Here is a 144,179-nt window from a genome sequence, read left to right as displayed (position 1 = left end):
GAGAGACGTCTAGAGACATTTGTTGAATTATTCCTGGAAACTGCAGCTGCGTTGCTATGACAACGGAAACCACGTAAAAAGGGGTTGACTATGGAACGGGACGTATTCAGTAATTCTGGACTGTGTTTGAGACTTATTTGAGGTGTGTTATTGTTAGTTACAACTGTGATGTCATAGGGTAGAAGTTAGCCTCAATACATCATGTGATTGTAAGAGGTAACAAAAGGGATCTTGTGTTACGGCGTGGTTGCTGTATGTTACCGTATCCTGTTTGCTGAGGTCGATGCTCAGCATGTCAGTCTCTGGATTGTCTGATCTAGAATATATCTACAGAACAACTTCACATAGATTGACCCGTGAATATTCGGGTTAGAATTGGTCCTCGACAACCCATGCTTGTTGTAAGAGGCGACTAACGGGATCGGGTGGTCAGACTCACTGACTTGGTTGACACATGTCATTGTATCCCAGTTGTGTTGATCGATGCTCATGCTGTTGATCACTGGATTGTCTGACTCGATTAGTTAGGCGACATACTGCTGGGTGCGGCGTTAAACAACAAACAAACAGTCATATAATGTTCATCTGTGGATAGTTCATTACCCTCATGGAATTAATTCAAACTGATATTCCATATCTTCATCTACTATTGTGTGGTCATGACGTCATTGCTTTCTGTTCTTGGAGATAAATGGTGATAAATACCAGTCACTATCAAGACCCAATGTTCCTATATTGTTACAGAGAAGTCCTCTCGTATGTTGATTGGTAGTCTATGGGCTGAGTCAGCTTGATTGTGTTGGTTGCTTAGGGTGTTCTTGTCTGTTCTGTCGGAAGAGGCGACTGACAGGATCGGGACGGCAGGCTCTCTGTCTTGGTTGACATTTACGACATTTATTAAACGACATTTACTAACTAAAACAGGGCAGTTTCCTTAAAACAAATATGCTGTTGACCTTCCTCAGATTTAGGGGAAGATCCACACTCACTCACTCAGAATTTGGGGGAACTGGTGTCACAGTGGTCTAGGCCGCCAGAATAATTGTTGCTCATAGTTTCATCCTCTAGGCGAGCCAGAATGCCTTCCTTTGTGGGTTCGAATCCCAGAGTCGTCCTGATCTGGGTGTGTCAGCACCGCACCCATGTTTGTAGGGTCGTCACAATCACCTGGATCACTTCAGGTTTAACTCACGTTTAGCAGACACGGAGTCATAGGGAATACGGTGTGAAGCTATGTTAAACCCAGCGCACCCAAGACCCCTTCAAATACTGTGCAAAACTGTCTTAAACCTACCGCACCCAAGAACCCTTTCAAATACTGTACAAAGATGTCTTAAACCTACCGCACCCAAGAACCCTTTCAAATACTGTACAAAGATGTCTTAAACCCAGCGCACCCAAGAACCCTTTCAAATACTGTACAAAGATGTCTTAAACCCAGCGCACCCAAGAACCCTTTCAAATACTGTACAAAGATGTCTTAAACCTACCGCACCCAAGAACCCTTTCAAATACTGTACAAAGATGTCTTAAACCTACCGCACCCAAGAACCCTTTCAAATACTGTACAAAGATGTCTTAAACCCAGCGCACCCAAGAACCCTTTCAAATACTGTACAAAGATGTCTTAAACCTACCGCACCCAAGAACCCCTTCAAATACTGTGCAAAACTGTCTTAAACCCAGCGCACCCAAGAACCCTTTCAAATACTGTACAAAGATGTCTTAAACCTACCGCACCCAAGAACCCTTTCAAATACTGTACAAAGATGTCTTAAACCTAGCGGACCCAAGAAACCTTTTCAAATACTGTGCAAAGCCGTGTTAAACCCAGCGCACCCAAGAACCCCTTCACCTACTTCACTATATATCTTAAGAACTTATTCTAAGGGGGATGAAGTGGTCAGGCATAGTGACTTAGCTGATGACGTCATCATGACCTCAAGTGTGGAGACTCAAGCTGTCAACCACTGGTTTTCCTGCTTCAACTAGAATGACTCAAAGTTATTATTGTTATAGGATATTTGAGACTGGGTGTTCTCTGGCGTTTTAAATTTGAAGGTTAAGTAGAATTGCAAAGTGTCCGTTTATGTACTGTGCTTTAAAACAAACACAAGTCTATTTCCTATATTGATATCATAGGACGCTGCACCAATGAACTTTAGCAATGTTGACTATATGTACTGCCTAAATTCAGCCCGTTGGAATTCCCTTTCTGCAACCATCCACAACCTCACAACATCTCCATTAACCCTGTCGATTATAAGAATACGCATTGCATACTATCCAGCAGTTTACCCCTACCCCACGTACGTCAGGTAACCTCCATCCGAGAACCGAGGTAATCATAGCAATAGAGGAGATGTTTTACACCTGGGGTGCAATTTCCCTCTACACCGCTCTTGACGACCCAACCGAGAAGGTAGGTGTTGTGTGCTCGGAAAGTCAGAGACTCGTACCTCTGAGATATTGATTTGAGAATAATTTTAGGTTCGAATGATGACATATCTGACGAAAAGTCACATAATATACACACGTTTAAAACAAGAAATTCCCTGTTTGTAGATTATACAATGTCAGTTATTTTGTATGCTTGTACTTTCGTTATTGAACTGGGTCATACAAGCGCCAAGTTCACTGTTGAGGTTGAAACAGGACATTTGTGTGCTAATGTAAATATCATAGAAAAGTATATATTGCCTTAAAACACTTATACATGTGAAATCTAAAGACTTTGTTGGAATTACCGGGTCATAAATCCTAAATTTCAACCCTCCTCTCAACCCGGAAGTTAGATATAACCCTACTTTCGTTATGATAATGATACACCGTTATCACCTTCACGGCGCTCGCTGTAGACACTCAGACTGGTCAAAATACTCGGACAATGTTAAAGACTTTTACACGAATCCGTGCCTCGGTGCATGGGGTGAACAAAGTTCATTTGTGACACACTTACATGCCCAAGTGACATCCGGCCATATCAACATGGAGTGGAATTAACACGAATATATCCTAAATCATGAACACACAGTTGGTAGAGTCACAATATGTGATTTGAACAGTTTAACGATATCACAGTGGAGTGGAAGCCTTGTGATGAATGATGACGAAGTAACCACTAAATCTCTACACACAGAGGTGATGAAGTATGTGATAAAGTAACACTCTCTATACACAGAGGTGATGAAGTATGTGATAAAGTAACACTCTATACACAGAGGTGATGAAGTATGTGATAAAGTAACACTCTCTATACACAGAGGTGATGAAGTATGTGATAAAGTAACACTCTCTATACACAGAGGTGATGAAGTATGTGATAAAGTAACACTCTCTATACACAGAGGTGATGAAGTATGTGATAAAGTAACACTCTCTATACACAGAGGTGATGAAGTATGTGATAAAGTAACACTCTCTACACAGAGGTGATGAAGTATGTGATACACAGAGGTGATGAAGTATGTGATAAAGTAACACTCTCTATACACAGAGGTGATGAAGTATGTGATAAAGTAACACTCTCCATACACAGAGGTGATGAAGTATGTGATAAAGTAACACTCTCTATACACAGAGGTGATGAAGTATGTGATAAAGTAACACTCTCTATACACAGAGGTGATGAAGTATGTGATAAAGTAACACTCTCCATACACAGAGGTGATGAAGTATGTGATAAAGTAACACTCTCTATACACAGAGGTGATGAAGTATGTGATAAAGTAACACTCTCTATACACAGAGGTGATGAAGTATGTGATAAAGTAACACTCTCTATACACAGAGGTGATGAAGTATGTGATAAAGTAACACTCTCTATACACAGAGGTGATGAAGTATGTGATAAAGTAACACTCAGAGGTGATGAAGTATGTGATAAATACACAGAGGTGATGAAGTATGTGATAAAGTAACACTCTCTATACACAGAGGTGATGAAGTATGTGATAAAGTAACACTCCATACACAGAGGTGATGAAGTATGTGATAAAGTAACACTCTCTATACACAGAGGTGATGAAGTATGTGATAAAGTAACACTCTCCATACACAGAGGTGATGAAGTATGTGATAAAGTAACACTCTCTATACACAGAGGTGATGAAGTATGTGATAAAGTAACACTCTCTATACACAGAGGTGATGAAGTATGTGATAAAGTAACACTCTCTATACACAGAGGTGATGAAGTATGTGATAAAGTAACACTCTCTATACACAGAGTGTGATGAAGTATGTGATAAAGTAACACTCTCTATACACAGAGGTGATGAAGTATGTGATAAAGTAACACTCTCTATACACAGAGGTGATGAAGTATGTGATAAAGTAACACTCTCTATACACAGAGGTGATGAAGTATGTGATAAAGTAACACTCTCCATACACAGAGGTGATGAAGTATGTGATAAAGTAACACTCTCTATACACAGAGGTGATGAAGTATGTGATAAAGTAACACTCTCTATACACAGAGTGTGATGAAGTATGTGATAAAGTAACACTCTATACACAGAGGTGATGAAGTATGTGATAAAGTAACACTCTCTATACACAGAGGTGATGAAGTATGTGATAAAGTAACACTCTCTATACACAGAGGTGATGAAGTATGTGATAAAGTAACACTCTCTATACACAGAGGTGATGAAGTATGTGATAAAGTAACACTCTCCATACACAGAGGTGATGAAGTATGTGATAAAGTAACACTCTATACACAGGTGAGAGGTGATGAAGTATGTGATAAAGATAAAGTAACACTCTCTATACACAGAGGTGATGAAGTATGTGATAAAGTAACACTCTCTATACACAGAGGTGATGAAGTATGTGATAAAGTAACACTCTCTATACACAGAGGTGATGAAGTATGTGATAAAGTAACACTCTCTATACACAGAGGTGATGAAGTATGTGATAAAGTAACACTCTCCATACACAGAGGTGATGAAGTATGTGATAAAGTAACAGTCTCAATACACAGAGGTGATGAAGTATGTGATAAAGTAACACTCTCTATACACAGAGGTGATGAAGTATGTGATAAAGTAACACTCTCCATACACAGAGGTGATGAAGTATGTGATAAAGTAACACTCCATACACAGAGGTGATGAAGTATGTGATAAAGTAAACACTCTCTATACACAGAGGTGATGAAGTGATAAAGTAACATGTGATAAAGTATGTGATAAAGTAACACTCTCTATACACAGAGGTGATGAAGTATGTGATAAAGTAACACTCCATACACAGAGGTGATGAAGTATGTGATAAAGTAACACTCTCTATACACAGAGGTGATGAAGTATGTGATAAAGTAACACTCTCTATACACAGAGGTGATGAAGTATGTGATAAAGTAACACTCTCCATACACAGAGGTGATGAAGTATGTGATAAAGTAACACTCTCTATACACAGGTGATGAAGTATGTGATGAAGTGATATGTGATAAAGTAACACTCTCCATACACAGAGGTGATGAAGTATGTGATAAAGTAACACTCTCTATACACAGAGGTGATGAAGTATGTGATAAAGTAACACTCTCTATACACAGAGGTGATGAAGTATGTGATAAAGTAACACTCCATACACAGAGGTGATGAAGTATGTGATAAAGTAACACTCTCTATACAGAGGTGATGAAGTATGTGATAAAGTAACACTCTCTACATACAGTATGTGAGGTGATGAAGTATGTGATAAAGTAACACTCTCTATACACAGAGGTGATGAAGTATGTGATAAAGAAACACTCCATACACAGAGGTGATGAAGTATGTGATAAAGTAACACTCTCTATACACAGAGGTGATGAAGTATGTGATAAAGTAACACTCTCCATACACAGAGGTGATGAAGTATGTGATAAAGTAACACTCTCATACACAGAGGTGATGAAGTATGTGATAAAGTAACACTCTCTATACACAGGTGATGAAGTATGTGATAAAGTAACACTCTCCATACACAGAGGTGATGAAGTATGTGATAAAGTAACACTCTCTATACACAGAGGTGATGAAGTATGTGATAAAGTAACACTCCATATACACAGAGGTGATGAAGTATGTGATAAAGTAACACTATCATATACACAGAGGTGATGAAGTATGTGATAAAGTAACACTCTCTATACACAGAGGTGATGAAGTATGTGATAAAGTAACACTCTCTATACACAGAGGTGATGAAGTATGTGATAAAGTAACACTCTCCATACACAGAGGTGATGAAGTATGTGATAAAGTAACACTCCATACACAGAGGTGATGAAGTATGTGATAAAGTAACACTCTCTATACACAGAGGTGATGAAGTATGTGATAAAGTAACACTCTCTACACTGATAAATACACAGAGGTGATGAAGTATGTGATAAAGTAACACTCTCTATACACAGGTGATGAAGTATATGATAAAGTAACACTCCATACACAGATGTGATGAAGTATGTGATAAAGTAACACTCTCTATACACAGAGGTGATGAAGTATGTGATAAAGTAACACTCTATACACAGAGGTGATGAAGTATGTGATAAAGTAACACTCCATACACAGATGTGATGAAGTATGTGATAAAGTAACACTCTCTATACACAGAGGTGATGAAGTATGTGATAAAGTAACACTCTCATACACAGGTGATGAAGTATGTGATAAAGTAACACTCTATGTACATGTGATGAAGTATGTGATAAAGTAACACTCTCTATACACAGAGGTGATGAAGTATGAAGTATGTGATAAAGTAACACTCTCCATACACAGAGGTGATGAAGTATGTGATAAAGTAACACTCTCCATACACAGAGGTGATGAAGTATGTGATAAAGTAACACTCTATACACAGAGGTGATGAAGTATGTGATAAAGTAACACTCTACACAGAGGTGATGAAGTATGTGATAAAGTAACACTCTCATACACAGAGGTGATGAAGTATGTATGATGAAAAGTAACACTCTGCTCAGAATACACAGCTACACATCTATATGGGTGATGAAGTATGTGATAAAGTAACAGTTCATTCACTCCATGATCGATAGATCGAAGCAAACAGTATCGGGGTATAACGTCCCTGACTCCATCAACACTAGCAGCTAGTTCCCGCTCTCCTCCCTGTGTTGATATCCTGGATATGACAGGAAACGTGCTGAGGTCTATCAGTCCACTCCACAAAGGTAACAACATCTTACAGTATCCCGTCTTCCTCAGTACCACGAGGACAGTCAACATCCTGGTGTCTGAATGTGGAACCAAGTGTGTCGTGTGTCTGACCCCCGAGGGAGATGTGGTGTTCAGCTACAGCCCTACAGGAGACACAACACTGGAGTGTCCTCAGGGTATCACAAGTACCAGAACAGGCGACATCCTGGTTACAGACTACAGACAACACAGAGTCATCCATCTGACTGAGTCATGTCAGTTTGTACAAAATCTGCTGACATCCAAGGACTGTATTCAGAATCCACGTGGACTGTGTATAGATGAGAGAGGGTGGCTACGTGTTTGTCTTCACAAATGTGCCATACAGACGTTCTCGTGTAAATAGAGAAACACTGATGAGCTGCTGCTACATGTCAGGACATTCTGGTAGAAACTTACAGACAGAAGATGATAGTGTTGTCCTGCTACATGTCAGGACATTCTGGTAGAAACATACAGACAGATGATGGTAGTGTTGTTCTGCTACATGTCAGGACATTCTGGTAGAAACACACAGACAAAGGATGGTAGTGTTGTGCTCCTACATGTCAGGACATTCTGGTAGAAACATACAGACAGATGATGGTAGTGTTGTGCTGCTACATGTCAGGACATTCTGGTAGAAACATACAGACAGAAGATGATAGTGTTGTGCTGCTACATGTCAGGACATTCTGGTAGAAACAAACAGACAGAAGATGGTAGTGTTGTTCTGCTACATGTCAGGACATTCTGGTAGAAACAAACAGACAGAAGATGGTAGTGTTGTTCTGCTACATGTCAGGACATTCTGGTAGAAACATACAGACAGACGATGATAGTGTTGTGCTGCTACATGTCAGGACATTCTGGTAGAAACATACAGACAGAAGATGGTAGTGTTGTTCTGCTACATGTCAGGACATTCTGGTAGAAACATACAGACAGACGATGATAGTGTTGTGCTGCTACATGTCAGGACATTCTGGTATAAACATACAGACAGAAGATGGTAGTGTTGTTCTGCTACATGTCAGGACATTCTGGTAGAAACATGCAGACAGAAGATGGTAGTGTTGTGCTGCTACATGTCAGGACATTCTGGTAGAAACATACAGACAGAAGATGGTAGTGTTGTGCTGCTACATGTCAGGACATTCTGGTAGAAACATACAGACAGAAGATGGTAGTGTTGTTCTGCTACATGTCAGGACATTCTGGTAGAAACATACATCACAAAGTAACTGCCATGCGACGGTGACAGGTAATCAGACCATACAATCAAGTGATGAAGCTGTCACACGTGTATTTACTGATTTTGTTGAAACTGAAAGCGACGGCTGCTGTGTACTGATGTAAAATGTTGCCATGATCTGGTTGTTGTGTTGATAAGATCTGGGTGCATTCAGTCTTCTGGTGACGTCAGTAAGATACAGGTGTTTCCATGCCCTCTGGTTGTTGTTGGACTCGTCTGTAATTTACTGATTTTGTTGACATAATCGGATTCTTGTGTTCACAAGATCTGCCACATACTTCAGCACTTGTAGCGGGGATAGGCCGACACGTTGTTCCAAAGAACCACAATTTGTCAAGTATAGCCAAGTCAAATTTTAAGTTAGTATATCGTGGTTGGATAGTTTGTAGGTTTCAGCTTTTCAGTATTTGTATATCATGGTTGGATAGTTTATAGGTTTCAGTTTTTCAGTATTTATATATAGTGGTTGGATAGTTTGTAGGTTTCAGTTTTTCAGTATTTGTATATAGTGGTTGGATAGTTTATAGGTTTCAGTTTTAAGTATTTTTATATCGTGGTTGGATAGTTTATAGGTTTCAGTTTTTCAGTATTTGTATATCGTGGTTGGATAGTTTATAGGTTTCACTTTTAGGTATTTGTAGATAGTGGTTTGATAGTTTGTAGGTTTCAGTTTTTCAGCATTTGTATACAATGGCTGAAAAGTTTATAGGTTTCAGCTGTTAACTGTACAGATAAATTATTATAGACCCTCTGAGTTCAATGTACCCAGTTACGTCCCTTACCAGTGTATGGATCCGCTTGACAGGAGTCGAATCCCGGTTTTGTTCATGTTATGAGACTCACTTATGCTCAAGACTTTAACCAAAGTGTTACACGTCTAACAACTGCATTACTTCGGGTTTCCCTTCCCTATAACGCCAACGTGACCTGATATAACATAAACAAATCAGATTTACAATGAGTAGAATATCTCCACTCGGGATTTAGTCCGAATGTCAAAATGACTTCTGCTTGCCGTATCTTATCTAATTAGGTGAAGACTTTACAACAGATACGACAGGTAGTGTCATGTTGCAATCAGAGAAACCTACCTTGACTGTTTACATTTTACATATCCTCTTTCACGTTGACATTTCTCATTCTCTTTGTGTGTTATAAGTATCTGCAGATAGCATGCAGTATTTGATATATTCGCTAATGTAAACACGCATTACATGCTGAAGGCTTTGTTGTTAAAATAAGGTTTGTTTGTTTGTTGTTTAACGCCGCACTCAGAAATGCAACAGCTACATGGCTGCGGTCTGTAAATAGCCGAGTTTGGACAAGTGGTCAACAGCATGAGCACCGATCTATCATGCTAAGGCTGCTTTCAGCAAGGTTCTACAGTTTATCTTCAGTATTATAGCTTCATGGTGGCGGTCTGTAAATAGCCGATTCTGGACCCGACATCCCAGTGTTCAACAGCATGAGCACCGAACTGCTTTCAGCAATGTGCTACAGTTCCAGATATATCACGGTTGCCCGTAATTAATTGAATTTTTGCCAGACAGGCAATCTAGCAAGTCCGCGAACCTGACCACCCGATCCCAGTCGCCCCTCATGTCCAGCACAGACAGATGGGGACACATCCTATCTCGGACCATCTGACACAGGACCGACCCCGTGGGATGTATTGTGTACTTCTAATAAGGGACCACACCCGTAGTCTAGTGGATGAAGCGTCTGCCCGGAGAGCGGAAGGCAGGTAGTTCGGTCCCAGACCTCATCACACAAACAGACGTTGTAAGATGGTTCTTGTTGCACTGCATGAGCTCGGAATTAGGGGATAAAACAGGGACGGGGTGTTACCTTGTGGTCTAGAACTATATAACCGATAACACAATTACACGATGAGAATTGACGTTGCTGTATACGCGCCATAATCTTGAACGCGACATTAAACTGTAGCTGTACATGAAAAACAAGATGAATGATTTTATTATCCAGATCATATATTTCTTACACGTGTGTCCTTCCATTAAGTGAATGGACGGCATATTTTGACCACACCCAACAGCAAGACGATCACTGACGTAACTTGATCAATGTTGGAGCATGACTCATGTCACGTGACCGACATGAGCCTCGGGGGTCTGGTTGTGTTTTCAGAGTAGCTGGGAGCACGCTGGTCGATAGCTTCATTGATGAACCGAGTTTACAATTAGCCTCATAATTAGCTCTCCAGAACTCAGCTAGAATACACAGTGTAAAGGGAACACAAGAAGAACACGTCGATTGTGTCCGACTGCACTCCATGGTTTCTCGGCGTTTCAACTTTCATTTAAAAGCGTAAATGAGTTTCTGATTGTGTTGTTTTAGTAAGACCATGCAGTCATCGAACTCTCAAGTACAAAGAAGATCCTCCTCTCTATCCTCCGGTGTAGAAACATTTTAGTGAGGTCGTGTCAACGTCCTTGACTAGCAGTACTGCGCATGTCAGCTACACGGGGATAAAATCTCTGAGAAACGGAAGAAAAACAGCGATTACGTGATGGGAGCAACGATCACCTCCTTTCCATCTGAGTTATGTGTTGGCATCACTTGTCCGTTTCATGTCGCAATTAATTCGTTCCAATCGGAGCAACTCCCGCAGCAGACGACATCAAACAGCCGACTTATCCTCCGTGGGGCTTGGCGTAAATCTAATTTAAGGAGAACTTCAAAGCACATCGTTCTCCAACCTGCTCCTTACAGCACAGAACAGTCCACAAACTGGGCAAATTAAATCAATTACCCTTCAACTCGGGGCTCAATCTCTCCTAATAATTAGATTCCCGTTGGTTTGCGGGGCTATTCAAAGGCGCGTGTTACGCAAATGAAACGCTTGTCTGTATCCTCACGGAAGTCAATAATGCAGGAACAAGTCAACCGGATATAGTCATCCGCGCATGCGCATCTGCTGATAGCTACAAAGAACAAGGTTAAGCTAGTTTAAAACATGGCGTCAAATAAGTCCTGTTTGGTTTGCGATCGACCTGCCTAATTTACGGACGACTGAATGTCTTGGTAATATGACAAACACTATTACGTGAAGGGGACAAGTTTGTATGCGTTACATCCCTTTCCTTCTTTATACGTATATGTATGCTTGTAGGACCCAGGACGTATTATTTTCAGCAATACAAGCCCCTGTGGTCCGAGCAATATATATCGGGAGTGTCACACTGATCATAATCAAAACACCAGACCAACTCTGCGAGTTTTTTGCAGAATTTATGTCCTAAAACTACAGCCAGGTGTGCGAGAAAGGATGGAGACGGCACAGCGCAGGTTAACGAATCAATAACTTTGTCGGTACTTGTGCACGTGCTTCTCTAACTTCTGACTGTCCCTTTCTCTGCACTCCTCCATCGCAACAAATAGTGAAATATGTCAATATTTTAATGATAATTTGTTAAACAACTTTTTTAAATTTAGGACATAAATTCTGCAAACAAATCACAGAGTTTGTGTGATGTTTTGATTATGATCAGCGTTTCATTGAGTATTATATGTTTATTAGTTTTCGAGTTAGATTGCAATTCATCGGTCCACTTTTGAGCCAAACGGACTATAGCAGTGAATGGGTAGCTGGCGGCAAATAAATCATATGACTGTCAACATTCTAGAACATCACAGACAGCTTGGGTTAACCGGGGTAATAATGTGTTAACGCTTTGAGCATAGATAAGCAGGTGCGTGGATACAGGCGCTATGTAAGATATACATTATACTAGCAAGAGCGTGGAAACAGGCACTATATAAGATATACATTATACTAGCAAGAGCGTGGATACAGGCTCTATATAAAATATACCTGATACCAGCAAGAGCGTTGATACAGGCGCTATATAAGATATACATTATACTAGCAGGTGCGTGGATACAGGCGCTATGTAAAATATACCTGATACTAGCAAGATCGTGGATACAGGCGCTATATAAGATATACATTATACTAGCAGGTGAGTGGATACAGGCGCCATATATGATATACCTTATACTAGCAAAAGCGTGGATACAGGCGCTATGTAAGATATACATTATACTAGCAAGAGCGTGGATACAGGCGCTATATAAGATATACAATATACTAGCAAGAGCGTGGATACAGGCGCTATATAAGATATACAATATACTAGCAAAAGCGTGGATACAGGCGCTATGTAAGATATACATTATACTAGCAAGAGCGTGGATACAGGCGCTATATAAGATATACAATATACTAGCAAGAGCGTGGATACAGGCGCTATATAAGATATACTTTATACTAGCAAGAGCGTGGATACAGGCGCTATATAAGATATACAATATACTAGCAAAAGCGTGGATACAGGCGCTATGTAAGATATACATTATACTAGCAAGAGCGTGGATACAGGCGCTATATAAGATATACAATATACTAGCAAGAGCGTGGATACAGGCGCTATGTAAGATATACATTATACTAGCAAGAGCGTGGATACAGGCGCTATATAAGATATACAATATACTAGCAAAAGCGTGGATACAGGCGCTATGTAAGATATACAATATACTAGCAAGAGCGTGGTTACAGGTGCTATGTAAGATATACATTATACTAGCAGGTGCGTGGATACAGGCGCCATATATGATATACCTTATACTAGCAAAAGCGTGGATACAGGCGCTATGTAAAATATACATCATTCTAGCAAGAGCGTGGATACTGGCGCTATATAAGATATACATTATACTAGCAGGTGCGTGGATACAGGCGCCATATATGATATACCTTATACTAGCAAGAGCGTGGATACAGGCGCTATATAAGATATACATTATACTAACGAAAGCGTGGATACAGGCGGTATATGAGATATACCTTATAGTAGCAGGTGCGTGGATACAGGCGCTATAAAAGATATACATTATACTAGCAAGAACGTGGATACAGGCGCTATGTGAGATATACATTATACTAGCAAGAGCGTGGATACAGGTACTATATAAGATATACATTATACTAGCAAGAGCGTGGATACAGGCGCTATATAAGATATACATTATACTAGCAGTTGCGTGGATACAGGCGCTATATAAGATATACATTATACTAGCAAGAGCGTCGATTCAGGCGCTATGGAAGATATACCTTATACTAGCAAGAGCGTGGATGATACAGGCGCTATATAAGATATACATTGTACTAGCAAGAGCGCTTCATAAATTGTCATTATTATTATTAATTTATGTATGAAATTGAAAGTGTGTGGTAGGGGTTAGAGTGGACACCATTCCCGTGATATGATATATTACTTGATATATTACGTAAACAATAACAAGAATTTACGATGCATTTGTCTGACAAATGCATAACCCTTGTATTAAGACATATATTCTGCAGACAAATTTAAACCTCGCTGCTCCCCTTACAATGAAGTCGTCAGAGACTGTTTCGATCTCACACAGAAATGACACTCTGGAACTGCCTATCGGGATGTCTGTAACACTCAGTACCACAGCTCGGTGTCCATGTGTACAATCTCGGTGTTGGAATTGTCAACTTTGAAGACTTCAACGGCTCCGGGACACAGAAAGGGATCAGAAAACTGAAAATCTATTGTGGAGGCATTGACAAAATCACAATACTGTGAAAGTAATCAGTGGACACAAACGAAGGATAACTGTCGTGTAACTATATGCGTGGACCCAGCTTCATCTGATCCTGGCGGTGATGAAGATGGCAGACAGTCTTGACCTTCAACATTCTTTCTGCCATGTTACAGTCCGATCTCCAGGGATCTTGATTTGAAATCAATAAAGATGTCAACCGACATTACACCCTTAAATATTTACCTGTCCGTTGATGAAGTCCGAGAGCGAGACAGGTTACCATGATGGCAAAACGGATGGGAATTGTATATTTTAAGGTGTAGTAGGATACGCCGATCACAGGTTCGAATCCCGATTATCATCCGATTTGTCATGACCATTGCCATGCTCGTCGGCATCCGTACCAACAGTAAACTGTTTACGCTCCTGACCTTTGTCAGTAATGTCAATATAACTTAGGACGAAGAGAGACGTCTTGAGACATTTATGGAATTATTCCTGGAAACTGCAGCTGCGTTGCTATGACAACGGAAACCACGTAAAAAGGGGTTGACTATGGAACGGGACGTATATAGTAATTCTGGACTGTGTTTGAGACTTATTGGAGGTGTGTTATTGTTAGTTACAACTGTGATGTCATAGGGTAGGAACTACCATCAGGAAATCGTGATTGAATGAAGAAACAGAAGGGATCTTGTGTTACGGCGTGGTTGCTGTATGTTACCGTATCCTGTTTGCTGAGATCGATGCTCAGCATGTCAGTCACTGGATTGTCTGATCTAGACTATATCTACAGACCAACTTCACATAGATTGACCCGTGAAGATCTGGGTTAGAATTGGTCCTCAACAACCTATGCTTGTTGTGAGAGGCGACTAACGGGATGGGGTGGTCAGGCTCGCTGACTTGGTTGACACATGCCATCTTATCTAGAGACATTTGTGGATATATTCCTGGAAACTGCAACTGCGTTGCTATGACTACGAAAACCACGTAATAGTGTCATGTTAAACGATGGACTTTTCACAGCAAGGGTGGAATATAGACCAGGACGATAGTAATTCTGGACTGTGTGTGTGGCTTATTGGAGGTGTGTTATTGTTAGTTACAACTGTGATGTCATAGGGTAGAAGTTAGCCTCAATACATCAGGTGGTTGTAAGAGGAAACAGAAGGGATCTTGTGTTACGGCGTGGTTGCTGTATGTTACCGTATCCTGTTTGCTGAGGTCGATGCTCAGCATGTCAGTCACTGGATTGTCTGATCTAGACTATATCTACAGATCAACTTCACACGGCTTGATCCGTGAAGATCCGGGTTAGAAGTCAGTTACCCATGCTTGCCGTAAGAGGCGACTAACAGGATCGGGTGGTCATGCTCGCTGACTTGGTTGACACATGTCAACGTATCCCAGTTGTGTTGATCGATGCTCATGCTGTTGATCGCTGGATTGTCTGACTCGATTAGTTAGGCGACATACTGCTGGGTGCGGCGTTACACAACAAACAAATAGTCATATAATGTTCATCTGTAGATAGTTCATAATCCTCATGGAATTTATTCCCACTGGTATTCCATATCCTCATCTTCCATTGTGTGGTCATGACGTCATTGTTTTGTGTTCTTGCAGATTCTCCCATGTGATAAATACCAGTCACTATCAAGACCCAATGTTCCTATATTGCTACAGAGAAGTCTGTGAAGATTGGTAGTCTGTGGGCTGAGTCACCTTGATTGTGTTGGTTGCTTAGGGTGACTCTGTTCTTGTCTGTTCTGTCGGAAGAGGCAACTAACAGGATCGGGAGGGCAGGCTCTCTGTCCTGGTTGACATTTACGACATTTATTAAAAGATATTTACTAACTAAAACAGGGCAGTCTCCTTTAAACAACTATGCTGTTGACTTTCCTCAGATTTAGGGGAAGATCCACACTCACTCACTCAGAATTTGGGGGGGGAACTGGTGTCACAGTGGTCTAAGCCGGCAGAATAATTGTTGCTCATAGTTTCATCCTCTAGGCGAGCCAGAATGCCTTCCTTTGTGGGTTCGAATCCCAGAGTCGTCCTGATCTGGGTGTGTCAGCACCGCACCCATGTTTGTAGGGTCGTCACAATCACCTGGATCACTTCAGGTTTAACTCACATTTAGCAGACACGCCGTCATACAAGTGGAATACGGTGTGAAGCTATGTTCAACCCAGCGCACCCAAGACCCCTTCAAATACTGTGCAAAGCTGTGTTAAGCCCAGCGCACCCAAGAACCCTTTCAAATACTGTACAAAGCTGTGTTAAACCCAGCGCACCCAAGAACCCTTTCAAATACTGTACAAAGCTGTGTTAAACCCAGTGCACCCAAGAACCCTTTCAAATACTGTACAAAGCTGTGTTAAACCCAGAACACCCAAAACCACTTTCAAATACTGTACAAAGCTGTGTTAAACCCAGAACACCCAAAACCCCTTTCAAATACTGTGCAAAGCTGTGTCACACCCAGCGCACCCAAGACCCCTTTCAAATACTGTGCAAAGCTGTGTTAAGCCCAGCACATCCAAGAACCCCTTCCAAATATATCTACGTATCGTGGTGAATCTAGGTCAAGGTTACTACACTATATATCTTAAGAACTTACTCTAAGGGGGATGAAGTGGTCAGGCATAGTGACGTAGCTGATGACGTCATCATGACCTCAAGTGTGGAGACTCAAGCTGTCAACCACTGGTTTTCCTGCTTCAACTAGAATGACACAAAGTTATTATTGTGATAGGATATTTGAGACTGGGTATTCTGTGGCGTTTTAAATTTGAAGGTTAAGTAGAACTGCAAAGTGTACCTTGATGTACCGTGCTTTAAAACAAACACAAGTTTATTCCTATATTGATATCGTAGGACGCTGCACCATTGAACTTCAGCAATGTTGACTATGTACTGCCTAAATTCAGCCCGTTGGAATTCCCTTTCTGCAACCATCCACAGCAGCTCGCCATCTCCATTAAACCTGTCGATTATAAGAATACGCATTGAATACTATCCAGCAGTTTACCCCTACCCTACGTACGCCAGGTAACCTCTTCCGAGAACCGAGGTAATCATATGAATAGAGGAGATGTTTTACACCTGGGGTACAATTTCCCTCTACACCGCTCTTGACTACCGAGCCGAGAAGGTAGGTGCTGTGTGCTCGAAAACACAGAGACGATATTTCGTACCTCTGAAGGGCGGATATTGATTTGAGAATAATTTTGGGTTCGAATGATGACATATCTGACGAAAAGTCACATAATATACACACGTTTAAAACGAGAAATTCCCTGTTTGTAGAATATACAATGTCAGTTATTTCGTATGCTTGTACTTTCGTTATTGAACTGGTTCATACAAGCGCCAAGCTCACTGTTGAGGTTGAAACAGGACATTTGTGTGCTAATGTAAATATCATAGAAACGTATATATTGCCTGGAAATACTTATACGTGTGAAATCTTAACACTCTGTTGGAATTACAGGGTCATAAATCCTAAATTTCAACCCTCTTCTCAACCCGGAAGTTAGATATAACCCTACTTTCGTTATGATAATGATGCACCGTTATCGCCTTCATGGCCCTCGCTGTAGACACCCAGACTGGTCAAAATACTCGGACAATGTTAAAGACTTTTACACGAATCCGTGCCTCGGTGCACGGGGTGAACAAAGTTCATTTATGTCACACTTACAGGACCGGCCAAGCGACATACGGAAAGAACGAAAAACTGAACCTGTTGTGTTTACAGTTTAACGATATCAACATGGAGTGAAATTAACACGAATATACTTTCGAAACCTCTTAATTGTGGTGACAAGATGATGAAGTATGTGATAAAGTAACACTCGCCATACACAGAGGTGATGAAGTATGTGATAAAGTAACACTCTCTATACACAGAGGTGATGAAGTATGTGATAAAGTAACACTCGTCATACACAGAGGTGATGAAGTATGTGATAAAGTAACACTCTCCATACACAGAGGTGATGAAGTATGTGATTAAGTAACACTCTCCATACACAGAGGTGATGAAGTATATGATTCAGTAACACTCTCCATACACAGAGGTGATGAAGTATATGATACAGTAACACTCTCCATACACAGAGGTTGTGAATATGATAAAGTAACACTCTCTATACACAGAGGTGATGAAGTATGTGATAAAGTAACACTCTCTATACACAGAGGTGATGAAGTATGTGATAAAGTAATACTCCATACACAGAGGTCATGAAGTATGTGATAAAGTAACACTCTCCATACACAGAGGTATATGATAAAGTAACACTCTCTATACACAGAGGTGATGAAGTATGTGATAAAGTAACACTCTCTATACACAGAGGTGATGAAGTATGTGATAAAGTAATACTCTCCATACACACATTCAGAGGGGTTTTCTAGCGTATATATATCGTCACAAGCATGGCTTTATATCTTCAGCGAGATACAACTCTGTAATCTCTACGTGTTTCAAAGTAAACTCAGTAAGTCCATTCGTGAATGCAGGATACACAGAGGTGACGAAGTGGATTGGATGGTCAGATTCCGTGTACTACTTGACAGTGTATCACCGTGCTTTGTGTGTCGTTTCTCATTATGTCTTGAACAGCGATGTAGCTTTTGAGACAGAATTTTGCTATCAGAATTAACCTAAAACAAAAGCCAGTCACGTTTATATTTTCTATGATGAGGTGGAATCAATTTTCGTACTTTTTTTCGACACTGATGAAAAACAAATGGAATGCAGGATTTAACACTGTGTTGGTAGAACGTGTCACGTTTATGAGTTCATTCACTAAAACTGTTCATGATTAGTAGGGTTGATTGACAGATCGATTTGTTTGTTTGTTTGTTTATAGGCTAAACAGCGAAACCCACGAGTACTACTATGAGGAAACGTTGGATTCTTGGATTCATTTATTCTCAAAAGAACCACCCACGGTGGTACAGGAGAAACGTTTTCCGAAAATAACAATAATTTGTACTTTACATGATGGCGGTTATGTTATACAGATAACTGGCGACATTAAGATATTGTGACTGAAAACAATTATGTATAAGTCTAGACAGATAAATATAAAATCCGTATCAGAAATTCTATACTCATATATACAATCACGCTGGAAGGCACTTACCTATTCTACAGATGAACTGTGCAAGGTTCTTGATTTCTTTTAGATTTCTACTACTCAAAATGTTTTTGTACTTTATTATATTAGGGAACTGTATGTATTTATTTGGAATTAATTTGAATCTGCATTCATAAAAAAACTTCACATTTAAACAGATAGTGGAATTCATCAGCTATATAGCTGGCGACATACACAGTTTACATGTCCTAAATTCTCTCTCTATGCCAAGCCAACAGCCAACCTCGACAGGCAGATTATGGTTACAAGTTCTGTATTTTCCAAAGAGGGTAGTGTATTTGTTTAGGCAGAAGGAGATAGTTATCAAATGAAGGAATATCTGTTAAGTATTTCTAATAAAGCCCTTTCGGGCTTCTCTTTACGTCAGATCTCCAGTTTTGATAGAACTTACCAAAACCATAATCAAGACCAATCTGGTGGGATTCCAGCAATCATAGGTTACTGGCACGTCTAAGGGACGCAACTCTGCACGGCGAATCCTTGCAGCCCCTAAACAATCAATGCTTCATGTCCTCTTTCAGATGGCTACCTCTCAGAAGCTGACGGAACATTACTTAACCTGTATCATCTGCTCCGGCGTCTTCAGTAATCCATGTACACTTGTGTGTAATCACACCTTCTGTCGGAAATGTATCGTCAACTACACCAAAACCAGACCAGAAGCCATCAGTGCCAAGTCCCTCCTCTGTCCATTCTGCAGCAAGATGACGAAAGTGTCCGACCCTGAGAGACCCGTGGAGGAGTGGGCGGATGACGTCAAACCTATCTTTCTCATCCAGGGACTCTTGGACTCGTTTGGTCCGGGATCTAAAGGTAGACACGTGTTAAATACCTCCGTATCATAATGACTCGGAAGTATAGTCTATTTCACCATAATGACTTCAAATAATAGCATGTGAGATAAAAATATGTATCTGTATTTCCAAGCATCATAATAATATCAGTGGTTGACAGCCAACATGACAGATGTTATTTGTGTTCAGGTACTTTGTACAATCTGTCATCGATACACCAGTGTACTGAACGTTAAACACCTACAACGTACAACCTCATCTTTCAGATACAACCTGCTGCAGCTATTGTAAAGAGGAAGGGGAGACAACTCCTGCCTCTGTTTGGTGCTATGTGTGTGATGATGCGTTATGTGGGAGATGCGTCAGAATTCACAACCGCATCCCATCAGCTCGTCACCACGATGTCACTGACCTGTCTGGGGAGGTCAAAGTTAAACGAAGGCGGATGGTCATGTGTAAAGAACACAAGGATGAAAGTGTTAAGTTGTTGTGTAAAGATTGCGGGAAAGCAGTTTGCCAAACCTGTTGTACCATCTACCACAGGCAATGTGTCTCTGTGGTCAGCTTGGAATCAGAGATGCAGGCAATGAAAACAGCACTGACGCGGGCGACGGGCAATTTGTCACAGAGAAAGGAGAAAATCAACAAAGAGATCGAGGCAAAGAAATTCAAGGTTGAAGACGAAACATTTCGATTTAAAGAAATGGAATCGTATATTAACTCTGGAACTGTCAAGGCGATACAACAGATTAAACTCAAGGAACGGAGACTTCTTGATGAACTAAAAGAGATGTCAGGCAAATACATCGGACAAATGAAAGCAGACATAAAGTCAGGTGAGATGTCAGTACAGATGTACCAACAACAGACGGAGCTGATAGACCAGGCTCTACAATCGGAGTGTGACATGGATGTGTATGAGATGTATCAGGGATGTGAGGCCGGTGATGTGGAAGCTGTCGGAGACGCTGACCTGAAGGAGAGAGGAAGAATAGCCAGTGTCACATTCAGACAGGACACAGACAAGCTGAGTAAAGCACTGGGCGATCTACAGCTGGGTGAGATAGAGGTCCTGTATGAGAGTGTGCAGGACCTGAAGGTTACTCTTGTGTTACACGACACCATGGACATCACAGTAGCCGACGATACACGTACATCACTGCCTATGGGAGTGACAGTGGTGGTGGTGGGTGGTAGAGACACGGTTGTAGTCACCGACTACAACAACAAGAGTGTGAAGTCCTTCTACACCAGCAACAATCAGCCAGGCCACAGTAAGCTCCTGCTTGATGGAGATCCCTATGGTATCACGAAGTTGACCCACGATCAGGTAGCTGTCACTGTGTCAGACACCAAACAGATTGTAACAATAAAAGTCAAACCAGACCTAGAGTTACTGACAACCATCACAACCATCAAACAGTATGGGGGTATAACGTCCCTGACACCATCAACACTAGCAGCTAGTTCCTGGTCTCCTCCCTGTGTTGATATCCTGGATATGACAGGAAACGTGCTGAGGTCTATCAGTCCACTCCACAAAGGTAACAACATCTTACAGTATCCCGACTTCCTCAGTACCACGAGGACAGGTAACATCCTGGTGTCTGACAGTGGAACCAAGTGTGTCGTGTGTCTGACCCCCGAGGGAGATGTGGTGTTCAGCTACAGCCCTACAGGAGACACAGCACTGGAGGTTCCTCAGGGTATCACAAGTACCAGCACAGGCGACATCCTGGTTACAGACTTCAATTTACACAGAGTCATCCATCTGACTGAGTCAGGACAGTTTGTACAAAATCTGCTGACATCCAAGGACTGTATTCAGAATCCACGTGGACTGTGTATAGATGAGAGAGGGTGGCTACGTGTTTGTCTTAGCACGGGTGTCATACAGACGTTCTCGTGTAAATAGAGAAACACTGATGAGCTGCTGCTACATGTCAGGACATTCTGGTAGAAACATACAGACAGAAGATGGTAGTGTTGTGCTGCTACATGTCAGGACATTCTGGTAGAAACATACAGACAGAAGATGGTAGTGTTGTGCTGCTACATGTCAGGACATTCTGGTAGAAACATACAGACAGAAGATGGTAGTGTTGTGCTGCTACATGTCATGACATTCTGGTAGAAACATACAGACAGAAGATGGTAGTGTTGTGCTGCTACATGTCAGGACATTCTGGTAGAAACATACAGACAGATGATGGTAGTGCGGTGCTGCTACATGTCATGGCATTCTGGTAAAAACATACAGACAGAAGATGGTAGTGTTGTGGGTGTGTCTTCTTGTCTGTCTACAACAAGGTTTATCTAGTTGTCGATATTGTCACACAACATCACAAAGTAACTGACATGCGACGGTGACAGGTAGTCAGACCATACAATCAGGTGATGAAGCTGTCACACGTGTATTATATTGATTTTGTTGAAACTGAAAGCGACGGCTGCTGTGTACAGATGTAAAATGTTTGAAAAGAAAGTAAAACGTAATACATGTGTAGTGATTTGTATCAATCTGTCAACTTAGTTCATGTCAGAATACACTGCTTTGTTGTACATTGGTTTCCCATCGAGTTCATTACGAACCTGGGCGGTGGGGTAGCTTTGTGGTTAAAGCATTCGCTAGGTACGCAGAAGATCAGGGTTCGATTCCATGTGTGAAGCCCATTTCTGGTGACCCCCGTTCTGATATTGCTAAAAGCGGCGTTAAACTAAACTCGCTCAAATATTTTAACCAATCTAAAGGTAACTACTGCCACAATCAATCTATCAGATAGCTTGGATAATTCTGGGGGCGGCATGAAACATGAAACAAACAATATGTAAACCAGTCGGTCACCTCCCTACACAAAACATGGCGTAGCCTCCACCTCAAATACGTCATAGACCCTTACGTAGTTGAGTGGACAGAGCGTCTGCCCAGAGAGGGTGGGAGGTTCGATCCCCGGTCGCGTCTTACCAGGTTACAATATGGTACCCGTTGGTACCCTTAGGAACGCTCGGCATTGATAACAATCAGACTGGTCAGCTCGGAGTCAGTGTGATATGAATGAGTAGGGAGATTGTATCTCCTTGGGCTACCGCTACAACGTTGCTGCCTGTGTCGTTGTCACTGTTGTTGTCAATGTACATGAACATGTTGTAGTCCATGTTGTTATGTTGTTTTCAACGATGGTTTCCATGTTGTTGTCCACGTTGTTTACCATGTGGTCAATGGCAGTGACGGCAGAGTGAGTGACACACTGTCTAAAACCCACACAAGACAACCGACATCGTCGCCGGATCAAGAGTTGGAGAAACACAACAAACAACGGTGTTTATATCAACTGTTGTACTGAATAATATAATTCCAAGATTGAGACAGTCGTATGTACAGAATGCATCCATTGAATGATACAAAATGCTGCTGTCTTGCATAAACTCTTTCAGGTGGTGTCTGCTGCTAAAATAGATTTCGCCGCATGTTAAACATCTATAATTCACTTGGCACCACTTCCCAAGCTCGTAATTGGTTATGTATTCTTAGAAAGTCATTTACGAAACATAGTTCCCCACCATTGTACGATATATGACAAAACGTTACGTTCATGAACAGAAACAATATCAGCGAAATGTACAGCGAATGTTTAAATTAGTAAAGCCATTTCACCAACGGTTTAGTACAGGGTAGTAAGTTAGTGCGTACCATCCTCGACAATCAGGGATATAACGTTCCACCGATAATATACATTTACTACATGTATGTCCAATATTATACCCCCGTGTGTCGAGGATGCTCGTCTCGTTGCTTGTGTTCTCCTGCTAGACCGTAATACACGTGGATCATTATGCCAAAAACAGGATGTCTATTGTTGTAGACATATCAGTAAATTGTTTGACACCAATAATGTCTCTTCGAGACCATGAGCCTTGAGTACAGTGAAACCTCGCTAACCAGGACAGTAACATTCCCATTCAAATCGTCCAGAATAAGAAATGTCCGGATTAATAAATCGTTGTTACTGGTTCCTGTCCTATGCAGATTGTTAGCCGTGTCATATAAGTCCACATTGACGGGGTGCCACTGTAAGAACATGGACGCAGTGTAGGCAGGATGTTATTGACAGTAATGACCTCTTGGGGTCCTAAAGAAATGATAATTCGCATCATAAGTCAAGGCCTTTTTTCTTGTAAACGATAACTTTTGCGGAGGTATTTGCAGATATACCCCATATATTTTCGCCATATTCCTGAGGTACTCATGTACAGGGGGAATAAAACTGAGGTGTTCAGACAACCAGGGGAGCCCCGCTTAATCAAAATATTCCCTTTCTGAACCACAAATGTAGACGAGCCCACTGTCTTGGTAAACCCCATGGGTTGAACCAGGGTTTAGTCCCTTAGAGTCAAGAATAATTAGGACACGTTCTCTCAGAAGTTGTCTCCCCCTGGTTGTCTGGGAAATCTAGACACCAACATGATTGTCATAATACCTTCACAGCCATAGTATTATGTTATTTCACCTACAACTCATTGGATAGAATAAGACGGAAAATTGGTCCTTAATATTATGCAAGCGGTTTTACAGAATGACCACGTGTCACAATGGCGGAGATAAACAGCACCCAAATCGACATATGGTTCAGAAGACAGGCGATCAATATCAAGTGAAAGACTGAAAACAAGACTAGACAAGCCATCGGGCATATTACGTAGACACATCACACACTGTGTAACATATTTACTTATGTCCGTTATTCGACATATTGATTTAACACTGTATGGTTTGTGTATCTAAAATCGTAGTAATATCTGGCTTCCGGTGACGCATGCGTTGTGGGACCAGAATATAACGTGTTTCCGTAATGACATTCTGGAAGATGGTCTAACTGTGTATTTATACAGTAATATGTGCATAAAAAGTTGTTAAGATCAGTTGGGGATCTGTAATTCCGTATAACCTGGTCTTATGTATAGTCGAAGACACCAAGAATCTGTATGTGTAGTTTTATGTCGCGTTTAGCAATATCATGACAGGGACTCAAGAAATGTGTTTCCGGTTACCAAACCATCTTACAAAAAGACAAGAACTTGTATCCTGGAAGACTACAATAAATGCACATTCTGTACCAAGGACATTGTCAGCTAAATCATTAACACAGCGTCAGAATCAACTAAACACCATCAATGGTCACTAAATAGTAAATAGCGGCCTTCGTTTGTGGAATGTTTCCGAGTCTTAACACAAGATCCATGTATGATTCACACAACAATCCAGGTATGATCCACACAACAATCCATGTATGATTCACACAACAATCCAGGTATGATCCACACAACAATCCATGTATGATTCACACAACAATCCAGGTATGATCCACACAACAATCCATGTATGATCCACATAACAATCCATGTATGATACACACTACAATCCACGTATGATCCACACTACAATCCATGTATGATCCACACAACAATCCATGTATGATCTACACAACAATCTATGTATGATCCACACAACAATCCATGTATGATCCACACAACAATCCATGTATGATCCACACTACAATCCATGTATGATCCGCCCTAAAATCCATGTATGATCCGACCGCCTCCGTGGTGTAGTAGTTAGAGCGTCCACCCGGAGAGCGGAAGGTCGCGTGTTCGATCCGCGACCGCGTCATACCAAAAGACGTTAAAATATGCAGTCTAAGTAAACTTAGCCTCAGTATTATTCGTTACCCTACTATACTGTAGAGGAGTGTAACGAATAGTATTGAGACTAAGTTTACTTAGACTGTTAAAATATGGTACTTGTTGGTCCCTGCCTGGCGCTCGGCATTAGCGGGTACAACAAGGACTGGTCGGTTCGAGTCACAGAGGGAGGCAGGTCAACAGTGTTTCCTTGTACATGTTTCTGGAGGTGAGGTAAGTTACACAAGATAACCCATCAAACAGTTGTAACAACGTAATGTAGAATATATATCCAACAAAATACATCTTTTATAGTTATGTTCGGGTGTTTTCTTTTCACAAAACTAGGATACATTTGTCAGTAAAACAATAGACAAGATTTGTCTGGTCATAGTATCAAATACGCAAAAAAGACATAAGCATGCATATTGAAAACATCACTGTTCCAACATAATATGTCCAAACTTGGACATGAAAATTTACAGATATTTCATTCTTTAACTTTATCGAATGGTTGATGCTCTGGAACACACTCCTATCCCTGTAACAAAACAAATCTAGGATATTCTTAAACTCCTGTGGAAACCAAACTCCACGACAGTGTTTTACAGTGTCTGTCTCTGTCACACAGTCTGTACACAGTAACCAAAGGACAGACAGACCAACAGCATTCAGACAAAGGCACTATATGGATATATATACAAAACCTCACAATCCTTCAAGAGTTTAGTGAATGTTGAACATCCCCACATTCAGTGTCAACAAGCAGTCAGTTCACGATCAGACATCTTGTGATGGTAAACATGAGGTCACTGACCAGCTAACATATTCAGCTCTTCTAAATGGTGTTCCTAGCACCAATATTATGCTGACAATTCTAACAGAGATCTATGTTGTACCCTCACCCATGACAAATACATCACAAAGACGTAGCCTGTTTAACTACTCAAGATTTATAGAATATCCTGAATAAGAGTCAAACTGTCACAATATCAACTCCCATACATGCCTCCCATACATGCCTCAACATACATGCCTCCCATACATGCCTCAACATACATGCCTCCCATACATGCCTCCCATACATGCCTCCATGCCTCCCATACATGCCTCCCCATATACATACATGCCTCCCATACATGCCTCCCTCCCATACACATGCCTCCCATACATGCCCCCATACATGCCTCCCTCCCATACATGCCTCCCATACATGCCACCCATACATGCCTCCCATACATGCCCCCCCATACATGCCTCCCATATACATGCCTCCCATACATGCTCCTCCCCATGCCCCCATACATGCCTCTCCTCCCATACATGCCTCCCATACATGCCCCCATACATGCCTCCCATACATGCCATACATGCCTCCCATACCTACTCCCATACATGCCTCCCATACATGCCTCCCATACATGCCCCCATACATGCCTCCCATACATGCCCCCATACATGCCTCCCATACATGCCTCCCATACATGCCTCAACATACATGCCTCCCATACATGCCTCAACATACATGCCTCCCATACATGCCTCAACATACATGCCTCCCATACATGCCCCCATACATGCCTCAACATACATGCCTCCCATACATGCCCCCATACATGCCTCCCATACATGCCTCCATACATGCCTACATGCCCCCATACATGCCCCCATACATGCCTCCCATACATGCCTCCCATACATGCCTCAACATATAGGAAAAAATAACTATATCAAACTTGAAACACATTCCTAATATATCCCAAAACTATCTCTGAAATGTAACTGGGACCTGTTTCTCACTACAGAAATCATAGCTACATTAAACAGGTAAATATAAACACATGTAAATTGTACGCTGAACTGATCTTACACTGTAATGAGAATAACTACTTAAGCTTCTATTTATTTCATAACCTTATAAAAGAAGAAGAACAACAACAAAAGACTTCAAGACATCTCCACATGCCTCTCTATACTGTCAAACTTAGTTCCTATACTTCAATATATTTCTTACATTAATATCCACTGAGTGGCAAGTTATTCCACTGCATAATTAATAAAGAAAGGGAAACCTTGTTAGTTGTTCCCTTGAATTTGTCAAGATTAAAAGTGTATGTTTCAGAGTTATATCATTTGTAAACGTCTTGTTTGTTGTACAATGCAGCACTCAGCAGTATTCCAGCTATATGTCACAGGCCTGTAAATCATGTGATTGACATCACAAGCAATGATCTACACAACTAGGATACTGCCTGAACCTGGCGTGTCACCTCTTATGTCAAACTGGGTGCTGACTTAGAACCATTCTTATGAACCTGGATGTTCACCGAGTGTGTAAACATGTACATGTTCAACCATCCAGAAAGCATGGTGTGTCAACTAACAAAGTTTCATTAAGAAGTAAGAAACTTGTGTCAAGTTTTGTGGTGAAATTCGGTTTTCTAAACAAGGGTGCATTTCTTGAGTGGAGTTGAATACGGTATTTCCTCTGTTAAGAGCCAGCCTGTGTTGAGGGCCATGTGTATGGGGGAGATGACACCTGGGCCAGGGCAGCAACAGCTAATGATTTCTCCTCCTTACAACTGAATGCCATTAAGTCTCGAATCGTCACAGAAACAATCAAGTTTGGCTGAAGGGGTCGTTATCGGCACGGGTACTACAGATGTGTACCCCAGGTACGTTTCTGTATACAGAAACGTACCCTGGCCATAATGAGAATACAGAAAGGTACCCTAGGACGATTCCATTCCCATTGTGTCGTATTCTTGATCGGAATTGTCATGCTGTTGTATTAGATACATTTGATTGCTTTATGTAAGTAATGAGAATACGCAGTAACGGATATTTCGCGATGCATATGAATACCAATCGCAATCAGTTGAACGGGAACAACTACATGAGGTTTTGGATTCGGAATATGGACTCGTCTGCCTTTTAGGGTACCAGGTATGTTTCTGTATTTTGACTTTGTTTAGGGTACATATCTGTATACAGAAACGTACCTGGGGTACGTATCTGTAGTACCTGTGCCGACAACGACCCCGTCAGCTCAAGTTTGGGCCTCTGATATGAATGTGTGAGAGATTTCCGTTAATGATCATGTTGAACAGTATTCCACTTACACGACAGCCTTTAGTGATGCAAGTAGTGTTTACCATTTTGCTGAAACCCACAAGGAGAGGTTGGGTGTTAACAAACCTACAAACATACTCAGGGATAATAAAACTGGGATTCAAACACAGTGACAGACTTCTGGCACTCCAAAGGAATGCAACACAGTATAGCAGATTTCAGGAACTTCACTAGTCTGTCTCACAGTCCCTGAACCACATTATTTTCCCTACTGCCAAGCCTCTCTGCAGTGTCAAAGCCCTAAATAAAGCAAGTCTAGATTTCCTCTGAATCTCTGGTCTCCCTGGGGCTCCTTTTCAATTTAAATGGGCTTGTTTGTTACTATCAAAATTATATATATTCAGAGACTAAGCCTTAGTCTAGAACTTCACAACCAGTCACATCTGTTACCCTTGACCTAGATAGAAGCTGGTCTATTTAAGTAAACAGAGCCCCAGTCTCTTAACAGAGGAGACACTTTCCTACTGGCTTTCACCCATGAGAGAAAGAAGCTCATTGGTCAAATTCAGTCGGACACCCTTCCATTTGAAATGAGTTGGAGGATTAGTTTCGCCATTTTCAAACTCAAAGTCCCGACTAAATTCGATGGCAAGACTGGATTTGATGAGTCCAACACCCCCAAGTACAGGGCTGGCAGGATGGTAGACTCTCCCACTTGAAGGCAACATGCATATTTTCTCTGGTTCAAAGCGCACAGTAAGTAACTCTCCAGCACCCCCATAGGAGAGTAGGCTGGACCCATCTGCTTGTCTGGAAGGAAGGATCTTGGTGAAGACTATTGGCTTGTCATCACATCGGACAAAGTTCCTCTCTCGACCACATGGTGACAGATATGGAAAATCCTCTCGGAAGCGTTCAGTCTCGTTCATCTTCAGGCGAGAGAAGAAAAATCCAAGGAAGGCCTTCTCTGGGAAAAAAAAGATGTTATTTTGTTGTTTGGCAAAGTGAGTGAGTGAGTATTGTTTTACACTGCACTCAGCAATATTCCAGCTATATGGCAGTCTGTAAATAATGAGTCTGGACCAGACAATCCAGTGATCAACAACATGAGCATCGATCTATGCAATTGGGAAAAGATTACATGTTTCAACCAAGTCAGCGAGCCTGACCACCCGATCCCGTTAGTCGCCTCTTACGACAAGCATGGGTTACTGAAGATCAATTCTAACCCTTATCTTTACCAGTGTTTGAGTACGGGACCGTTCATAATTTATGGCCAGGGGGTTGATGATGATTTTTATGGAGAAGCATGTACAATGTGAATGCCCCTGCACCCCAAGTAAGTAACCCCCTGCATGTCATGTACAAAATCAATGACACCCCCTCCCCTTCCAATATTTTAAAGCATAATTTTTAAATATTTTTATGTACAAAATTGATGACCCCCTACCTCCCCAGAACAAAATGGGTGACCCCCTCCCTTAAAATCATCATCACCCCCTAGCCATAAATTATGAACGGTCCCTAAGAGTTAAGTAATTTGGCAATATTTGTTGAGTATGGAAAATATTCACTGAGTAGCATGAATCTACCTACTATGAAGGCTTTACCCTTGGGCAAACTTGATCAAAACTTATAAGGCCCACATTCAATCTTATAATAGTACTTCATGTCCAGTAAAATGCACTAAATTTAATTTTAGTATGAAACAACAACTGAATTTAAACACTTTGGTTCCAGTCAAACATATGATTTTTCCAAACCAGAATATCATAAAACCAGATCCAGTAATGGATGACAATAAGTTGAAGGTCAGAGAAAAACATACCTTTGAAACAGGAAGTGAAATTCTTCATTTTGGAATCATCCAGGAAAAGCTACAAACAAAACCCATCAATATCAGTGACCACAACAAATATAATTACATATTGTTGACTTTTCCATCTGGGTCATTTTGGTTCATGATCTAATGATAGTTTTACTGGTATTTTCATCAAATGGTGTCTAAAAACAATCTGAGAGATTGTGAAGCAGAACAATGGAATACGACATAGCAATACATTTTAAAACATGTGCCTCATCCACAACTATTGTTGGAACGTTTTACAGATCAACATGTTCATATCTGGTGCATTGTCTATCCTTACATAAAGTTATCATTTGTATGTCCGACACGCAGTATTTAGAGTTCCTTGTAGGCTTTGACTCTTTACTACCATCATGCGAAGACTTCTGAGGATCTGAGTTCAAATAAGAACTGGCACAATGCAGAATAATGGCCTGACAAGTCAGTAAAAATCCACTATGTCTGATACACAAATTTTGGGATGCATACATAACAGTCTATTAGTGAATCATTATCTAAAATACACAGATATAATGCTCAATCTGACACAGAGCACTAATTACATTATTGGGTATTCCAGATACTATACCCCCTATGAAAGGTTTGAATTATGGATCAGTTGTTTCTTCACTGAATACAAATTTGTTTATTGTGGATTACAATTTTGACAGGTTTTACTCATGTTTAGCGTTATTCTCATTGCACTGAGCAAAACAACATCTATCAGAGGATAGAAGACTGAGGAGCTGTCTATCATAAAGGATATACAATAAACAGGTACAGACAGACTGTTTTTGTTGTTGATAAATGCATTCAAGATTTAAAGTGTGAAGCAGTATTATGCACAGTAGAAAAGTACACAGTATCCCTTCAGAGACATCAGATAAACTGACGGCTGATAACAAACTAAAGCAACAAAATGTGAAATCTGAGATAAACTACCACTAGACATGATGATTTACCATTTGAATTGTACTTTCTGTCCTGCTAAGTTTTTACACGCAGATACAAGGATTACGTAAACTAAGCCAGACACAAGCAGCTGTACAGACATTCTTCAAAAATCTATCTGTGATTCAATTTTATAACACCCATTAATATACCTTTAAAGAACCTTGTTGGAATGATTGAATGAAAGTGTTATTTTATCAGATTTACCCCAATATTGGTTTATCTTAGTTGCAGCTGTTACTAAATACATTTAATAACAACTTTTGAATAATTGAAATATTTTGCATAGTATAGGTAATCCTGCTGCCAGCACTAATCAATACTTGTAAAGAAGTCATTAACAGATCATCAAGTGAATGACGACAAATATACAGGTGTAGGATTTATACAATAAAACATGGATGACAAGGATAAAGTAGTTGTTTTTCTGTTGTATGCAATTTGCCTGAAATAGTAAGAGAAGTCGCTTTTTTCAGTAGATTAAGAGAACATTATCACTGCCAAAATAATATGTACATGTTGTTGCTGTATACTTAAGTACATACACATTTACAAACATTTAAAAGGTGCCTCAGACAGTTGAAGACAATATATATATGCTCTTTAGTGTCAAAGAAATTTCAGGTAGCCATGCAGATGTTTAATAGAATTTCTGGTCCGGTTTCTGAACTGGAGAGCTCAAACTGTTTGATTTGAGATAAAATCATAAGCTTGGATCAGCATAAAAAAACTGCAGAAAATATGTCACTTTCTCAACCGGAAGAAAATGTATCAGTCTTATTATTTCTACTCAAGGATGTCGGATCAGTATTGACCCTCATTGATAAATACGATAAAGACCTTCTCTGAGTATTATTCTAAAGTGATAGGTAAATATTAAATCATCTAAATCCGATTAGTTTGTGTTTTTTTAGCCAGTTATTAATCTTGATAAGCAACTTGTCAATTACTGAATTAGGCTTACCTGTCCTTGATGATCAATAAAGTAAAAGTATTCTCTAACTTTCGGTTCAGGAGACTGTCCCTGGACATAGTGGAGGAATCTAGTTGTGCTAAGAATATGTGTGCGTGATGTTAAATTCAACAAACATCTTGAAAATTTGACAGTTGTCATGCTTCCCACTTTTGTTTACATCGGAAGTTTTCAATACGCATGTCACGCTTAGTGGTTCCGGAAAGGTAAATGTAAACTGAAATTCAATTGGCCTAAAAAGAACAACTGAGCCAATCGTGGACTGGCTTACACATTGTGTCGGCGGTATTCTCCATATTTCCATGTCGGAGTCATGAATGGGAATCTTACCATGTGATAAAACAATGATTTTGTGTAATAATTGACGTTTCAAATAACATCTAATGACGTCTTTAGGAAATTAAAGTTCATTTTGGAATAACTAACTTATAAAATGTCACAAACGAAGCGAGCATGGAAACTACGTAAGTATTTAAACGATCCTTTGACATACCAAATAAGACCAGAAATGATTTCTCCTCGTAAAATCTTGACTGGCATAAAATAATGTGTGTCTGTATGATGCCAAAGCCAATATTTTTGTTTTCTTACACATGCTTATGTGTTTTTGTTTCTTAATTCCAATTTGCTTGAGATAATGCGATGACAGTTATCAAGAGGTAAAGACGAATAACACCACCTTTTCATATGAATGTGAACCTTTGCATGCCTTCATTATTTTCTGTGTGTATTAAGCCTCTTGAAATGGTAGTGTAATAAAGATGTATTTTTACAAATGATAAACCCAAACCTAAAACAGCTAAAGAAAGATGAATGTTATATTTACATTACTATGTCTTCAGTATAGAACAAATTTTTATGGACAACAACTTCTTTATTTCGTGAGTGCGACGTTTTGATACAGATTCTTGTACCTTTGTCAAACAGGATTCTAAAATGCCGCTCAAACAAGTCATGTCTTCAGTACCTGAACAACTTAGCTTGTTTGTCCTGATCTAAATACAGTTTGGGTTATTTTTAAAGGAGGGTTATTTTTAAAGGAGTATCACAGGTCATGAACAATGATGAATATCTACCTTTTTTGTTTTTGTTTTTAGTATGGGATAACTAGTTTATTAGGGGTGTTGGTGAAGTGATTTATTGAAGGTGTTGTTTTGTATTAGAATAATGGGTTTACAGTTAGGTCTGATAGACAGAAATAGTCTATTAAACAATATCAAAGGAATAAATTAGGGAAATAAGTAAATAAATAATTAGGGAAAAAGAAAAATACTTGTTCAGAAACTAAGAAAATTCTGTGTTGAAATTCATGATTGTTTTGTTTTTTTTCTCTATTTTAACAGAAGAGTTTGTGGCTCACAGTGCCAATATCCAGTGTTTGGCAATGGGTCACAAGTCTGGCAGGGTCATGGTCACTGGTGGAGAAGACCGGAAGGTCAACCTGTGGGCCCTTGGCAAACCACATTGCATCATGGTAGGTGCACCAGTTTATATATTGCAGTTGATTGATGATTTGTGACCGACATGGTTCTTTAAGATACAACTTTGTGACTGGACTGAGTTCCTAATATACTATGCCGAATTATACAAGTTTAGGATGCTGAAAACAGAGCAAGACATTTATTTGAAAATTTGATAAAGTTTGATTTGGATTGACCATGTTGGCATGATTTCTATATGAATGCAGATAAATCTCTTTAAAATATATATGTATAAGATATAAAGATATAAAAGAATGAAATGGAAATAATTCAGAAAACCATATGTGTTCATTAGACAAAAATATAATTAATTTTCAGTGATAACTTGACCATGTTGACTCTCCTGTGTTTGTCTATACAACAATATGATTAGTGTTCTCCCGTGAAAGGAGCTGCACACACACATGCACAGTCACTCACTCACTCAATGTTCCTTCTCTCCTCCTTCCCCCTCCCTCCCTTTCCTTCCCTCCCCTATCCCTTCCTCAATTCCTCTCACTCACATCATTCCACTAATTAACTGTATTTCTTACTTTCTTTACTTGACACCAGCCAGTATACTTTGTTTTACAGACATTCAGACAAGGTGCAACTGCTGACATGGGTAATAATCTTATACCATGACTGCAATATGTTAAACCAGACATATTCAGATACGTATTATATATATTTGTCTTTAAAGCTATATAGCAATGACGTTTATCCGGACAAAAAATAAGCAAATGTTAGACAGATGCTGTAAAGTTGGTCTCTTTCCAGTATATTGAGAGTAGACTGTAGTAAATGCATTTGAAACTGTAAAATTTGATTATACAGTTAACTAAGTTATTTATAACTAACATTTGCTTATAATGTACCAACAGATGTAGGAACTATTTTGGGGCTACGTGTGTTGCCGTATATTTTAGTCAAATTGTTAATAACAAACTAAGACTGGTGCTACCTTTGAGTTCATAAATAACTAGTTCAACACTGTAATTATTTTCTGTTTCAAAGTTAGACATGTTAACCTGCTATGGTGAGGCCATAGCAGTGTGGATCGTGTCAGCTAGACTCATTATGGAGTGTTGGTTACCCACACACAGTTCTATGTCTGTGATGTAACTTATCACCTTAATGCTCATTAATTATATGAACCCCAAAGGTAGTGTAGAACTGAGTGATGATATTTGCTCCCCTTACTTAGTGAGTGTCACGCCGCTTTTAGCAATATTCCAGCAATATCATCGGCGGAGGACACCAGAAATGGGCTTCATACCTTGTACCCATGTGGGGAACCTGGTTCTTGGTCGTGACGACCGAAAGCTTTAACCACTAGGCTATGCCACTGCCCCTCCCTGTTACTGTATCTGATTCCAACTTATATAAGTACTTCTGACTCCAGCATTTCCAACATTATAATCAATAATATAGAGCTCCACAGTACCAGGTTGTAGTGATCAAGGCCGTATTCTACATTTTCATTGAAAACTTTTACAAGAAATGGAATTACCAGTATAATGCTGAGAAATGTATCAATGGAGACCTTTGTTTCCCTGCCCTAAATTTTGTTTAAGTTATAATGGATGGGCACAAAGTGTGACTATTTGTTTGAAAGTGTTCAATTTAACACAAATGTCTCAAGTAGATATTTCAGAATTCAGGTGTTTTCATTCATTTGATTTGTTCACAAACAATGACCACTTTCACAGAAATGTTGGTGAAGTTTGAAGCCACAACCACATACAAACACCCCTCCCCACACCATTGGTTTAACATGTTTGTGTTTATCAAAGTGAAGACATCATTATGGACCGTAATGTCAGTATACAATATTCTTTGCTATCTTGGGCTGACAATTGATATTGAAACAGCCCTAGAGCAAAGTTGTCAGGAGAATGGTATACACAGACATGTTTTGTAGCCTGGTTCTGTCAAATAGCATTCCATTAAGCACTGCACTTCACTCCCATCTGAGTTGTATTAACAATTGAAGCATCACTGACAGCATGGTCACTGATCTGTTTGTTAATCATGTTGCTCATGCAGTTTTTATTTTCCCTTAAACTATCAATCACGTTTCCCTTCATGAAAATATTTTGTAATGTGGCTAAATTTAGCACTAAAACCACCCTCATTCAGTCACTGTCATGTAAAATAATAATGCCTGACCTGAAATATGTACAGATAAAGTTCTGTTATTGCTGACTATGGCCCAAAATAGCATTCTGAGTCACACCATTGAACATGACTGAATATTGGTCATGCTTGTAACTAAGCCCAAGACTTCATCCATTTCCAAGGCTTTGATAGTTTGTGTCACTGTCAAGGAACTTGAACTCTACTCATCATACTGTGTTAACACTAGGATTACATGGTATTACTAGTATACCCATGTGGGAAAATAGGCTTTTCAAACAAAACACATTGCAGAATTTTTGCAGACAACTGGTTTATTTGGATGAAAAAATACATGAAGTTTTGCGAGTATCTCCATGTTTTATGTTAAAATCTACACATGCTTTCATTCACAACTAATGTTTAACTGCGTAATTAATTACCAAAACGATAAAGTTTACTTGCTATAAATTGTATAAAAACAAAATCCAAAATCCTTTCTATGCAACCCTATTTAGAGATTGATATCAGAAATTATTTTTATGGTCATAGTATGTAGAAAATGGGGATCTGAATATACAGTTAGTATAACCCACAATCAAACATTCTGGCTCCCAATATATTGCAGTACGATCTCAATATGGGTAACCAATATATTGTAATATAATGTATTTGCCAATGCACAGCCCTAGCTATATGAGTTCTACTGTATTTTGTTACCATGGTTTCATCTAGTCTGTGGGAAATTGCGACCCATGAGGTTAGAATTGATCTTCAGTAACTCATGCTTGTCGTAAGAGGCGACTAACGAAATCGGGTGGTCAGGCTTGCTGACTGGGTTTACACATGTCATCGTATCCCAGTTGCGTAGATTGATATTCATGCTGTTGATCCCTGGATTGTCTGGTCCAGACTCGATTACTTACAGACCGCCACCATATACTAGTAGCTGGAATATTGCTGAGTGCGGCATAAAACTAAACTCACTCACTCACTGTGGGAAATTGCTCTTGTTGTCAGTCACTGGTTTGTCCACGGGCTGACATACGGCTTGAACATAGCGGAGAGTGGCATTAAACAAGACTAGCAAACAGATAGAGCAGGAAGTGTTCGTCTCCATGACAACATGTGTTTATTATCTACATCTTGTGACTTGTCAGCCATCCGCCTGTGTTATCACAGAGCTGTGTGAAGGGTGCGGATGACTGCAGTATTTGTCCAAGGATTGCTGACTAGGACCTGGCCGCAGATTTGACCCCAGGTCACCTTACCTCACAGGCAGATTACCAACTTCCTTGATTACCCCCCTGGCGCACCTGAACAGGGGGGTGTTCACGGACTGGTTGATAGCTAAGCTGATGGGTATGGTTGTCATGTGGACATGATCAGTTAGTGAAATAAGGTGTGCTGCTATTAGGACTGAGGGTATTACCAGTATGCTGGAATACTGCAGTATGCATTCAAACAGTATGTATTGGAGTATTACTTCAGAAAAGTTATATGTAAGATAAAAAAGTATGAGACATTTTATTGTCTCTATGATTTATCTTTTAAGTTAAAATCAACACCCTTTCATTCACAATTTTGTTCCCCTTCATAATTGACAAAACATTATGCTTTAATGCTATCAAAAGCATGAAAAATTAATGACCCAACATATCTAACTGTGTCTTGTCATGTCTGTCTCCCAACTCTAAGTGTTAGCATCAAGAGTTCCACAGAGAATCACTGATAACAATGTTGATGAAAAAATTTATCCCCCGCTGCTCGTTTAGCCCGAAGCTGGGGATACAGTATTAGGCTCCGTCCGTCTGTAAGTCCGTACGTACGAATTGAAATATCTTAAGAACCATTGACTGGATTCTTTTCATATTTGGTACCTAGGTTCATCACAGTATAAGAAAGGTCCCAGTCAGGTTTGGTGACCTTGACCTTCATTTCAAGGTCACAAGGGGACTTTAACGTTTTACCCTTGTCAGCGAGATATCTCAAGAACCGTTCACTGTATTTACTTCATATTCAACACCAAGCTTTATCTAGGGAAGACGCAGGGCCCAGTCGCTTTGGTGACCTTCACCTAATTTGCAAGGTCATGGCGACACTTTGAAGATTTCAGCATGTTAACCTGCATGTTAAGCTTGTCAGCGAGATACGTCAAGAACCGTTCACTGGATTTTCTTCATATTAGACATCAAGCTTCATCGAGGGAAGGCGCAGGGCCCAGTCGCTTTGGTGACCTTCACCTAATTTTCAAGGTCATGGCGACACTTTGAAGATTTCAGCATGTTAAGCTGCATGTTAAGCTTGTCAGCGAGATACGTCAAGAACCGTTCACTGGATTTTCTTCATATTCGACATCAAGCTTCATCGAGGGAAGGAGCAGGGCCCAGTCGCTTTGGTGACCTTCACTTAATTTTCAAGGTCACGGCGACACTTTAAAGATTTCAGCATGTTAACCTGCATGTAAAGATTGTCAGCGAGATATCTCAAGAACCATTCACTGGACTTCCTTTATATTTGACACCAAGCTTCATCAGGGGAAGGTGCAAGGTCCAGTCGATTTTGGTGACCTTCACTTAATTTTCAAGGTCACGGCGACACTTTGAAGACTTCAGCATGTTAAACTGCATGTTAAGATTGTCAGTGAGGTATCTCAAGAACAGTTCACTGGATTTTCTTCATAGACTTTCAAGACTTCCCTTGAATGTTTTTCAATTTCTTTATTACTATTTTTGCATATTTCATACACTAAGACACTCATATCAAGGTCAAAGTGAGTCTTGAAAATATTTGTACGTTTGAACAACTACAGAGCAAGATATCAAGAGAGGTTGACTGGTCATGTTTTTGTTGACATTTAACTTCATCTTAAATTAAGACCTTCACTTTCATTACTTTTTGTGTTTGATTTGATAATTTGCGGTGGGGGATTATGTCACCTTAGTGACTGCTTGTTTTTTATGTTTTTGTTTTAGGGTTTGTTTGTTTTTGTCACAAACATTTTAATGTTTGAAACATCAATTTAGACACAAATTTTATGATGGCCAATTCATAAACCACATTTTAAACAAATCTGCCTTTTTGTCCAACCTGTCTTGAATATGGCTGTCAATGGTGTGGCTGTCTTGTGGCTATATCATATACAGGTTACGTCTATTAACTTAACTATAAATTGGGTGTCTTATACTGCAAACAATGAAGAAACTGTCTCGCAGTAATGATGAAGTACTGTTTTTACAGTTAGTGTGAGTGACAGATAATCTCATAAATCCATCAGCTGTGATCTCGATGCCCTTCTGGTAATACATGCTCCTGTTTGTATAGTTAGTGATCCTCATAACCTTACATATAGACATCTTTGTCGTGCCAACTCAGGCTGATCAGACAAACAAACTGGGAATCACACATGAATAAGCTGGTGAAGTTAACATGTTGAATGTGTAGTTCCAGTCTGGTTGACATAGTTAACGGTACTTCTCCGTAAACAGATTTATCTATAATTCCAATTATTCAGCCATATCTGGCAAACTTGACAAAAAACTTGACATTGTTCACAGAGGATATTTTATTATGTTCGTAATCTTCAATATGTAGGGATATAAAACACCTGCCTTGAATTCTGGACTTAAAACTCCCAAGAATTTGAATCTGCCCTGAGAGGCCTTGAAATGTGCAACCTGAACTTCAAATCCTGTTAGGTAGTTGGGTAGCCTTGTGGTTAAAGCATTTGCTCATCACACCAAAGGCCAAGGTCCAATTTCCTACATGGGTACAATGTGTGAAGCCCATTTCTGGTGTCCCCTGCCATCATATTATTGCTGAAATGTTGCTAAAAGTGACGTGACACTAAAACTCACACACTCAAAATCCTGTGAACATGGACATGGAACACATGAATACCTGTGTTACCATTACTGTCTCTCTCTTGAAATGTGGGATATTATCATGTATCCAAGACTTGATCAATTATATATAACACTGCAACATGATGGACAGTGGTTACAATATAACTTAAAAACTGGCACATGTAAAATCACTTACCCTGATAAATTTTCCACTTTACTGTCCAATTTTCTTGTTCATTTTTTAAATAAACAACATAATTAACATTTGAAAGTCAACTGGACACCGGTACAGCGTGATATACAAATTTGCTTGCCCGACAGAAAAAAACAGTGGACTGGGATTCGGGCAATGGGTTATTTCCAACCCTGTGTACATAGATTTACAAGTGTCAACAGGGTTGAATTATTGGGAAAATCAGTTTGTATTTGTAAAGTCTGATGCGCTCAGGCTATATCCACACATCCTGTATTCTGGAACAGGAGCATGCTGAATGTCTGGGAATTGGACCTACATGACAGACATTCCAGAATTACTGTACCAGTTATAACTTATACTGAAGAATCCAACATGTTCAAGGTTCTTTGTCAGGGGCTTGGGGTTTGTGTTTTGACCTTGTGCATGTACATGATGTAGACATGACAAGCAAGTGAATAAAATTATTTTGGGCCTATATGAATAAGTATGTGCAATATTATAAACAAACTGAAGTAATTGCAGAAATAGTTGAAGTTTGAAGTATAGGAGAGTTTCTGTGTTGCAGAGCCTGACTGGACACACCACGTCTGTGGAGGCGGTTAGGTTTGGACACGAGGAGGAGATGGTGGTGGCAGGCTCCTTGTCAGGGGGCACTCAAAGTGTGGGACCTTGAACAAGCCAAAAGTGAGTAAAGGGAGACAACTGCAGTCAGAAGTTCCTTTGGAAAGCAGAGGACATCAGTATTTCATGTCTGTTATTGTTGGATGTCTTAATGAATACTAAACGAGAACATTGTCAGTATATGGAGTGTTTCTAATGGCATTGTCTTCAAACCTTCAAATTGGTCCTTTGCCCTTGTTTTTAAGCTGTACAGAATGTTTTAAGTTTTGTCATGTTGCACAATCTAGAAAAGCCCTATTAGGTCTGAAGAAAAAAATCTGTGTCCAAATATCCTTCCAAATGACATCTAATAGGCATCAACAATTGACTAGCTTGTACTAGTCCATTTATCTGTAACTCTAGGTGAAATACTTGGCATATTGTCATTCACATTTTTACCAGTGATCTTGGACGTAGTTGGTAATTAATCCTATTCCTCACTTTATATTTCACTATATGACATCACAAAATACCCATGTTAATCCAAACTCATGAGCTCTGTCAAGACAACCCCCAGTTACTAATTTCAAGAGTTCTTACAACAAATAGGAGGATCTTGTACAGTAATGAAATAGTATCAGTCTTTTGGGCACTTTATGATTGAAGGTATGTACAGTATATCATGTTTGTGACCACAGTAATGCGGACACTGACTGGACACAAGTCGGGCATCTCCAGCCTGGACTTCCACCCGTATGGAGACTACACCGCTTCAGGATCCTTGGACAGCAACATCAAGGTAGGCGCTGGGTACAACATGGGTCTCGGCATCAGCCCTGTCTAGTGCCTCTTGGGATCCCCAGGTTAGGAGATGTAACCAGCATTGTACTCCAGTAACTGGGCAGGCTGATGTTTAATATAATAATCATGGCTATTTGTAAAGCACCTGTTTCCAGACACTTGTGCATTCTCAAAGCACTAACACATTATTACCCGGATAACCCAAGCTGCCTGTGAGGCGCTAGAAGGTTAGTGATGTGTAACAACTGTTTTGTACCATCCCCTCCCATACTTGGTGTTAGATGCAGTGGGTTGAATTTATCGGTAAGGATAACTTCAGTGATAACCATATCATTGTACGTTTCAGCTTGGTATGTTTGCCATAAATGATATCAACCACTAATTTGTCTGTCCAGACTTCTCCATATATAGGCCACATTGATGGATCTGAAGTATTGCTAGCTGCAGTGTAAAACAGTTTCAATCATCCATGTCCCAAGTCTCCTTCCATCAGCATAGGGTCATCTGGCTAGATGATGTCCGTGTCATCACAGTGTCACATGAACCGTTCTGTGGCTGACTAGTAGGAATGTCAGTTTGTGTGAATCTAAATATATTTTCTTCTTTTACAGTTATGGGATATAAGAAGGAAAGGATGTATTTACACTTATACGGTATGTATGATCTGATTCTGATCTTGAAGATCTTTCAGAATAGCTTTTCTTTGGATGATCACCACTAAATCATTCAACTGCTATAGCTGCATTTCTCCATATAACACAAAAAGAAAGGCTATGGTCCCAGTAAAGTGAAGAACAGCCTTATGTCTCCTATGTCACTATTATCTCCAACAACAGATAACATCTAGTAATGCAGTGGTAATATATTGATAAGGATTGCTAGTATCCAGGGTCTGAAAGTTACTGGTTGTTTTGATGTGTTGTCACACAAATAGTATTTGAACATACTATGGAACTGAAACGTGCAGCTTCGAGTTGATTGAACATAATACACACTTCCCAAAATTAATTGACATCATGTTATGTCTCAGTCTGTGAAATGTTGAATAGTGCTGGGACTTATGTGTTGGTGAAAGTTACAAGGTGTTACTCGCTGTTACAGGGTGTTTCGTTAAATGCTGCTACTCACTGTTACATGGTGTTACTCACTGTTACATGATGTTACTCAATGTTACATTTTGTTACTTTCGCTGTTACATGGTGTTTCTCACTGTTGCAAGCGTTACTTGCTGTTACATGGTGTTTCTCACTGTTGCACTGGCTGTTACATGGTGTTTTCTCACTGTTGCAAGGCGTTACTCGCTGTTACATGGTGTTTCTCGTTAAATGCTGTTACATGGTGTTACTCACTGTTACACGATGTTACTCACTGTTACATGGTGTTACTTGCTGTTACATGGTGTTACTCACTGTTACATGATGTTACTCACTGTTACAAGATGTTACTCGCTATTCCATGGTGTTATGCACTTTTACATGGTGTTACTCGCTGTTACAAGGCGTTATCGCTGTTACATGGTGTTCTCTCATTAAATGCTGTTACGCTGTTACATAGTGTTACTCACTGTTACATGGTGTTTTCGTTAAATGCTGTTACTCGCGTTACATGGTGTTACTGTTACATGGTGCTGTCTCGTTAAATGCTGTTACTCGCTGTTACAGGATGTTACTGTTACATGAAGTTACTCACTGTTACATGGTGTTACATGATGTTACTCACTGCTGTTACATGTTACTCACTGTTACATGGTGTTACTCTCTTTCGCTGTTCCATGGTGTTATGCACTTTTACATGGTGTTACTTGCTGTTACATGGTGTTACTCACTGTTACATGGTGTTACTGTTACATGGTGTTTCTCACATGTTACAAGGCATTACATGGTGTTACTTTTTTACATGGTGTTTCTCACTGTTACATGGTGTTACTCATTGTTACATGGTGTCATTCACTGTTACATGGTGTTAGTGTTACATGGTGTTACTCGCTGTTACATGGTGTTAGTGTTACATGGTGTTTCTCGTTAAATGCTGTTACAGGGTGCTTAACTGTTACATGATGTTACTCACTGTTACATAGTGTTACTGTTACATGGTGTTTCTCACTGTTACAAGGCGTTACATAGTGTTACTGTTACATGATGTTATTCACTGTTACATGGTGTTATGTGTTGTGTTCCAGGGTCACTCCGACAAGGTGAACTGTCTCCGCTTCAGTCCGGATGGCAAGTGGATTGCATCAGCAGGGCAGGATGGCTTGATCAAGGTAAAATTCAACATTTGCATGTGCTTACAATTCCCAGTACTTTTCAAATTTCTGCAGACCCATATTTGAAATTGAGGTATGTATGAGGTACACAGAGAGACTATGAACTACATAACACTTCTCACACAGACAATGGTACTGAGTCCCATGTGGTGTTGTAGATCTGGGACCTGACGGCCGGCAAGCAGCTGATGGATCTGAAGCAGCACAAGGGGGCCGTCAACACTGTAGAATTCCACCCCAATGAACTCCTCCTGGCCTCGGGCAGTGCAGACAGGTAGGCTGACACATGGGTGTTGTGTATGTAACCGTACTCCTTCAACCACAACATTGTTATATAGCTCTACTACATACTAGTGTTGGGAATTGGTTAAAATCTCATAATTGATGATTGGTTCATTACTACCGATCAATCATCGAAAATAATTGGTTAGCGTCATTTATGAAATTTGTTAATGCACATAAAAATATGGAAAAAAAAAACATGTAGTTCTTTTGGGTTTTTTTGGCAAAATTTCATATCTTTAAAGGATGACTAGTATGTTAGGAACATAAATTTCTTGGAATCTTTAAGATAAATTCAATCATGACTTGAAACGAGCTTGTAGTGCTTACGAAATATAACAGACAAAACCAACCATGTGAAAAATATTGTTAATGAAAACAAGTGTTCCAGAATTGTTTGTGTTCGATTATGAGAAATTATGATCGATTGCTTGGTCGTTTAGTCACTGCGACCAATCTTCGATTATTTCAATTAATCAGACCACCACTACTACATACACTGTATGTGGCCCAGCATTGTTGGGATAAATGGCCACAGCTTTGCTCTTAATGGGAACAACTGTGTTTTAATACCTACATTCTCAGGCTTTCTACCATCCATCTGACATTTGATAAACATTTGTAATATCCTATAATGATTTCCGGATAAGAATAAAACAAGGCTCTCATTCACTTGCCATTAATAAGACATCAAGTTGACATCAAGAAAAGACAATAGTTAACACTGGTTGTATGTGTGTACTGACTGAATGTGTGTTGGTGTTTCAGGACAATCAAGTTCTGGGACTTAGAATCATTCCAGGTCGTCAGCTCCACCGATCCAGAAGCTACACCCATCAAGTAAGGCTTCATCTCAACCATGACAGTTTCACTGTAAATAAATGTGTTGTATATCTAATATTTAGTATTTTTGGGGGGACACCCTCTGACTTGATGATCCTGTCCCTCAGGAGCCTGCTGTTCCACCCTGCTGTAACTGTATCTAGTTCTTTGTGACCCCCTCTGACTTGATGATCCTGTCCCCCAGGAGTCTGCTGTTCCACCCTGCTGTAACTGTATCTAGTTCTTTGTGACCCCCTCTGACTTGATGATCCTGTCCCCCAGGAGCCTGCTGTTCCACCCTGATGGTCTGTGTGTATACAGTGGATGTAAGGACATGTTGAAGGCATACAGCTGGGAGCCAGCCACATGTTACGACTCTGTGCCTATAGCCTGGGGAGATGTCGCAGAAATAACCATGGGACAAGATCAGTTGGTAGGTCAAGCACCTGCCTCATGGCAAGGGAGATAATCACAATAATAATAATTGTGGGCTAGAAGTTTATGATGACATGAGTTAATAAAATGACATAACATAGTGGTACCATTAATAAAGTCTTCTCTTTTAAAAGTTACCAGTGATCCTTGAGCTCTACGCCACTGAGGACTTGTGGGTAGAATTGGTCCTCAGTAGCCTATGGTTGATGTGATGTGAGGGTCAGTGACCGACAGTACTGCTTACAATGTCAATCACAGGATTGTCTGGTCCAGACTTGTGTCTTAGCTTCCAGATTGCTGTGTGCAGCATTATACAATAAACTGTAATTAGAATGGTGAGCCATGGAGGATTGTGATTGTTTTGTTACTGTCTACAAGCATTTATAGCTGTTTTACAGTTGTCATGTAATCTGGTTAACATTGTTTAACTCATTGTTTTACAGATAGGATCTTCATTTGCTCAAACCAACGTCAGCAGTTTTGTAATAGATTTAAAGGTGAGTTTGAGCTCCTATTACATTATTAATTGTTGTGTTTGCTTGATTTCTATGTTAATGGGAGACTATACACACCATTGTGCTGTAATATATGCCAAGAAACATTCTAAAAATAGAATTCATAGTTTTTTCAATTTCAGTCTGATGCTTTCAGACACCTAAAAATACTTTGCATAAGCATTCAATTTACTTGACATCATTGAATTCTGTAATCAGAACATTGCAATATCTTCTTTTGTTGGTTGCCCAGCCATGTTGGAACCTTCAGCAGCACATTGGCTCACTCGGCAATGGCAGTGCACAACAAATCTGAGACACATAAAGAAATATATTCTCAAAATATTGTTCATGTGATGCAAGCTATATTCAATCAATCACTGTGTGAGGTTATATCATTTTTGTTTATATTATCAGAGAGTTCAGCCAGTCGGTGGCTCCTCCGAGAAGGGAAGTGGGTTGTCCAGGTACGTCTTGTGTTTGGTAATTATATAAATAGTGATGTCACTATTAGATGTTACATGTGTGTTATGTGTTTGATGAGTTGTACCATGTCTACCAGAGCACATACATAGACATGGAGGCCATGAGTGTATCCAAGGCTGAGACTTAATCATCTAGCAACAAATTCTTGGCTCATGTTTAGAAATGGTGAAATGCTATGTGACACAATGAATTTAATATGACAAGAACATTGCTGTATATGTGACACAATGGTACTGTTATTTCAGTGGTCGTAAGAGTTTCATAACAGAGCGTCCGCCAACAGCATCATCAAGAAACTCCAGGTGAGATGACTTTGTAGTTTGTTCACCTGTATACTAACCTGCCTCTCTCTCACATTAACCAGAGTACACCACCTTAGTATGGCATTAGAACCTTGGGTTTACTGACAGCTTGGGATCACATATTTGGATCTGACATTATGTGGAAATTTAATTCATGGAGTAACTAAACTCAATCTACTTGGGTCTCCACAGAAACTTAAAATGGATCTAAAATGTCTGGTCGCAATAGGACTGGGATTACGTATTCCTGTATAAACTGATGGAGGCTAGGGTTAAAATATCTGCAAGTTCGATGTCACTGGCTTAAAAAATCATGCATTTTATCTACAATGTGTCTCTGAAACTAGTCCATATTGTTTGGGATATATCTGACCTGTGTGTACCATTCTTTGGCTCAGGGTATAACTGGCGTATATGGTTCTTGGTGTAAAAGATTCATTTCGCCCTGGGTATAACTGACTCATGTCACATGATGTATGTTCTTGATCCATATTCTGGTATTTAATGAGTTCATTGTCACCCTTTCTGTTTGTTATGATCTTTCACTCTACACTGACTTTCATCACCTAGGCCAAGTGACACACTTGCCCAACATTTCAGTGTACCTAAGGAAGATGCTAGTCAAAAGAATGATGACCCTGGCAGGGGCGACGGCGACGACAGCCAGTCTGCCACCGACATCCAGAACCAGGAGGACTACCGAGAACACTTCCAGTCCAATGCCAGACTCGGTGAGTAAACTACCGCACTTGGTGACTGGGGAACAGGTTGTACCAACTTAAACAGCCAGAGATACAGAGGGAGGGATTCAGAGGCATTCAACTCTGATGATCTAAGGTGCCCATATTGAATTGATCAGTGTAAAATATGGAATTCTGTATGTAGGTAATTGTTAACTGTGCGACTAAGTGCCCTTTTGTTGGTGTTGGCCACTATCAGTGTGGAAGGTTTGGCTCTGATGTTAAAGTGTAACAGTCATTATGTCGACAAAATGCATAACAATGTGTAGTTTAAGTAGTTGCAAAAAATGTTAAATATAACAAATTATACAAATTTAATTTGAAACCTACTTATGTGTTGGCAATCATTACAACAGCTTCAGATTGGAATTACTTCACACCAGGTTTAAATAGCAATAAGAGGCAAATGGCCGCCTTTTCATTTTTGATTGTCAGCAATACTTGATTCAGTTGTATCAGGTTGATTGGTATATTTATCAACCCTTAAAGTTGGTTTACTAGTGTTGAAAAGCTATTCCATTGGTGTGGGGAACTACAGCAACACAGCTGCTAATAGCCCAGATAGTCGCCTCCTACTCCGGTACTTTGATACTGCCCGACTGGATAAAAGGACTAAGAATATGAATACTTTTTCAATGTGACCCCCAGTTTCCTAGTCACTGGTAAGGGAGGCAATCCAAAGAGCATCCTTGTTTTGGTCACTCACTCACTCACTCACTTCACATATTGAACAGGAAAGGCAAGGGATCATGAATATGTTTCTGGGTATTTTATTTGATGTATGTTAGCACACAGTTTCAGTGTGATATGAACCAAAATGTGTGTGCTCCTTTTAAGTCTATGTCACTTAACAAAAACAACTGTGTGGACTGAGAAGTGAGTCCACATTTTCTACGAACAAGCCCTGAACGTTCTGACTCTTCAGTCATGAGTTATGTGTAAGCCTTCATTGTTCTGTGTTGTCAGTGGGTTTGGCTTCAGGGCAGATTATGTTCACACCTTTACGATTGTCTGGGATGCTTTACAGATGCCCCAGATTCACTGTAGAGAGTCCAGTTGGATAACGAGAGTGCACATGGATAATGACTGAAAAACAAACAAGCTTTTATTTGGGAGGAGATTGTGTCAGAAGGTTATGTCGTCCACCTTGAACATTTTGAGTGAAAGAATAGATCAATGAGTTCATCAGGCTGTCATTCTAGTTACCATGGTGACCATATGAGACTGGTTGTTACTTTCATCGTCCAGCATCCCTGAATCATGTCTCTCTGCTATTCTGGGATACCACATAGTAAAACAGTCGATCTGAGAAAATGTTATCTTATTTATGTGAATCTTTTTTCATGTCTTCCTTGTAGATCAGTTTGGTTAACCATCTTACAAGAAATGAAAGTCTTACATTTAACGAATGCATTATCATCGAAAACCTGCTTCCATTTTGGATGATAACTAGAATCTCACACACGTGTCTTTTGACTTCATGTCGATCAAAGTTGATACACTTTTATATACTTGTGCTGACATGTTTCATGTCAGATGACACTTGGTTAAGATTGTCTTTTTCTTCACATTGCATACGATTGTGATGTCTTGAGGCTGTTACAGCCTTTATCAACAGGCATGTGTGTACTCTGTTCTCTTAACATGCTAACAAATAGTTTCAAATCCCTTTATTTGAACATTTTACTGACTTAATATTTAATCTTTTTAACTCAATATTTCTGATTTTAAATGCACACATAAATCGTCATACATATTTTAAAGGAGAAAAATGTGGAAGTCACATTGTTATAAACAGTAAATGTTTTCGTTTCTTCACCTCAGAATATATGCATTGTGATTTCCAGTCTCTCCAGTCAAACATAACTGGCAGTTTAGAAAGAAATCGACTGGTGAGAAACATGTACTTCCTGCATGTACCACAGATACGTGGGCTATTAGGAGACATTTGGTGGAGGAGTATTCACAAAATTAATTAAAATGAATGTCTGATAGGAACATGTACTATTTACAACAATCAAAATTTTCATATTTAAATTTTTGGTGGAGGAAATATGCATGCAGATATTTAAATTTAGAGGTCAATGTGAAGAATTTCTTAAAGTTACACACATTATTACATTATAGATTTTTGTTACAGTATGACTATAATGATAGGATAGTATTTACAACAACAAAAATTGTTTTCACAGAACCTCAGTTCAAACTTTCTTGGCAGTTAGCCAAGAAATCTCCTGGTGAGCTATTGTATATCATGTATATCAACATATGATGATAAGTGTATTATACCATCACTGTAACATGCATATACCAGCTTACACCATGTATAGTCTGCAGATGGTGGTGGTGATGTAACCAACAAACTGCTTCACAAACCCCGAGCTGCAGTGGACTTACTGCATATACATATATCCAATTATCATGTACAAACAAATATAACTTTAACATAAAGTTAACAGAAAGTGCAAATCCCCCCTATATTGATAACTATAGTACAGAAGGTGGTGATGGTAAGTAGCCAAGTGGATCAAGTGTTCAGTCATCAGCCCTGAGACCTGGGTTTCATCCATAACAAAATGTCTAACCAAAATATGAGAACACTACTATGGAATATATACATGAGTATATAGTTATATCACACATTTACTAATAATACACCAGGAGTCAAATCAAAATATTTTTGAAAGCTCAATTATATTTTCAAATGGGGTTATTACAATTGTCCTAGGGTTGCAGGCCACTTCAACCAACACTTAGTCTAAATGGCTGTGTGTAGTGGAGCAGAGTTGTATCCTTTTATCACACTTAAATGTTGAATCCCACATTGTTGGTTTGTCATACGCACACTCATGGGTTTAACATGTGGTAAATGTCTCAGACTGCATCTCTTCAGCATTCCTTCGGGGCGGTCTGGTAGCCTAGTGGTTAAAGCATTCGCTTGTCACGCCGAAGACCCGGGTTCGTTTCCCTAGGGTACAATGTGTGAAGCCCATTTCTGCTGTCCCCCGCCGTGTTATTGCTGGAATATTGCTAAAATTGGCGTAAAACTAAATTCACTCACTCACTCAGGATCGGGCTGACATGCTGTCACATAAATAGAATACTCAAATCACTCATTCACTCTTGACTGCCACTGTTGCTCCTGCTCCAGAAACTTGTTCGGTCAACTGTCCTGGTAAACCCAATATCGACTTCTGAAAACCTGATGTGTACCCAGCCACTAATTTACATGCTCACAAACTCACCCATTATGTAAATAACAGTTACATTTGAGCACAGAAACCTACTGTACTGGTTGTGTGTTGTATGTGAAGATGTTTCAAGAAGATATCAGTGATAGGATCTTGTGTCAGAAATGTATTTTGTGTTCCTGAAGGAAGAATGATTAGACTGCAGTATGGGAGTAACGGTCATAGTTATCGTGGCACTAACATGTTGCAGGGATTTACTGGGACAAAACAACAACTCATACAACTCAAAACTACTAACAAAATGCTGAATTGTTTGTCCTATGAATGTACTCAGTAAGTCTCGTCTGGTTCATATTGCAACACACAGCCATCCATTTGTGGATGTTCTTATCTTAGATAAAGAAAATGGAGATCCTATGCAATGAAATGGAGCAGTAGGATTAAACATGCTCAGAGATTTGGTGTTCCCCAACTGAAACAGTGTTCAAAGAACATAATGCCTTTGGTATTTATTAGATTGTTACATACAGAAACTGATTTTCAGTAGGGCCAAATTATGAATTATGATTCATTCATATTCCAGTGTATGTACTTCATGTTTTGGTGTACATTTTGATTCATAAATGATGCATTGTTTGGCTTCCTGTAAATCCCTCACATGTTTCACAATGCACTGATACCGGGTACCCACTTAACCGAACCCTTGGGTTGAGCGTGGTATGGCTGTAATGCTGACTGGGTTGAGTGTGGTATGGCTGTAATGCTGTCTGGGTTGAGTGTGGTATGGCTGTAATGCTGACTGGGTTGAGCGTGGTATGGCTGTAATGCTGACTGGGTTGAGCGTGGTATGGCTGTAATGCTGACTGGGTTGAGCGTGGTATGGCTGTAATGCTGTCTGGGCTGAGCTGATGGGTGGTAGTGTGCCTGCTGTAATGCTGTCTGGGTTGAGTGTGGTATGGCTGTAATGCTGTCTGGGCTGTAAGCTGTCTGGGTATGTGGTATGGCTGTAATGCTGTCTGGGTTGAGTGTGGTATGGCTGTAATGCTGACTGGGTTGAGTGTGGTATGGCTGTAATGCTGTCTGGGTTGAGTGTGGTATGGCTGTAATGCTGTCTGGGTTGAGTGTGGTATGGCTGTAATGCTGACTGAGTGTGTGGTATGGCTGTAATGCTGAGTGTGGTATGGCTGTAATGCTGACTGGGTTGAGTGTGGTATGGCTGTAATGCTGTCTGGGTTGAGTGTGGTATGGCTGTAATGCTGTCTGGGCTGAGTGTGGTATGGCTGTAATGCTGACTGGGCTGCTGTCTGGGTGGTATGGCTGTAATGCTGTCTGGCTGAGTATGGCTGGAGCTGTAATGGTAATGCTGTCTGGGCTGTAATGGCTAATGCTGACTGGGTTGAGCGTGGTATGGCTGTAATGCTGTCTGGCTCTGGGTTGAGCGTGGTATGGCTGTAATGCTGTCTGGAGTTGAGTGTGGCATGGCTGTAATGCTGACTGGGTTGAGTGTGGTATGGCTGTAATGCTGTCTGGGTTGAGTGTGGTATGGCTGTAATGCTGTCTGCTGAGTGTGGTATGGCTGTAATGCTGTCTGGGTTGAGCCGTGGTTGAGCGTTGGTATGGCTGTAATGCTGTCTGGGTTGAGTGTGGTATGGCTGTAATGCTGTCTGGGTTGAGTGTGGTATGGCTGTAATGCTGTCTGGGTTGAGTGTGGTATGGCTGTAATGCTGACTGGGTTGAGTGTGGTATGGCTGTAATGCTGTCTGGGTTGAGCGTGGTATGGCTGTAATGCTGTCTGGGTTGAGCGTGGTATGGCTGTAATGCTGTCTGGTTGTAATGCGTGGTATGGCTGTAATGCTGTCTGGGCTGAGTGGTGGTATGGCTGTAATGCTGTGGCTGTAACGCTGGTTGAGCGTGGTATGGCTGTAATGCTGTCTGACTCTGAGCCGCGGGCTGAAGCGTATGGGTATGGCTGTAATGCTGTCTGGGTTGAGTGTGGTATGGCTGTAATGCTGCTGTTGACTGGGCTGAGGTTGAGCTGTGGTATGGCTGTAATGCTGTCTGGGCTGACTGAGTGAGTGTGGCTGTAGGGCTGGGTAATGCTGGGTTCTGGCTGTAATGCTGAGTGTACTGTAATGTGGTATGGCTGTAATGCTGACTGGGTTGAGCGTGGTATGGCTGTAATGCTGTCTGGGCTGAGTGTGGTATGGCTGTAATGCTGTCTGGGTTGAGTGTGGTATGGCTGTAATGCTGCTGTCTGTAATGCTGTCTGGGTTGAGCGTGGTATGGCTGTAATGCTGTCTGGGTTGAGCGTGGTATGGCTGTAATGCTGACTGGGTTGAGTGTGGTATGGCTGTAATGCTGTCTGGGTTGAGTGTGGTATGGCTGTAATGCTGACTGGGTTGAGTGTGGTATGGCTGTAATGCTGTCTGGGTTGAGTGTGGTATGGCTGTAATGCTGTCTGGGTTGTGCGTGGTATGGCTGTAATGCTGACTGGGTTAAGTCGTGGTATGGCTGTAATGCTGTCTGCACAATGTCACAACATTCACTCACTGCCTGACATGACAGTATGTCAGCATGCATGTGTCAACCAATGGCTGCATCACAATGAACTGGGTAGCATATTACTATGAGTACAATGGGGCTATCTGTACACCATGTGTAGCTTCAGTGTATTACGGTCATCTCCTGTGTTGCATGTGTCAACAGGACAGGTAGGTGACTTGGAAAGGGTTTTCCTAACTGCATGCCACATATACAATACAATACCAGGCCTCGTCAGTTGTTTCTCCAACAGTGTGGATATTGCATGAAAGTGTTCAGGTTGTCTGCATGGCGTCATAGTTGTGGTACAAATATATTTATTTTATTTAGCACTTTGATGTGACAGTGTTTTACAATGGCATGCATTTGTTGTCTTACAACATGTTAAGATTTCAGTCTGAATGTATACTGTTCACAAGAAGTTAAAGAGCTTGCATTTTTTAAATTTTAATTCTCTCATGTAGAATTGTTGTGAGTGAGTGAGTTTAGTTTTACGCCGACTCAGCAATATTCCAGCTATATGGCACTGCTCTGTAAATAATTGAGTTTGGACCACACAATCCAGTGATCAACAGCATGAGCATCAATCTACGTGTTTGGGAACCGAAGTCACGTGTCAACCAAGTCAGCAAGCCTGATCACCCGATCCCGTTAGTCGCCTCTTACGACAAGCATGGGTTTCTGAAGATCAAATCTAACCCGGATCTTCAGGGGTCTGTAGAATTGTATGTTCCCTAACTTCTTTTGAGCAGTACATATGAGGCTCCCAGGGATTGATCTTGACAGCTCAGAGGCTGATATTTGGCCCTTAATTTGCAGCAAATGTCAGGTACTAAAAGTGACATACCAAATGGAAAATCAAATACAAAAGCCTTTTCTTAATTATGCCATCTTACAAAGCAAGAGCAGGTGCAACCTAAGATAGAAGAGACTTAGTTGAAGCCAAACTTAATTAAAATGTTTCAGTGCCATCAGTGATGTAGTACAAAGTCATGTTAGGGTGCCTCTGACATAAGAAGTTTTGGCCACTAAGTTCACACTCTTATATCCCTGGGTAATATTGGGTTCTCTTGAAAGAGGTGAGTTTGTAAGAACTCTGCCTCCTAAGTTCACACTCTTATATCCCTGGGCCTCTCTTGAAAGAGGTGAGTTTGTAACAAAATGACCAACTGTCTTGATTCAGATTGAATGTTTCTAAGATTTGAGATTGGCTCCTCTGTGTAAACAGTTTTGTTTGTTAATTGACCCTTGTGTATTTGTGTTTGCCCTGTTTTTGTGTTATGGAAGACTAACCTGTATTAGTACGTAGATCGTGTTTCTAGCAGCATGCTCTATTTATTTCAGCTTTCTCTCCACCCAAAAGAATGGAGCCTTTCCAGCCCCCGCCTGATGACTGTAAGTGCATGCTGGGAGTTACTCTGAATTCCTCCTCCATGATCCAGTGTATCCTCATCCCATCAGTGTCTAGTACAGGATCTCTCACTGATCCAAGTAATTGGATAGGAAGGCCGTTATGGCACCATGTAAATGTGGGTTCCAATCAAGGCTATAGTAGTAGGTGGGACAAGTGTATATATTTTGGACGAATGGATGGAATTGTTTGAACGGAATGGACGTTGAAACACTGGGTAATGGAGGTTGCTTAAGATAACCAACTGTTAAGTGATATGACTGAATGCTGCTGTCATAGTGAGGGATGTTTTTTAGGACAATTATTTGTCTTCAGGTATTGCAACCTAAATATTTGATGTGGACATATGGGATAATCAGGGGAAACTAGCATCCAACCTGAAAAACAGGGATATAGTGATCAGCCTTTTCTGTCTCTGGTGCTGAACTAAAAACCATTGAATATAAATTTAATCTGGTGAAACTTGCTACACAGGTCAGCCTAGTGACAAACTTTGAAAGTTATATGTATTTATTTATGTTTTGGATTTTACTGAAAATGAGTGCAGTGCTTGTTTCTTGAGCATAACTCCCAAACCATTGAAATTTCCTTAGGAACTACTAGTACAGATCTGTCATACTATTCTACTGGTGCCTTCAAATGATTTGTCATATTGAAAGATACTCAGTAGCATTGCTCCTTAACTGGAGGTATCCCATGTTAGTGAACCCAAAATGGGATATAAATAGCAAAATGAACTGCACCAGACAGTGGTCATATGCCAGTTCCTGATGACTCTTGTTTTCCAATTTTGTTTTTCTCCAAGAATAAGTTGTATGTTGAAACCCTGACTGATAATATTATATTATATCCTATGCCCAACTAACGTCCCCTGTCTCCTGCACCAAGCCATTAAGTTTTGTATCCCCAAGTACATAAATATGGATATGATTGGAAAGAGTAACCAGTGCCTTACGTTTGCTTTAAATCCGAGTTACCTCCCTTTCTTTTTCACTGTAACCAACTGAAACTGGCAAATGGTGGCTCATAGGAGCATCACATCTGGTGAAACAGCACCAGGCACTGTGGGCGAGTTGCGGTGAATTGGGTTTAACGTTGTACTTAAGATTATTTCGCTCATATGACGACGTGCATGCATGTGTATGTGTGGCTGCTTGTATTAGCCCAGACTTAAGCAGGTTTTATACTGCCAGCTCAATGAGATACCATGACACATTATACTGACTCTGAGCTGACCTGTCCTTGTTGTACCCATTAATGCCGAGAGCCAGGCAGGGCCCAACAAGTACCACATCTTAACGTCTTTTGGTGTGACGCAGCCGGGGATCGAACCCAGAACCTTCCACTCTCCGGGCGGATGCTCTAGCCACTACACCACGGAGGCGGTCAGGCATTGTGGGAGGATAAAGGACTTGAACAGTTCTCATATAATACTGTTGAACATTAATGGTTACAAGGCCCTCAATAGTTGCTCCAGTACAAGCATGTAATCCTTGTCACTGAAAACAGCAGTGACAATACGTCACTTACTCATCAACCTCTAAGTACAAACACACCAAATATTATTACCGGTATAACACTGACAGTAAGTTTCATCGTTGTGTCCAACCAGATCATGCATGACTAAGTCATTCTGTTTTAACTTGGCTTGTTTCTGCGTAAGCTAAATGAGACAACATGGCTGAAGTGTATGCTATTGCAAACAATTGTCGGTGTTGGTTATTTGTCACCAATGGATTTTATGAAGTTATTGTTGCAAACAATATTTTGGATATTCAAAGATAGAATTGTATTTTGAAATCATAGACAATTTCAGTTTCTTTTGGAAACCAAGTAAATTACTTTTTCTGTGTATCAATGCCTGTATTTAGTTGCTGCAACATGTACAAGAAACAAGCCAGGTCAAAGCCATTGCATACTGGAAAATGATAGTGTTGTAGCACTTAATATAATGACTGCTTGCATTGTGTCCTTGACTGAATTATTGTGATGATGTTTTAGAATAATTTTTTAATTTTGACTTTGAAGTGAACAGACAATGCATTCCCCTTGCTGAATATCTAACGTACATGATGACTTGATTGCAGTCGCTGAGCCAGAGAGAACATCAGATAGACGATCAAATACATCTGCTGATAGAAAGACACACAAAGTAGTACATTCCCCACCCAGAAAAGCTGAACGAGACCCTCCAAGGAGAGTTGAAAGGTCACCACCTCAAGATCCTCCACCAAGAGATCCGCCACCACGGAGAATTGAGAGGTCACCTCCTCGGGACTCGCCCCGGAGAATCGAGAGATCACCACCCCGAGAAGCCCCACGGGCAAGAGACCCTTCCCCTCCCAGGAGGAAGGAGCCCTCACCCCCACGTCGAGAGCAAGCTACCAGGAACATCTCCTCCGCCCACAACAAGGGTTCTGGGATAGCTGCAGAGGACTTCCTCTCTGTAAGTTGTGGCTTGTTGTTTCAGTGACGCCAGTACCCAGTGCTCGGTGTTAGATCAGCTGGTTGACACACTGTGTGTTGTGGCTTGTTGTTTCAATGACGCCAGTACCCAGTGCTCGGTGTTAGATCAGCTGGTTGGCACACTGTGTGTTGTGGCTTGTTGTTTCAATGACGCCAGTACCCAGTGCTCGGTGTTAGATCAGCTGGTTGGCACACTGTGTGTTGTGGCTTGTTGTTTCAATGACGCCAGTACCCAGTGCTCGGTGTTAGATCAGCTGGTTGGCACACTGTATGTTGTGGCTTGTTGTTTCAATGAAGCCAGTACCCAGTGCTCGGTGTTAGATCAGCTGGTTGGCACACTGTATGTTGTGGCTTGTTGTTTCAATGACGCCAGTACCCAGTGCTCGGTGTTAGATCAGCTGGTTGACACACTGTGTGTTGTGGCTTGTTGTTTCAATGACGCCAGTACCCAGTGCTCGGTGTTAGATCAGCTGGTTGACACACTGTGTGTTGTGGCTTGTTGTTTCAATGAATGACGCCAGTACCCAGTGCTCTGTGTGTTGTGGCTTTGTTGTTAGAGTCAGTTAGATGTGCACACCTGTATGTTGTGGCTTGTTGTTTCAGTGACGCCAGTACCCAGTGCTCGGTGTTAGATCAGCTGGTTGACACACTGTGTGTTGTTGAACCCTGATGGTGTGGTTCACTGCTCAGTACATCAACAGGGATTTACAGGACGCTAATTCCTGCATCCTAAACACATAAAAATTGACAATGGATGCAACAAAATTTATTAGCGCGTCCATGGAGGGACTCAGATAAAGTCCAAATACTTTTTGTAAAAATTCCAGTCAAGTGACAATAAGTTAGCACTGAGTTTGTTACGAGCTGGGTTATAGTATTATTTGCAATTTAATTACTGTACAATGTGATGATCATGATGCACAATACAATAACAGTATTAATAATAATATTTAAGACCCCCAGTTTTTTGTCCAGGACCCCTGAAAATTAAGAGTGTGAGTCCCAGGGACCCTCAAATACAAGACTCCATGTAAATCCCTGCATCAGCCACTGGACTCCCTGGTCCAGACTTGAACTGACCCTGTAAATATACATGAAATAGTTCACACTTGGCAGAAAACTCTCTCTCGTGTCAACATTGTGATATTTTGGCAAATTTGGTGAAGTTTTGGGTTCTTCATTTGCTAAACTCGGATTTTGAAAAGGAAGAAAACTAACTTTCTCTTTGCTCTGCCTCCTTGGCCTGGGATGATGTATGTCCCTACCCAGGCAGTTCCTTTGTTGTGATGTATGAACTACAAGAAAGAGGAATGTACTTGCTTAGCAGTCAAACACACCTCCTGATAAGTCTTGTTTACTGAGAATTACTGTTTTGTCATATTTGTGTGAATAAGTTCCCTGTTTTGCATCATGGCCATTAATTCTATATTCAATACATTTTCTATTGAAGTCCTCTAAATGTTCTTCGGCAGACCTTACTGTTAGTGCACGTGAACTTGGCAGAAAAACATGATACATGAAATACAGTGGGGAATAACCAACTTGCCACACCCTCACAAGGAACTTGTATTATTTTTGATTATATTTATCAGAATAAGTCTGTAATTTATTATGTTTTGTGATACAATCAGTTTTGAGATTCATTGTGTATATATTGTCACAGAAAGCCGACTATGACAGGGGAGGTAACTCCAGCAACATGTCTGAGTCCGAGGTGCTGTCTTCAATCCAGAAGGGCCATGACGCCATGATGAAGGTCATGACAAGTCGGGGGCGGAATCTGCAGATAGTCCGCGCCATGTGGACATCAGGAAATACCAAGGTAAATGTTTTATATCACGCAATATTACTAGCTGTCGTGTTGTGGTGTAAGTGCAGGACCTGATGTATACCAGTAACAATGGTCAAAGTAAACACTATCTATAGATAATCACCTGCAGTATAGATCTTAATGCTGCCAATGAGCTTGACAACGATAAAAGTGTCTGTTCCAAAATGCTGCCATTACAGTAAAACATTTCAGTTGACACCTGTCAGTGTTAAGGAAATGCCTATCAGTAAACCAAGTGTAGGCAGGTTGATGTATTGGTTGAAGTAACCAGGGAATTGTGGATAGTCTGTCGCAATGAGTGAGTGGTGTGACTCCATAGGATGGGGGACCTTACACAATGGATAGATTATCATTAATTATGAATCCCATGAGAATCCTGACTAGAAGTCATCTTCAGCAATCTTGCAAGAGGTGATATGCAGATATGGGGAGACTGTTACAGTCCATGCTTGAACACTAGGGATGGTATCATACATATACTTTTTCACAGACTGCCATAGACTCTGCTCTGAGTATGAAAGATCCAGCAGTGATGATTGACATCCTCAATGTTCTCAACACCAAGACGTGAGTATAAATACCATCTGATCATATGTCAATCTTAGGTCATGTGAGGTACTATGAGTGATCTGAGGTACTGTGGGTCATCTGAAGTACTATGGGTCATGTGAGGTCCTGTGGGTCATGTGAGGTACTGTGGGTCATCTGAGGTACTATGGGTCATGTGGGGTACCGTGGGTCATGTGAGGTACTGTGGACCATTTGAGGTATCGTGGGTCATGTGAGGTACCGTGGGTCATGTGAGGTACTGTGGGTACTGTGGGTCATGTGAGGTACCGTATGTGAGGTACCGTGGGTCATGGGAGGTACTGACGGTCATGGGATGTACCGTGGGTAATGGGAGGGGTACCGTGGGTCATGTGGGGTACCGTGGGCCATGTGAGGTACCGTGGGCCATGGGAGGTACCGTGGACCATGTGAGGTACCATGGGCCATGTGAGGTACCGTGGACCATGTGAGGTACCGTGGGCCATGTGAGGTACCGTGGACCATGTGAGGTACCGTGGGTCATGTGAGGTACCATGGGTCATGTGCGGTACCGTGGGTCATGCGAGGTACCGTGGGTTCATGTGAGGTACTGTGGGTCATGTGAGGTACCGTGGAACCGTGGGTCATGTGAGGTACCGTGGGTCATGTGAGGTACCGTGGACCATGTGAGGTACCGTGGGTCATGTGAGGTACCGTGGGTCATGTGAGGTACCGTGGGTCATGTGAGGTACCGTGGGTCATGTGAGGTACCCGTGGTTCATGTGAGGTACTGTGGGTCATGTGAGGTACCGTGGAGGTACCGTGGGTCATGTGAGGTACCGTGGGTCATGTGAGGTACCGTGGGTCATGTGAGGTACCGTGGGTCATGTGAGGTACTGTGGGTCATGTAGGTCACTGTGGAACCGTGGGTCATGTGGAGGTACATGTGGGTCATGTGAGTCACCGTGGGTCATGTGAGGTACCGTGGGTCATGTGAGGTACCGTGGGTCATGTGAGGTACCGTGGGTCATGTGAGGTACCGTCGGTCACCGTGGGTCATGTGAGGTACTATGGGTCATGTGGGTGGGTCAGGTACCGTGGGTCATGTGAGGTACCGTGGGTCATGTGAGGTACTATGGGTCACCATGGTTCGTGGGTCCGTGTGAGGTACTGTGGGTCATGTGAGGTACCATGGTTCATGTGAGATACCGTGGGTCATGTGAGGTACCGTTGGTCATGTGAGGTACTGTGGGTCATGTGAGGTACCATGTGTCATCTGAGGTACTATGGGTAAATGTACTAAAGGGTTGTGTTTCTTAGGCAAACTATGTAAGTGTGATTGAGGTTTGCATTAAGTTAAAAAATTGATTAATTTTATTATTATTTATTATTAATTTTCTGGGTATAAACAAAACGTATATGATACAGTCGTCAAAGGAGCTTCTTCCTGTCATGTCTCACCCCAACCTGTTTCCCGTGCAGGTCTCTGTGGAACCTGGATCTCTGTTCCACCCTTCTGCCTCATCTCAAAGATATGCTCAACAGCAAATATGAAAGGTGGGTCCATCATCTCCACTCCCCAAGTGAGGCTTGTATCTTGTGTTCCCCACAGCTGAACACGTTGTATGCCAATCACAAGTTTCACATGTTGGCAAAATAGGCATCTCTTGGCGTTCTTTGTTACCGCCAGGAGACGATTGCTTCTGTGCCAGACATTTATACTACGAGTATATTTATGGTGGCAGTCAACGTGTTAAAACAAACAACATACATTCGTCCCCATACGACTACGATATGTGGGTATTTTAATCAGATCTTTTATGCCAGTACAATACCCCCTACTTAAGGATCTGACACGTTCTCCATGAGGGGTTGGTTGCATCAGGTGAATTTAGAAACCTAGATGCTGATTGGCTGATATTAAGTTCATCTGATGCAACCTCCAATGGGAGCTTTGTCAAATGTTCACACAGCGAGAGAGGTACAAAATTATAATTTTTCTCGAATGAATTCTCTGGTCCACTGTCAACACTGTTACTAGTATTTTATTCCACTGCCTATTCATTGATGAAGGAACAAGGAACTCTTCAGCATAATCACATCTGCCATTTCAAGCTTTCAAGGATGGGAACCCTGAGTCTGGTGTTCTGTTTTCAGCTATGTACTTACTACTGCTACGTCTATCAAACTGATCCTGCGGAACATGGGCCCCGTGATAAAGGCCAACATGACAGCGCCCCCTAGTATAGGTGTCGACATATCTAGGGAAGAGAGGTAAGAATACATGCATACTATAGTATGACTTAAAATGGTTTAAATTAATGTTCAAGATTATTGCACTTCTACTGAGGCATGTGTTCATGCAGTCCTGGGTGAACTAACACTATACAAGCAGTAATGGTACATGAACGTATGTACACATCACTATAAAAGCAGTAATCATGATGTTAACCTCATTTCACCATCTCATTGCCCTCAATCTGAATCTAACCCATGCTTGTCATAGGAGGCAACTATTTGGATCAGGTGGTCAGACTGGCAACTTGGTTGACACATGTCATTCATTGTATCCCAATTGAGTAGATCTATGCCCATGATGTTGATCACTGGATTGTCTGGTCCAGATTTGATTGTTTTACAGACCGCCTCCGTACAGCTGGAATATTGCTGAGTGTGGCGTTAAACAACCAACCAACCAATCTGAATCTCCCAATAGCCAGGTCCAAATTCAATTTTTCATAGTTAATGATGATTTGGTGGTTTAGTTGATAAGTTCCAAGTTGGACTATAGTCAGCTGGACTATAGCTGAGTCTGGCACTAAGGAACAAACAAGTGACTGTTGAACCATGACTGTATATGTTGGCAGGCACCAGAAGTGTCACACCTGCTACATGTCGCTGATGGACATCCGTCTGCTGCTGGAGAAGAGGCAGGGACTGGCTGGGAAGCTCGGCAGCACCTTCAAGGAGGTGATGCTGCTCATGGGAACCCTGGACTGATCACCTGCAGCAACATGTTGACCAGTGGGCTGGAAGACAAGGGAGGGAGGGCAGGTGTCATCAGCTTTGCTAAACTGTCTGAAGATTAACACGATTGTGTCCACTGCTGATCTGGACAGTGTTTGTGGCTTAACTAGAGCGTGTCTGCAGCTGGTATGCCTGAACATTAACAGGATAATGTCGGAGTCAATCATGGCTGATTGGCACAAAATACTACAAAGATATACATTTACGACAAGTCTGTTTTCCTGAATTCATATAATTGTCAAGATCTGTGTGTGTGAAATGCATTTGAATAATGTGGGACATAGGAGAGACTGGATCGTCCATGGACCCATGGCTACAAGATGTCTACAGTGTAGGGCTCAGTGGGGTTTATTGGTCCATGGCAGAAATATGTCCACTACATCCGGCAGGATCAGTGGTTTGGGGGTCAGTGGATCCATGGCCACAAGATGTCCGCTACATCAGGCAGGATCAGTGGTTTGGGAGTCAGTGGATCCATGGCCACAAGATGTCAGCTACATCAGGCAGGATCAGTGGTTTGGGAGTCAATGGATCCATGGCCACAAGATGTCAGCTACATCAGGCAGGATCAGTGGTTTGGGGGTCAATGGATCCATGGCCACAAGATGTCAGCTACATCAGGCAGGATCAGTGGTTTGGGGGTCAATGGATCCATGGCCACAAGATGTCAGCTACATCAGGCAGGATCAGTGGTTTGGGGGTCAATGGATCCATGGCCACAAGATGTCAGGATCAGTAGGGTTGAAGTTTGATGGATCCATGGAAACATGATGTCCATTACATCAGGATCAGTTGTCGAAGGTTCTGTGACCACTACAACAGGATCAATGGGTTACTGGTCCATGGATCTGTGGCCACAAGATGTCACTACATCAGGATCAGTGGGGTTGACTCTCCTACCCACTGGTTCTAATGTACCTCGTGTGCATTTTTCTGATGTACCTCGTGTGTACTGTAATGAGTTTGGTATTTATTGCAGAGATTTATTCGAGTGTTGATTCCTGAACCTTGCACCTGAAGGAAGTAAGAATTCAGATAAAAAGTTCAAGAAACAATGTATAAAACCTCACAAGCAATATATGTACTTGAGATATGATACATCTGTGTTGTACTCTATTGGTGCAGACTGAACACTGCTGTCCAGTTTCGTGCATCAGTGCTGTGTGTCACTTTGAATCAGTGTTGCCAGATGATTCCATACCACAATAGATGCCTAGTGTTCCTGTCGGTGTTCCAGATGAACACCAGAGTCTCCAGTCCTGGTCTGTGACTGTGACTGAAGCAATGGAGGGAGACAGTCATGTGTCCAGCCAGTCACGTGTCCAGCCAGTCATGTGTCCAGGTGTTCTGAGTGCCCTGACTCTCGTCCATCATCCAGTGCTCATGTGGCCCAGCATATTTTGACCTTCCTTCCAACAACCTTACACCCTTCAAAACCATTCATGGACTGAACATTACACAGAATGGAACGTCCTACTTTCTACATTGAGGGCTGGCTGGTAGCAATGGATAATTGATGAAAATGGCAAAGTCATTTTGCTTGTGAAATGAGGTTCTGAAATTATTTTCACAAACATGACATTATTATTTGTATAAAGAGAAGTACGATGTGAGCTAATGGTTGCAGATGTCATGAAGTACATAACACGCTTTTGTTTGGAGTGAATCAAATAAGTGCTTCAGTGTTCAGTGTTTGAGTGTTGATGGAAGTGTAGCCTGTAATTCTCCGTCTCCTGTGTGTATATACTGATTGACTGTTTCATGAATGTTAGCTTGGTGACCCAGTTGGGTTCATATAACACGGATGTACAGAGTAGAACATGGCTATGATCACTGATGTAGCTCTCCAAACTCTCTAACAGGAATTTCAGAAGTCTTGACTCCATTACTATCACCATGGTAAATGCAGCACGTTAAGTGATGCAGTAAGTGTACCTAAGCATCTATGTATTATTTGCAATAATGAAGTTGTCAGTCACAGTTCGTGGATCAAAAACCTTTTCATCTCACACTTTCTTCCCTATTTGACAGCAGGAAAATGTATGAACTGTCGCAATTTTGCAAGAACCAGGATTCAGCAAGTTTCGACTGTCGCATCGAGTCTCGTACAGCTATGTTTTACTATGTGGATACTGAATGTGCACAGGGCTGCAACAACCCTCTCTATGCTCTCATCACTAGTGGAGATGGCCAGCTCTCATCACTAGTGGAGACGGCCAGCTGTATGCTCTCATCACTAGTGGAGACGGCCAGCTGTATGCTCTCATCACTTGTGGAGACGGCCAGCTGTATGCTCTCATCACTTGTGGAGACGGCCAGCTGTATGCTCTCATCACTTGTGGAGATGGCCATCATCACTTGTGGAGACGGCCAGCTGTATGCTCTCATCACTAGTGGAGACGGACAGCTGTATGCTCTCATCACTAGTGGAGACGGCCAGCTGTATGCTCTCATCACTAGTGGAGACGGCCAGCTGTATGCTCTCATCACTTGTGGAGACGGCCAGCTGTATGCTCTCAGTGGAGACGGCCAGCTGCATGCTATGCTCTCATCACTGTGGAGTGGCCAGCTGGCCACTTGTGGAGATGGCCAGCTGTATGCTCTCATCACTAGTGGAGACGGCCAGCTGTATGCTCTCATCACTAGTGGAGATGGACAGCTGTATGCTCTCATCACTTGTGGAGACGGACAGCTGTATGCTCTCATCACTTGTGGAGATGGCCAGCTGTATGCTCTCATCACTAGTGGAGATGGCCAGCTGTATGCTCTCATCACTAGTGGAGATGGCCAGCTGTATGCTCTCATCACTAGTGGAGATGTATGCTCTCATCACTAGTGGAGATGGACAGCTGTTATGCTCTCATCACTTGTGGAGACGGCCAGCTGTATGCACTCATCACTTGTGGAGACGGACAGCTGTATGCTCTCATCCCTTGTGGAGACGGCCAGCTGTATGCTCTCATCACTTGTGGAGACGGACAGCTGTATGCTCTCATCACTATCTTTGATAGGAAGATTGTTCTCCCGGAGCCACACATGTTGAACATACATTTATTATATTATTTATTGAGCAGTTTTATCTGATGTATGATGTATCATGTGATTCGGTGAACAGTACCATGTTTATCCATACTGATACCAGTAGTTATGCAAGTTCCGTAAACATGGTCGTCTAGCAAAACCTGTCATTGTGTGTCTCAGTACAAGATCTCAGAATACACACTCATCTACTCACCATTACACATATTTCCTATATGTCCAGATGTAACAGAAGTTATTTAGTGAAAGGAGAATGTATTTATGGAAATATATTAATACAGGGGCTGTTACCTCATATATCGTCAGTATGTGATGTGCAGTGGTATCCTTACTGAACCTGTTATCCCTCTCAGAGAATAATCCTATATACATGTATCTTGGAACCTCCATGTGTATCCCAATCAATGGAGTAGCCTCATGGTTAAAGCGTTTGCTCATTACACCAAGGGTTCAATTCCCCACATACATACAATGTGTGAAGCTCATTTCTGGTGTCCCCTGCCGTGATATTGCTGGAATATTGCAAAAACAAGCATAAAACCCAGATCACTCACTCAGTGTATATGTATCATTGCATATGAGAGTCCCTCATCTGTATTGCTTACTAAGAAAGACATAGCAAGGATATAATCTGAACTGCTGATCATAAAATGTGAATATTGTTAGTTTGATTCAAGTTACAAAATGATTGTTCATCTGCAAACTTAATGGTTTATACCACTCAAACTCAAAGGGATATTCTATGGAGACAGAAAGTGATGAATTGCTTGGACATGTTGTCAGGCAAGTAGTATGCCAAGCAACATACCAACTTGAAATCAAAATACACATTTCAATATGTTACTGTCCTTGTTTTTAAAATTGTATGAATATGATCAAAACACCGACAGCAAGGTGTATTAACCAACAAAACATCCGACATCTCGGCAATGTTTAATGTGAAGGTAATATCCATGAATAGTGATAAGGTTTCCTTCTTTTAAACTCTGTTTTATGTATGCAGGCATTCAGCTTTGTATTTTCCAGTTAGATGTTCTGTCAGTTTACAGATTGCAACATCGCTGAATTCCACACAACTCAAGCAATGTCTGATAAGGACAGGAAACACTGTCCACACGCAGTCCATAATGTCAACAGTCAGCACTTTCTCATTTCACTGAATCATGAAGTTACAAGTCCCTTTGATCTGACCATGTCTGGAATGACCTATGCAAGATGTTTAAAGTTATCGGCGCTTGTACTTCACAGATACTTTATATTTCCACTTTTATCAGCCAGTATGTACTTGGGTACAACAGTCCTTGTCATTATCGGTGTGAGTCTGATTTCATACTGTATCACTTGTAATATTTACACTTATCTTGCAGTTTTGAAACTGATTGAAGGTAGTTTTCGTTCATTTCATCTTGAGTGACAGTTACATGCGCATTGTCGCTGACACATTTCAGTGTCTTGAATTTTGACCAATGTTTTACTTTGATGGCTGTAAATATACCTCAAGACATCTGAGAAATGATTCCGTACAGTTTTGGAGGTGCTGATCTGAAAACACAGTCTAATCAGTTTTATTGAGAAATGTTCGCCAATATTATGTTTTTGCAGCATTAGGAGTTGAGTGGCAGTTTATCACACATTTCTTGGCGTTGTTAATTGCACAAGCTGGCACCATGGCTGTCAAGGTGGTGTACGGGTTGCCGAGTAACCATTCCAGTACTTAATTCAGATAGCATTGCTTGAAAACCATGTAATCATATTCATGACTATTCTATCTCATGACTTACGTAAAGAAGCTGAAGCACAACAATCCAAGACGTCATTACTGGGATTCCTCCATATTTCATTCATGCATCATATCTACTTCAAGACAGACATATGCAAGAAGTTTCTTCAGTTCATTTGACTGTACCATCTATGGTGGAGTGAATACAGCTCTGTAGAGAGAGCCTTGGCCTGTGTGACTGTACCATCTATGGTGGAGTGAATACAGCTCTGTAGAGAGAGCCTTGGCCTGTGTGACTGTACCATCTATGGTGGAGTGAATACAGTTCTGTAGAGAGAGCCTTGGCCTGTGTGACTGTACCATCTATGGTGGAGTGAATACAGCTCTGTAGAGAGAGCCTTGGCCTGTGTGACTGTACCATCTATGGTGGAGTGAATACAGTTCTGTAGAGAGCCTTGGCCTGTGTGACTGTACCATCTATGGTGGAGTGAATACAGTTCTGTAGAGAGAGCCTTGGCCTGTGTGACTGTACCATCTATGGTGGAGTGAATACAGCTCTGTAGAGAGAGCCTTGGCCTGTGTGACTGTACCATCTATGGTGGAGTGAATACAGCTCTGTAGAGAGAGCCTTGGCCTGTGTGACTGTACCATCTATGGTGGAGTGAATACAGCTCTGTAGAGAGAGCCTTGGCCTGTGTGACTGTACCATCTATGGTGGAGTGAATACAGCTCTGTAGAGAGAGCCTTGGCCTGTGTGACTGTACCATCTATGGTGGAGTGAATACAGCTTCTGTAGAGAGCCTTGGCCTGTGTGACTGTACCATCTATGGTGGAGTGAATACAGCTCTGTAGAGAGCCTTGGCCTGTGTGACTGTACCATCTATGGTGGAGTGAATACAGCTCTGTAGAGAATACAGAGTAGAGAGATGGCCTGTGTGACTGTACCATCTATGGTGGAGTGAATACAGCTCTGTAGAGAGAGCCTTGGCCTGTGTGACTGTACCATCTATGGTGGAGTGAATACAGCTCTGTAGAGAGAGCCTTGGCCTGTGTGACTGTACCATCTATGGTGGAGTGAATACAGCTCTGTAGAGAGAGCCTTGGCCTGTGTGACTGTACCATCTATGGTGGAGTGAATACAGCTCTGTAGAGAGAGCCTTGGCCTGTGTGACTGTACCATCTATGGTGGAGTGAATACAGCTCTGTAGAGAGCCTTGGCCTGTGTGACTGTACCATCTATGGTGGAGTGAATACAGCTCTGTAGAGAGAATACCTTGGCCTGTGTGACTGTACCATCTATGGTGGAGTGAATACAGCTCTGTAGAGAGAGCCTTGGCCTGTGTGACTGTACCATCTATGGTGGAGTGAATACAGCTCTGTAGAGAGAGCCTTGGCCTGTGTGACTGTACCATCTATGGTGGAGTGAATACAGCTCTGTAGAGAGAGCCTTGGCCTGTGTGACTGTACCATCTATGGTGGAGTGAATACAGCTCTGTAGAGAGAGCCTTGGCCTGTGTGACTGTACCATCTATGGTGGAGTGAATACAGTTCTGTAGAGAACCTTGGCCTGTGTGACTGTACCATCTATGGTGGAGTGAATACAGCTCTGTAGAGAGAGCCTTGGCCTGTGTGACTGTACCATCTATGGTGGAGTGAATACAGCTCTGTAGAGAGAGCCTGTGGCCTGTGTGACTGTACCATCTATGGTGGAGTGAATACAGTTCTGTAGAGAGAGCCTTGGCCTGTGTGACTGTACCATCTATGGTGGAGTGAATACAGCTCTGTAGAGAGAGCCTTGGCCTGTGTGACTGTACCATCTATGGTGGAGTGAATACAGCTCTGTAGAGAGAGCCTTGGCCTGTGTGACTGTACCATCTATGGTGGAGTGAATACAGCTCTGTAGAGAGAGCCTTGGCCTGTGTGACTGTACCATCTATGGTGGAGTGAATACAGCTCTGTAGAGAGAGCCTTGGCCTGTGTGACTGTACCATCTATGGTGGAGTGAATACAGCTCTGTAGAGAGAGCCTTGGCCTGTGTGACTGTACCATCTATGGTGGAGTGAATACAGCTCTGTAGAGAGAGCCTTGGCCTGTGTGACTGTACCATCTATGGTGGAGTGAATACAGCTCTGTAGAGAGAGGCCTTGGCCTGTGTGACTGTACCATCTATGGGTGGAGTACAATAGAGAGCCTCTGTAGTAGAGCCTTGGCCTGTGTGACTGTACCATCTATGGTGGAGTGAATACAGCTCTGTAGAGAGAGCCTTGGCCTGTGTGACTGTACCATCTATGGTGGAGTGAATACAGCTCTGTAGAGAGAGCCTTGGCCTGTGTGACTGTACCATCTATGGTGGAGTGAATACAGTTCTGTAGAGAGAGCCTTGGCCTGTGTGACTGTACCATCATCTATGGTGGAGTGAATACAGCTCTGTAGAGAGAGCCTTGGCCTGTGTGACTGTGTACCATCTATGGTGGAGTGAATACAGCTCTGTAGAGAGAGCCTTGGCCTGTGTGACTGTACCATCTATGGTGGAGTGAATACAGTTCTGTAGAGAGAGCCTTGGCCTGTGTGACTGTACCATCTATGGTGGAGTGAATACAGCTCTGTAGAGAGAGCCTTGGCCTGTGTGACTGTACCATCTATGGTGGAGTGAATACAGCTCTGTAGAGAGAGCCTTGGCCTGTGTGACTGTACCATCTATGGTGGAGTGAATACAGCTCTGTAGAGAGAGCCTTGGCCTGTGTGACTGTACCATCTATGGTGGAGTGAATACAGCTCTGTAGAGAGAGCCTTGGCCTGTGTGACTGTACCATCTATGGTGGAGTGAATACAGTTCTGTAGAGAGCCTTGGCCTGTGTGACTGTACCATCTATGGTGGAGTGAATACAGCTCTGTAGAGAGCCTTGGCCTGTGTGACTGTACCATCTATGGTGGAGTGAATACAGCTCTGTAGAGAGAGCCTTGGCCTGTGTGACTGTACCATCTATGGTGGAGTGAATACAGTTCTGTAGAGAGCCTTGGCCTGTGTGACTGTACCATCTATGGTGGAGTGAATACAGCTCTGTAGAGAGAGCCTTGGCCTGTGTGACTGTACCATCTATGGTGGAGTGAATACAGCTCTGTAGAGAGAGCCTTGGCCTGTGTGACTGTACCATCTATGGTGGAGTGAATACAGCTCTGTAGAGAGAGCCTTGGCCTGTGTGACTGTACCATCTATGGTGGAGTGAATACAGCTCTGTAGAGAGAGCCTTGGCCTGTGTGACTGTACCATCTATGGTGGAGTGAATACAGCTCTGTAGAGAGAGCCTTGGCCTTGGCCTGTGTGACTGTACCATCTATGGTGGAGTGAATACAGCTCTGTAGAGAGAGCCTTGGCCTGTGTGACTGTACCATCTATGGTGGAGTGAATACAGCTCTGTAGAGAGAGCCTTGGCCTGTGTGACTGTACCATCTATGGTGGAGTGAATACAGTTCTGTAGAGAGAGCCCTTGGCCTGTGTGACTGTACCATCTATGGTGGAGTGAATACAGCTCTGTAGAGAGAGCCTTGGCCTGTGTGACTGTACCATCTATGGTGGAGTGAATACAGCTCTATGGTGGAGTGAATACAGCTCTGTAGAGAGAGCCTTGGCCTGTGTGACTGTACCATCTATGGTGGAGTGAATACAGCTCTGTAGAGAGAGCCTTGGCCTGTGTGACTGTACCATCTATGGTGGAGTGAATACAGCTCTGTAGAGAGCCTTGGCCTGTGTGACTGTACCATGACTGTACCATCTATGGTGGAGTGAATACAGCTCTGTAGAGAGAGCCTTGGCCTGTGTGACTGTACCATCTATGGTGGAGTGAATACAGCTCTGTAGAGAGAGCCTTGGCCTGTGTGACTGTACCATCTATGGTGGAGTGAATACAGCTCTGTAGAGAGAGCCTTGGCCTGTGTGACTGTACCATCTATGGTGGAGTGAATACAGCTCTGTAGAGAGAGCCTTGGCCTGTGTGACTGTACCATCTATGGTGGAGTGAATACAGTTCTGTAGAGAGAGCCTTGGCCTGTGTGACTGTACCATCTATGGTGGAGTGAATACAGCTCTGTAGAGAGCCCTTGGCCTGTGTGACTGTACCATCTATGGTGGAGTGAATACAGCTCTGTAGAGAGAGCCTTGGCCTGTGTGACTGTGTACCATCTATGGTGGAGTGAATACAGCTCTGTAGAGAGAGCCTTGGCCTGTGTGACTGTACCATCTATGGTGGAGTGAATACAGCTCTGTAGAGAGAGCCTTGGCCTGTGTGACTGTACCATCTATGGTGGAGTGAATACAGCTCTGTAGAGAGAGCCTTGGCCTGTGTGACTGTACCATCTATGGTGGAGTGAATACAGTTCTGTAGAGAGAGGCCTTGGCCTGTGTGAATACAGACTGTACCATCTATGGTGGAGTGAATACAGCTCTGTAGAGAGAGCCTTGGCCTGTGTGTGTGACTGTACCATCTATGGTGGAGTGAATACAGTTCTGTAGAGAGTTCTTGGCCTGTGTGATGTACTCTATGGTGGAGTGAATACAGCTCTGTAGAGAGAGCCTTGGCCTGTGTCTATGGTGGAGTGAATACAGTTCTGTAGAGAGCCTTGGCCTGTGTGACTGTACCATCTATGGTGGAGTGAATACAGCTCTGTAGAGAGAGCCTTGGCCTGTGTGACTGTACCATCTATGGTGGAGTGAATACAGTTCTGTAGAGAGAGCCTTGGCCTGTGTGACTGTACCATCTATGGTGGAGTGAATACAGCTCTGTAGAGAGAGCCTTGGCCTGTGTGACTGTACCATCTATGGTGGAGTGAATACAGTTCTGTAGAGAGAGCCTTGGCCTGTGTGACTGTACCATCTATGGTGGAGTGAATACAGCTCTGTAGAGAGAGCCTTGGCCTGTGTGACTGTACCATCTATGGTGGAGTGAATACAGCTCTGTAGAGAGAGCCTTGGCCTGTGTGACTGTACCATCTATGGTGGAGTGAATACAGTTCTGTAGAGAGAGCCTTGGCCTGTGTGACTGTACCATCTATGGTGGAGTGAATACAGCTCTGTAGAGAGAGCCTTGGCCTGTGTGACTGTACCATCTATGGTGGAGTGAATACAGTTCTGTAGAGAGAGCCTTGGCCTGTGTGACTGTACCATCTATGGTGGAGTGAATACAGCTCTGTAGAGAGAGCCTTGGCCTGTGTGACTGTACCATCTATGGTGGAGTGAATACAGCTCTGTGTAGAGAGAGCCTTGGCCTGTGTGACTGTACCATCTATGGTGGAGTGAATACAGCTCTGTAGAGAGAGCCTTGGCCTGTGTGACTGTACCATCTATGGTGGAGTGAATACAGCTCTGTAGAGAGAGCCTTGGCCTGTGTGACTGTACCATCTATGGTGGAGTGAATACAGCTCTGTAGAGAGTCCCTTGGCCTGTGTGACTGTACCATCTATGGTGGAGTGAATACAGTTCTGTAGAGAGAGCCTTGGCCTGTGTGACTGTACCATCTATGGTGGAGTGAATACAGCTCTGTAGAGAGAGCCTTGGCCTGTGTGACTGTACCATCTATGGTGGAGTGAATACAGCTCTGTAGAGAGAGCCTTGGCCTGTGTGACTGTACCATCTATGGTGGAGTGAATACAGTTCTGTAGAGAGAGCTGGCCTGTGTGACTGTACATCTATGGTGGAGTGAATACAGTTCTGTGTAGAGAGAGAGCCTTGGCCTGTGTGACTGTACCATCTATGGTGGAGTGAATACAGCTCTGTAGAGAGAGCCTTGGCCTGTGTGACTGTACCATCTATGGTGGAGTGAATACAGCTCTGTAGAGAGAGCCTTGGCCTGTGTGACTGTACCATCTATGGTGGAGTGAATACAGCTCTGTAGAGAGCCTTGGCCTGTGTGACTGTACCATCTATGGTGGAGTGAATACAGCTCCTTGGCCTGTGTGAGTAGAGAGCCTTGGCCTGTGTGACTGTACCATCTATGGTGGAGTGAATACAGTTCTGTAGAGAGAGCCTTGGCCTGTGTGACTGTACCATCTATGGTGGAGTGAATACAGCTCTGTAGAGAGAGCCTTGGCCTGTGTGACTGTACCATCTATGGTGGAGTGAATACAGCTCTGTAGAGAGAGCCTTGGCCTGTGTGACTGTACCATCTATGGTGGAGTGAATACAGTTCTGTAGAGAGAGCCTTGGCCTGTGTGACTGTACCATCTATGGTGGAGTGAATACAGTTCTGTAGAGAGCCTTGGCCTGTGTGACTGTACCATCTATGGTGGAGTGAATACAGCTCTGTAGAGAGAGCCTTGGCCTGTGTGACTGTACCATCTATGGTGGAGTGAATACAGCTCTGTAGAGAGAGCCTTGGCCTGTGTGACTGTACCATCTATGGTGGAGTGAATACAGCCTCTGTAGAGAGCCTTGGCCTGTGTGACTGTACCATCTATGGTGGAGTGAATACAGTTCTGTAGAGAGAGCCTTGGCCTGTGTGACTGTACCATCTATGGTGGAGTGAATACAGCTCTGTAGAGAGAGCCTTGGCCTGTGTGACTGTACCATCTATGGTGGAGTGAATACAGCTCTGTAGAGAGAGCCTTGGCCTGTGTGACTGTACCATCTATGGTGGAGTGAATACAGTTCTGTAGAGAGCCTTGGCCTGTGTGACTGTACCATCTATGGTGGAGTGAATACAGCTCTGTAGAGAGAGCCCTTGGCCTGTGTGACTGACTGTACCATCTATGGTGGAGTGAATACAGCTCTGTAGAGAGAGCCTTGGCCTGTGTGACTGTACCATCTATGGTGGAGTGAATACAGCTCTGTAGAGAGCCTTGGCCTGTGTGACTGTACCATCTATGGTGGAGTGAATACAGTTCTGTAGAGAGCCTTGGCCTGTGTGACTGTACCATCTATGGTGGAGTGAATACAGCTCTGTAGAGAGAGCCTTGGCCTGTGTGACTGTACCATCTATGGTGGAGTGAATACAGCTCTGTAGAGAGAGCCTTGGCCTGTGTGACTGTACCATCTATGGTGGAGTGAATACAGCTCTGTAGAGAGAGCCTTGGCCTGTGTGACTGTACCATCTATGGTGGAGTGAATACAGCTCTGTAGAGAGAGCCTTGGCCTGTGTGACTGTACCATCTATGGTGGAGTGAATACAGTTCTGTAGAGAGCCATGGCCTGGCTGTGAGACTGTACCCTCTGGCCTGTGTGACTGTACCTTGGCATCTCTATGGTGGAGTGAATACAGTTCTGTAGAGAGCCTTGGCCTGTGTGACTGTACCATCTATGGTGGAGTGAATACAGCTCTGTAGAGAGAGCCTTGGCCTGTGTGACTGTACCATCTATGGTGGAGTGAATACAGCTCTGTAGAGAGAGCCTTGGCCTGTGTGACTGTACCATCTATGGTGGAGTGAATACAGTTCTGTAGAGAGAATACAGCTCTGTAGGCCTGTGTGACTGTACCATCTATGGTGGAGTGAATACAGCTCTGTAGAGAGAGCCTTGGCCTGTGTGACTGTACCATCTATGGTGGAGTGAATACAGCTCTGTAGAGAGAGCCTTGGCCTGTGTGACTGTACTATGGTGGAGTGAATACAGCTCTGTAGAGAGAGCCTTGGCCTGTGTGACTGTACCATCTATGGTGGAGTGAATACAGCTCTGTAGAGAGAGCCTTGGCCTGTGTGACTGTACCATCTATGGTGGAGTGAATACAGTTCTGTAGAGAGAGCCTTGGCCTGTGTGACTGTACCATCTATGGTGGAGTGAATACAGCTCTGTAGAGAGAGCCTTGGCCTGTGTGACTGTACCATCTATGGTGGAGTGAATACAGTTCTGTAGAGAGCCTTGGCCTGTGTGACTGTACCATCTATGGTGGAGTGAATACAGCTCTGTAGAGAGCCTTGGCCTGTGTGACTGTACCATCTATGGTGGAGTGAATACAGTTCTGTAGAGAGCCTTGGCCTGTGTGACTGTACCATCTATGGTGGAGTGAATACAGCTCTGTAGAGAGCCTTGGCCTGTGTGACTGTACCATCTATGGTGGAGTGAATACAGCTCTGTAGAGAGAGCCTTGGCCTGTGTGACTGTACCATCTATGGTGGAGTGAATACAGCTCTGTAGAGAGAGCCTTGGCCTGTGTGACTGTACCATCTATGGTGGAGTGAATACAGCTCTGTAGAGAGAGCTTGGCCTGTGTGACTGTACCATCTATGGTGGAGTGAATACAGCTCTGTAGAGAGAGCCTTGGCCTGTGTGACTGTACCATCTATGGTGGAGTGAATACAGCTCTGTAGAGAGAGCCTTGGCCTGTGTGACTGTACCATCTATGGTGGAGTGAATACAGCTCTGTAGAGAGAGCCTTGGCCTGTGTGACTGTACCATCTATGGTGGAGTGAATACAGCTCTGTAGAGAGAGCCTTGGCCTGTGTGACTGTACCATCTATGGTGGAGTGAATACAGCTCTGTAGAGAGAGCCTTGGCCTGTGTGACTGTACCATCTATGGTGGAGTGAATACAGTTCTGTAGAGAGAGCCTTGGCCTGTGTGACTGTACCATCTATGGTGGAGTGAATACAGCTCTGTAGAGAGAGCCTTGGCCTGTGTGACTGTACCATCTATGGTGGAGTGAATACAGCTCTGTAGAGAGTGAATACAGCTCTGTAGAGAGCCTTGGCCTGTGTGACTGTACCATCTATGGTGGAGTGAATACAGCTCTGTAGAGAGAGCCTTGGCCTGTGTGACTGTACCATCTATGGTGGAGTGAATACAGCTCTGTAGAGAGAGCTTTGATTTCATAGCAAGCATTTTCTGTAACATTCTCCTTTCAAATTTCAGTCAGTACATGTTTTTCACACAAGAAAACAAAATAATATCACAATACTGTCTCCTTGACAGATCCAATCTTGCATTGGTAAACCATCACTTTCACCATCTTGTAACAGATCCAATCTTGCATTGGTAAACCATCACTTTCACCATCTTGTAACAGATCCAATCTTGCATTGGTAAACCATCACTTTCACCATCTTGTAACAGATCCAATCTAGCATTGGTAAACCATCACTTTCACCATCTTGTAACAGATCCAGTCTTGCATTGGTAAACCATCACTTTCACCATCTTGTAACAGATCCAATCTTAATGACATTGCATTGGTATCAATCCTGTCCTGTTCTGAAAACAACCTTCTGTAACATAACCTCCTGATACCGTGTATCTAAATTCACTTGTAAGTATTCAGGGACCTGACATTGGTCTTATCAGTGCAGTATTATGCAGTATTGATTCCCATACAGTAAATTAACGCCTGATCTATCCAAGTTTTTCAATATTGGTACAAATGTCCAAATTGAGCTACAGTACCTTCCACCATCTGATGGCAACTGCTCTGTATATCCCACCTGCAGCTGATGCAGACCTCACAGCTGTACAGCTTCATACACACACACGCACATGCACACACATGCACACACACACACACAAACATCTGTAAAGCATATTGAATGGCTCACTACTGACTGACTACACAACAGGAGATACAGAGATATTTCAAACTGTGTCCTTTCATGGTGACCACATCAACTGTTAATTTTTGTTTAATAAACTTGAAATAATAGAGCTGCATATCCTCTAGTTCCATGGCAATATTGAATACTATCTGTGTGACAACATATCACAAGTTCAGCACATATTACATTTGAAATAAATACTTCATAACTGGTTATAAAAATATGGGCGAATTATGCAATATCCAACCTTACATGATAAACATGCAGTTGAATACTGCCTGTGACTGTAGATTCATTGCAATATTCGAAACCGTTTTCCATATAATTGCACACAAGATCATTTAGAAAGTGTCACATGTGACATATGTTATAACTGGGATTACAGTTTCTCAGTAAAATACGGGGTTTGAGTCCCACCCTGAGATTTGAACGCACACTCTCATTAGAAACATGGGAAACAGTTAATCATCAATTCAGGGAAACCTCTCCTGGACATACAGCCATACAGGTTCTTATTTAGACATACCTGTTATGGATTGAAAACATTGATTACCAGAAGGTACCATGCTAGAACTACCATGTCCATAGTGGGTGTAAATCATAGAATTACCATGTCCATAGTGGGTGTAAATCATAGAATTACCATGTCCATAGTGGGTGTAAATCATAGAACTACCATGTACCTCAGTGGGTGTAAATCATAGAACTACCATGTACTTCAGTGGGTGTAAATCATAGAATTACCATGTACCTCAGTGGGTGTAAATCATAGAACTACCATGTACCACAGTGGGTGTAAATCTTTTTCCTCGTTAGTAATCTTCAAATTTGTACATTCATATGTATTATATCAAAATACTGGCTGATAGTTTAGCAGTATTATTTAAACTGTACCAATCTATTTCTTGTTCAATCGACAACCCTGTCCTAAATTTTGTGGAAATAATTTGAAAAGGAAATATGCATATATGTTTCTATATCTAATACCCTCAGTTAAGACATCTTCAGGCAGTTACCCTGACTTCTTGTCAGATCATATGTGGACCAAGAATGGCAGTGAGTGAGTATTGCTTTACACCACTTTGAACAATAGTCTGGCAATATCATAGAGGGGGTCACAAGAAATGGGATTCACACATTGTATCCATGTGGGAATTAAACCCAGGTCTTTGGTTCGACAAACGAACACTTTAACCACTAGGCTACCTCACTGCCCCACAAGAACATCAGTTGAACTATTCAAGACAGAATATTACATTATCACAGAGAGATACATTTGTGTAACATGATGGTTCCATGATACACCTATAGAGCCAGTCATCTGCCATGTTGCTCCTGTCAGAGACACGGGAACACCTGCACTCGGGAATACATACTAAATGACTTAAGCTCCAGCCACAAAAATCCAAAATTATTGTCATCAAATATTATGAAGTGACCTGAGGACATGGATGGGTTGGTGAAGCCGTGGCCAGCAATCTGACCTTGTCCGTGGAATCTGAAAACACATTCAAATCTCATGTTCAGGATGCATATACAAAGAAGTGTAAATTTTTAATTAGGATAGAAAATAAGAGTTGCTCCAACTTGGGATAACAAGAACTGTTATCATCACTTAAAAATGATAATAATGGCCTTATCTTGCTCTACACACACAGAGGAATATCCTCACCTTGCTCTACACACACAGAGGAATATCCTCACCTTGCTCTACACACACAGAGGAATATCCTAACCTTGCTCTACACACACAGAGGAATATCCTCACCTTGCTCTACACACACAGAGGAATATCCTCACCTTGCTCTACACACACAGGAATATCCTCACCTTGCTCTACACACACAGGAATATCCTCACCTTGCTCTACACACACAGAGGAATATCCTCACCTTGCTCTACACACACAGAGAAATATCCTCACCTTGCTCTACACACAGAGGAATATCCTCACCTTGCTCTACACACACACAGGAATATCCTCACCTTGCTCTACACACACAGAGGAATATCCTCACCTTGCTCTACACATAGTGGGTGGGTGACTAAATCTCTCATAGCAGTCGTCAGGAACGTGGAAGGGCTGTGGTGGCAGATGCTGTAGGTCGATGTCAGGAGGCAGTTCGGGGATGTCAATCTCTTCCATCAACTCTACAGTCTTCTGCTGGCCCATGGTGAGGATCATCGGGTGGTCCAGATCGATGTATAAACTGACCTTGTTGGCCGGCACATTTGGGTCACCCTGGAGGAAGTGGAGAGCATAGCATGCTGTAGATTTAGAAAACAACCCCTGAGTTATAAGTAATAATCTGTCCTCAGTAAAATGTTTTTGTAACAGCTGGGCCTTGACCAATAAAACATCACCTTGAATTGTTACGACAATGCGTTAAAATGGCCCACTTCGTATCCGTTAAAACAGCAGGACAACAGGTGAAATTAGCCAAGATTTGTGAGCACAAACATTGTACATTCTACCTTAACAAAACACTAGCATGAAGATAAACTAAAATCATCTAAAGTACCTACATTTTGATGAACTGTTCCTTAATTTATGTTATTTTGCCGTGAATCCTTGAGTGAGTGAGTGAGTGAGTTTAGTTTTACACCGCTTATAGCAATATTCCAGCAATATCACAGCGGGGAGACACCAGAAATGGCTTCACACATTACACCCATGTATGGAATAGAACCCGGGTCTTCGGCATGACAAGCAAATGTTTTACCACCAGGCTACCCCAGGTTCCTTGAATCATCACCGTGCCAAGATAGTTCCAGCAGCTAGTTTTCATTACCTGTCCATGGTGGTACCATAATTCCTCCTCATGCTGCACATGTTTCCTGACTTACATAATGTACAGTCACAACTTTGTATGACATGGAGGATGTATGACTGTTCACTGTAAGTTTATTTGAGGCAATTTGCAGGGGCTCTCATGAAAATATATGGTGTCCTAGCTGCAGTGAGGTGTGATTTAGAGTTACCTCCCTTGCTTGTAAACAAACATGTCATTCGTTGGTTTCACATTAATTTTAGACTCGCTGTGCGCATGCGTAGAGCGTGTAAAAATATCCTCAGGCCAATTCCGGTTTGGTCGTAAGCTTTACCGATAGTGTAAACGCACTCTAAAGAAAGCAAAAATCAAAACAAATATATGGTTGTATGTCGAATTTAACTAATCCCAATTCATTTATGAATGGAAGGGACCGGAATCAGTTAAATAAATAGCTTAACGTTTGTTAACAAGCTCTTGTATAAACACATCTCACCACCACCCGTCCACCGTCCTTCCTGCACATCCCCTTCTCACAAGTAAAAAAACACATCTCTGATGCAATGCCACCAAAATAGGACATCAATTATTGAAAAGCATAGGCAAATGGATGTATGTACTCAACTATGAACAATGGTCACGCGTAAATAATTTTTATACAGCATTTATTTAGAGCGTGTTTACAATATCGCTAATACGACCAAACCGGAATTGACCAGTGGATATTTTTACACGCTCTACGCATGCGCACAGCGTGCGCACAGCGAGTCGAAAATTAATGTGAAACCAAAGAATACTTGATCACTTGAGAAGTATCATGATGTGACAGTCTCTCAGGGGATGGCTGTCTAAACCACAGCAACACCCCTTGAAGCATTAATTAAATAAAATGTTCATCTAAAATGCCTAACATTGGTGACAAATTAAATATATTATTTTTGAGAGTGTCAAAATCATGTAGAATGGTGTCAGTGGGTGGAGAACTGAAATGTCCTGGTGTTATAATAACTGACTAATGATGATACTCACCGTTATTTTCTTTCCTTCAGCTTTGTTCTCCGTGTCACTGTAGGACAGCTGTATAATCTCGATGCCGTGGCCACCATAGTTGCCCTTGAAGAGTCCCGGCTGGATGACAGCTCCTGGCTTTCTTGGCTGCTCCATCACCCGCATCATTGGGTAGGAGCATCTGTAGAAGGGGAGACAATCAGCGCTGTACCAGGACGTGAGTGACTGAGGTACTAAGTCCGCTTCAGGTGTCAGTATGGGAGTATCCAATGCTAACAGTATCTAGCAGCATGGGGTAAATCTACAGTGTTTTAGCTATTCTCAGTTTTCAACCAAAACTGATTTCGTTTGGTGTAAAGGCAAAATAGCAAACTATATGAACTGACCGATGCAAATCTGTGATGAGTCTAGGGTTCATGAAAAACGAAACTTATTGGTTTTTACTTAAATGTCATTCTACTAATTTTCCATTTCCAATCCCAAAAACATTTAAGGTAGATTACAATGTAAAAGTTCTCATTAAATAGCAAGTTTCATGTATTTTTAACAAAAGAATAAAATCCTAATGACTTCTACAACATATTAATCATAAGTAGAAGTGCCCCTGCTCTGGTCCCTCAGCCTGGCAGGTTTATAGATACTGACAGCCTAAATTGTAGTTTAAGCAAAGTCAAGGATGATTGGAGCAAATGAAGGTCCCAGTTTATGAGGTATTACTTCTGAGTGAGTGAGTGAGTTGTGTTTTATGCCGTTTTTAGCAATATTCCAGCAATATCACGGCAGGGGACACCTGAAATGGGCTTCACACATTGCATCCATGTGGGGAATCATATCCAGGTCTTCGGCGTGACGAGCAAACACTTTAACAACTAGGCTACCCCACTGCCCCGATATTGCTTCTGATTATTCAGTGGCAATACAGACGCTACACTAGTGTTGACTCACCCAAGCTGTGTCGTGACAAGAAACTTCATAAGCAGCAACTCCTGGCCATGGACAAAGAACTCACTTGGAGGTCGACCCGTCTCCTGTGTCAGCCAATCCTCGAACTCCTGCATTGATATGGATGAGCTGCCAGTCAATACTCAGTGTTGGAGAAACCAGGGGGGGCAGGGATGCCAAACAATTATATTTCTCTGAATCTCCAACATTGACAAATGGGATGTAATCCGATATATGCTTGGGAGTAAATCCTCTTTTTAAACTGTTTTTAATAGGAATTCTGACAAACTTTTAAATATGTTTTAAACCCTATCGTATTGCCGAATTCAAAACGCCTTTCAGGGCAGACTACTTTCTTTGTGTGTTGATTTGATCTTGTTCTGGCTGATGAGGCCATGAGTCCCACATCCTTCTCATCCCTCCCTACAGCATCCAGAGGCCACGAGTCCCACATCCTTCTCATCCCTCCCTACAGCATCCAGAGGCCACGAGTCCCACATCCTTCTCATCCCTCCCTACAGCATCCAGGGGCCACGAGTCCCACATCCTTCTCATCCCTCCCTACAGCATCCAGGGGCCACCATCCAACATCCTTCTCATCCCTACCTACAGCATCCAGGGGCCACGAGTACAGCATCCAGAGGACACCATCCCACATCCTTCTCATCCCTCCCTACAGCATCCAGGGGCCATGAGTCCTAGATCCTTCTCATCCCTACCTACAGCATCCAGGGGCTACCATCCCACATCCTTTCTCATCCCTCCCTACAGCATACAGGGACCACCATCCCACATCCTTTTCATCCTCCCCTACAGCATCCAGGGGCCATGAGTCCTACATCCTTTCTCATCCTACTCTACAGCATCCAGGGGCACCATCCCACATCCTTCTCATCCTCCCTACAGCATCAAGGGGCCACCATCCCACATCCTTCTCTCATCCCTCCCTACAGCATCCAGGGGCCACCTTCATTCCACACCCTTCTCATCCTCCTCCCTACAGTATCCAGGGGCCACCATCCCACATCCTTCTCTCATCCCTCCCTACAGCATCCAGGGGCCACCATCCCACATCCTTTTCTCATCCCTCCCTACAGCATCCAGGGGCCACCATCCCACATCCTTCTCTATCCCTACCTACACCATCCATAGGCCACTTAGTCCCACATCCTTTCTCATCCCTCCTACACCATCCAGGGACCACCATCCCACATCCTTCTCTCATCCCTCCCTACAGCATCCAGGGGCCACCATCCCACATCCTTCTCATCCCTCCCTACAGCATCCAGGGGCCACCATCCCACATCCTTCTCATCCCTCCCTACAGCATCCAGGGGCCACCATCCTACATCCTTCTCTCTATCCTCCCTACAGCATCCAGGGGCCACCATCCCACATCCTTCTCATCCCTCCCTACAGCATCCAGGGGCCACCATCCCACATCCTTCTCATCCCTCCCTACAGCATCCAGGGGCCACCATCCCACATCCTTCTCATCCCTCCCTACAGCATCCAGGGGCCACCATCCCACATCCTTCTCTATCCCTCCCTACAGCATCCAGGGGCTACCATCCCACATCCTTTCTCATCCCTCCTACAGCATCCAGGGGCCATGAGTCCTAGATCCTTCTCATCCCTACCTACAGCATCCAGGGGCCACGAGTACAGCATCCAGAGGACACCATCCCACATCCTTCTCATCCCTCCCTACAGCATCCAGGGGCCATGAGTCCTAGATCCTTCTCATCCCTACCTACAGCATCCAGGGGCCACCATCCCACATCCTTCTCATCCCTCCCTACAGCATACAGGGACCACCATCCCACATCCTTTTCATCCCTCCCTACAGCATCCAGGGGCCATGAGTCCTACATCCTTCTCATCCCTACCTACAGCATCCAGGGGCCACCATCCCACATCCTTCTCATCCCTCCCTACAGCATCAAGGGGCCACCATCCCACATCCTTCTCATCCCTCCCTACAGCATCCAGGGGCCACCATTCCACACCCTTCTCATCCCTCCCTACAGTATCCAGGGGCCACCATCCCACATCCTTTCTATCCTCCCTACAGCATCCAGGGGCCACTCATCCCACATCCTTCTCTATCCCTCCCTACAGCATCCAGGGGCTACCATCCCACATCCTTCTCATCCCTCCCTACACCATCCATAGGCCACGAGTCCCACATCCTTCTCATCCCTCCCTACACCATCCAAGGACCACCATCCCACATCCTTCTCATCCCTCCCTACAGCATCCAGGGGCCACCATCCCACATCCTTCTCATCCCTCCCTACAGCATCCAGGGGCCACCATCCCACATCCTTCTCTATCCTCCCTACAGCATCCAGGGGCCACCATCCTACATCCTTTCTCATCCCTCCCTTACAGCATCCAGGGGCCACCATCCCACATCCTTCTCATCCCTCCCTACAGCATCCAGGGACCACCATCCCACATCCTTCTCTCCCTCCCTACAGCATCCAGGGGCCACCATCCCACATCCTTCTCATCCCTCCCTACAGCATCCAGGGGCCACCATCCCACATCCTTCTCATCCCTCCCTACAGCATCCAGGGGCCACCATCCCACATCCTTCTCATCCCTCCCTACAGCATCCAGGGGCCATGAGTCCTAGATCCTCCTTCTCATCCCTACCTACAGCATCCAGAGGGACACCATCCCACATCCTTCTCTCATCCCTCCCTACAGCATCCAGGGGCCACCATCCCACATCCTTCTCATCATCGCTCCCTACAGCATCCAGGGGCCACCATCCCACATCCTTCTCATCCCTCCCTACAGCATACAGAGGCCACCATCCTACATCCTTCTCATCCCTCCCTACAGCATCCAGGGGCCACCATCCCACATCCTTCTCATCCCTCCCTACAGCATCCAGGGGCCACCATCCCACATCCTTCTCATCCCTCCTTACAGCATCCAGGGGCCACCATCCCACATCCTTCTCATCCCTCCCTACAGCATCAAGGGGCCACCATCCAACATACTTCTCATTCCTACCTACAGCATCCAGGGGCCACCATCCCACATCCTTCTCATCCCTCCTTACAGCATCCAGGGGCCATGAGTCCTAGATCCTTCTCATCCCTACCTACAGCATCCAGGGGCCACCATCCCACATCCTTCTCATCCCTCCCTACAGCATCCAGGGGCCACCATCCCACATCCTTCTCATCTCCCTACAGCATCCAGGGGACACCATCCCACATCCTTCTCATCCCTCCCTACAGCATCCAGGGGCCACCATCCTACATCCTTCTCATCCCTCCCTACACCATCCAGGGGCCACCATCCTACATCCTTCTCATCCCTCCCTACAGCATCCAGGGGCCACCATCCTACATCCTTCTCATCCCTCCCTACAGCATCCAGGGGCCACCATCCCACATCCTTCTCATCCCTCCCTACAGCATCCAGAGGCCACGAGTCCCACATCCTTCTCATCCCTCCCTACAGCATCCAGGGCCATGAGTCCCACATCCTTCCACTGGACACTGAACAAACAGGTCGTCACATCAGCTCATGTGACTCTCTGTCAGATGTAACTGAAGACTTTCAGGATGGAACTAGGACACTTTACCTTCTGTTTCCCCTCCGGGTGCTGGTGGTTGTTGTTTTCAGAACATTCAAACATCAGGAGCTGCCCATCTTCTCCCTACAACAAACTTAACATTGTATCTATCACAACACAGAAAGGTGAGATGCCAGTTTTATGTTTCAGTAGTGGAGAAGATGGTCAACACATTATGTATAGTTCACAGATTGTTTGCTAAGTTTTCATTTGGCAAGATTGGTAGAAAGATGATGATGATGATGATGATGATGATGATGATGATGATGATGATGATGATGATGATGATGATGATGATGATGATGGTGGTGATGGTGGTGGTGATAGTTCAGTTTACCATAATCGCAGAGAACTACATATTATCACAATAAACCAAATTGCAAACATAGTGAACCACAGTGTATCACAGTGAATGGCCATAATTACAGAGACTAATGATGAATTATAATGAGTGAATATACAGTGAAATACATGAATAATGAACAAGAGACAAGCATGGTGAATCGCAGTAACCAACATAATGGATCACAGAGAACCACAATGAATCATACTGGATCACAGACAACCACAATGAATTTAGTGGATCACAGACAACCACAATGAATTATAATGGATCACAGACAACCACAATGAATCATACTGGATCACAGACAACCACAATGAATCATACTGGATCACAGACAACCACAATGAATCTAGTGGATCACAGACAACCACAATGAATTATAATGGATCACAGACAACCACAACGAATCATACTGGATCACAGACAACCACAATGAATCATACGGGATCACAGACAACCACAATGAATCTAATGGATCACAGACAACCACAATGAATTATAATGGATCACAGAGAACCACAATGAATCATAATGGATCACAGACAACCATAATGAATCATACTGGATCACAGACAACCACAATGAATCATACTGGATCACAGACAACCATAATGAATCATAATGGATCACAGACAACCACAATGAATCATAATGGATCACAGACAACCATAATGAATCATAATGGATCACAGACAACCACAATGAATCATAATGGATCACAAACAACCACAATGAATCATGATGGATCACAAACAACCACAATGAACCATGATGGATCACGGACAACCACAATGAATCATAATGGATCACAGACAACCACAATGAATCCAATTGATCACAGACAACCACAATGAATCATAATGGATCACAAACAACCACAATGAATCATAATGGATCACAAACAACCACAATGAACCATGATGGATCACAGACAACCACAATGAACCATGATGGATCACAGACAACCACAATGAACCAAACAGAACCACAACAGACTACCAAGAACCATAATGGATCACAGTGAATGACTATGAATCACAGTCAATTACAGGAAACAATGAATTACAGCAAATCATGAACCAAAATAAATCACAACAGTGGTGGAAATAACCAATTGCCCGACGCCCGAGTCCAGTGTTTTTTTCTGTCGGGCAAGCAAATTTGTATATCACACTGTACCGGTGTCCAGTTGATATTCCATTGTTAATAATGTTGTTTATTTAAAAAATCAACAACAAAACGGCCGGTATAGTGGAAAAATTATCAGGGCAAGTGATTTTACATGTGCCACTGTACCGGAGTACACTAGCAATTTTAAAGTTATTTCCACCCCTGCACAATGAACCACTGACTGAGAGAATCCTGACTGCCCTCCTCTAGGTAGTCACAGTACTTCCAGTACAACAGTACATCCTTTCATTAAATGTCTCCACAGTATTAGTCCAGACACCAGACTTACGGCCAGCTACTGCTTTGTACACATTCACATCTATTACGGGACAGAACTCTGTTGACATATTCCTGGACTGTCGTAAGTATTGACTTATCCTATAGTATTAAGAGTAAGTCTTCAAAGATGCAGGTTCACCTCTTACCCATGACAGCTGGCCTTTGTGAAGGCCATTAAAACCTTTCAGACAGAACACCTCCACCTTTGACAGATCCTCGGCCAAGTGTATGGAGAACAGGGGCCGTATCCGCAGTGGCTGGTCGACATGAGGGTCCACTGGTGGGAGGCATTCTCTGCCTTTGATACATCCCCTGTCAAACTAGGAGTAGAAAATCAACTGTATAGTACTTGTCTGGGGCCACCATCTTGAAATAGTCCAGTATAGGATGTAACACGACTTATCATGCTTATAGGGACAATAAATGTGCATGTTGTGGATTCAAATACAATTATATATTGTCTCTTATTGTTTTAATCATAAACGAACATGTAGTCCCAGAAATAGCGTACAATCAACACTACCTTAATGTCAATAAGTCAACTCTACCTGTGTATTTTAAACAAACAGCCATAATGTCAATAAGTCAACTCTACCTGTATTTTAAACAACCTACCTTAATGTCAATTAGTCAACTCTACCTGTATTTTAAACAACCTACCTTAATGTCAATTAGTCAACTCTATCTGTATTTTAAACAACCTACCTTAATGTCAATTAGTCAACTCTACCTGTATTTTAAACCTACCTTAATGTCAATTAGTCAACTCTACCTGTATTTTAAACAACCTACCTTAATGTCAATTAGTCAACTCTACCTGTATTTTAAACAACATACTTTAATGTCAATTAGTCAACTCTACCAGTATTTTAAACAACCTACCTTAATGTCAATTAGTCAGCTCTACCTGTATTTTAAACAACCTACCTTAATGTCAATTAGTCAACTCTACCTGTATTTTAAACAACCTACCTTAATGTCAATTAGTCAACTCTACCTGTATTTTAAACAACCTACCTTAATGTCAATTAGTCAACTCTACCTGTATTTTAAACAACCTACCTTAATGTCAATTAATCCTCCATAATGTCCTATTTCTGGCTGCCACTTTCCGATGCAGTTACCAAACTTACACAGCACTGAAACATAAAGACAGTTACCATGGTAACAATATCATGCAGTGTATGCCAGAAACATGAGCTAACGAAGATTTTGCTTTTGTTTTATTTTAATGTCTCACTCAGCAATATTTCAGCTGCATGAAGGTTGCCTGTTAATATTCAAATCTCGTCTAGACTGCGCAAAGTGAGTTAGTGAGTGAGTTTTAGTTTTACGCTGCTTTTAGCAATATTCCATCAATATTTTACCTGTGTGGGGAATCGTACCCTGGGTCACTGGCGTGATGAGTGAATGCTTTAACCACTAGGATACCCCAGCGCCCCGACTGGGCAAAGACTTGCCCTGGTTATCGACCATGAACAAACATGAACATCATCCATTTCTGAACAGCACTGGTTCTCTTTCTCCATCTTCCTGATACATGACACATCATTTTCTCTGAAGTCATCAATAGGTAGTAACATCATAGAGACTGACTGACTGACTGAGTTTGGTTTTATGCCGCTTTTAGCAATATTCCAGCAACATCACGGCGGGGGACACCAGAAATGGGCTTCACACATTGTACCCATGTGGGGATTTGAACCCGGGTCTTCGGCGTGACGAGCCAACGCTTTAACCACTAGGCTACCCCACCTCCCCACACCATAGAGAGATGGCAAGAATTCCAAAATACCTGCACAAGAAACTGGGGAACAATTGTTCTTTAGTTAAAAACTTTTTATTAATTTAGAGGTATTTCAAAATTTATTTAATGGAGCTATGTAACATGAAGCAATAAAAGGGCACATGAGCAAATTCTATATTGTTTCACAACATAATGTGCTTGTTCTTGAAAGGCATGAATACATGACACATTTTATGGATGAAAACTTCTTTTCATTCTTCATCATAACTTTTCAGAACTAATTCCTGCTCCTTCATCATGCACCTGATGATGGAGCATGAATTAGCTCTGAAACATTGTGAAAAAAGAAACGAAAGAAGTTGTTCGTCCACAAAACGTGTCATGTATTCATAAAGTACTAGCCGGGCAGACAGTGGTACACAGGAATCTCAGTGAATCTCAGTGACTCTTAGTGCCAAACCTGCTGTGACTGACTAACAGCTATGACCTTGACTATCCCTTAATTGTGTTCCTCATTACCAGGACTACTAATTGAACTTCCCCTCTTATGGTCTGGGTTACTATTGGAATACTCCCTTACAAACTAGGACTTTAGAAATTTTAACTGGCAGACTTGGGGTCCAGCATTGACCAATCTGCAGGTGTAGACAGATACCTGCATTAACCAGACACTCTGTGGGGCAATCTGACAGCCTCCAGGGAGCACACTTAAACACAGACAAAACTCCTGGGCTCATTAAGACATTCAGATAGTACTTGATACTTGACAGCTTGAAGTTTATGAACTCTGACAAATAATCAACACTACTTACACACAAATGGAGTGGGTGACTGAGTTTGGTTTAACACCTCTTTTAGCAATATTCCAGCAATATCACGGCGGCGGACACCAGAAATGGGCTTCACACATTGTGCCCATGTGGGGAATTGAACCTGGGTCTTCAGCGTGACGAGCGAAAGCCTTAACCACTAGGCTTAGACATAAGGCATAGGCAAAATTATATAGATATTACATTACAGAAACAAACCATTTAATAACAATTATTTTTTCCAGTGTTTTGTTTCTAACTTGTCAAGGGACATGCATCTTCAGTAGCCTGTATATCCTCAATTATTAAGCATATTAGATATTAATTATTTTCTATTATGATAAATTACAAGGACCCATTTGCCAGCAAATCTGTGTGATTCCTATAATGCAAGCAGTTGTTACAACGAACCCATGCGATAGAACACAGAGATACTCGAATATAACCAAGATGTAGTGTTTGAAAGGCATTTAGAAGTTGGCATTCACCTGAAAGGCATTCACCTGATGAAGGAGCAAGAACTAGCTCTGAAACATCGTGTAAAGAATAAAACAGAAGCTGTTAACCATAAACCGTGTCATGTATTCAACCAAGATGTAGTAGTGAATTATTCCATAGATATTTTCAGTTGTTTTATGTATTCCCTCAAAAGTTAACATTACTCACACTTATTCTTTTATCCAACTTACCCTTCGTGTAAAACTCCTTATATGTGAGATTCCATCCTTCCACTCCATCATACTTATAATCTGAAGAAGAATGCAAAAGTTTTTGACTTTGTATTCTGATGTTTTCAGTTCTGTTCAATGCAGATAGTTTCTAGGTTCAATGTACTAGCACTGATAGAAATGCAATTCTTTTTAAGGGTGCCAATAGAGCACCAGACAGAGTGCCTCTGTGAAAGTAAGAGTGCCCATACCTCTGATGATTCAACAATCAATTCATTCTTAAATAATTCAATGAACATCATGTCAACCTATTACCCGGGGTAACTTGAGAGCTGGATTTCCTGAACACTATCAAGACTGGAAGAATAGTTCAGCTTCATTTGCAGTGGACCCAGAAACTAACACATAAACTATGTTATCATCCAAAATGGGAATTCTTTTCATGCATACTGGCATTCAATATAGCCAAGCCCATGATAAAGAGTGATAGAGAGTGTCAGAGATAAACTGACTGACTGACTGAGTTTGGTTTTACGCCGCTTTTAGCAATATTCCAGCAACATCATGGCGGGGGACACCAGAAATGGGCTTCACACATTGTGCCCATGTGGGGATTCGAACCCGGGTCTTCGGCGTGACGAGCCAACGCTTTAACCATTAGGCTACCCTACCGCCCCTCAGAGATAAACAGTTGGATGGGGTGCAAAATAGGTTTTGAATCTTTTGAATGGGTCAAATATATTGCATTTTCCATTAAATGCATCATGTTGTGTATAAATATTATGATTTAAGCCATGCCGCCAGGGCACAATGAAAATATTTCATCCATGTCATTTCAATATTTATCGTGCCTTGGCACAGAGATTAAGATCCCTGATGAGAGTTTTGTAGTCCCTCTGATTTCACCACGTAAGCTTCCGAACAGATACTTGTTTCTGGTTTCACAAACTGGCATACTATACTGGCATACTATACTGGTATACTGTACTGGTATACTGTACTGGCATACTGTACTGGCATACTATACTGGTATACTTTACTGGTATACTGTACTGGCATACTGTACTGGCATACTATACTGGTATACTGTACTGGTATACTATACTGGTATACTGTACTGGTATACTGTACTGGTATACTATACTGGTATACTATACTGGTATACTATAAGTTAAAGATCGGAAAACCAAATACACAATTCAATAACAATTCTGGACCCCCTCCGTGGTGTAGTGGTTAGAGCCTCCGCCTGGAGAGCGGAAGGTCGCTGGGTTGGATCCCCGACCGCGTCATACCAAAAGATGTTAAAATATGATACTTGTTGGTCCCTGCCTGGCACTCAGCATTAATGGGTACAACAAGGACTGGTCCTCTCGGAGTCAGTATAATGTGTCTGAGTGGGGTATTCATGGTTCACTGCGGCATGGTACCTCAGTGGGCTAGCACTATAAAACCAGCTTCAGTCTGGGCTAGTACAAGCAGCCGCACATACACATACACACGCATGCACATCGTCATATGAGCAAAATATTCTCAAGCACGACGTTAAACCCAATTTCACGTCACCTCAATAACAGTTCTCATACAATATTATTCATAGTTAAAGACACTTTTCATTATGTGTTCCATTAATGCCTGCATCCTCATGCAGTTGGATGGAAACCCACATCGCTATTCTAAACCTTCGTGTGTCACGTCCATGTGCTGTGTGTTACTTAGAGCATCACAACTGCCATTCCTGTCTTATTTCACTAATATTGGAAAGGCAGCTCAACTCACTCACTCACTCAGTGTGGTGAGACCATAGCCAGCAGCATGCCATAGCTGTTTGAAGATCGGACAGTCAAGACCAGATCAGTCTCAAACTGGATCAAGCCCTGACTGGCGGACTTACCCACACGTCTTCCAACCATAATCAGACATGAAGATACCTACCCTAATGGGAGCATCAATCCACACCCACTTGTAACAAAAAGCACGAGCATCAACGCCTTATCACTATAAGGTATTATCACTATCTATAAAACCCAAATATATATTGTCATTGCCATCGTCTTAGCAGTATATAAAATTCCACAGTATACATTGTCAATTCGTACTCCACAGTCCACTAGATGTTAGTTTGTTGCGTGGCATTGCTGGGAAGACCCCGTGTCAGTCAATACATCACGACTTCAGACTTGTCACACAACTGAAAGTGGCGGGGAACTGTATTATACCGCTAACACAGTCAAGGGCTGACAGACAGCAAGCGTTGTCACTGTGAGGGTTATGTAACCTACTCACAGTCAGACAACAGAACTCACCTTGCACACATCGATGTTGCCATAACGCCTCTAAATTAACCAGATCTCTACATTGTTTACTGACAAGGGCAAAAGTGGCGAGATCTGACGATGACAGAAATCTAAGTACATGAGCTACTAGCTCAGGTGGCAGTTGTAAAATATTGAGTGTCATACTCCAGCTGATTTGTTTACATGATCACTTCCGGGACACAAGAACGTGGAATTGACTCCGTACAGCGACGTAATTACGAAGCAGTGCTTGAAGTGTAAGCTCCACCGCAGCGTGCTAATAAATAATCTTCGTTTTCTTCAGTTAAATATTGTTTCTGCAATGAGTTCACTGACAGTTGCTCTCATAAGCAAATTTATCTTACACTGCGGGATCATGAACATGCGCACATGTATATATACTTGCAAAATGAAAAGCACAATCCAAATGGAACCAAAAACAATGTTTAATTGCTGAAGCACTAAAGATTTGCCTAATCAGTCAAGTTTGACTCCCTCTTTAATTCATTCTTAAGGGGCTGTGAGAGAAGTTCTTAAGGGGCTGTGAGAGAAGTTCTTTAAGGGGCTGTGAGAGACGTCCTTAAGGTTCTGTGAGAGAAGTTCTTAAGGGTCTGTGAGAGAAGAAAGTTCTTAAGGGTCTGTGAGAGAAGTTCTTAAGGGTCTGTGAGAGAAGTTCTTAAAGGGTCGTCCTGTGAGAGTTCTCTGTGAGAGTCTGTGAGAGAAGTTCTTAGGGTCTGTGAGAGACGTAAGAAACGTTCTTAAGGTGTGAGAAGTTCTTAAGGGTCTGTGAGAGACGTCCTTAAGGTTCTGTGAGAGAAGTTCTTAGGGAGACGTCTGTGAGAGAGAAGTTCTGTGAGAGAAGTCTTTAAAGTGTCTGTGAGAGACAGTTCTTAAGGGTCTGTGAGAGAAGTTCTTAAGGGTCTGTGAGAGAAGTTCTTAAGAGTCTGTGCAAAGGCATCAAATACATGATAAAAATTACGTAGTAACGGTTATTTTTCAACACCTACCTGCCACATAGAATAATGTACCAATGGACAGGAGAGATACCTCTCATAACAACCCAATCCCATAAATGATTTGTTTTCCTGCCCTACGCTGACAATAAAGCAGTCCTCACCCCTACCAGCGTTGTGTTGTGAGAGCCACAACCAGAAACACAGACGTCTGAAGACAACCAGTAAGTGTGATGTGTATTCGTAAAATCTAAATCTATTACATGAACACATATGTAACTGGTCAGCTTCAGGTTAGCGTTCCTGAAGATTTCATGGAAAAGAGGGTGATGTGCGGGGTAATCGGTGAAACTTTTTCTTACAGAAATTCAAGTTAATTTGAAAGTTTTGTTTTTGTGATAGAATTGTGGATTGATTTCAGAATTTTATACTTCACACACGTGAGGAAACAATGTACAGAGTTGTCGATGTAATATCCGCAGGAACAGCGTGGCCGGTTTATATATGCCTCCTATACATGTCGGTGTAATATCCGCAGGAACAGCGTGGCCGGTTTATATATGCCTCCTATACATGTCGGTGTAATATCCGCAGGAACAGCGTGGCCGGTTTATATATGCCTCCTATACATGTCGGTGTAATATCCGCAGGAACAGCGTGGCCGGTTTATATATGCCTCCTATACATGTCGGTGTAATATCCGCAGGAACAGCGTGGCCGGTTTATATTTGCCTCCTATCAGGGATGTTATATAATATAGTCTCCCTGCTCCTATACATGTCGGCGTGGAGGTCTCTACAACCGAGTCTAAGAAGGCAGTGTTTCGTTTGATAAAATCGAGAGCGGAAATCTAGGTTAAAATGTATTTTTTTGTTAGATCTTATCAACGTTTTAATTTCAGAGAGTGTACAGGAGTCTGTAGTTATTAGTTGGAGCATTCCACAAACATGTTGTGTCAGACAAGGAGTTGGCTCAAGCAGCAGTCCTCCATTATACCCTGTACATAAGGACTGTTTCTTAGGTTCTAATTTGTGGCTTTCAGAAACGAATCCTGGAATCAGATCGCAAAGATAATCTGGGGACAGACGATTAAACAGTTTAAAAGAAAAACAGTTAGTTATTGACAATACCTTCTATCTGTTAGTGGCTGGGATTAAGTTCCGGTATAAAGTTTATCATGACTGTATGGCATTTAGTTCTGAAGGTGTCCAAATATACGTCTTCTAGATTATGCGATTGTTCGGAAGTTGTCCCAAATGTGCGAGAAGTAGTCAAAATGGAGCAAGATGAAAGATTTATACATAGTTTCCAGGGTTTTTCAAGACACTTGGTACATAAAACTCCCCAAACAGCTGATAATAGGACGACTAACTTACTGTCACTAATATGATCATTCCAGTCGCTTTGTATAGAGTTATTCAGAAATGTTCATTGTAATGTCTTAAATGAATGCTACATTCATGAGTTGACTTGGTTTCACAGAGGACTTGGTTTTACGTGAAACCTGTAAAGATTTGGTACGATTAGGGGTAAAGGTTACCTGCCATTCATGACTGGTAGATTTTGCTAAGATCATCATGAAGACAGGAAGCAGTTGGATCTGCTGTTGTGACATGCAGTGAAATACCGCCAGCAAAGAAACGAATATCACTGTCAATATCAGATACAATGTCATTGATATAAGAAACAATAGCAACCCGAGGACCGAGCCCTGGAGCACTCCAGCTAATGCAGCCATTTTGCCAGATAAATTCCCGTTGTATTCTTATTTTTAAGTAATTTTCTAACCATTTAACAGGTCACATTGGATACCATAGTTTGTGAATGATACCTTTATGCCAGACCTTATCAAAAGCTCTACTCATATACTATTCACACTTTGCTAAGGATCAAATCATGGATTCAACGGAAAACTATGATGTGGGGTCAAATTTGGTTTAAATATTCTAAGCTTATTGTAAGCATGGATCCTAGGTTTCAGTTTGTCATTTCATCTTGTGGAACCCATACCTGCTATTGACAGGTGTTGTGTACTTGTCAATGACTCGTTCAATGATTTGCAAAATGGTTGATAGGTGCCATTAAAACCATTTTTATGGTTACTCATGTATCAAGTGCATACGGTTAACTTAAAGTGGCAGTTTTCCTAAAGATGTGTTACCATGTCATTATTTATCCAGTTTTAAATGAATACAATTTCAAGTTATAAATCTACTAGGTTTAAGTAAAGTTGCGAATTTTTGTGATCCATAGAAAGTGTGAGTAGTATATAATAAAATACTACTCTGATTACTTTGTCAAGGCTCTAGCTATGATACCATACACATAGGTGAACTGGTTTGTTTGGAAATATCTTGGCATACAACATGAATCCAAGATTGTTAATAAATCATTATCTTTGAGGAAGTTGAATACAAATTTAAATATTTCTTAAACACATGATATGAGTGCACCAGGGCGATAAGTAGAACATTCGTATATTTTGTGTGTTTTATGAAAAACCAGCGCAAGCGTCAGCTCAAAAGTTAAAATCTCAAGGTCATAGTACAGACAAAGCCATTATCACTTCTCCAATGGAGCCTCCAGAAAGTATCCTTACACATAAGACAACACCGCCTGGTCGCTGTTGCTTTCTTCGACAGAGTGCCCAGAAAGTACCCTTACACACAGGTTAACAGTACCTAGACGCTGATTATTGATGTTATTATATCCGATTTTTTCTGTAATGCGTCTGAAAAGTTTTTGAATATGTTCTCCTATTGCAGTCCAGTGCACCGAGCAACTGCCTGATTGATCGTGTCATTTGGATTCTATGTGTTCCCAGTCAACAGAACGATATCAGCCCTGACCACTCTTGATGAATACTGCTTTAAGTTCATGGATACAAATATAAACATTTTTTTAGGAATTGTTTGACTGTAAAACTTCGAAATTGGCATGATTCCGATTCGACACCTCAGGTGATAAAAAGGGAAGAAATAGACGGGGACCAAACGTTTACGTCGGGTAAACCGGAAGTTCGACCCAACGGTTTTGACTGTGCATTCTTTTGCTTCCCTCGTCACGCCGAGGACCCGGTTCGATTCCCCACATGGGTACAATGTGTGAAGCCCATTTCTGTTGTGCCCCGCCGTGATATTGCTGGAATATTGCTAAATGCAGAGTAAAACCATACTCACTCGCTCACTCATTCTTTTGCAACAGAAACCAGATGTCTGTCATTTTCTGTTTGCCTTACAGGTGGTAACTGGCCTGTCATCCCAAGGATGGTTGTTCTAGCTTCTGTCAGCAAAAATATTGTTCAACAAGTGACTTTGCCAGATAATATAACACGAATGGAATTTGCAATGGGCGTTTGACCTGGAACGAACAGGCTGACAAACAGAAGGCCATAGACCCCTGATACAGCCAATGATTGGTTGCTTCAGTTAATCATGTCAGTGAAGTAATCGATCAATATATCGTTCAATGATGAACAAACTATATGGATAACAACTTCTTTTGTTTCGAGAGCGCGACGTTTCGATATAGATTCTTGTACTGTTGTTTGTCCTGCCTGACAACTGAAACGTCGCACTCGCAAAAGTTGTTATCCATAAAGTGCAACTTCTAAAATGCCACTCAGAGAAGTTCTCTTTGCAGTTAGACTTAATATAGACACACGATATATAAAAAGTTTTCTGATGAAACAATTTGGTGTCAAACCTTTGAGACCTAATGACATATGCGAGTTGGGGGTGTCTAGGAGGTCACGGCATATCTTGCCAAAGAATAAGTCTAATTAAAAATCGAAATCGTCCCAGTGTATAAAAACAGCAATGAGCAAAATAATGTTACATGCTCGAGTTACATGCATGCCTTATAATGGTCTACTCGTGTTCAGTTTCCAGACCATTTCTGGTGTCCCCCGCCGTGATGTTGCTGGAATATTGCTAAAAGCGGCGTAAAACCAAACTCAGTCAGTCAGTTTCCAGATCAGTCGTGTATCACGCTCGAAGTCCATCTGACATTAGTTCCTTCCTATCAGCCACCTGTTGTAGAGGCGGTATACTGTCACTGTAACAAGCCAGGGATGGAGGTGAAACATGGGTCAGGCAATACTGTTCGGGTGTATGTTTTAGTGTACGTCTTGATTAACTCGTGGAACAGATCTATAACCATTAACTACTCGAGATCAGCAGCAAGCCCTTCTGTCGTACGGGTCGTCAGATAGCCCTACTGATGTACTACTATTAGATGAGCCACGACCTGACAAATGACCCCAATTTGCATATGGGAACGTCCTCCAGAACATTCCATTGGAAAATTAGGGAAACAGGTTGTCGTCTAAAACTTGAAAAGTTCAATTTCCTCGTGCGAATCGTGTTTTGATTGTTATCATCATACTAAGTATGTGTACAGCTAAGATCCTTTCTGATTTAGGCGTACTTCGGGCCTTAGTCGTCACTTTCTGAATCGGTCTCGGTGTCTGAATCACTTGCCAGTCCTACTTCGATCACGATTCTGTTAATTTCTTTTTCTACTGCAATTTCCCGTTGCCAGTAGCCATCTTCAATGGTTTTAACATGTTTACAACATTCGGACCATCCTTTGGCACCGATTGCAGACATTCTCTCGTTTATGGCAACTCTTAGCGAAGTTTGTGTGAACTACAAGTTTTGTTTACAACTGACAAACTTTATAGAAAACAACTTCTTTATTACGAGAGTGCGACGTTTCGATACAGATTCTTGTACCGTTCCTGCTTGACAACGTTACAGAATATGTATCGAAACGTCGCACTCTCGTAATAAAGAAGTTGTTTTCCATAAAGTTTGTCACTTTTGTACTTCCCAGCTTCTAAAATGCCACTCAAAGAAGTTTTTTAGCAACGTAATTTTTGACATTGGCCCAAATCAACTCAATTGGGTTCAATTCAGCGTGGTAAGGAGGATCACGTAGTACATCTTGGCCATGTTGTTTCAACATAGTGTCTACTCTATAGACAGGGCCCGATTTGTTGGATTTGGCCAGACACAACAGTTCGGCTTTGAGCATTTTATCGTCAAATGCAATTTTGTGCCTTTGTAACCAAACTTTGATATCATCTTTTCTGTTAGCCGTTGTTGTACATTTGTCCACTTGCTTGCTGTGCTATGGCGCATTATCCATAACAATGACGGAGTGGGGTGGAATGTGTGGGATCAATTTTTCCTGCAGCCATTTGGAAAAATTACCAAAATTCATCTCGTCATGATAATCTGCTGATTTGAGCTTTCAGTCAAATACAAGTAAAGCATTTGGTACAAAACCGTTTTCGGACCCTGCGTGAAAAACAAAAAGCCGAGGTCTGAACCCCATTTATCACAACCTCACCATCAAGCTGCCAACATTTTGGGACAATGTGGTGTACATGCAACCACGTTTCATCCATAAAATGATTGTTCGATTGTCATCTCGACATTTTTTATTGCACGTAAGTATTGCATTCGCTTTGCAACGATGTCTTTTCGTTCCATTAAAGCCTTACGATTTGACTGCGTTTTTCGACTCCTAAACCCCTGTCTTTCAGATTTTTTCAAAACTTTCCTTTGAACCCTGGTAATGCAATTGGCTTCTTGCCATATCATATATTATATCTATAGAGTAGGCAGTTGCTGTTGTACTCCATATAAACTTGGTACAAATTGACGGACTGCACACCGGTCAAAATCATCAAGTTTGTACTTGGAAGTTTTGGGTTTGTGCAACTTGGTTGGACTAATAAAAGTAGGCCTACTCGCACCCTATCACCTTCCGCTTTAATACGTTTTAAAGTTGCCTTGGAAAGACAAGTGGCAAGGTTACTTTTTGACATAGCGTCTCCTTTGGTTACACACGTCTTTTCCATATAAATAATAACATTGTAGGCTAACTCCCATGCCTGAGAATGAACAATTTGTCCATGCTTCCCTAACTTGGACATGTTAAATTAATTAAAATCTGCAAACATTCAAAAATTGACTCGTGTCGAGATGGTGTCTTGCTGAACTCAATCGCTCTACGAGATACGCGTTAAACAGAAGCGGTATTGAGTTCACGCCACGGTCAGCATGTATTGCAAGTGCTTAATCGCCAATCTACCTGTAGCAACCAAGTGTATTCGTCTAGATTACCTGTCCCGCCTACTTGTCACAAACGCGTGTACTGCGCAGGCTCATCTAATACGAGTCAAGCAGTAAAAGCCCGCACCACTCTGCTGGTGTTAAAGGTATCTTAAGGTGTTCGAGTCTGGCCGTTCTTTCTAACATGTCTTAATACATCAATTTTCATTCGTCAAAAAGTTTCATGTTGATCGTGATCTGTAAAGCACTGGAACCGGAACCACTTATTGACTTGTCCATTCCTCATCAACGAGATCTTTCTTTGGTGTCAACTTCAGCAGAGTCGACAGCATCGAAGCATGTTTACCCCTAACCTACCATGTCTCTATCGCTTTACTTGATGTCTGTGTTAACTCGCAGCATTGTCGCATTTACTTTTTCACCAAAAGCCACCGTATACGTTAAAGTTATCATGACGGCAACGTCATATCTAAGGGAATACATTTCTAAGAATATGGGGATGCCATTTTCTCCTATAACGCTTCTCAGCCACTGTACAATATGAAATAAGCTTACCTTATAAAGGGACATGATATGCTACAAATAGCGATATATAGTATTAACACGGAAAAACTAGACAAGGTTTTACCAATATTTTATAACGATATGCGTTATTGAAAACTGGAAATATTACGGACTAACCGACTACGTTCCTCAATCTTAAACCTGCCAAGGGTCACATTGATAACGAGCATCGGACTTAATCCGGGACCAGTATTTCTAAAACTAACAGAACCAAGGTGCATTATGTTTATCTGTCTTTACGGCTGTTTGAATTCCACGTTGGTCAAATCACGTGCGTGTCACATATACCTTCGTGGCATACTCACGACTGGCCATCGATGCTTCGGTCCAACTAAATGACATAATCTCACGTTCACAATAACAACGTTATCGTAAGTTTTATCTGTAAACGCGATTATTTGCGATAGCTAGAATAGATATATATTACTGTTGACAGTCACAAATCAGGGGGTGGCTGTTTATAAAATAGAAAAAAACTGTTTTTAGGCTGTGACTCTGTATCCCTAAAATTTACACAATTGCAAATAGCATATGTCGAAATAACCCACTTCGGCCTAACTGGGCGTTCAGTGGGGTGCGTAATACGATATCCAGAAAAGCATGTTTACTCGTAAAATCGGGCAAAACGAATTGCTGTTGCTGTTGAATTGCTGTTTAAAACAATAGATCAGACTATAGATGGCAATTAGGTCGCTCAGCCAGGTATGACGACGGACCGTCGACTCACCTGGGATGAAATGCACGTGCTGCCTACAGGCACAAGGGGTCATCTCAAAGCTATTTTGTGCTTTTTCATGTGTGTTGACTATGTCTCATCTATTGATTAACATCTTATGTGTCTTTCTTTCATAAAGTTTATGTTGAGATATGTAAAAGAATATGATACTCGAAAACTATAGAAACGCATCGTAGTATATAGGTGGCATGACCACCCGAAGATCGACAGGACTGGATATTATTTGTAAATTGTTATGACGTGCCGTGTACCTCCCCAGTATAATTGCCCTAAAGGATTATCTTATCTTAGCTGATATCTCTATCCCCAAGCCCGACCCCAGGTTTTGCTTTTGAGGCGACCCCTCCTATCTGTTTGTTTTTATAGTGACAGTGAGACTGCATGGTAGCTACATCCTTAATAGTTTCAGCATAAAAGTTATTATTTTTTACGTCAGCTATCGTTTATAATGAATCTACGTCTAATTTCAAATTGGGCATTCAAAACGTGTCCTTTGTAATACAATATCGTCGCACACTAATTTGCATAAAGCCATGGTCTGTTCCAAATAAGTCTTTTTGGACTTCGTACAAAAACCGTATTGCTCATTTCTGCACTAATTTCCCCTCAGTAAAGTCCTTTTTCTCCGTTTCCTATCTCTCTACCACTGAGACTGTAGTTAGGCCGAACTTAGTTTAACAGATATTTCACACTTTCACATGTCAACTACATAAATTGTAGAGATAAATGAGAGAATACAGTTTTTTCGACAGTACTTTAGTAAATTCACTCAGGTCAGATATTTTACTTCCTTCTACTTTGACATATTATTGTTATTCTATGTTAACTTTAACCTATTGTAAATACCTTAACTATAAGTTACCATCCTTCAGGTTTATGTGGAACGAGGCATCCCTTAGTATGTGTCTCATATGTTCTGTATTACAGTTAAGGATTGTTTATTTAATACTGATTGACACTACACTGTTTTGTGACTATTACAGAATGTATAGAGTGTGTCGGATATTTTAACTATTGTATTACGTTCTGAACACTATGCTGTTTGGGACCGTTGCAGAATGTAGATTGTATGAACCCCACTGGGGTGATGTGGAGTGTATGGAACTATTGTTGTGTACATTTAAATATATATGTCGCGATTAATGTAGTATGTGTCGTGTGTAACGAATCTACACGTAATGTTTATTTACTTTCATAGCTGATTGCATTGTTAACATGTTCTAATAATTAATTATACACCATACCATTATTGATTGATTATGTAAAATGATCCTGTGACTGCTGTGTAATAAATTCCTTGTTTATTTTACTCAGGTGTTGTGTTGTGTGTGGGTTGGTATAGTCATGCCTCTTGCCAAGCGAGCTAATTCCCCAACACTTGCGTTTTAACAATAGTGTGCATGTCTGCTTGTGAGAGCGCGACGAATTAAAGCTGGAGACGGACGTTGTTCAGTGACGAAGTGAGTGAGTGAGTGAGGAGTTTAGTTTTACGCCACACTCAGCAATATTCCAGCTATATGGCGGCGGTCTGTAAATAATCGAGTCTGGACCAGACAATCCAGTGATCAACAGCATGAGCATCGATCTGCGCAATTGGGAACGGATGACATGTGTCAACCAAGTCAGCGAAACTGACCACCCGATCCCGTTAGTCGCCTCTTACGACAAGCATAGTCGCCTTTTATGGCAAGCATGGGTTGCTGACGACGTGCATGCGTGTGTATGTGTATGTGCGGCTGCTTGTACTAGCCCAGACTGAAGCTAGTTTTATAGTGCTAGCCCACTGAGATACCATGCCGCAGTGAAGCATGAATACCCCACTCAGACACATTATACTGACTCCGAGCCGACCAGTCCTTGTTGTACCCATTAATGCCGAGCGCCAGACAGGGACCAACAAGTACCATATTTTAACGTCTTTTGGTATGACGCCGTGTGTATCGGCGTCCAGGAGGGAGGTTTGCTGACGTTAACGTTAACCAACGTTTGCCATTTGGAGGCGGGGGGTGTCATAGTTTGGGGTGCGTTTTCCTTTCATCAAAGGACACCTCTCTATGTCATTAATGGTACCCTGACCGGAAATCGCTATCTATGGGAGATTATCAGACCCCTTGTTTTGCAATGTTTACAACGTACCTGCGTCGGATCCATATTCGAAGGTGGCAATGCCCGACCACACCGTGCCCGTGTTGTGACGGACCTCCGTAGACAGAACAATGTTCAGCACATGGAATGCCCGGCATATTCAGCGGTTTAGCCCCTATGGAACATGCTTGGGACAAGTAAGGACGTCGGCTTCGTAACAACCACGCCCCTCCAAACAACCGTGCAGAACTGGCCCAGTATCTCATTGCAGAATGGCAGACAATATCCCAAGCCTTCCTCCAACGTCTGTTGAACAGTATGAGACAGAGGTGTACTGCTTGTCTTACTGCTCGAGGTGGTTACATCCGTTATTAGTCCAAAGTTGGCGTTTGAATTTTCACTTCTGACAGTAGGTCACTTTGACCTTATTGATCAGCAATCACTGACATACCTGCTGTTTTTGTCTCCCGTTATGGTTATCATGAAATGTTGGCTCGAGTTGTTATATGATCGCTACATTTTACTGTTATTTATATTTGTAGTTATGGCCATTAAACGTTTTGACCCCGTAACTTGTTTTGAGTAGTATACCTTGATGGCAGTTTTAGCGTTACACTGACTGACTGAGTTTAGTTTTACGCCGCTTTTAGAAATATTCCAGCAATATCACGGTGGGGGACACCAGAAATGGGCTTAACACATTGTGCCCATGTGGGGAATCGAACCCGGGTCTTCCGCGTGACGAGCCAACGCTTTAACCACTAGACTACCCCACCGCCCCTTTTAGCGTTACAAGCCCCTGTGGCTGTATGTTTGACATAGCTTTAGTTGCATTCGGGGTAAGAGAGATTAGGCACATTGGGAAACAATATATAAATGTAAATGGTGAAACTGGAGTATATTACAGTGAGGTGTGATGTGTTTTACGCCATTTTAGCAATACTTCCAACCGGATATGGGCTTCACATATTGTACCCATGTGGGGATTCGAACCCAGGTCTTCAGCGTGATGAGCAAACGCTTTCACCACTGAGCCACCCCACCGCCTTATCGTAAACATGCTGAGGGTCAAACTGATAACGTAATATAGTACAGGGCCAGTATCTCGTGTTGTGCATGTCAGACAGAGTTGTATAAACAGTCTAAGACTTTTATCTATTCTCACAGTTCTGTCCATCAGGAAAACTTATGTAACTGGACGTACCACATACACATATGTGTTATAACTGTCTCCGACATTCTTAACTTCACTGGTAAACACCTTCCTTGGCACCTCAAAGTATGTCTCAAGGACCACACAATATCTGTCTTGTATCTGTCTGTACATGATAGAACAGGTATAAATAGGGACGGCAGAGGATCAAATAGGACTCTCTGGGTCACCATAATGCACCGGGTTCTTATGTTATTGTGTGGGATTGTTGTGTGGTGTTACATTTGCTTAGTGATATGATCTGCTGTCTTGCGGTTGAAAAACTGAAAAAGAAATGCCCTAAAACAAAATGTAATAGGAAAACAAAACCAAAAAGAACCCACAAAATAAAAACCGAGACAGGGTAATTCCACATCATTGAAACGCCATTCTACATCTTCCACCGGGGACTTCCTGGTCAGCAGGCTCTTGGGCAGGGAAACAGGCCAACGTCCAGCAGCTGGACAGGCTCCACACCTTCAAACAGCAGGGATTGTATGTTAACAGAAATGTTTTGACTGGACAATCTTATGTCCATTTCTCTTTTGTTTTGGACCCCGGAAGATTAGAATTGGTCTTCAGCAACCAACTACTAACGGATTGGGTGGTTAGGCTTGTTGATTGGGTATGCACATGTCAACGTATCCATATAGCGTAGATCGATGCTACTGATGTTAATCATTTGATTGTCTTGTCCATTCCCAATTATTTACAGACTGCCGCCGCTAGAATATTGCCGAGTGCAGCGTTAAACAACAAATAAACAAATACTATATATATCAGGATCTTCACCAACACACAGCATCACACCCTGACTGCCCTATATTACCCAGGGTCCCAGGATATGTGTTTCTGTCTGTCTGTAGCAGGTACAGTGTGTTCCACTTGCAACTGCATGGGGAAGGTTAAAGCCCATTTGACTTCAGGCGTAACTCCAAGAGATTGAGTCTGTCTCTGGTAATGTGAAATATTCCCCTTGAAAGTTCAAGAAAATCTATTATCACTAAGGTGCAACAGCCTTTTTCACTTGTCCTGAACAAACATGAACTTTGAGAATTTGAAAGTGAGCTACTGAACTTGGTGAGGCAAGCTGTAACTACTACAGCATGGACCTTGCATTACTTGTCAGGTTGGGATGTGTAATGTGAGTCGTGTCTGGTGTTCAGATCTGGGGATACCTAGAAGCAGTGGGATGATGATTAGTCTGTCATACAGTCCCTGAAACAAACATATCCAAGAAAGCCTATGCAAGTCTTGAACATGTGGCAAGATAAGATTACCACAGTTCCTGAAAATGAACATATGATGAAGAATGTCTCTGGGCTCCTCTTCATAACATTTTATGATTACAATTCATGAACCCCCTTTTCTATGTATGTTCAGATGTTAGTCTAGATGATGATAACTGGTCCAAGTGCGAGATTCTTTGACCACTGGATCCTGCAGATGCCCCCCAGGTGAGGAACAATGATGTGTGTGCATGCACTAACCCGGACTTATGACCATTTTAAAGTGGTAGAGTGCTGATCAAGATACCACGCCACAGTTTAACATGGACACCCCATCCCAGCCAACAGTCCTTGCTTTACCCCATCAAAGCCAAACAAAACAGTTTTGAGCTAAATAATTTATTCATTTGTCACGATCTGCAGGAAGAAAACCTGAGTATTACCATCTGTGTGTCACATTTCCTGGCATCCAACATACTGCACTATGGCACCTGACTCTGGTGTACCAAGCAGCAGTGTTGGTGTAGGGAAACACGAACACAGACATGCTGACCAGTCACCACTGAATAACAATCTCTCATGATACAGAATTTACTCTCTTAAATATAAAATCTTTATGCAACAAATAAAAGCTTAATGATAAATACTAATAACAGAAAACAATTGTCAACATCCTTCACAACAGAAACATCATTGTACGCGTTCCATGATAATGATGTAACAACAAAATCTCAAGGCACTTGACAGTTAGGGGATGGAGATCTTATCCTTGTGATAGCTGTGGTGACATGTGATACAGGCAGACTAGCTTGGATGAGAAACACATGCTAACAGTCCATCAAGTGGTTTCCAGTGAAGCAGTGAAGCAGTATTTCAAGAAATATATCTTAAAAACATGATAAAGATAAATATAAAGAAATAAATATTCTTCATGTAACTACAGTGTAGCTGATGCTCTTGATGCTGAATTCAAGGAGACCAGCCCCTGAACATGACATAACACCAGCACTGAGCTCATGAAAATATGTATAGTTCACATAAGTCTCCTGACACAGACTCCCCTTTATCCCAGTTTTCTAATTGCATGTCACTATTCACATGCAGCAGCAGAGGGTCCACTTCCTCGTCCAGTTTGGCTACACCTCCAGTGTCCCCACCCTCTGCTTCACGGGTGTGGTCATTGTCTGGATATATTTTATCATAACGCACATACGAAAAGTAACAGTCAAATCCAAATGCAATAGTATTGTCATATAATACACGATATCTTGTAGGCAGAAACAGGAAGTTGATCAGCTGCGCTGGTGGCCAAACTATCCAATCAGCAATATATAATGTTTTGCCCTTTTCAGCCAAGTCCAGCTTGGCCTTGTCCCAGGAGTCACTTTCCATGTAATTTAAACTTAGGAGAAACATTCCGATAAACATGGGTGAACAAACCAACTGATCCATAAGAATTTTCTTGAACACAATCCGGAGAGTCCTCCCTGGCAGCCATCGGTCGAGGAATATGTACCAGTAGTGACAGACCGGCCCCACGAGAAACCCGGTGCAGGACACGTGAAATGTTCGAGTCCTGTCCCATACCCTGTTCTTGTTTTGGCAGATCTGAAAGTTCTGCTGGACAACATCCCGTGTGGCAGAGGCCTACCGTCAGTGCAGTGTTAGTATACAGCAGGTATTTCTTGGAAAATAGTTTCTTGCTTCCAATCCGAAGAGACTTCACTACAGGTTTCCATGCCAACTGAAGGATGCCGTGTCCCAGTTTGTTCATGCTTGGGATAATGGCTGCAGCTACAACATCAAGGTACACCTGACAGAAAAAAAATCACATGTAATTTACCAAAAGAATGTCATGTGAGCAAAACATGTTCGTGGTCCAAAAGACCATCAGTCCGGCAAAGTTACAGGGCCTAGATTTTCGAAGCTCTCTTAACGCTAAGATAGTCGTAAGTTAATGTATGGCACTTACGACTATCTTAGCTCTAAGAGAGCTTCGAAAATCTAGGCCCTGGTCCTGTTTGTATCTACCAGACAATGATAGTCTCAGGAGTGTCACCTGATTCTACTTTTACAAACTCAATGCTTACCAAGTGGAAGAGATTTATAAAAGTTAATGCAGGTTAACTGGAAAGGTTATATTTCTTTTCAGCAGGTGAACTTTTCACCTTTTCATCCGAGTGTTACACACTGACAAGTCATAACACCAGTGAACACAATACAGAAACCAGCCCAGAAGGTAACCACTGTAGCATGCAGGGCTGTGTCGGTGGCTGGTTTGCTTGTAACAACATAAACTCCCTTGTTTTTCCCTATAGCAAGACAAGTCAGACCTGCATAATTTTACTGGACCTAAAGAAAACATGCTAGACATGGACCAGCAGACTAGAGACATATAATTTGTTTACAAACATTGATGAATGTATTACCAACCACAACAAACCCACCTATCCTGCATTCAAATGCTCATGTAAATTCTGCAGAATTTGCATCAGACTCTCAGATTTGGTTCCCAATAACATAGACATCATATCACTCATGGCAGCTTACTGGTGAAATGACAAAATGCAATTAATTTTTTGACAACTGAGCCAAGAAAAGTGGGCTTGAAATTTTAAGGGTGCAAATTAGGAATTGGATAGGGCACACTCTGGCAACATAGTGAAGGTTGATACTTCAAAGTGCTCTAAAGACATCAAAGTGCTTGCCAGATGCCACTGAAGTTATGACAATTCAAATACATGAGATAAGATATTCAATAAGCAATGAACACTAAGGCTGCAATGAATACACTATGTGGCTGAATATGATACGTATCATGAATATTGGGGAACGAAAGAATAATTATTCACTAATACAATATTGTAGTATGTTATTGATGCACAATATGGACACTCATGTTGACAGTGTTAATTTGAGACAGCAATAACCAGTGATCTCATGACACTCAAATTTGGTATGTAATAGTTATAGTTGACTACCATGTGCGGCCTTGACAAACTAACATGACTTGTGCTACTACAAGGCTAGTACATATTCCACTCTAGCATATCTAACTTTGAAAAAGAGCATAAGTGTTCAAGTAAAACACACTCCGTTAAAAAAATCATAAATATTTGTTAATATTCGGTTCTGGTGACTGAATTCATGAAGAGATACGGTTCAATTCACCGAATCGTAACAGCCTTAATGAACACATATTTCAAAACATATTTTTTCACTGCCACACATTTTAATTGAACGTGATCTGATGATAATTGTGCATCTGAGCACACACATATTCAATGATGCTGCAATTTGTAAACTAATGACATGTGACAAATCATCTTATGTTCATCTGCTTTCAACCTGACTGTTATGCAGGGTTCTATAATTACTTGAACTAACAATTGCCAGATCAGCTTGACTTGCTGAGGGAGATATTATCACAATAAAATGAAGACATGGTCATTTGACCATTCAAGTGCCAAAAGAAACATATGTTCTCAAAAGTAAAAATAAGTTTTAGTAAATTGGAGAAATACTTTTTTGATTTATGAAAACCCAGTACAAAACAATACACAGAGCGGAACGGTAGGAAATTTAAAAAATCCCTGTTTTGATATACAATAGTTCTCAATGCCCACATCAACTGTTTCATCAACAGATCCAACGTCTCTGGTTTAAATAATTGCTGTCAGTTGCTGGAGGATGAGATTCTCAATGATGAGAGAGAAGGAGATCTTGATGCACCAGCCTACACACTGGTCCAGGATGGCTCTCAGAAAGCCAAACCAAATCTATAGCTCTTTTGACTTTCCTTTGGCCCTTTCGACTTTTCTTTGGTCTTTTTGACTTTTCAGTTTTGGCCCTTTTGTCCTTTGACCCTTTTGACTACAACCCACTGCATCGCTACAAACCAGTTAGTCTCTCATACAGACCCTGAAACAAATATATCCAAGAAAGCCTATGCAAGTCTAGAATATGTGGCAAATCTAGATTTCCAAGGTTTGAAGAAAGTCTGTGGGCTCTTTTTCATTATGTATTAAGATCATTATTTATGTTCCGTTTTTTTCTGCAAAATATGTTGATTTCAGAGACTAGATGTTAGTCCACGAACCAAACTGTACTGAACTGTGCTTAGTTAAAGCAGGCTCGGAATTCACTTTGCTAACAGTAACACCAAGTCTGGTCTCATGGACCAGGGAAAATATATTTCTCTCCCGAGTCTCCAGAGTTTATGAATGGTATTATGTTTATACGGACCCATAGTTTTATTAGGTTTACTTAGTTACATTTTGGAGCATTAGAACTGGTTTAGTCTAAATAGCCTAATGAATTATAAACTTACTTCGAAGGTTGCTAGAGACAATCAGGTTTACTGGCAAACCGCTGCTGTAATATGCGTAATTAATGTGATCATACCTTGTTCTCGTGGTGATGTCAGAACCAACTTCACCCGTCTGAGTTCTTGCACCCACCCATCTTGTCTATACACCGGCCCCTCTCACTCAAGGTCTTGCGGGTGATCCTTACGAAAGCATGACCAACATACGGTACAAAATACTATCAGTAAATCTAAAACGAATAATACTTATAATATTTCAGTAACACTTTGTGAAGAAATAGAAGATATTTATTGCCCTTCTTACTATTAATAGTGTACCTGGGCATAGTACCACAACGGTAATGGGTATTTAAACAAATAATATTGATAATCAAATCCGTTTTCTTTCCCGAATCCAGGTAAGAATTCATATTTTTGTGTATACCAAACGGAAGTACAGCGCCACCTAGAAGCGCCAAGTAAGTGTACTTTTTACAAACATGTGGAAAGCACACCTATTAGATTAGCAGACATTATTTGTAACGTGATTATCTTTTGTGGAACTAACGTATTTCATTATTGGGTTTTCAAAGGTACTTGTTACTGAATGTTCATGGATCGACTGCAATCATTCCGAGTCGTTTTTAGACTGAGTTCCTTCGTTGTTGATTGCTACATGAATTGTTTCAATGTTTGTGAACATATCTGAATCTTGAGTGTTTTTCAGCCTGGTCTCATTGTGATTGCGTTTATGTCCTTGTGATTTGGCAAGTTACACTGTTTTAGGTGCACTTGACTTTTGTGTATAAATTCTGGAAATTATGTTCATTTTAGAAACAGAGTATCCTGTTCCAAGTTAACCATTCTCCCTATTTTAAGAAAATTTTCTAGAGTCTAAATCAGTCATTAACTATTCATGTGAATAACCTTGATGTAAAACGTAACAATGATGTTGGATAACAGCAAAATATGTGAAGTTTGATACAAAGAAGCAGCTTGATAAGAGTGGCGTATGCTGCTAATATAGGGCAGGATGGTATACAGTTAACTGATGTTTCAATCGTACTTGCCCGATGTTTAAGGGATAATAATGTAGTTATTTTGTATTGATTGATACAGGTGTATACATCAATTATCATATCACAAGAATTTAGTAGTGTGTAAGCACTAATGTAGAATGCTGATATTGTCATGTCTGTGTGCCTTTTATGGATTCCTTAATTTCTACAGAACTGATGGTTTATATGAAACCAAATAAGGTGTCACACAAACTGAGTAACATGAGCCGATGCCAGAACATGGTCAATTATGTATTCGTTATTGAGTTTTCACATTCCTTGAAATTATGAATGGTCATGTTTTGAAGTTGTTCCTGACCTTGGGGATTACATTTTTTCAGTATTAGTATTCAACATGTTGAAGCGGGAAATATTTTTGTATTTTGGATTTGAATATGTCTTGATTTCATTTTTTGCAGAGAAGAGCTTCAAGTTATTGATACTGCATGATGATGAGACCACCAGGCATGCGACCTCCGGGAATGGGACCACCCAGAATGAGGCCTCCAGGGCCTGGTCCCCAAGGACCACCTCGACCCATGGGACCTGGTCCACGTGGACCACTGAGGCCAGGACCACCAGGGCCACAGGGTCCACTTCGACCACCAGGTCCGGGGGGACCACCAGGACCTGGGCCCGTCAGCAGTAATACAAATGATCCAGCATCTGCCAAGTCTCGAGTGTTTGTTGGAAATTTGAACACTTTTGCTCTAAATAAAGAAGATGTAGAGCAAATCTTTATGAAGTTTGGCTTAGTCACTGGGATATCCATGCACAAGGGTTATGCATTTGTACAGTATGGGAGAGAAATGGAGGCCAGAATAGCAGCAGGGGCTGAAGATGGGAAGACCTATGCTGGTCAGGTTATTGGTGGGTATCCAGCTATACAGACTAGCTACAGTTTCCATCTGGATGTTTTTCTAGCTTGTGTTGTGTTTGCAGACTAACGTAGGCTTCTACATTGGATATCATGATTGTCAGTGTAGGAGGTAAACACTAACAATAACATGTGGGGAGTACATCAGTGATGGTATTGCTGCAATATTGTTAAATGTAAAACCATACTCACCCCAATTTGTGTACACTGATGCACCTGATTATCACTGAGTTGTCTGGTCCAGACTTGATTATTTACTGCCTGCCATCATATTGCTGGAATATTGCTGACTGTGGTATTAAACATGAAACGAACAATGCATTCTTACTCCATCTCTAATAAATTTGGAGAGTAAGCTATGTTTTTGTTTGTTGTTTAAGACAGCACTCCGCAATATTCCAGCTGTATGGCAGCGATCTGTAAATAATCCATTCCTGATCAACAGCTTGAGCATCAATCTACACAGTTTGCAATAGGTTATGTAGTCACCATGTTTTATCAACATATCAAGTAACGGAGTATTCCAAGATAGAGAGATACCATCAAGTCCTCCGACCAGTATGGACAGAGGTCACAGTGCACAAATAGCTTTTCTCACTTGACTTCGTGTGCAACGTTTCATGTGTGTGGTGTACTCTGCACAATACTTTCAGTCTAGTCAGTGTAAAATTCATTTTATTGAATAGTGTTTGTATGACATCCCTTGGGTATACGTGAGTCTACATGTCCTAATGTCACAAGCTGACAACAGCCAGGGTGGGGGTAGGGGAGAAGAAGTGTCATTATGTACACAGACCAGTTAAGAATATTTCATGTATAAGAAGATGCTGATTGGTGATCTAATGTGTTAAATATGTCATACACTGACAAATTTCCAAAATGTATTGACTGCCTTTACATCATTAATCATAATATGCATAATCCTTCATTATGTCCACTAATCTGTATCAAGTGAATCTGTGTACTTCTGGGTGACATTAACAGAATTAACATAATGTTACTTCTTCAGCAACAAATATAGCCTCTGAACCAAGGGGTCGTGGTATCAAGAAAACACCTCCCAATGAAAGGTGAGTTGCAGCCCTTCTTTGTAACATGGGCACTTTGTTTCTCTAATTTGATAGAACCATTATACAAGTATTAACACACTTCAATATCAACATAAACATGACATGGTCAGAGACGGTGTAATTAAGATGGGACCAGTAATGTGTCCTTGTGTACTACCATTTCTACCACTTTCACTATTTCAGCAGTAGATCATTTCACCTGACTTTTGAAATGTGATCGGTCCTTGTAATGTAATGTCCTTCTGAGTGAAGTTTGTTATAACTGTAACTGCATTGTTTGTATTATTAGTGTTTCTCTTTGCAAATCTGAAATATTGGTTAATGTTATTGTGATCTGGACAGGGAATGTTTAGATTATGTAAAGATCTATTTTGAATTTTGTTTCTGATATGTTTGGTAAATCTGTAAAGATAAATCTGTATACAAGAAGGTTCACCATGTTGACCTTACTCCACATATATGATGTCAAAGACTTTTCACAATCACGGAAAATCAGTGAAAAATTAACTTAATTGGTAAAATTAACTGGTACTGTCAATAACTACAATGTCTCTTCCTACTTGTTAGTATGTAGAATGTTTCATGTAGTATCATGTTTCCAGGCGTCCAAGTTTGAACTCCAAGCCAACAACACCCACAACTCCGTCAGTCAACTCCAGCATGAAGCGCACCCTGGTGACACTATCTGGCGACACATCAGAACCCCCTGCCAAGAAGCCCACCCCATCCCCCAGCACGTCCAGTAACGCCACCAAGTCGAAAATCTCCTCCATCAACACAGGTGGGGATAACATTGAGGGAATGCAGCCAGTCTCATTGGAGTCAGGCATTTTACAAAAAAGATACCCTTTTCTTGAAGATCTGACAGCATATTAGACACTTTAACTGATCACATAAGATAAAAAAAAATCGTTCTCAAATAAGATTGTTATGTGCATGGAGATGTAAAAAAATTCTGTGACATAAGAGGGACGGGAATCCTCAACACATTTGTCTAAATGAAGGTCCATGTATAATAATAACACTGAGAAATACTAAAAGTGATAAGATGATCCCACAGTGTCAGGTACAGGCTGCTGTAGACAGTGATGTAGGGACATTGCTTCTGTATACCTGTCACCTGTGAAGACTTGGTTGACACGTGTCATCGGTTCCCAATTGCGTAGGTCAATGCTCATGCTGTTGATCACTGGAATATCTGGTCCAGGCTCGATTAGTTACAGACCGTTCGCCATATAGCTGGAATATTGCTGAGTGCGGCGTTAAACAACAAAGCAGCCAACAAGGTCCTGGACCGACAGGATATCGCTACTGCATTTCTCATAAATAATATACATACAAATACGGTGATACCGTAATGTGTGTACTGTTACCTTGATGATAGCAGTAGGGTACACAGGCATTATCATACTAATGCACACACTACTTCATTGTGGGATTCAAGTTACTCATTTGGTTGAGACATTATAACGGCGGTTCGTAAATAATCCAGTCTTACAGAAAGCAGCGTAAAACCATACTCACTCACTCACTCTGACTGATAACAAGTTTGTGTTCTTTTGCAGCCGGGTGGATGTTCTTATATGTGGTAGGTGCAAGCTCCAGTTCAACAGTCTACACAGTCTGGCACAACACAAGAAGATTCCCTGTCGACTACGCTTCAGCTGCCAATGTCAGAAGAACCCTCCACCTACAGTGTCAGGTAGGGATGTCATCCTGTATAATGATGTCATTATTTTAAGTCAATAGTGAATACACGTTTAACATCTATACTATTGTAATAATCATACTTCAAAATAACGTTTACAAGGCAAGCAATAACAAAAATACAAACAACATTTCAACCAAACACATGTTTAAATTCACTGCTAGATTTAATGTTACTAATGGATGAAGCTGATCCAATAAATGTCCAAAGTTGTGTTTTCTGTGTTATGATTGTCCATCTTAACCGCAGTAAAATTTTAAGATTTGGGTTCAAGAAAATTAACCTTTGCATGTATACTGATGGAGAAAACAGCTGACCACTGGAATAGTTGTATTTATATGAAGAAGAGTAGGATTGGGGTTTGTGTCTGACACTTAACATCTCTGTTCCAGATGAGCCCTCGCAGTTGTTGTGTGCATCCTGTGAGGCCCAATTTAACACTGCATGGTCCCTTGTACAACATTGCCAGGCTGAACACGCTGTCAAGATCTTCAAGACGGTAAGCTGTCAACTTTGCTGCATACTTAGGGCAGTTCACAAGTTTGATTGATTGGTGGGTCTGGCTTGGTGATTTGGTCCACTGCATGTCAGCTCATCCAGTGATAATGACTCATAATATCGATCACTGGATCGTCTAGTTGACACCTGATACTTTACAGGCCACCATTACAAAGGTAGAATATTGCTGAGTGTGGCAATTAAACAAGAAACAGCAATCAGGTGTCTTAGCGGTCTCAGTGCTCGCTTGTCATCCTGAAAGACTAGCTTGAATTCCCAACTTGGATACAATGTATGAAGCCAGTATTAATGTTAGGAATACCTCATGGCCATGGATTCCTCTTTTGGCTATATTCCCACTGTAATATCTGTAAAAATCTTTAGACGTCCTCTTCACTGCCAACATATGTAATAATTGTGTTTCAAAACCTGTCCTCTGCACTAATGCAATTAGTTGCACTACATACAGTGTCACTACATACAGTGTCACTTCTGTCCAGTGTGTTAGATCAGCTCTGGCCTACATGACGGGTTCTCTGTCTTTGTACTCACCCAATACTAAAGCAGCCTATGATGTCATTTTCACTGGATGGTTTAACAATAGACCGATCCAGTCCCGGCCGAATAAGCCCCGCCCACTTCGTTTTTGACGTTAGGGGGGACAACCACTGACTAATCACAATGGCGTCACCGTCGGCGAAACATACGTGATTGCGAACGTTGTTGGTGAATTCTGCTTGTGGCACTTTGGTATCCGCCGTTTGTGATTGATATTTAAAGAGGAAAGTTATACGTACTATATTTATCCCCTGCCACCCATTTAGCTCGAAGCGGGGGATATAGTATTAGGCTCCGTCCGTATGTACTACGAATTGGAATATCTTAAGAACCGTTCACTAGATTCTTTTCATATTTGGTACCTGGGTTCATCACACTATAAGAAAGGTCCAAGTCAGCTTTGGTGATCTTGACCTTCATTTCAAGGTCACAAGGGGACTTTCACGTTTTACCTGCATGTTAAGCTTTCTCAAGAACCGTTCACTGGATTTTCTTATATTCAATACCAAGCTTTATCTCGGGAAAGTGCAGGGCCCAGTTAATTTTGGTGACCTTCATTTAATTTTCAAGGTCACAGAGACACTTTTAAAGATTTCAGCATGTTAAATTGCTTGTTAAGATAGTCAGCAAGATATCGCAAAACATATTCAGTGGATTTTCTTCATATTTGACACCAAGCTTCATCTAGGGAAGGCCCAGGGCCCAGTCAATTTTGGTGACCTTCACATAATTTGTAGGGTCACGACGACACTATGAAGATTTCAGAATGTTAACCTGAATTGTCAGCGAGATATTTTAAGAACGGTTCACTGGATTTTCTTAATAGACTTTCAAGACCTCCCTTGAATTTTTATCAATAAGCAATTTCTTTAGTACTAGTTTTGCATATTTTATACACTATGACATTCATGTCAAGGTCAAAGACAGTCTTGAAAATATGTGTATGTTTGAACAACTAAAGAGCAAGATAATGTTTTTGTTGACATTGAACTACATCTTAAACTTTCATTACTTTATAAGTTTGATTTGATAATTTGCGGCGGGGGATTATGTCACCTTAGTGACAATGCTTGTTTTAATATATTTTAGTTGACAGATTGCAATTGGCGAGCCTCGGCCAGCTGCTCAGAGTGGGAAGCGTATTTTCTTTTGAACCAAATAATGTATTCGTCTAAGATATTAGAAGGGGAAGGGTAACTGAATTATGTTGTTTGGTTGTTTTTTTCTCTCAAATATTCCCATCGTAATTTTATAAAAAACGTTCAAGTTGCAGACCGTGTCGGTATCTACACATGTATAAATAGATTGTCTACACCGCGCCTGTATTATTTTATCCTAATCAATAATGTGAAAACTCTACCTTTTAATGAACAAAGCAGAAAAAAGTATTTCCCGTCTACTACTTCATACACCTTATTTGTCTGTATATATTAATGTAAACAAATCAATCACAGCATAACCTATTTGATCTTATGTGGAAATCTTGGGAAAAGTTATTGGGCTTGTAAACAGTAAGGCTGTAACGATTCACTTGCATATTCAGTGAATCGAACCGTAGCCCTTCATGAATTCAATTCGTTATTCGTGGTCACCAGAACCGAATATTAACGAATATTTATGATTTTTTTAAGGGAGCATGTTTTACTTGAACCCTTATGTCCTTTTCCAAAGTGAGATATGCAAGAATGGAACATGTACTAGCATTGCAGTAGCGCAAGTCATGTTACTTTGCCAAGGCAGCACATGGTACTGTCAACTACTAGTATAACTATTACATACCAAATTTGAGTTTCATGAGATCATTGGTTATTGCTGTGACAAATTAACACTGTCAACATGGATGTTCCATATTGTGCATCAATCACTTAACTACAATATTGTATTCGTGAATAATTATTCGTTTTCGTTACCCAATATTCATGATACGTATCATATTCACCACATAGTGTATTCGTTGCAGCCCTAGTACACAGTATGTTTTCATGGATGTATCTGGACATACCCAGAAGGAACTATTCAGCAGCTAATCTTCAGCAATTCTCAGTAAAATTTCCCTCTTCAAAATCTGTACACCATCCAGAAATGAAACTGAATATAAGGAACTCCATTTTTTTAATCACCCTTTCCAATATATTTTTGTATGTGTACTTTGTTGTGGAATCCTAATTTACAAACTTCCACAGTACTGGACCTCATGAACTGCCAGCATTTATGTACAGGTATGTCACAGCACCAGAACACAAAGAACCCAAGATACAGTCTGCACCTGAACACTGACCCATCTTCCAGAAATAGGAAACCTGTGACGCAAAATCTTTGAACTGTGGATCGACAGTTATCCAAACAATTAACTAGGATTGAAATAGAATGTTACACAAAATACAAATATACTGCTTTTTCTTCAGAGATATTTAACTGCTAACTACTAGTGCTGGTATTGGCATACAACCTGCGATATGATACATCACGGTACTAACATTTCACTCACGACGATATATTGCCAAAGTATTGTGCACTGAAGCTGTGATACGATATGAATCCCGATATAAGGGTGGCGATACGATACGTATCACGATATTAAAATATTTAATTCTAACACCAAATATAAAACGCCATAAGATCAAAACAAAACCATTTTACAGTATTTCGTCAAATTCCGTCACACCACTACTAACTACTAATGTAAGTAAGGTATAAAGAATATATCCTAGGTTCAAAGCGTTTTTTCAATAAAATTAGTTACTGACATTATTGCTTCTTTAACAATGATACTCTTTGTTTTATTGGATCTGAGACCATATCCCTAAGGGACATAAAACTAATTTTGATCTATTTCCTCTTCTCAGATACTTACTAGTGTCATCAAAAATATATTAAAGTTGTTCCAAAATCTGGTAAAAGTCATAACAAAAGTTTAGGAAAACACACATGAAAATGTCCTGAAGCTTTCACCTCCGCAAACCAGTGTGCAAATTAATATGAAGCTCATTTTCCAAATAACCATCAACAAACCTTGAACAATTTGTCCAAAACCAACATCTTAATAAACACTACTTGGCTGAGTCTCTTTATATATTGGTAACCTCCTCAAAAGCTGATGATTTCTAAGAAGTATTACATAAAATCTGGGTTAAATATATGTTTCATTATTCATTCCAGTTACATGAAAAGTCAACTGAGAATTTTGTAAGTTAGTCTGTTCCAAGACTGAATAATGCCTGACCAGGGTGTTACCAAGACATAGCCTTTGGTTTTTTTTAAATTCTCTGGATGTTGAAATAACTTTATTTTGAGTTATGATACTAGTAATCACTTTCAGAATAATCTTATCAGTAAATATATTATTAAAAATACCAAAGATATCTAAAGCAGAAGCCAACAAGTTAGTTAATTAGTACCAAGTGATTGTTCTGCCATGATAAGTATATAGTGTTTGTTTGCCTAGTTCTGCCTTAAAATCACATGAATCTGATATGCCAGTCAATTAAGTAACTATTTATAATTGAATAGATTATGAATTTTTATTTTATTACCTTTCCACGTTTACTAAAGGACGCAATATTCTTAAAACATGCCTTGCTATCATTTCCAGTGAATTGATTAAAATGACAGTTATGTTATTACTCCTAGAATATACCAATGGACCTCCCCCTACTTGTAAAAAAATTATGTTGTAACAAAACAAAAAGTCAAAACAAATAATGTTCTCATAGTTAAGAAATACACTTTTATTTCACTCCGTCCAATATTCCAGAAAGTCACTATTCTCCTCACATAGTGTTCGTCTCCGATCCACATGGAGTAAGGTAATTCAATTCAAGGTCCCATCTCCTTATAGAAATTCTGAAATATTTAAGGCATGGTTTTATAGACTCTCATTTGAATTAATTTTGATATTTGTATATTGCGTGATAGGCAACTGCTGACACTGACAATACTTCCGTTTAAATAAAAAAAATATTACTCCTCGACTACTTTGTACTATTAACAGATACTGTACAGTACTGCAGTAGGCATTCAGATTGTGCTTTTGAAACTATAAAACATCCTAAAATGTGTGACAAATTTAAGAATATCAAAGAGCGAAGGCAACAATATCAACCACATTGTTCTTTAATGTAACAAGTTTTGCTATTTCGTCGACCCTAACCGAAATCAGATCGCTGTCAGATTTGTTTACATTGTGTCACAGCTTTCTCGCCCGTCTCATTTGAGCTTTATGGCGTACCAACTCAATGCCCAGTAGTGACAAAAAACGTTAAGCAAAAACAATTTTGAAGTTAAAGAATTGTCCGTGTTTATAACCCTTGCAGAGTCTTAAACTGCTATTTGTTATCATCAATTGGTAATGATTTTGCACATGTGCAAAAGTGTGGAAATTCGTGCAAATTCTCATCTGCAGGCAGACGTAGGTTTCGTGAACGATGGTGCAGACATTTAACTGATCGTTTGGCCTATCACGCTCCTTGATCCGCCTCAATTCCTTTTTTCTTGACCATAATGGTTTTGTTAAAGGTACACATCAAATCTCAGCAATATGTTATAGATATAGCGAGTGTAAATGGCATAATTCAAAGCACATCGCTTCTGAGGCATCGTTTGACCCCAGAAATAAGTCTGACAAATCCACACAGTGCGCCCGGTCTGCTGATTGGCCAAATTGACGGTTGCGCCAGTTTTGATTGACAGACTGGATCGGTCTATACCATGCAAATTCTCAAAATGAAATTTATCAGTTGTGTGGTGAGCATTACTGGAACCACCAGTGAAACCAAAGTTAAATGCTACTCAGTAATAGCTATGAAACATACAGTTTTTACCATTTATATTTCTTCAACTATTCACAGCCAAGTCTGGAGTACAAACTCTTTCAGTTCCCTACTGGGACATATTGGCCCAAGTCAGCGATACTGAAATCCTCGGAAGTAACATGTTTACTTCCATTTCCAACCATGCCAGACACCCTTGAAGATTTGGGTTAGAATTGGTCTTCCATAACCCATTCTGGTCGTAGGAGGCAACTAATCGGATGGTCAGACTCGCTTATACAGTGTTAACTATGGTTTGATTTCTTGATTTTGTCGTGATGCCCTTACCATGTTGGTTGCTGTGTCTGTTCCAGGAGGACGAGGACAAAGAAGTGTCAGGGAAGAGTGAGGAAAACGGTGATGACAGCACACTTCAAAACAAGACTGGGGCAACAAAGAAATGATCCTGTTCTTTAGTTCACTCATCATTTGATGTAAATTTCGACCGACAGCCATGTATTTCAACACTGACGCCATCCCATCAACAACAGAGGGTACTGTGACAAGTGGTCATACCTATTTGGTACCATTCCGTTTTGCAGTCACCTTGAAACACCAACCCTCATCTACTTTTGAATGTATGGCATCATTACAGATCCCATTTGCTATGAGAAACATGTTCTGTCTCCATCAGCACACAAGCTTCAGTACTTCAGGCTCTTGTATGATCTGCTCCCCTCCATCACTGTGAATACTGACAGTCGCTTCGCACTATATTTGTATAAACCAAAGAATGCAGCAATACTCCACAAGGGAGACAACTCTGAGTGCACTAATTATAGTGCGTCATGCCGTAGCCTTGCACCTATCTGCTCTATAAGTGTGATGCAGTTGTCGGGTTTGCACAATACACTGAGTAGGGTCCAATTTGCATCTATGAGCTATTAAAGACTTCATCATTAGAGTGCACTACTTTGTAGAACAGTGCTGTATGTATTCACTGTGAGTGTTGGGGATGGTAGTTCATACAAGCACATGAAGTAGCCTTGTTATTCTGTATATACACTGAACTTCAGCAGTCGGCTCATTTCACTATAGAAGTTGATGCCAAATTATGATTTTATCTTGTGCTTGTCATGTTACTAGATTGTCACTTGTGATTTTAGCCTGATTTCTGAACTTGAATGTAATATATGCATATGGTATTGACTGGTCTATACATGGGTCATGTTTGTAGACAGAATTTTATGTCATCCCTGTGTAGGGCGACCTACTGAAGAACACGGTACTACACTGAGAGGATGGCCAACACTGGTATGTTTGTAGAGGTGTATTCAAGACTTGTAATGGCAGCTTCAATATGGAGGAACAAGGGGAGTTAGCTGCAGACCATGCGATGTTGTCACACTAAAGTGTCATACCATGCACGTGACTACGTTATCTGGTACTTGGATAACATTCACGCCTGCTTCAAACCCATTTAGGATGGGTCAAATAGGGTGTATATGTTTATAACATTGCTCAATGCCTGTTAGAAACGGTACTTGTGTTTTGGATAACCCGTCATTTCACTCCCATTCCTGGCATTTTTATCACATCTGTAATTATTCGTCAACACTCATATAAGAACTTATTTTTTAATGATTTATTTTCTTTACCTACTTACTTGCACATAGCACTTAGCGTGTTACCATAGTTACCTGAAACACAAGTATTATAATTTGAGCAATAGTTTACATCTCAAAGTGTCCACAAGTCAGGTTTGTTCAGGTTAATAGAGTAATGCCCCGGAGGACATCTTCACCAATACCAGTATTTCTAGCCCAAAGTCTGGACCACGGGAATTAGTGATATTTGTGGATCCAAATCTGTATCCTTGAAACCTGTATGACAGATGGGTATGGTTGTGATTTAGATGTAAGACGTTTCAGGAGTGTGCTTGGGTCTCAACCAAACACTCCCACAAAATACAATATTTTCTACTGGTATTATTATTATCCTAATGCAATGTATGAAATAAGGCTCCTCTGACTGCCCAAGATGGGCTAGATTTCTGACGGACGGTCTAAATTAACAACTAGCCAGCCCGATGGTCTGGTAATTTATTTTTGGATATTCCATACATCTGAGTAAATTCACCATGTCTTGGTGTCTGGTCTGGTTATATCCATTTTGGGCTGGTAACATTTTGAAGTTATCAGCCCTGATCTCTGGCTGGGTTTGGGGCTTATTTCATACACTGCCTAATGTCAAACAAACATACTTTCGATGGTCACCAAAACAAATGAAGCAAAATGTCCAACTACTTGCCCACATTAAATATTCAAGAGTTATTTTCTGAGAACTATTTTTAAGTGATAGTTAAGCCAGTTAAAGCCAGTGTGGCAATACTTTCAAACTTGTTCCTTATCCTCCCTTGTGTTTTGTTTGTTTCCATGTCCAGTATATAGGGGTTTAACAGTAAACAGACTAGCTAATTCTGTATGACCCAAATAATGATATTAAGCATTGTTACAAATCAAAAAATGTAGTTTGTGCTATTTTAAATTTTTTTTCATATCATAGTGTACATTTTGTCATAGTCCTATGTAAATATGTTGATTGTCATCTCACAAGTTGTAAGGATGGGAGCATGTTCAAATGATGTTAAGATTTCCAGGTAGTCGTTGATGTCAGGGGGTGGTAATTAGGAATTCACACCTGAGTTGCACATACCGCATGGGGTAATTAAATAACATTTGTTTTAGAACTCTGTGACTCATGAATGGGAACTGTAAGATCCAATTAAGAGTATTAAATTAACTTTTGCTCGAAGTCCTGTATTGTTTTGTGTTTTAGATAGCATTAAAGCTTTTCATTTTTTAAATGAGGTAGCCCCTTAATGGGGCTAGTGGTAGGGTAGTGTAGTGGGTAAGGTGATCGCTTGTCTGGACAACGGTCTGGATTCAGTTCCCCAGATGGGTATAATGTTGGAAACCCATTTCTGGCATCTCCTGCAGTGATGACTATGTGGGGAAAATAGCTACAGGTGACGTTAAATCCAACTAACTCACTGGGTGTACTGAACTGCTCAGTGCAGCAGGTGTCCGACAGGGGTGATACTCTTGCTCATCAACAATCTTACTTTTACCTTAAGAATGAAATGTCCAGGACAGTTGTATTTGGTGTCTGGATTGGTTGAACAGTTTGTACAATGTAAGACTTAATCAGTGTGACATACACCAGGATGGGTTGCCTGAGGCTCTAAAGACCTGGGTCAATGCCCCATGGGTGCTGTGAACATTGGTGTTCAGCTGTGAAGTGGCACACACATAAGACCATATTCACTGAAAGGAACTTCACAGCTACATCAGTTTACCAGATATTCTGTAGTCCAGCAGGAAATGGTATGTGATAGTTTGTACTTAAATATGTGGTTCTAATCAAATTGGTGTTTAATTACCGTCTCTGTCCGGAAGCTGCATGCTCCATGGTATTAAAAACATTTAGAAAGAATGAAATGATGTTAGCAGTGATTTCCACTTACATATCATAAACATATGTATGTTGATAATATGTTTTACAAGCCCCCAATCAGATAATACTTGGAAACTAGTCAGATACCATTGGCTTGAGAACTTGTTTACATATCTAAAGATGATAGTATTTTACAATTAATTTTCTTACCACATACCTTACCTATATATACACACACATAGATAGTGCATCTGTCACGGGTTTGTAAAGTCCAGACGTGGAGTAACTCCATGAGGTGATGTCTGTTGAATATTATTTGATATTGCCATGGAAATGATGCACTTTCAGCTGCTAAGTTGATATATTACAGAGGCCCTAGTGAAGTAATCATTAGGATTTGTCAAATTTTATTTAAAAAATGTGAGGCATCTGCCATTTTGTTTGGACATCTTTTTATGTTTTTGAAACAAACTGTTCAAATCATCTGTGTACATTATCTTTCAGTGGATATGATTCCCATGTTTTGTAGTATAATGTTTCTGTTGTATTGGAGAGAAGGCTACATGGAGTTGTTTTGTCTGTGCGGGCTGTAAATGATGCCGTGGGGCAAGGTGGAGGTGGAAATGTAGTGGTTCTTTCACTCTGGTCTGGGTGACTTCTGTGGCGGTATGAAATATTTCCATGTATCAGGCTCTACCTAATGTTGTCTTACACTGATGCAACTGTGAATGAATCATTACAACTTGAACTGTTAGTATTTCAAACTGTCTGGGTATTCTTGTAATGGTTGAGATTATCATCACTTCTTTGATCATCTGCATATTTTGAGAAGGTACATCGTGGAGCTTGATTTTAATGTATGTCAGTTTTGACAATTATGATTAGTATTTGCATAAAAGTAATGACAGTTTTGGTAAGAAAGAATTGTATGAATTTTGTCATTGCCATTGTTTCATGTTTCTAACAAAACTAGTTTAAGTTTTTTTCTGTGTGGTTGAAAGGTTATTTCATTGTAATTTTTTGCAGTACAAAGACATTTTTAGTGACATGATACTGCCTACATGTGGATTCATATGTTACATAAAGGTTAAAGGTGTTTAATGTGAACATTCCCATGTGAGTGTGAAAGATGATCACAGTGTATCAGATGTAGGATGGAGACCAAGAGGTCCTAGTTGTCTAATATCAGCCTGTGCAGAGTTGCTTCCAGTGGCCATCCACATATTTGATGGTTGGGGGTTCAAACTCTTGCCAATGTGTTTCACACTCTGTGTGACTGTGGTTCCCTCATCAAGCTGACATGCAGCCGACTTACTCGTTGAGACTGTTGCTGTGCTGTCCCCCCGGGCTGGGACAACCTCCACATAGGCCACTGAATACTGGTCATACTTTTCACTGATTTGCTACACACCAGAATACTGAAGACCTTTGTCTAGTATGGGATAAGGCTTGTCAAGAATGGGATCAAGAATGGGATAAGACTTGTCATGAATGGGATAAGACTTGTCATGAATGGGATACGGTTTGTCATGAATGGGATAAGGCTTGTCGTGAATGGGATAAGACTTATGAATGGGATAAGACTTGTCATGAATGGGATACGATTTGTCATGAATGGGATGAGACTTGTCATGAATGGCATAAGACTTGTCAAGGATGGGATAAGACTTGTCATGAATGGCATAAGACTTGTCATGAATGGGATAAGGTTTTTTGTCATGAATGGGATATGGTTTGTGCTGAATGGGATAAGGCTTGTCATGAATGGGATATGTTTTTTTGTCATGAATGGGAAATGGTTTGTCATGAATGGGATAAGGCTTGTCATGAATGGGATGAGACTTGTCATGAAATAGGATATGGTTTTACAAGAAATGGGATAAGGTTTGACAAGAAAGGGGATGAGACTTGTCATGAAATAGCATAAGGCTTGACAAGAAATGGTATAAGTTTGACAGGAAATGGGATAAGGCTTGACAGTGTGAAGCCGGTTCCTACTGTCTTCCTCCCACCCTGATGTTGGTGAAATATTGCAAAAAGTGGAATACCTTGATTCACAATCACTCTGGCTCCTCGTGGTGCTGTTGTGGTCACACCAGATCCGTTGACTCTTGTTTACGTGTTTCTACTTACACTGTATCATGTGCTTGGTGTATGGTCATCCTGTTAGTGCATTCAAAGTCTTAATATGTCCTTAATATCACACCAAGCAAACCTGTGTCCTTAATATGACACAAAGGGAACCAATTATTGCCAATACTTGTCAGAGGATGACCTCCTTTCATCTATATTCAGGGGTTTTAACCGAGGCTGGTGAATGAGAAACGACTAAGTTGAGCATATGTTCTCATTCCTTCAACAGGCCACAGTATCAAGTGCTGTTTCAAAATACAATATGGCATCCATACATTTTAGTTGAGGATGTCTATCAGAATACATTCTTCTTTATTATGTAATCTTGTGATTGACTCATTCTGTGTTGTCAGATTTTAACAAGAGTTAAGTCTCATTGTTCCTTTAACACACTGATGAAAATAGTTCAAGTCAACAGGCATGAAACATGTGATATGTTCTATAGACCAGTCTCACTGACTCACCCCCCACCCCAGCTCACCTCCCCAGCCCATCACCACCACCCCAGCCCCACCACCCCAGCCTCACCTCCCCTGCCCCTCCCACCCCAACCCCTCCACTGTAACAAATGACCAGCCTTAAAGAAAGCAGACTTTTATACATTTAAATTCATTAACGTGATGTTCGATTTTAGGGCACATGCATTGCAAAAGAATTAATAAGAGATGATTGTTATGTTTTCCTGGGCCTATCCCTTCCTGTGTCCTGGAGCTGGTGGGGTAGCCTAGTGGTTGAAGCACCTGCTCATCATGTGGAAAACTGGTTCTATTCCCCACATCGGTAAAATGTGTGAAGTCCATTTATAGTGCCCCATTTAAGCTGTGATAAGGTTGTAATGTTGCTGAAAGTGTAATAAACCCCATCTCACTGAGCCTAACGTTTCATAGTTCCGCTGGGTTTCATGGGAAGCTTGGGCCCCATTAACCTATGCTTAAGAGGTGACAAGTGGGCAAGGTGGTTGGGGTCTTGGCTCTTATATCATATCAAGACTTTATTCCAAGCCATATAGCTCACACCTGGGCTCTTGTCACAAGTATAGCATAATGAAACCATTGATCCTTCTCACACCTGGGCTCTTGTCACACAGTATGGATTAAAGAAACCATTGATCCTTCTCACATCTGGGCTCTTGCCACAAGTATGGTATGGAAACCATAACATCTGGGCTCTTGCCACAAGTATGGATTAAAGAAACCATTGATCCTTCTCACACCTGAAACCATTGATCCTTCTCACATCTGGGCTCTTGTCACAAGTATGGATTAAAGAAACCATTGATCCTTCTCACACCTGGGCTCTTGCCACAAGTATGGATTAAAGAAACCATTGATCCATTGATCCTTCTCACACATCTGGGCTCTTGTCACAAGTATGGATTAAAGAAACCATTGATCCTTCTCACACCTGGGCTCTTGTCACAAGTATGGATTAAAGAAACCATTGATCCTTCTCACACCTGGGCTCTTGTCACAAGTATGGATTAAAGAAACCATTGATCCTTCTCACACCTGGGCTCTTGTCACAAGTATGGATTAAAGAAACCATTGATCCTTCTCACACCTGGGCTCTTGTCACAAGTATGGATTAAAGAAACCATTGATCCTTCTCACACCTGGGCTCTTGCCACAAGTATAGCATAATGAAACCATTGATCCTTCTCACACCTGGGCTCTTGCCACAAGTATAGCATTAATGAAACCATTGATCCTTCTCACACCTGGGCTCTTGCCACAAGTATAGCATAAAGAAACCATTGATCCTTCTCACACCTGGGCTCTTGCCACAAGTATAGCATAATGAAACCATTGATCCTTCTCACACCTGGGCTCTTGCCACAAGTATGGCATAATGAAACCATTGATCCTTCTCACACTGGGCTCTTGCCACAAGTATGGCATAAAGAAACCATTGATCCTTCTCACATCTGGGCTCTTGCCACAAGTATAGCATAAAGAAACCATTGATCCTTCTCACATCTGGGCTCTTGCCACAAGTATGGCTTAAAGTATGGCATAATAAAAGAAACCATTGATCCTTCTCACATCTGGGCTCTTGCCACAAGTATGGATTAAAGAAACCATTGATCCTTCTCACACCTGGGCTCTTGTCACAAGTATGGATTAAAGAAACCATTGATCCTTCTCACACCTGGGCTCTTGCCACAAGTATAGCATAATGAAACCATTGATCCTTCTCACACCTGGGCTCTTGTCACAAGTATGGATTAAAGAAACCATTGATCCTTCTCACACCTGGGCTCTTGTCCACAAGTATGGATTAAAGAAACCATTGATCCTTCTCACATCTGGGCTCTTGCCACAAGTATAGCATAATGAAACCATTGATCCTTCTCACACCTGGGCTCTTGTCACAAGTATAGCATAATGAAACCATTGATCCTTCTCACATCTGGGCTCTTGCCACAAGTATAGCATAATGAAACCATTGATCCTTCTCACATCTGGGCTCTTGCCACAAGTATAGCATAAAAGAAACCATTGATCCTTCTCACACCTGGGCTCTTGCCACAAGTATGGATTCTCAAACAAGTATGGAAACCATTGATCCTTCTCACATCTGGGCTCTTGCCACAAGTATGGATTAAAGAAACCATTGATCCTTCTCACATCTGGGCTCTTGCCACAAGTATGGATTAAAGAAACCATTGATCCTTCTCACACCTGGGCTCTTGTCACAAGTATGGATTAAAGAAACCATTGATCCTTCTCACACCTGGGCTCTTGCCACAAGTATGGATTAAAGAAACCATTGATCCTTCTCACACCTGGGCTCTTGTCACAAGTATGGATTAAAGAAACCATTGATCCTTCTCACACCTGGGCTCTTGTCACAAGTATGGATTAAAGAAACCATTGATCCTTCTCACACCTGGGCTCTTGTCACAAGTATGGATTAAAGAAACCATTGATCCTTCTCACACCTGGGCTCTTGTCACAAGTATGGATTAAAGAAACCATTGATCCTTCTCACACCTGGGCTCTTGGGCTCTTGTCCACAAGTATGGAAACCATTGATCCTTCTCATGGGCTCTTGTCAAAGTAAAAGAAACCATTGATCCTTCTCACACCTGGGCTCTTGTCACAAGTATGGATTAATGAAACCATTGATCCTTCTCACACCTGGGCTCTTGCCACAAGTATAGCATAAACCATTGAAACCATTGATCCTTCTCACACCTGGGCTCTTGCCACAAGTATAGCATAAAAGAAACCATTGATCCTTCTCACATCTGGGCTCTTGCCACAAGTATGCCACAAGTATTAAAAAAACCATTGATCCTTCTCACACCTGGGCTCTTGCCACAAGTATAGGATTAAAGAAACCATTGATCCTTCTCACACCTGGGCTCTTGCCACAAGTATGGATTAAAGAAACCATTGATCCTTCTCACACCTGGGCTCTTGCCACAAGTATGGATTAAAGAAACCATTGATCCTTCTCACATCTGGGCTCTTGCCACAAGTATGGATTAAAGAAACCATTGATCCTTCTCACACCTGGGCTCTTGTCACAAGTATGGATTAAAGAAACCATTGATCCTTCTCACACCTGGGCTCTTGTCACAAGTATGGATTAAAGAAACCATTGATCCTTCTCACACCTGGGCTCTTGTCACAAGTATGGATTAAAGAAACCATTGATCCTTCTCACACCTGGGCTCTTGTCACAAGTATGGATTAAAGAAACCATTGATCCTTCTCACACCTGGGCTCTTGTCACAAGTATGGATTAAAGAAACCATTGATCCTTCTCACACCTGGGCTCTTGCCACAAGTATAGCATAATGAAACCATTGATCCTTCTCACACCTGGGCTCTTGCCACAAGTATAATGCATAATATGAAAAACCATTGATCCTTCTCACACCTGGGCTCTTGTCACAAGTATGGCATAAAGAAACCATTGATCCTTCTCACACCTGGGCTCTTGCCACAAGTATGGATTAAAGAAACCATTGATCCTTCTCACATCTGGGCTCTTGCCACAAGTATAGGATTAAAGAAACCATTGATCCTTCTCACATCTGGGCTCTTGCCACAAGTATGGCATAAAGAAAACCATTGATCCTTCTCACATCTGGGCTCTTGCCACAAGTATAGCATAATGAAACCATTGATCCTTCTCACACCTGGGCTCTTGCCACAAGTATAGCATAATGAAAAGCCATTGATCCTTCTCACACCTGGGCTCTTGTCACAAGTATGGATTAAAGAAACCATTGATCCTTCTCACACCTGGGCTCTTGCCACAAGTATAAAGAAACCATTGATCCTTCTCACACCTGGGCTCTTGCCACAAGTATAGGATTAAAGAAACCATTGATCCTTCTCACCTGGGCTCTTGCCACAAGTATAGCATAATGAAAGATTGATCCATTGTCCTTGCCACAAGTATGGAGTCCTTCTCACACCTGGGCTCTTGCCACAAGTATGGATTAAAGAAACCATTGATCCTTCTCACACCTGGGCTCTTGCCACAAGTATGCCACAAGAAACCATTGATCCTTTAACACCTGGGCTCTTGCCACCATTGATCCTTTGATCTTCACATCTGGGCTCTTGCCACAAGTAGTATAGCATTAATGAAAGAAGTATATGATTGATCCTTCTCACACCTGGGCTCTTGTCACAAGTATGGATTAAAGAAACCATTGATCCTTCTCACATCTGGGCTCTTGCCACAAGTATAGCATAATGAAAGATTGATCCTTCCATTGATCCTTCTCACACACCACTAGGCTTTGATCCATTGATCCTTCTCACATGTATGGCTTAATGCATGTTATACCATTGATCCTGGTCCTTCTCACACCTGGGCTCTTGCCACAAGTATGGATTAAAGAAACCATTGAAACAAGTCAGGTGGACATCGCACGTGCATTGGAATCTAATACTAAACATGGACAAACCAAAAGCGAGTATGCCTCGACTCCCACATCAACAACGAGAGCGTGTCATGTGTAAGTTTAATGCTGGACAATCCGTTCAAGTACCCGAGTACTCCCTTGTAAATCGCGCCGCATGTGAAGTCACACCAAGACGACGAACAAATCCGGTCGCGTCATCTCCGAACCAGATTTGAGACTGCAGCCTCCACTAGCAGACAGTCGTTCAGAGGTTTAGTTTCATCACCAGGAATCGACTGCGCACTGCAGGTATTCGAGCTAGACGACCATAGACAGGACCTATCCTGACGCAGTTTAATCGAGTTGAACGTTTACGATGTCTCCGCAGACATGGCAGATTCAACCAGAGGCCGTGGAACAGGGCTGTCGTCAGTGACCAGTCACACTGCGTTTTGCCGTTGGTAAGGTACAGAGCCTAGATTTTCGAAACTCTCTTAGCGCTAAGATAGTCGTAAGTTATTGTTAATGAATGGCACTTACGACTATCTTAGCGCTAAGAGAGCTTCGAAAATCTAGGTCCTGGTGTGACGTAGGAAGGGAAAACGTTACGCATAGTGAATCGGGTGGTCAGGCTCGCTGACTTGGTTGACACATGTCATCGTATCCCAATTGCGTAGATTGATGATCATGGTGTTGATCACTGGATTGTCTGGTCCAGACTTGATTATTTACAGACCGACGCCATATAGCTGGAATATTGCTGAGTACGGCGTTAAACAACAAAACAGCCAACAAGGTCCTGGACCGACAGGATATCGCTACTGCATTTCTCATAAATAACATACATACAAATACGGTGATGCCGTAATGTACGTTCATTCTGTGTACTGTTACCTTGATGATAGCAGTGGGGTACACAGGCATGATCATACTAATGCACACACTACTTCCATTGTGGGATTCAAGTTACTCATTTGGTTGAGACATTATAACGGCGGTTCGTAAATAATCCAGTCTTATTGAGAGAACGCGGGCGGTAGCTTGAACGGTACCACGTGAACTACAACTACAGGCATAGTGTCTTGGCACTGTATCGTACCAATTTACTAAGGAAGGCCAGCAGGACTTCAAAAGGCTATAATCACCTGGAGACTGGAGTATCACATAGTCTAGATACATACCAAGGAATATGTGACTGTTAGAATCTCCTTTACACGAAACTCGATTGAAAGTTTTTAGGTTAACAAACTTTACATTAGAAAACGTTAGTCATGACCTATCTTTGTTTATACATGATAGTTTTGTCCTCAGTGTGATGAAACATGGTTTCCGGCATAATAACATCTTGCGATTTCCACATAAGGACATTACCCGTGAACATTGCATAAACTCAACTGGATGTTTCCTGTGCACATTCTTCTCAAAATGAATTGTGTTTATTTTTAAAGTGAGTGAGTTTAGTTTTACGCCGCACTGAACAATATTCCAGCTATATGGCGGCGGTCTGTAAATGATCGAGTCTGGACCAGGCAATCCAGTGATCAACAGCATGAACATCGATCTACGCAATTGGGAACCGATGACAACCAAGCCAGCGAGCCGGACCACCTGCATGATCCCGTTAGTCGCCTCTTACGACAAGTACGAGTTACTGAAGATCAATATTCTAACCCGGACCTTCACGGGTCTTTTCAAGTGAGCGAGTATGGATTTAGGCTGCTTTTACTAGTACTCCAGCATTACCACGGCGGGGGACACCAGAAATGGCCTTCACACATTGTACCCATGTGGGGAATCGAACCCGTGTCTTTGGTGTGTGAGGTACCCCACCGCCCTTATTTTTCAAGAAAAGGGATGCGGGAAGATCTTTCCATCACAAACTTAAGCAACAAATTCAGCTGGGAACACAAACTCGACCCTTGAATACAGTGTTGTCGAGCATTATCTCATGGATAACGATAGTATGCGCGTCATATGGCGCGGGTTTCCTGTTAAAGTGAGTCTTCAGGGGTAGCGCCGCCATATAGCTGGACTGTTGCGGAGTCCGGGGTTAATCATACAAACGTATTTACAAATAATGCAATACATCAACGCTAATGTATGGACGTGGTATGTTAAGGCGAGTGTTGTTTTAAGCAGACAAAACAGCAGACAGTCTCACATCCTTCACTGAAATTCACCGACTTGTTATTTTACGGAATTCTCTGTAAGAGGAGCATATTGTAATCTACGTACGGTCGTACCGTAAAATACTTGTCACGAGACACCAAGATCTCATTGCAACCCTGAATGTTTGACGGTACTTGTGGTACAGACGAAAAATTACACTTTTTGATTCGCCAAACAACTGTCGTTCCCACATTCCGCCATTGTCTCTGTTCATTGACACACAGTCCTGGAAACAGTTTTATGCATGATCTTAGCTCAGTTGCATTACTGAATGAGACTTCCATTATGGGCGCACACTTTAAATATCTTACAAATACACGTGGCGTTTAATGCACGCTGTGAAATTTGAGCGTGATAAGACCTTACGTTCAGATGCAACACCAAGGTATTGTAAATGTACAACAATAGCTGGTGCCAACCGCCCATTGGTGTGCCACGCCCTGTTTGGTATGCGGGAACTATCTGGTTTGGGGATGCCAATATTTCAATATTGTAATATGTGTTCCTCTTTTCACTCTCCCACTGAGTGAAAATCAATACCGTATTAGCCCTGAGCTTATAGGCATGCACTGTCATGCATTCTGTGTGAACATCCTAAATTTATGTACTTTTACCAGCTGTGTACATTGATGGGACTCTTATATTCATCACCTCGACGCCAAGCTGAGGGTCATAGGGTGCCGGATGCCTATAGGTTGGCGGTTGACACCATCTACATTCAGATAATTTGTTCCATTAGCATACGTCAACATATGTTTGTCAATGTGCAGTTATCTAATACAGCAAACGCAAGGCAAGACGGAAATTATATTTGCTGGAAGTAGGTGAGGTGAAATTGGGTTTATCGTCGTGCTTGAGAATATTTCGCTCATATGACGACGTGCATGCGTGTGTATGTGCGGCTGCTTGTACTAGCCCAGACTGAAGCTGGTTTTATAGTGCTAGCCCACTGAGATACCATGCCGCACTGAAGCATGAATACCCCACTCAGACACATTATTACTGACTCCGAGCCGACCAGTCCTTGTTGTAACCATTAATGCCGAGCGCCAGGCAGGGACCAACTTGCTGGAAGTAATCTCAAACATAGGTAACCTGACAATGTACGTATATAATGTTGGTGCTAATAGTGGTGAGGTATTACACTAATTGGGTAAGATATGGTATATAAATTGTCAGTTGGGTGGGTGAAATATAATTGGATCCAAGCCCCTAATCATTTATTACATTCACATTAAAGTGATATATTATGTTACCATTTTAAGTTCATGACCAAGTTATCATGATGATGTAACAAAAGCTTTTGAAAATCTGTCATCTGCTTGACGATGAATACACTTCCTGGTTTTGAGCAAAAAAAATCAAGAGTAGTTCCTCGTGAGTAATACATTTCATTAGAGAGCCAGCGGCAAAAAACACGCACAGGCCATGTTGTGTTGACTGCGCATGCGCGGAGCTATATCGTTTCATGTCGACAAGCTTACAACGCCCTCCAGTGTCAAATTTTGTTACCAAAGGTAAGCCCATACAGACGTGGTTACCCACAAATACAACCAAATCTAGTAAATTTGTAATCGGACTGTAGCCAATAAATGTACAAGAATCAGAAATGTAGTCACAATGAACGTTTAAGTTTAGGAGAAGAGGAACGGTGTAGTTATCTCACTGCGGATGTAAATGCGTCCGCCATTTTGAATGAAAAAGACGAGAAACACTTTCAAGACAATATTAGTGTTCCAAAGTTCTGACGAATGCTCAGAATTCTTATCATAAGGATACGGATTCCATCTATGAACAATATATGATCACTGTGGCAAGGACTAAATCACCGATGTTGCAAAAGACACCATTATTATTCGCGCACGACCTGCTGTCTGCTCCTGGGTCGGTGTTTTCGCAGAGGGCGCTGGCATGGCGGTGGGGGCGCTGAGTGTCACCCTTGTATCCTCCTAGCGGCCAAATCTTACTTCACTACCCTAAACTCTTGATAGAAGGCAGTGAGACACACTCCACTGATGCAAGTTTAACAGAAATGCAGAAAACAGCCCCAATATGTCCAGGAAAACGAAAGACCATTCCTAAGAACACATACAAACCACTCACAATGTAAACATGGATCGAATGAAGAGATCAAATATTGAATAAACGTTCTCGCACTAAGACCATGTAAGTGCTTACCATTTAGTGCTAACCAGGTGGAAACAATAGAATATAAATTGATGATAATGTGTCAAAAGGTTCTATTTGTGAAATGAATAATGTGATCATATCATTAGTCTCCATTAATTTTTTTGATCAGAAATTCATGTCGAAGCAGAGCAATGAAAAATCCCAAACCATTAAAATACTCAAACACCTTTCATTGTTATTTTTTTGTAGGGTATTATTAAACATTCTACTCTTTCAGTATTTAGTACAAGGGAGTAGTGGATAGGGAGGTAATCAATAGATCTTGTGGAATTTTGATCTCTTGTGATGAAGTGTTTCACCTCACAACATACATTGAAATTTGTTTTATGGTTGTTATGAATGGGTCATGAAATAAGAGCTTCATTTTACAGGTACATGGAAACAACTGGTTTGAAATGATACATTAAACATTGTCCATGGTCAAGTGAAGTTCAGACAAGTCAAATTCTTGTTGATCCCCGCTTGTGTATTGCAGCGTACAGACATTCACTTCTTCAGACAGTAATGTAGCTAGTAGTCTCAAGCCAGGTGGTAGTTTCCTTCTGTTCAGTATGTTCAGTCAGCAGAGGTAGTGAATTCTACTTAACAACGATGAACAATTTTGGTTAGACCCAAGGGACTTTGCCATTTGGTCATTGCAGTTAGTGGCTCTTGATGATAGTTCACATATATTTCCACACTACACTCACAGATTATCCCAATACTTGTGTCCCCTGTCATGATATTAAGGCAAGAAAACTCACAAACTCACAGATCTTAAGACAACCTGTCTTAATAATAATAATGATGATGTAATTTGGCATCCCGCAAGATTCAATACACTGGTGTATGCTCAAAGCGGCACATAGTTCAAAGGTCATAGTGTTCATGGAATAGGAATGTCTTTAGTCGTGATCTGAAAGAGTCAAGTGAGTCTTGGGGCATATACACAGAATGGCTTATCACCAAAGCTTGTGAAGTTGTACTGAGGCATTGACAGAAGGTGGAGGTTATCAGAGTGCAGTGAACATTGGGACTGGTGGAACATTGGCAGCCAATCCATTGTAGCACTTGTCTTCTGTCTTAATGTGTTTCATTCCAATATACTTTAGTGATACGTACACTGAAATTATTCACCCAAACAGTTTTGTTTTGGAGTTGATTTCACAACCACAACTTTTAATGAATTCCTTTTGTTGTGAGCTTGAAATCAAGAACCAGTCCAAATATTGAGACCTAACATCATTTATCAGCCCACTTTGGCCTGAAAATGAATCTTTAATTACTACTTGAGATTACAAAAGTTTTGAGAATGTCATTTCACTGTTTACCAATTATCTGATTCTATTTCTGAGATATATCCTGTATTTTCAGATAAGACAGCAGAGCCATGGACCAGGTGGCTGGGGTAACACCAGCCTCTGGACAGAATTTAAACGACCTTCAAAACTACCTGGTGACCTTTAACAAGGAAATTGAAGGAGAACAGACGCCAGGATCTCAACAAATACGCCCAGTGCAAATATCCTCTGAACATAACAAGGGTCAAGTGGTCATACAAGATGCTGCTGTTGCTCTTGCAGGAGGTGACTCTACAACTTCTCAAGCTCAGGCTGTTGGTGGATTCTACAAGGAACAGGGTATCATTGATGGGAACCTGGAGGGAGCTGCAGTTCAGCTCATTCAGGGGTTAGTCTCTGCCCCACTGTCAGGGACTGAACAGGTGCCAGATGATACTTCTGCTCTTGTTGGTGTGGAAAAATCTGAAGCAGACGCCATTAATTCCCAGTACCAGACATACATTGCAGACTTAGCAGGAGATGGAACACAAATTATTGGTGGGTTGGATGCTTCAGTTTCTACGCAGGAGATCAGTTCTTCCATGGTCCAGAGTTTGATGAATCCTGCAACAGCAGGGAACATCATAAGGATTGTATCCATGGGGGCTGATGGTCAGATGCAGTTTGTCAGTGAAGAGATTCCACAGGGTACTGAACTCACCGAGGTACCTAAAGAACTAACTACTCAAGGTGTAGAGGGCATTGAACAACCTGATGTTATTGATGGAACAGATCCAGTTGCAGTGTTGGCTTCGATTGCAGCTAATACCTCTAATGCTGTGAATCATCTTCAGGCAGTTCCAGTTAGTCAAAGTGAGATGCATAATGCTCAGCTTGTGGCCCTCCAGAACTCTGCCGACAGCTCTCAGCCGCAGCTTGTGGCTGTGCAGGCTGGGGATGGAGTGGATGAGACTCTTCAAGTTATTGGTGCAGCTGAGGGTGCTACTGACAATTCTGTTGTCTTCAATGCTGGTAACTCATTCCAGACTGTGACCATTGTTCCTTCTGAAGTTGGGAAGGATGGCGAGGTGAGCTACGTGCTGATAGTTTCACAGCCAGATGGAGAAAAAGATGCAAATGGTAAACCTATTACAACTGATATGTCTGTGTTTGACTTTAAAGAAGAGGCTCGTGAAATCAGTACAGAAGAGATAATTGATGAGGATGGAACAACCAAACGAATCTTGAAAATAACACCAAAGAGAGCTTTTGCTACAGGATCTCCAAATCAACTGATGTGTCATTATTGTAACTACACAAGTCCAAAGAGGTATCTCTTATCTCGGCATATGAAGTCTCATTCAGAAGAACGTCCACATAAGTGTACTATCTGTGAGCGTGGATTCAAGACAATTGCATCGTTAACTAATCACGTGAACACTCACACTGGTCACAGACCACACAAGTGCAAGGACTGTGAAGCAGCTTTCACAACATCTGGTGAGCTTGTGCGCCATATTAGGTACAGGCATACATTTGAGAAGCCACACAAGTGTATGGTTTGTGACTATGCGAGTGTTGAACTTAGCAAGTTAAAGAGACACATGCGCTCTCATACAGGTGAACGACCATATCAGTGCCCCCACTGTGCATATGCAAGTCCGGACACATACAAACTGAAGCGTCATCTACGCATCCATACAGGCGAGAAACCATATGAATGTGATGTTTGCCATGCTCGATTTACTCAGAGTAACAGTTTGAAAGCCCACAAACTTATACATTCCGGAGACAAACCTGTGTACCAGTGCGATCTATGTCCAACAACTTGTGGACGGAAAACAGATCTGAAAATACATATCCAAAAACTTCACACCAGTGAAAGACCACTGGTATGTCGTAAATGTAACAAAACTTTCCCAGATCGCTACTCCTATAAAATGCACAACAAGAACCATGATGGAGAGAAATGTTTTAAATGTGATTTTGGGAACTGTGACTATGCAGCATTGTCACAGCGGCACCTGGATAGTCACCTGCTCACTCACTCCGGGATTAAACCTTTTGAGTGTGATGAATGTGATCAGACATTCCGCCAGAAACAGCTCCTGAGACGACACAGAAACCTTCATCACACCCCAGACTACATGCCTCCTGCACCGAGGGAGAAGATGCATGACTGTTCCGAGTGTGATAGATCTTTTGCTCATAAGGGTAATCTTGTGCGTCACTTGCAACATCATGGTATAGAATGTAGTATGTCGGATGATGAGGATTCAGAGGCAGGTACCTCTGCAACAAATGTGCCACAAGTCAATGATCAACTACACAATAATCTTATGCAGGACTTGCGAGCAGGGAAACTTGGTAATGCTCCTCAAGTTGTTATAGTTCATCCTGATGGACGGGTGGAGGAGTTTTCCTCCAGGTTAGATTCTGCAGAGAAAGGTGTTGATGAACTGCTAATGGCAATAGACAGCTCTGAGCAACTGAACATGGACAAGAGTGAGGGACTTGTCCCTGAAGGTGGTGATGAGTCCGAAGTACAGAATGATGAGGTAATGACTAGTTTTGGCTGTACAGTGTAGCCTAGCAACTCACAAGTCTCAGTATGTTGTTTGTAACTGGTCTTCCTACAGCTCATTATGGTCACAAGAGGTGACTAATGTGATTTTGGTTGATAGATGGCGTTGTATCCCAGATGTGTAGAATTATGCTTATGATGTCAAACACTGAATTGTCTTGACAAGTTTGGATTGTTTAGAGTCCACTGATGTGACTTGACTATTGCTGAGTGTTACATAACTAACACACAGAAGTTAAAATAGACACCATGAGAGATCAAGTAGTCCCAGGGGATTTATGCACAATTATCAAGGGCACAGTCCATGAGTCAAACAGTTTCACTGTGTCGTTGGATTAGCGTGACATATGTGGCAGTGTGCTGTTGATGTTTGTAACTTTAATCATAAATGCAAATGAATTACTTTTAAGGCTGAGACAATACATAGTAAGAAAGTTTGGATGCCTTTACATGTCAATTTCCAAGTTAGAACAATGAGTTCACTCGAAATTTGTCAAAAAGGAATTGGACTGAGGGAGCGAGGGCAGTAATCAACAAAGAAATGTTATACATTTGACTATTGTGTTCTGAAATTAAGTTTACTAATCAATACAACTTACTGCAAAGGAATTACATTTTACAATGGCAATACAAAATAGAGTGCAGTGTAAATTTAATGGCAGACCAAATGCAAAGGCACTGCAATATATAAAGGCAGCCATAATACAAACAGACGGTGATGACAACATTTACCCAATCGCAAGTTGCCAAGTCTGAAAAATAGACCTAGGCTAGGAATCCAGGGCCCCGTTTGACAAAGCTCTCGTAAGCCTAAGATCTCTTAACTTTACTCGTAGCATTCGTACCTCCTATACTGTAACATAGGAAGTACGAATGCTACGAGAAAAGTTACGAGATCTTAGGCTTACGAGAGCTTTGTGAAACAGGGCCCAGGTCAAAATATGATGCATATCTTCACTCAGCCGCTGGCCCTGATCTATTGAGAGATGAGAGGCATGTGATGGCCACTGTAAAATTGTCCTTTTTCTGGCAATTTGGGTTTCCTATTGAACCATCAATTTTTACTGACTAACTAATTAATATGGTGGTAAATCCTGAATACATTTGATATTCCTTTGCAGAAAAGAGAAGCAGGGACCCAGGTAGAGATAGATTCTGACACTGATGATGACATTGAAGTAACCTTCCGTCAGCAGAAGGCTGTCAAGAAGACTGTGAAGCTTGACCCCCAGAAGCTTGACCCCGAGAAGCTTGACATAGTAGATCTCTACCCAATTACTGACATGAAAGGCTTAGTAGAGGTTGGCAGTGAGATGAACAGTATTGTTTCCAAACCTGCATCCAGCAATACATACGCAGTACTGACAAGCCAACTTAAGACTTCTACTCAGACTACGTCATCGATAAATATCCCTAAGATTGTTACTGTGGTTGCACCGAAAGGTAGTGGACCAGTCTCACCAACCAAGCACACTTCAAGTGATGCTATAAGGTGAGCTGTCATTTGCATTGTTTTATAAGCATTAATTCATGGCTGTAGGTGGGTGCTCTGCAAACACAACATGGGTAAAAAATAAGTTTACTGTCAGTATATCACCGAATGCATATCCAGTCTGAATAGCATAAATAGACAAAGCAAATTTGTGTTAGTTAAGAAAACTTTCATCTTCTTCAGCATGTCTTTTCTGCAATTTTGGCAAGTGAAAACAGTGTTTTGATGGTCTATATTTATCTAAGACAGGCACACACATATCTGCTGAATATATAATGTGCAAAAGAGGATGTCATTTAAGATTAGAAAAGGGAAAACATTCTTTTAGTAGACAGTGAAGATTGTCATATAATTTGTGCAGTTTACTGAGATATTGGGTCAGCTTTGTGTGGGTGTGGGCTGTGTCAGTAGAGCTGTGCATATTTACCTTTTTGATTGAAACCCAGCGGATCAAGTAGACTGTCCTTGACAGTAGACCACAGGGGTGGAAATAACTTTAAAATTGCTAGTGTACTCCGGTACAGTGGCACATGTAAAATCACTTGCCCTGATAATTTTTCCACTATACCAGCCGTTTTCTTGTTGATTTTTTAAATAAACAACATAATTAATATTGGAAAGTCAACTGGACACCGATACAGTGTGATATATAAATTTGCTTGCCCAACAGAAAAAAACACTGGACTCGGGCACCGGGCAATGGGTTATTTCCATCCCTGGACCAGCAGTGACTTGAGTTAACATGAAAATCGGTTAACATGGATGGTGAAATGATTAAACAGGCCTGCTTTGGGTGATCACTTGTACAAGCACCATACTAAAGAATATCTTGTTATGGTAATGATGCTACTATTGAGCTTGCATCACTGGAGGAACATAGTCAGTACAGTGTGTCTACTTTCAGTGCTGTGAAGAGGAAACAACCTGTTGATGAGGGCTCTCCAGCCAAACGAACAAGGAAAGCTACTGCAGATAGCAAAGTTTGAGGTAGTAACACTGGTATGTTTTCACACTATTTTCTCAAATGTCTTTTGGAATGTGATTATTGTAATCAGCATATATGCCATATGTTACCTGGTCCAGACTGATGAGCAGAAGGTCTGTGGTTGGATCCTGTTGCCAAGCCATAACCAAACCTGTATTTTGTATTTCTGTACTTCTTAAAGTTGTTCTGTACACAGTATTTTTTCTGTGCAAAGATGAACCAATGAATATGATCTGGTGGCCTACATCCGTATGAAGTAAGCAACATGCATACATGTGTATCGGTACACAAAGCAACAAAATGTGAAAACAACCAGTGAAATATTTCTATCAGTGGAAAACTCCTATTAGTACTCACTGTAGACATGTTCTGCCTTTTTATGCCTTTGATTTTCATCATGAAACTCTTCCTATAACATGTAATATATGACGGACACTTTTTGTCAAATCTGACTTGACTCAATTACTGTTTTAATAGTGACTTTTGAAATATACATATAATGGCCTAGTTTGTACATGGCTGGGGATTTTTTGTCCTCATAAACATTACCACGATTTGACTATACTCTTGATGCAGCTGTTTTATCAAGATAGGATTGTTATGAAATGTTGTCTAAAATGTCAGGGAATGAGGTAATTTCACCCCGTCCGTGAATAGTCCTACCTGTGTATAGTCAATCCGGTATGCCTGGCATCCCCAGTCTGTGTGTTCTGTTGTATTCATGTCTCTCAGGCATGCTGACTGCTACTGGTAATTCTCCATCTACCATGTATATTCTGTTGAAGGATCTGTCACACCAAAGACCCTGCTTTGATTTCCAACATGGGTACAATGTGTGAAGCCCATTTCTGGTTTCCCCCGACGATATTGCTGGAATATTGCTAAGAGCAGCGTAAAACCATACTCACTCACTCACTGTTTAAGGATCATTATTCAGTCTTGCTTCAATACAGTATAAGAATCTTACGGAGACACCACTATTACACTGATGTAGGGAAGTTGTCAGCTATATGTCGTGTTTACTTTGTTTAAGATGCTGTTGATTGTTTTTTCAGACATGACAACATTATTGCTGCATGCAGATGTTTTAAATGAAGACAAGCAGCACCTGACCACGTGTAGTGTACATCGAAAACTGTTACATCGTTATCAGTTAGGCCACTCTCGTTTTTCTTTACAGAAGACAGATACAAATACTGGGTTGTAGCAAGTGTCAAAACTATTGTTTTAAAAGCAGTGTATTTGTTAAAGTCTAAAAGGATGATGTGACATTTAAAAGTCAATTGAAACATTAATACATATATATGTGATAAAAGGGTCTTGTGTATGTTGTTCCAGTAATCAAATTAAACTGTTTGATGAATTGTAAAGCAAGACATATCCTCTTCAATGGCCCTCCTTATCCCACACTGGAAATGAAAGTGCTATAACATTCCTAGTTGTAAGGGAGATAATTTGGATATGTTAGGTTACCTCCCTTTCATAGCCAATCTTTTAAGATTTCACTATTATGTAGGACTTTGATAGTATTTATTATAGAAGTTAAGCATCTGTCAATGATGCTGTGTCACACTTTATTTGACTCTTTGTCTCCAGTATTATAGTTTCATTTGTATGGTTGTCTGTATTTGTTGGTGTGACATTCCCCAGCATCAGATTATGGAGGAAGTCAGCTTTTTGAAGTCAATATGAAGCTTGAGCCCTTGAATGACATACTGGCATCTCTTTGTTGTATGTAGTTCCTACTGTCAACTGATGCCACACACTACATCATGTACTGCATCCCATAGAGCACAAGAATAATGATAAGGTTTAGCATTGATATGTTCATGGCTATTTGTTACACAAGGTAAATGTGTTAAAGTACTGTCGGAAATAGAAAAAAACTGTTTTTAGGCTGTTACTCTGTATCCCTAAAATTTACACAATTGCAAATAGCATATGTCGAAATAACCCACATCGGCCCAACTGGGCGTTCAGTGGGATGCGTAATAGGATATCCAGAAAAGCATGCTTACTCGTAAAATCGGACAAAACTGAGAAAAACCGAACAGCTGCTGAAAACAATAGATCAGACTATAGATGGCAATAAGGTCGCTCAGCCGACAGACCGTCAACTCACTTGGCATGAAATGCACGTTGCTGCCCAAGGGGTCATCTCAAATATTTTTTTTATGCTTTTTCATGTGTATTGAATGTGTCTCTACTGATTATCTAATCTTAGCTAATATCTCTATCCCCAAGCCCGACCCCAACTACCGTCAGCAACACCCGTCTTGGTTTTGCTTTTGAGATGACCCCTCCTACCTGTTTCTTTTTATAGTGATAGTGAGACTGAATGGTATCTATGTCCGTAATAGTTTCAGTATTAAAGTTGTTATTTTTGACTTCTGCTATCGTTTATTATGAAGCTAAGTCTAATTTCATAATGGACATTCAAAAAGTGTCATTTGTTATACAATATCATCGCACACTAATTTGCATAAAGCCATGGTCTGCTCCAAATAAGTCTCTTCGGACTTAGAAAACCCCCGCATTGCTCATTTCTGCACTAATGTCTCCTCAGTAAAATCCTTTTTCAACGTTCCCCATCTCCCTACCACTGAGACTGTAGTTAGGCCGAACTTAGTTCAACAGATATTTCACACTTTCACATATTAACTACCTAAATTGTAGATATAAATGTCAAAAAACAGTTTTTTTCTATTTCCGACAGTACTTTAGTTATACAAAGTAATTGTGTAGGTTTTGTAACGTAAATGTGAAGGCTCTCTAAGGTAAATCTGTAGGTTCAATAAGTAAATCTGTAGGTTCTCCAAGGTAAATGTGTAAGCACTCTAAGGTAATTGTGTAGGTTCTATAATGTAAATGTGTAACTCTATATGGGAAGTGCCTAGTACTATGAGGTAATTGTGTAAGCTCTATGAAGTGTGTAGTACTACAAGGTAAATGTGTAAGTTCGATAAGGTAATTGTGCAACCTCTACAAGGTAAATGTGTAAGCACTCTAAGGTAATTGTGTAGGTTCTATAATGTAAATGTGTAACTCTATATGGGAAGTGCCTAGTACTATGAGGTA

General features: G+C 41.4%; 8 protein-coding genes across 11 annotated transcripts; 5 read left to right on the top strand and 3 right to left on the bottom strand.

Moving 5' to 3' along the window:
- The first annotated feature begins 2,399 nt into the window (after positions 1 to 2,399).
- Positions 2,400 to 22,054, top strand: LOC124267967. The gene is made up of 3 exons (XM_046702965.1): positions 2,400 to 2,422; positions 19,760 to 20,051; positions 20,299 to 22,054. The coding sequence occupies exons 2-3, from the start codon at positions 19,760 to 19,762 to the stop codon at positions 21,945 to 21,947; spliced, it is 1,941 nt and encodes a 646-aa protein (XP_046558921.1). The 5' UTR covers positions 2,400 to 2,422; the 3' UTR covers positions 21,948 to 22,054.
- A 7,160-nt stretch (positions 22,055 to 29,214) lies between these two features.
- LOC124267936 (UPF0598 protein CG30010-like) lies at positions 29,215 to 32,726 on the bottom strand. The gene is made up of 3 exons (XM_046702930.1): positions 32,548 to 32,726; positions 30,615 to 30,663; positions 29,215 to 29,753 (listed from the first exon to the last, which is right to left on the bottom strand). The coding sequence occupies exons 1-3, from the start codon at positions 32,695 to 32,697 to the stop codon at positions 29,308 to 29,310; spliced, it is 645 nt and encodes a 214-aa protein (XP_046558886.1). The 5' UTR covers positions 32,698 to 32,726; the 3' UTR covers positions 29,215 to 29,307.
- Positions 32,727 to 32,854: 128 nt separating this feature from the next.
- Positions 32,855 to 64,389, top strand: LOC124267935 (katanin p80 WD40 repeat-containing subunit B1-like). Its single transcript, XM_046702929.1, is given in 23 exon segments — positions 32,855 to 33,020; positions 33,900 to 34,030; positions 40,741 to 40,821; positions 40,823 to 40,859; positions 41,474 to 41,574; positions 42,188 to 42,229; positions 43,756 to 43,839; positions 44,001 to 44,116; positions 44,893 to 44,964; positions 45,229 to 45,379; positions 45,825 to 45,878; positions 46,293 to 46,342; positions 46,607 to 46,663; positions 47,264 to 47,394; positions 49,251 to 49,295; positions 49,596 to 49,640; positions 54,480 to 54,530; positions 56,634 to 56,992; positions 58,676 to 58,834; positions 59,334 to 59,410; positions 60,854 to 60,928; positions 61,529 to 61,645; positions 62,239 to 64,389. Coding segments are annotated over 23 exon segments (2,199 nt in total). The 5' UTR covers positions 32,855 to 32,989; the 3' UTR covers positions 62,372 to 64,389.
- A 47-nt stretch (positions 64,390 to 64,436) lies between these two features.
- LOC124267937 lies at positions 64,437 to 66,451 on the top strand. The gene is made up of 3 exons (XM_046702931.1): positions 64,437 to 64,573; positions 64,973 to 65,115; positions 65,274 to 66,451. The coding sequence occupies exons 1-3, from the start codon at positions 64,437 to 64,439 to the stop codon at positions 65,480 to 65,482; spliced, it is 489 nt and encodes a 162-aa protein (XP_046558887.1). The 3' UTR covers positions 65,483 to 66,451.
- Positions 66,452 to 75,943: 9,492 nt separating this feature from the next.
- Positions 75,944 to 92,492, bottom strand: LOC124267934 (F-box only protein 31-like). The gene is made up of 9 exons (XM_046702928.1): positions 92,311 to 92,492; positions 90,026 to 90,085; positions 87,843 to 87,919; positions 86,927 to 87,100; positions 84,995 to 85,069; positions 81,391 to 81,497; positions 80,467 to 80,626; positions 78,685 to 78,908; positions 75,944 to 78,164 (listed from the first exon to the last, which is right to left on the bottom strand). The coding sequence occupies exons 1-9, from the start codon at positions 92,462 to 92,464 to the stop codon at positions 78,005 to 78,007; spliced, it is 1,191 nt and encodes a 396-aa protein (XP_046558884.1). The 5' UTR covers positions 92,465 to 92,492; the 3' UTR covers positions 75,944 to 78,004.
- Positions 92,493 to 105,526: 13,034 nt separating this feature from the next.
- LOC124267933 (mpv17-like protein 2) lies at positions 105,527 to 109,673 on the bottom strand. Its single transcript, XM_046702927.1, is given in 3 exon segments — positions 105,527 to 106,788; positions 106,790 to 106,956; positions 109,548 to 109,673. Coding segments are annotated over 2 exon segments (759 nt in total). The 5' UTR covers positions 106,918 to 106,956; positions 109,548 to 109,673; the 3' UTR covers positions 105,527 to 106,157.
- A 224-nt stretch (positions 109,674 to 109,897) lies between these two features.
- Positions 109,898 to 122,074, top strand: LOC124267932 (protein VASP homolog). 2 transcript variants are annotated; one of them, XM_046702926.1, is made up of 7 exons: positions 109,898 to 109,928; positions 110,927 to 111,377; positions 112,394 to 112,454; positions 113,057 to 113,235; positions 114,020 to 114,156; positions 114,555 to 114,661; positions 120,341 to 122,074. In XM_046702926.1, exons 2-7 carry the CDS (start codon positions 110,954 to 110,956, stop codon positions 120,441 to 120,443), a joined length of 1,011 nt encoding a protein of 336 aa, XP_046558882.1. In that variant the 5' UTR covers positions 109,898 to 109,928; positions 110,927 to 110,953; the 3' UTR covers positions 120,444 to 122,074. The 2 variants fall into 2 exon arrangements, with proteins under 2 accessions (XP_046558882.1, XP_046558881.1); XM_046702925.1 differs by lacking the exon at positions 109,898 to 109,928 and adding an exon at positions 109,935 to 110,042.
- Positions 122,075 to 134,020: 11,946 nt separating this feature from the next.
- LOC124267931 (zinc finger protein 184-like) lies at positions 134,021 to 143,065 on the top strand. 3 transcript variants are annotated; one of them, XM_046702922.1, is made up of 5 exons: positions 134,021 to 134,108; positions 136,135 to 138,598; positions 139,746 to 140,116; positions 141,021 to 141,103; positions 142,157 to 143,064. In XM_046702922.1, the coding sequence occupies exons 2-4, from the start codon at positions 136,151 to 136,153 to the stop codon at positions 141,100 to 141,102; spliced, it is 2,901 nt and encodes a 966-aa protein (XP_046558878.1). In that variant the 5' UTR covers positions 134,021 to 134,108; positions 136,135 to 136,150; the 3' UTR covers position 141,103; positions 142,157 to 143,064. The 3 variants fall into 3 exon arrangements, with proteins under 3 accessions (XP_046558878.1, XP_046558877.1, XP_046558880.1); XM_046702921.1 differs by having other exon boundaries at positions 141,021 to 141,115; XM_046702924.1 differs by lacking the exon at positions 134,021 to 134,108 and adding an exon at positions 134,301 to 134,757 and having other exon boundaries at positions 141,021 to 141,115; positions 142,157 to 143,065.
- The last annotated feature ends 1,114 nt before the right edge of the window (positions 143,066 to 144,179 follow it).

This window comes from Haliotis rubra, unplaced genomic scaffold (genome assembly GCF_003918875.1).
Source record: "Haliotis rubra isolate DU_JTF1 unplaced genomic scaffold, ASM391887v1 Scf135, whole genome shotgun sequence".
Taxonomy (NCBI): domain Eukaryota; kingdom Metazoa; phylum Mollusca; class Gastropoda; order Lepetellida; family Haliotidae; genus Haliotis; species Haliotis rubra.
This window is presented reverse-complemented; position numbering and strand designations above follow the sequence as displayed.

Excerpts from the sequence above, each read along its gene's own strand:
- LOC124267967 (XM_046702965.1), top strand. The coding sequence starts at position 19,760 with ATGGCTACCTCTCAGAAGCTGACGGAACATTACTTAACCTGTATCATC. Across the intron at positions 20,052-20,298 it reads GTTTGGTCCGGGATCTAAAG|ATACAACCTGCTGCAGCTAT; the intron begins GTAGACACGTGT and ends CTCATCTTTCAG.
- LOC124267936 (XM_046702930.1), bottom strand. The coding sequence starts at position 32,697 with ATGACAACTGTCAAATTTTCAAGATGTTTGTTGAATTTAACATCACGC. Across the intron at positions 30,664-32,547 it reads TTATTGATCATCAAGGACAG|CTTTTCCTGGATGATTCCAA; the intron begins GTAAGCCTAATT and ends TTTTGTTTGTAG. Across the intron at positions 29,754-30,614 it reads TTTCACTTCCTGTTTCAAAG|AGAAGGCCTTCCTTGGATTT; the intron begins GTATGTTTTTCT and ends TTTTTTTCCCAG.
- LOC124267937 (XM_046702931.1), top strand. The coding sequence starts at position 64,437 with ATGTATGAACTGTCGCAATTTTGCAAGAACCAGGATTCAGCAAGTTTC. Across the intron at positions 64,574-64,972 it reads AACCCTCTCTATGCTCTCAT|CACTTGTGGAGATGGCCAGC; the intron begins CACTAGTGGAGA and ends TGGCCAGCTGGC. Across the intron at positions 65,116-65,273 it reads TGCTCTCATCACTTGTGGAG|ACGGCCAGCTGTATGCACTC; the intron begins ATGGCCAGCTGT and ends TCACTTGTGGAG.
- LOC124267934 (XM_046702928.1), bottom strand. The coding sequence starts at position 92,464 with ATGACACTCAATATTTTACAACTGCCACCTGAGCTAGTAGCTCATGTA. Across the intron at positions 81,498-84,994 it reads ACCCGGAGGGGAAACAGAAG|GAGTTCGAGGATTGGCTGAC; the intron begins GTAAAGTGTCCT and ends ATATCAATGCAG. Across the intron at positions 78,909-80,466 it reads CTGAAGGAAAGAAAATAACG|GGTGACCCAAATGTGCCGGC; the intron begins GTGAGTATCATC and ends CACTTCCTCCAG.
- LOC124267932 (XM_046702926.1), top strand. The coding sequence starts at position 110,954 with ATGATGATGAGACCACCAGGCATGCGACCTCCGGGAATGGGACCACCC. Across the intron at positions 112,455-113,056 it reads AAAACACCTCCCAATGAAAG|GCGTCCAAGTTTGAACTCCA; the intron begins GTGAGTTGCAGC and ends TCATGTTTCCAG. Across the intron at positions 114,157-114,554 it reads CCCTCCACCTACAGTGTCAG|ATGAGCCCTCGCAGTTGTTG; the intron begins GTAGGGATGTCA and ends TCTCTGTTCCAG.
- LOC124267931 (XM_046702924.1), top strand. The coding sequence starts at position 136,151 with ATGGACCAGGTGGCTGGGGTAACACCAGCCTCTGGACAGAATTTAAAC. Across the intron at positions 138,599-139,745 it reads CCGAAGTACAGAATGATGAG|AAAAGAGAAGCAGGGACCCA; the intron begins GTAATGACTAGT and ends ATTCCTTTGCAG. Across the intron at positions 140,117-141,020 it reads ACTTCAAGTGATGCTATAAG|TGCTGTGAAGAGGAAACAAC; the intron begins GTGAGCTGTCAT and ends GTCTACTTTCAG.